The following is a 137,752-nucleotide window of genomic DNA, read 5'->3' on the forward strand; positions in this document are numbered from 1 at the left end:
GTGAGGGGAGTCACTCCTCCTGCCTCAGATCCAAGCACCTTTCAAAAAACAAAACCCAACTGCATTCTTGTTTTCTTAAACAAAGTTTGACAAATGCGTTCAGTGTGTGTATCAAGAATATACCATCTGACCCAATCAACACATCGCTGATGACAGAATTCCTTCATTGCAGACAGATTAACAAGGACTGATTAAGCTGCTGAAACATATTTGTATTTTCTACACTGGCGGGAGTTCCTGCTTTATCCAGGGCTAGTTTGTTTTTTTTTAAAATCCTAGAGAATGCAGTGTGTTTCTCTGGATATTTTTTTAAACTCTTGGATACTTTTAAAGTGTATTTTTAAACGTTGTCTTTTTAAACGTTGTCTTTCAAGTTATGCTTCAGAACTTTTAAAAGGAGGTTATTTGAGAAATGACTGTTTTTAAGGCTTTTTCAATAAAGTTCAGAGATTTTACACTGTGCGTCTGTTATTCCCCCCACCCCCTTAATCTTGGTTTGGGTAGAAGAGCATTGAATGCAGCAACTTATCTGATCACCTTGGGCGAGGAGAAATTCTGGACAGGCGAACCACGTGAGCTCATGAAGGAGGGGGGAAAATGGCTTGATTCTGTCTCCACTAATCCACATCGTTTCTGTTCGGCTGGTGGATGGAAGATGGAGTAACACATCCTGCCTTTGAAACACTAGGCAAAAATTTAAAAAAATACTTTTACCAGCTTAAGAGGCTTAGATTTCTATACCGGCTGTGAAGAAGCAGGATTCCCCTCTTCCATCAGAATGGAAATGTGGGTCAAAAAGCAGGGGTGGGTGGCTGTTTGGCCCTCCAGATGTTGTTGGGCTGGGGCTTGTCTACCCTAATCGGTGGACTATGGGAACTGTAGTCCAAAATCACATGCCTAGATTGCACCATAGACTGGAGCTGGCGAGGTTACCCAGGATATGGGAGAGGAATATTCCCCACGTCTTGTGGGGAGGATTAAACCAGAAAGTGCTGGCTTTCACTTTCCTTTGTGCAGCAAAGTTTCTGCATCTATAACCTGATTTTTTAAATCACAAATTGCAAAAATTACTGTACTTCGGTTAGGGGCTTCCTGCAGTTATACCAAAAAAAAAAATCTTTACTAGATCTATATTTTAGGTATAATTATTTATTAGTGACCTGCTCAAAATAATACGTCCAACGAACTTTCCCCTCCCTGCTTTCAAGGCGAACTTAAAGGGGCTGCCGCGGAGGACGCTGGGAATTGTAGTTTTCCCTCCCTCGCCCTCAAGGCTGCTCATTCGCCATCTTCCCACGCGGAACGTCAGGCCGATAATTGGCACACTTTGTGCCCAATCGGATTTTCTTTCGCGGCCGTTTCATTCACGGCTCTTTTCGCGGCTGTCCAATCGAAGGAGGAGGGGGCGGGCATCAAGAAGAGAGTAGCCAATGGGTAGGCAATGGGCGGGGTTTAGAACAGAGCGCAGCCTGGATAGCAGGTAAGCAAGAAGACGGGAGCAGAGAGTCGGGGGGAGAGAAAGGATTTCTGAGCATGGGCAGAGTGCCTTTCTCAAGGCCGGCACTTTTGCGGACTATCGCTCCCATCATCCCCTTCCATAGGCCGAAGTGGCTACGGATGATGGGAGTTGTAGTTAAATGATGTTTGGAGGGCCCCCTATTTGGGGATGATGGGAGTTGCAGTCCAGCAGAGGGGTGCCGCTTGCTCACCCACCACCCTCTAACATTAGACCGGGGACCGGAAAGAAGGCGGAGCTTGGGAATGTCCAGTGTGAAGCTAAAACTGCAACAGGCAGCCTAGGCGGATGGGAATTGTAGTCCAATCAAACCTGTCCACCCAGCTCTGGAAGGAAAACTCCTCTATTAAGCTGTTTTTAGGTTTCGTTTTTGGAATAAACTGGTAGTAGTAGTAGTTTTATTATTATTATTATTATTATTATTATTATTATTATTATTATTATTATTATTATTATTATTATTATTATTATTATAGGGAGAAAGAGGGAAGCTGGCAGGTTAAAAGGGCTTCTGGAGGGATTCCTAAATTATTTGGAGGAGAAAGGACCCAACTTAGGAGAGGCAGCACTATTACAGTGTTGGGATGATGCAACAAAATGTTGCAACACAAAGTACTTCCTGCTCTCCATGCCAGCCATTCCATTCCGTGAAACCCGAACCCCTCCCCTTCTTTCGCCTAAAGGCCTAAAAACGATGTCATGTTGTTTTTTCCAGAGTTGGCTCGTGGACCATCGGGGGGGCCGGGGTGCATCCCCCCCATATTTGATACGGTGACTCCACGCCTCCGGTTAAAAGCTGCCCCGGTGTCTTCCTGGGCTTGTCTTCGCTAGCCCCCCACATACACCTGTGGGCTTCGTCATGGGGCCGTCCCAGTGCCGCAGCTAAACCAGACGGGCTGCGTGGATTCCCCGACCCTCATGCGCTGGAGTCTCCAGCTGTGGAGCGGCATTCTCCGGGCGAGGTGGCAGAGCCGGCATCTCCGGACCATGGCAGCGCCCAGCAGCGACGCCCCTTCCGGAAACGGTGGGGGGAAACCCATGGACGGGCCCGTGACGGCTGGGATCATCGTCATAGGGGATGAGATCCTAAAGGTACAAATTCTACTAAATAGAGAGCTTGGGGGGGGGGGCTTTGGAGTGAGGCTAGAGACCTCCGCTTTGGGTTTTATTCCGAACTTTAAAGCCCTATCCGATATATTGTAGGATTCGGGTCACCAGCCTGCGGTTGTGTATTAGCTATATCTTTAAAAGTAGTTTTTGATATGTCTTTATGGTTCGAAAGCAGGACACAGGAATATATTGCTGTGCCGGTTGGCCTGCTTAGCGCTGTTTCGCTACAGCGCATGTTCCCTTTTTTTTAAAAGCAAAAGCCTTCCACCTTCTTGGCTATCTTTCTCGGCAGGGCTACACCCAAGACACCAATTCCTTTTACATGTGCAAGAAGCTCCGCTCGCTGGGCGTGAAGGTCGGCAAAATTTCCGTGGTCCCCGACGAGGTGGACGCAATCGCCCAGGAGATCGTGGCCTTCGCCGGCGCCTTCACCTACGTCCTCACGTCGGGCGGGATCGGCCCGACCCACGACGACGTGACCTTTGAGGCGGTGGCCCGGGCCTTCGGGGAGAAGGTGGCCCCCCACCCGGAGATGGTGGAGCTGGTCAAGAAGTTTTTCGGGAAGTCTGACGCCGCTTCTCCCGAGATGAAGCTGGCCCGGGTCCCGGAGTCGTCCCTCCTCAACTACGGCGTGGACGAGTCGACGGGACGCGCTTTCCCCTACCCGCTGGTCAGCGTCCGTAACGTTTACATCTTCCCGGGCATCCCGTCTCTGATGAAGCGAGCCCTCGAGGGTTTGAGCCACCTCTTCCGCAACGAGAAGACCCATTTCTGCTCCCATGAGATTTACATCAACGCCGACGAGACGCAGATCGCTCCGGTCCTCGACCGAGCCAACGCCGGCTTCGGGCGCCGGACCAGCTTGGGGTCCTACCCGGATTGGGTCAACAACTACTTCCGGGTCAAGCTCACCCTGGACTCGGACTCCGAGGCCGAATTGGAAAAGGTTTACTCCTTCCTGATGGAGAATTTGCCCGACGGCGTCGTGGTTCCCCTGGTCGCTGACCCCGTCTCCCGGGCGGCCACGGATGTGTACGCCCTGGCGGCATCTGGTAAGAGCAGAAACAAACTCATCCCCTTTTTAGAAAAAAAAATGTTAAATACGGTTGTTATCATGTGCTGTCAAGTGGCCTCCGGCTTGTGGCAAGCCTAGGAACGAGCGCCCTCCAAAATGTCCGGTCCTCAATAGCCCTGCTCAGCTCTTGGAAACGGAAGCTTGTGGCTTCCTTGAGGGGGTCCTTCCAGCTCACATGGGGGGTCTTCCTCTTTTCCTGCTGCCTTTGTTACCTTTCTCAGCATGATCCTCTTTTGCAGAGAAACCAGCCTGCTCGAGAGGTGCCCGAAGGAGGACAGCCTCCGTTTCAACATTTTTGCCTCCAGAGAGACTTCAGGCTTGACTTGATCGAGGACCCCCTGGTTCGCCTTTCTGGCCGTCCTGGGAATTCCCAAAGCCTTCCTCCAGCACCCCATTTTTCATACTAATCAAACTGCATTTTCAACAAATCCTCTGTTTCAACCATTTTTGGCTCGGCTACGAAGCCTACTGGAAATCCTTGGTCTGGATCCTTTTTTCCGGAGCATAAGCTCCCTCGCAGGGCTGTTGTGTGGACAAAACACAACCGGGAGTGGGGGGGGTCCTTGCACAGGCCACTTTGAGCCCCAGTGAAATACAGTGGTGCCTCGCATAGCGAGATTAATCTGTTCCGGATTAACCTTCGCTATGGCGAAACATCGCGGAACGGGGAAAGCCAATAGGCTCCAAAACTCACCGTTCAGCGAAGTTGTCCCATAGCCGGCAGCCATTTTCGCGCCCTCGGTAAGCGAGGGGAGGGCGCAAACATGCTGCACGCGGCCATTTTGGAACTGCCGAACAGCTGATCGTCGGGCATCGCTTTGCGATGATCGGTAAGCGAAACGATTACCGATCATCACAAAGCGAGTTTTGCCCATAGGGGCCATCAGTATGCGATTGCATTTGCGATCGCTAAAACCTCTTCGCTATGCGATTTCGTCGTTCTACGGTGCACTCGTTAAGCGAGGCACCACTGTATACCAGGAACCAATCAAGAAATCTTGGGTCACCCAGGTTTTCAAAGACCAGCTGCTCGGAGATTTCCAGATACCCTTGATTCTTCATTTATATAATCTATATTTTTAAACCAGGGTAGCGTGTCTTAGTGGGGGGAGGATCCATTTCTGATCTGGGTGCGACGGGGTGCTTCGTGACCTCCCGTCTTCTCTTCCCTCTGCAGGTTCCCCCCTTGGCCAGAAGGTGGCGGTAGCGCTCCGCACCATAGAAGAAGCCTTGGACCGCTATCCGCTGTCGAAGCTGTGCCTCGGGTTCAACGGCGGGAAGGACTGTACCGCTCTGCTCCACCTCTTCCACGCCGCTGTCCAAAGGTGCTTCCACCCTCTCCTCTCTTAGAACGATCCGGGGCGTTCGTTTCCGTAACATCGTCCTTCTAGCCACCCTGCAACGCCGCTACCTCCCCCATCGCAGTTAAAAAACGGAGAATAACACCCTTTTAGGTTATTTCCTATTTAAAGCCTCTGCATTTTTCTAGTCCTTATCGAGGACTTAGAACTCCGGAGGGTCAAAACGAGGTTCCTTATTTGCCCCCATGGGGCGAGAGGGTGTCACCGGAGATGATTGGGGCAATTAATCCGAAGATTGCTAGGCTGTGTTAAAAAATACTAAGGGAGAGCATCTACCCAGCGGACCACCTCTTTCTCCGCTTCCTAAATACCTTACGCTGTCCTTTTTTTCCAGGCGAAACCCGGAACGGACGGAGAAGCTACAGGTTCTCTACATCCACACCGTGTCCCCGTTTCCCGAGATGGAGGAGTTTATCCAGAACACGGCTCAGCGGTACGAACTGGAGTTTTACGCCATGAGCCGGGCTGCCGCTGCAAAAGTTTTCAAAATCTGAATGGCGCTTAGACTCCCCGGGACCATCTTAGCTCGGGCAAGGGAGAATCCGTGCCAAACTTTCAGCACATTCAAGGGCGATTGCGGGCTCTGTTTGTGGGATGTCCGAGAAGGACATATTTATACTCAGCTCGCCTGAATCCTTCTGCTTTTTGCATCCGCTCGGCCGAAAAACGTTTAAGCTCGCCCCCCCCAATCGCAGGGCTTAGAGTGGAGTCCAAAATCGTGGGCGATTCCACGGATTCGATGGAGTTTAATTAACGGTCGATGATCTGGGTTGGCCAACAGAAAGAAAAAGTGGCAGGGGGTGACTTAAAACAGGATCGAATCCATTCCAAGCGAGTATCTATATGTATTGAACAAGATTATTAACCTTGTTTAGGAGTCAGTATGGTGTAGTAGTTAGAATTAATGGCACTGATAATAATATTTATATAAGCGGCACGCTTTGGTTTACTTTATAATAATAATTCTGCGCAGTCAAATCGATTCTGACTTATAATGACCCCTTTTTTAAAGGGTTTTCCAGGTAGAGAAGACTCAGAAGTGCTTTACCTTTACCTTCCTCTAGGGGCGCTGTGGGGCTGCGCAGCTTGCCCAAGGCTCCCCAGGCTGGCTCTTCTTACAGCAGGGGAATCAAACTCCCAACCTCCAGCTCCTCAGCCAGACCCCCCACACCACTGAGCTATACAGCCAGCCATGCCAAATTTAAGGCCCGGACAGACTGGGAATCTGCCGTTCCTTCTCTCTGTCCCTCTTTGCCTGGCCTACCTTACAGGGCTGTTAGAGAGAGAAGCCATGAACGCTATCCCTGTCGGAAAAGAGGGACATCAGTGTAACTGACAAATAGGTAATAATAAAAAGAAATGTTCAGAGCCTGTAAATGTTTCGCCTTCATCCCCGGCCAAGGAATATTATCCACGAGAGGCGTTAGGCAAATTATAATGAATACAGACTGGCAGTTTGAAGGTCCGGCTTGCCTCCAAATATTTATTTAAAATATTTTTACCCCACCTTTCCCTTTGAAAAAGTCCCAAGGGGGCTGACGTCATTGTAAGACTGCATTTAAAGCTAAAAAACAGGAAGTATACAAATATTGAAAAGGATCAAGCAAATGCCGCTCTTAAGAAACTGTAAACAAAAGCAACAATAAAAACATTCAAAGCAGGAAGGCCATTAAAAAAAAACCCCGTCATTGAGGGAAAGCCTGCCTGAAGAGAAAAGTCTTCGCCAGCTTGCGGAAGGAGAGCTAAGATTGAGGCCAGCCCGGTGTCCAGTGGCAGGGAGTTCCAGAGTCTGGGAGCGGTCGCCGATTAATAGGGTTTGTGGATTCCCCCTCCATGGTCTCGTTTGCTCCTCGCAGGTACAATCTTCACATCTGTGACGTCCACGGGAACATCAAAGAAGCCCTGAGCGACCTGAAGGCCAAACAGCCGGACCTCGAGGCCGTCTTGATGGGCACCCGCCGGACCGACCCGTATTCCTGCACCCTCTCGCCTTTCTGCCTGACCGATCCGGATTGGCCCCAGTATATGCGGGTCAACCCATTGCTGGTACGTGGAGCCCCGTCCCAAAGACGGAGCTTTTATGTGGCTCAAGTTTCCGGACATCAATGAACACCATAACACTCTGTCTGGGTTTCCCTGGGTGTTAGGGATCGTAGTGAAACCCCTTTGCACAATCCTGCTGCGGCCTCGTAGGGACATCCATTCAAGACCCAAGACAGGGTGTTTGTGGTAGTTGCTCCTGTGGAATTCCTTGCCGACGGAGCGTAAATATCCTCCCCTTCTCCCAGGTCCTGTTGAACAGAGAATCCATCTCTCTTTGAGTCAGTACTGAGGTCCATGACTCAATAGGATCTTCTTGATAAATCTAATTTTCTTTTTCCTTTCTGATCATGCCACAGGACTGGACGTACCGGGATATATGGACATTCCTTCGCTCCCTATATATCCCTTATTGCATCCTATATGACAAGGGGTAGGTACCGTTGTGGCCATTTTTTTACAGTATCCACGGAATCGGTATCTGCTGGTTCACTGATCCGCAATCTAAAACTATGAAAAGAGAAATCCTAGAAATATATATTTCTAAAGATGAAGTTACCAGAACTGGCCATGAGAGGGAGCCAGAGACCATGCTATGCCTAAGCATTCGCTATTAAAATAGTGTTTGCTGTTATCCACATATTTCAGCATCCACAGTGGGGCTTGGAACTGATGCACTGGAGATCCAGGGGGTCCTTTAGCAAATAAAAGCTTTAGCTGTTCCCAAAGTTAGCCAGGAAGGTTCATGGGTCAAGGGAGGACCTGCACCCCTGGGTTTTCCTCCTTCACCTGGATTTAGATTTGCCATATCCGCCTCAGCAGAGTAGGCTTAACTACAAAACTGCAGTTCGGTCCCTGTTTTGACCCTTTGGGCGCCAGCTTTAGCCTTCAAAATCTCTTTTTCTTTGGGGCCAAATGGATAAATAAATAAAGCAATTTGGAGATGAGATTGTGGGGCAGTTTCGGGGGAAACACGCTGTATCTCATGAGAGGGGCAGGTCACCATTATGCTTACCCCAGTTTTAAAGAAATCAGTATTTTATTCAATTTTTCCACTTTTAACTCTCAGTGATTTGTGGAGGGAGGGTGCAAGCCTGCTAAAATTGCCCACCCCGATGTAAAACAGGGCGCGTCAGCGATCTGGCCATCCTAGAAAGCCCCCCCCCCACTTTTTGATGCATTTCAGTGCATTCAACCTGTTTCTCTCTCTCTCTTCTCCGTTTTTCTCTTCGTCCGGCCGCTCCGCCCAAACCGACAGCTACACCTCGCTCGGCAGCAAGGCCAATACTCAGAAGAACCCCGCTTTGCAGTACATCGACGACCGAGGCCGGGAGCGCTACCGGCCAGCCTACGAGCTGGAAAACGAGGAGGACGAACGGAATTCCCGCCACTGAAGCCACGCCGGTAGCTGGACGGCATGAAGACCGAGCCTGCCGCCGGAGGCGAAAACCGTCGGTGCGTCTCCACCCGCTGGGACGCTGGGCCCGAAGAAGAGAAGCGTCTCCGGCTTTTTCAGCACCCCGGGCCGAATTTGGGGTGGCCCTACTCCCCTTCGGGTGACGACAGAGCCTTGCACGGGGCGGTGATCCTAGGCCTGTATACATTGGCCGTCGGCCTCTGGGAGGAGAATAAAGGTCGGAAAGAAACCCGGGTCACGTGTATTGAGCGGTGCATTGCTGTACACCCATGTTTAAGCGTCCAAGGAGCGTGGAGAGTTTACGGGTCCCAGGGAGGGAGGGATACAGAAATTAACCTGCATCGCCTTGAACCCCTGCGTCCAGCCCATGGCAGGGGCAAATTTAGACACTTGAAAATTGAGGTAGCTGGATCATCACCATCAAATGTCTGTGGGGCAGGTGGGATCAGCCAAGATTTTGCCTAATATTTTATCTATCTATCTATCTATCTATCTATCTATCTATCTATCTATCTATCTATCTATCTATCTATCTATCTATCTATCTATCTATCTATCTATCTATCTATCTATCTATCTATCTATCTATCTATTTATTCTATTTATTCTATTTATATCCCTCCTACCTAGTCAGTATGACCACTCTAGGCGTCTAATACACAGATGGAGGCGGATGAGCCCTCAGGGTGCCCTTGGACCACAAATCCCATCACGTCTGGCTGGGGTTGATGGGGAGTGTACTCCAACAGCCCCTGGGAGGGGTACCGACTCTATCTGTACATGGATGGATAAAAAGTGTGTATTGGACACATGAAGACCCCCACACACCTTCCTTCCCATAAACTCACTGGCTCCCCCCTCCTTCCTCGTTTCATCCTTGCCACGACACCCCTGCGAGGTAGGTCAGGAGGAAAGAGAACGGACTTGGTCCAAGGTCACCCTGTGGATTTTTAAAGGCTTGGCAGGGAATTGAGCTTCGTCGCCGTCATCATCCCAGTGCGGGATTCGAACTCCCAACCTCTAGCTCCTCAGCCAGAGACCCCAGCCCTGCTGATTTCCAGCAGTTCCCCCATCGCACCAATAAAACGATGCTTAGAGGTCTTCATTTCTGCCCGGGGTGGGTCTTTTGTCCAGCTAACGGGTCTTCATTAAACATCCTCAAGAGTATGTTCCACGGCACCAGAAATACATCACAAGAAATTCTCTTGAACTACAAAGGCTATCCTCCCCATCGGCTATGGCTGGGGGAACCTGGACACTGTAGTCAGCGGGAGGCCTTTTTCCCCCTCCGCTCTTCCCATCGGCAAAACCGGCGCGTGTCGGCTCTTCAATGCTGGAGCCCTTGTGTTGACTATTATGGGATGCTGGCTCTTTTTTCCAGAAAGGGCGGGGGAGCCGGAGGGGGGAAGCCCAGCGCCCACGGGACTGTCCTGAATAAGACCTCATGACCTCCCGGCCGGCAGAGAGGTTTCCAGCCGTCGCCTCGTCACAAAGGGGCCGAGAGCGAGAGAAATCTCCCGGTGTCAGCTAAAAAGCCGACCCGTCCGGGGGGCTCTCCAGAGCAGGATGGGACCTTCTTGGCAAAAGTTGGCGGCCCCCTGGCCCTGGGTCGGGCCGGTCCCCGGGAGTCCTTACGGCCCGCGGCGGAGGCCCCCCGGGCTCGCGGTCCCGTACGCTCAAAGCCGATACCTGGGTTACGGGCCCTCGGAAGCTCTCCGAGAGTGCCTGTATCTCCTCCTCTGCTGCTGGTGCATCAAGGGGCTGCTGGATTAGCTGCCCGGAGGGGTGCTCCGTCTGGCGTGTGCCGTGCCCTGCCCGGGATGCGTGCCCTCCCCGGTGGGGGGGGGGCGATCTGTGTGGCTTCTCTTCCACCCTCTCCAGAGATTCAACCCAGACCCTGCGGCTTCGTGGCCAGGAAGGTGGCAAAGGTGAGCGGGGACCGAGCCGGCCCTCCTGTGCGGCGGAGTGGGGCAACGGGCGGAAAAATACGGGGGGGGGGGTCTGCCATATCACTGAGCCATGGAGAAGGTCCCCTTCGCGGCCTGCCTGCTGTGTGTGTGTGTGTTTGCCCCTTGTCAGCAGCAAAAGAAAAGTTAAACTACCCGCATTTTTCTGTGTATAAGACGCCCCCATGTATAAGACGCCCCCCCTTTTTTAACCCAAAATTAAGAAATCTAAGTGGGGCTTAGCAAGTGTAGGGGGAAAGGGATCGAAGCGCTGCAGGATCGCTTTGATCCCTGCTTTCCCCTCCACTTGTTTTTTTTCTCTTCTCAGCTTACTTCCATGTATAAGACGACCCTCAAATTTTATTCTAAAGATTTTAGACAAAAGTATAGTCTTATACATGAAAAAAACGGTATATTTTAAATAAATGGGGCTCTCTTCTACCCTTTGGGGCGCTGGATCCTGGGGTCCTTTTCAGTACGATCTGGCAAGGGTCTTCTGAGGCTCCGATGGATCACAACGGGCAAGGCTGAACCTCCAGGTTCAGAAGCAGTCTACCTCCGAGGATGGGCCACTGGTGGTAGTGCAGGAACAAACAACGAGGTGGGCAACTCCCTAGGCCCGCACATTTAGCTGGCCGCCCTTAGAAAAAGCGTGTGGCGGTAGACACAGACGAGGAGCCGTGTTTATGCCAAGGGCTGGGGAGTCTGGTTGCCGGAGTGGATGTTCTCGAACCAGCCATGGGTCACACAAGGACCCCGGTTTTTCTCCCCCGTATTTTTATCAACATGCAATTTCTTTGCTAGCATTTCTCCCTGTCTTTCATTTCAGGCCCTTAAGATGGAAAGGAGGGCAATACACATGGAACAGCAACATGGGTTATGTGATCCCTTCCCTCTCCATCGCGGGACAGATTTTCAACGACAGACTTCACAGCTCTAAAACTTCAGAGAAATGTTTTGGACTTCTGAGCTCTTTTTTAATATGATGAAAATTACACATATCATTCATCTTCAAAACAAATTAAGAACGACCCTGCTTCAATCTATCCTCAAACTTTTCTCTAGCTTGATGAGGTGACCTGGAGTACTCCGAAGCTTGCCTATTTAGTATGGAATTGTAGTTATTTCTAATAAAAAGCATTCCTTTCTTGTGGCATTTTTGGAGTTTCTGTTGTAATGGGTAACAACAACAACCACACATGGCAGGCTGTAATAATAAGCCAGTTACCCGGGAGAGCTGATGCTGGTTCCCTAAACAATTATGATGATGCTCAGCCTTAGGAAAGAAGACAGGAGGGGCCAGGGAGCATCGTTTGGCGCCACTGGAGAATTGCACTGCTCTAGAGTAGTGAGAGCAAAAGGAAAGAGAGTTCCTGTCTCTTTTGGGAAGGGGTGCAACAAAGAACAGCCATGCGGTTGCGCCCCAAAATTAAGATTAATTTTTATTTATTTATTTTGCTTGAAAGTCCATTCGTGCCCACTAGGCCATTATGGCCTGTGACAGCATTTCCTGATCCACACATCTCAAATAAATTTTAAAAAATCTGGCCACTAGAGGGCATGAGAAATCTTTTTTTTTAAATCTTTTTTTAAAAAAATCTTTTTAACAAATCTTTTTTTAAAAAATGTATTTTAAAAAATATTTTAGAGCTGGATAGGGCATAGCTGGTTGTGGCCGTCCAATACCCAGGAGCTGACATGTGAGGGCCTCGGAGGACTAGATGCTTGCCCCCTCCACGATTCATCATAATTTAATAATTAGGGGTTGTCAAAACTGATTACAACCATCCTTTCCGAGGTTTTTCTAGGTAGTGCTTTACCCTTCCCTTCCTCTAGGGGGAGCCCTGGGACTGTGCTGCTTGCCCAAGGCTACATAGGCTGCCTTTTCTCCGGGAACCCCAGCGGGGATTCAAACTTCCGACGTCGGGCTCTGCAGCCAGGTCTTGAGCCACCCAGGCAGCTTGTAAAGGGTTCGGTCACCGAGCCGAATCCCAGCTCTTGGCCCAGATACAGTGGGGTCTTGACTTACGAACTTAATCCGTATTGGAAGGCAGTTCTCAGGTTGAAAAGTTCTTAAGTCGAATCTGCATTTCCCATAGGAATGCATTGAAAACCATTTAATCCGTATCTGCTCTTTTCGTCCATAGAAACTAATGGGAAGCTGCCATTCCGACTCCTGCCACTAGAGGGGGGATATTTTTTCTTTTTTCCTTTTAACCTAAGGTGACTTAGCTTTAAAAAAAAGGAAAAAAAGGAGTTCGTAACTCGAATCTAAGTTCGCAAGTCGAGTCCATATATTCCTATGAGAGCAGTTCGTAAGTCGAAACGTTCGTATTATGTCGAGCCGTTCGTAAGTCGAGACCCCACTGTACAAGGAGTTCATCACAGCTCCGCTCTGGAAGAAGGATCTCAAAGCTGCACCGGGGGGTCAGACTAGAGGACCTCCGAGTGTCCCCGTTGTATAACGCTGGCAAGCTTCGAATCGGGGAGGCTAGGAGTCAGAGAACGCCCTTATCTCTCCCTCCCTCTTGCACTGGCCACTTCCCCATTCCCGGGCTGGCTTCTTGTCTCCATCTCTCCTCCAGGACGTTTCCTGCTTCCCTTGATAAGATCCTCTCTCACTGCAAACTCCAGACGGCCTGGAGGCTCCTGCCCAGAGGTCAGCGCCAGGCCGGGCCTCCCGCCAGCCAAAAAAAAAGGCAAATTAGCAGGAGCTGGGTGGATAAGGGCTGGGGAAACCATCCACCCCAGAGGAGAACATCTGGGGGGTCCTCCGCCAGCTGTCCCTGCCCCGAGGTCCTGCGCCCACCAGGCCAAGATCAGATACCAGCCCTGGTGCCAGCTTGGCGCCAGCGTCCCCTTCGTCCGGTCTCCTGCTTCCCCGGGGAGGCCGGCTCCTTCTTTCCCCGACGCCTCCCGATTTTGGGCCTGGGTGCCCCCGAAAAGGGGGGAACCGTGGGGTCCCGGCTTGGGAGGGGCCACTGCCCCCCCTCCCCAAATCCTCGCCAGCTTCCCCTTCGAAGCGGATCTGGGAGCAGCCAGGCGCCAGTCCGGCCTCTCTTATCTCATGTGTGGAAGTTGGAAAAGGAAATGTAAGAGCCGAACGGGCTCCTTGCCATCAAAAAAAAGGACACCCACTCGTTTTAAAGGGGCAGGATCTTCGGATCCTCGTACAGCGGCTGCCCCGTGTTATTAATAATGTGTGCCCCCCCTCCGGATAGGTTCCTCCTGACTTTGGCACATGTTTACCCGTTTGGGTGGTTTTAATCCCCTTTTTCGGTCCACTTCCAGGACGGACGGAGGCTTCGGCCCTCAAGCAGCCCAGAATTTCAGGGGAATTTCGAAGGAAGGAGACATTTCATGCTTTTTTGCGGCCGCTTCTGAGAAAACATGCCCCACTGGGGGCTTACGGGACCGCCGTGCGGGGGGCACCGATCGGGCACCTCAGGCGAAGCCCACGAGCCTCTTTCAAAAGGCGAACAGTCCGAAAACCATCACCCAGAGGCGTTCTCGTGGATTCGCCCACGAATCCACGCAGCCCGTGGGTTCGCCCGTTTGGCCGGCTTCGCCAGGCCCTCCTTCAGAAATTCGCATCGCGAAATCCGTAAAAAGCTTACGGATTTATTTGATCAAGGAAAATGTGGCATGAATTCGATGCATGGGGAGAAGCTCGGAAACCGTGCGGTGAAACCCACACAGTGGGATTTGACCGATCGTGAACCCCCGGTGCGGTGCATAGAGTGACAGGCTCGGACTCTGCGAGTCCCGGGTTCAAATCCCCACTCAGCCAGAGAAACTACTCCTTAAATATTGTGTTGAAAACCCTATTAGGACCGGTTCTAACTTGACGCCCCATAACACAGGCCGACGGGGCCCTATTCTGTTTTGCTTTTCCTCCGCTGAGTTCAAGGCAGGGCATAAGCTCCCCCTTTTTATTCCAGCTTCGTAACAACAACCCAGTGAGGTAGAACAAAGAGGCTCGGATCCTGTCCACTCACGTGTTGGCAAAAGGGTAATCACGTTATCATGTCTCCTCCGATGGCAGGCTCTTTTCTCTGTGAACCGGGAAGTGCTGGCTGCCAAATTACTGGCACCACCAGATGCACCACTAGCATTCCGGAGACCTGAGTTCGAATCCCTGCCTGGCCACAGGAACTCACTACTGGAGCGTTAGAACTGGTAAAACCGCTCTTGAAACATCTCACTCACCACGAAAGCCATATTAGGGTCGTTATAGATCGGGCTTCATGTACTTTTTATTTTTATTTATTTAAAAATATTTTTACCCCGCCTTTCTCCTTCAAGGGGAGCCGAGGTGGTCGACATCATTGAAAGGACAACGTTTAAAACTAAAACCAATAAGTATGCAAATATTTTAAAGGATCAGATCAATAGCTCGGGGGTCAAGGTCTCCGGCTGCAGAGTTGGGAGATCGAATCCCTCCACTGTGCCTCCTGATGATCCCTAGAGTCCCTTCCAGCTCTACGATGATGATGATTAGCACCATATTAAAAACAACAGGTAAACAGTACTGAAACCCTATTCCAAGCTGATTTCGGCTAGGGGGATCGGATCTCAAACCAGGCAAGGACCCAGCCAAGTGGGGATTTGAATCCAGGGTCATCTCACTAACCACTACACCTTCCTGTCTTTTTTTGGGGGGGGGTCATTCAAAAGAAGAGCCATTCAAAAAAAGAAGAAGCAGCCTTGGGCTCCGAGGACCCATTGACAAGAAGATCTTGACCCCCAACCCCTTGCCCATCAAGGCTTCCCCCCCCAGGTCCGCCCCCCCTACCCACCCCACTCCTTCCCTTCCCCACTCCATCATTGACTCCAGTGCAGAAAGAGGCCGCCCACAGGAAGGATGGGGCGGGAGCTGGCCTGGCAAGAAAACCCCACGCCAGGAAGTCTATGGGGTGAGCCGCCCCTGACGCCTCAGCGGGTCTGGCCCCACTGGAGCCTTTCCTCCCCCGGATTTGCCTGCACAGTGAGTGACCGGCCACTTAGGGGTCTTGCAGTGGGGGGGGTGTTTGGTGCCTATGTTTCTTGGGGTGAAGTTTGCATTTTTTTGGGGGGGGGACTTCAGTCTTTTTTTCCCTGCTCCTGATCTCAAAAATCTGCCACTGGCCCCACACCGGCAGGTCGAGGCGTCCCCATAAACTGTGGTTTTCAAGTCTCTCCCGACTCCCGGCGGCCCGATGGACGAGCGCTCTCCGAAATGCCCTGCCCTCCGCGGCTCCGCTCCGCTCTCGCAAGCTCAAAAAGTCGTGGCTTCCTCGAGGCAGTCCGTCTGTCTCACCCTGGGGATCTTCCTCCTCTCCTGCTGCCTTCCGCTTTTCCCGGCCTGATGGTCTTATCCAGAGAGAATCCTGCCTTCTCGGCCGGTTTGCCTCCAGAGAGAGTTCCAGCTTGATTTGAACTCAGACCCCTTTTATGGACGTCTTTCTGGCAGTCCGGGTATCCGCAAAGCTCTCTCCTCTGGCACCACATTTCAAACGGATCATTTCCACCCCATCATCTTTCTTAACTGTCCAGTTTTCATCCCCATACGTGGTGATCACAAATAGAAGATGCTTCCCATTAAATATCTCAAGCAATCATATAATTTTTAGAGGTGGAAAAGTCCCCTTATAAAAGAAGGCATCTCTTTTTAGAAGGCTAAATCAGGATTCTAGAGTTGTTCTGAGTTGCTGCGAGATCCTATGAATGACCTACCCTGTCTTCAACACTCCCTGCTCAGCTTTTGCAAACCCCGTATCGTGGTTTCCTTTAGGGAACTGAGCCATCTCACATTCGGCCTTCCTCATCTCCTGCTGCCGCCAAATAGCGCCGGCATGGCGGTCTTTCTCAGGGAGACTTGCCTTCTCACGACGTTCCCACGGTACCGCTCCCATTTTGTCCCTTTTTGGCCTCCCGAAGAAGTTCAGGGCTTGAGTCCTGATCAAAAAAAAGGAAGCGTAACAAAGTTCTATTTTTATATGCATTTCCGCAGACTTCCTGAATAGGAACGGGCACAACAGCGGCTGTGGTCCTAAAGGCCAGCCCTACCAATGGGTGGTGTGAGGGAACTGCCTCGGGTGGCGCAGAATGCATGCACCCCCTGTATCAATGCTCTCAGCTTCTTACAAGACACAGCGCGGCACCCCTCGTTTTTTGGCCTCAGGCAGCAAAAAGGGCTGGGTCAGCTCCGGGAGGGTACCACTGCCGTTGACCTCGGCAAGGGCTTGTGAAGATGATGCTGGGAACACACAGGGCGCCGTGTTTTCTCTTCAGGTGTGGCTCAATTCCAGAGCTGGTGGGCGAGGACGATGGGTTAGATTATCCAAGGAATTCTGATCCTCTTTCCCCCCGCTCAAAACACGGACAGATTTGAAGGCAGCCAGTCAAGGAAAGGACTGCTTTCCATAAAGTAGCGCATGCGGATATTTCTGTCCTGGCAGACCTAACTGGGCATGAAAATTTGGGGGGGGGCAGCCTAATGTATAAGATCACCCCCAAAAACCTTTCCAATCCACCCCTTAGAAATCCCCCCTTTTTGGAGCTGAACCAGCGATTTGGGAATTCATTTGTTTGCGTACCCCTTTCAAGCAACAACTTCGTAACGACTTCCCTGTGTTGTTAGTTGAAGGATACAGGAGTGACCCCCCCTTTTGTTCTAAATAGTAAATTTTTAAAAAATTACAAAGAGTTGCAAGAACGATAAAAAAAAACCACCCAGGAAAAATTAAAGATAGCCTGAAATGGGAATTGTTCCACCATGTAGGAATCTTGGCTTCTAACAATCCTCAAAGAAAAACTTTTAAAATAATCATTGTGGTTCTCGATCTTTTTTTGGGGGGGGGGATGATTTAATGTTTTAACCAGCGATTCCTAGGGTGAGTTTCAAACCAATCGCTTCTTTCTCTGAAAATTAGAAGAAAGGGGAGACCTTGAAACAGAGACCTTAAAATCCCTGTCAGCCGCTTCTTGTTAAAAAGCGATTATATTTTGAACTCATGGAAGCTGATGGACAGTCTTCAAGGGCAGCCCTAGGACGAGTCCCTTACAGTAGTCCATACAGGAGGTAAACTGGTCCTCTTAGCTTCGTCCTCCAGAGCCGGAGAGGGAAATCACATCATCTAACATGATTCACTGAGTCTGATGGCTGGGGAGAGATTTGAATCCAGTACAAGCCAGTCCTCTACCCCTTGGGAAAAGTTACTTACGGTAACCGTGGTGGCTCGGGGATTCTGGCCGTACCTCCCCTAAGCTCTGTGTTCGAAACACCCCCCACCATCCCCTTCAGGCTAGGAAGGTCCCGGCCAACCTGGCAGGGTTGTGGTCAACATGGTTCGGAACTGTGCCAGAAGAGAGCGGATGATGGATGTTGTTGTCCTTTTTTTTCCCCTTTTCCTTCAAGCCTCATGTTCCGGTCGCGGCGCGCCAGCTTGGTTCAACGGCTGTGGCGGCATCGCTGCACGACGCCCGGGGCGCCCGACGACAGCCACGGCCCCCTGAAGCCGGCCGCCCATGCCCTCTTCAAGAAGCTGAGGGACCCCGAACTGGAGCTGCTGCTTCAGGCGGTGGAGGGCAAGGGGGCGGGCGAGTCGGCCTGCATCTGGGTGGAACCCCGGGGGTTCAAGCCGGGCCTCCCGGCCTTTCTGCTCCTCTGCCGCCTCTACCGCTGGCCGGACGTCGGCCACCCCAACGAACTCAAGCGCCTGAGCTTCTGTCGGAGCGCCGGGGGGGAGGGCAGCGCCCACTGCTGCAACCCCCATCATCTCAGCCGGCTCGCCATCCCCGGTGAGTGTGGTGGGAGGAGGATCAGGCAGGGGGCGCTTTGAACTCTCGCAGGGACTGCGGAACTCCCTGCCACAGGAAGCCAGGCTAAAACACACACTGTTTTTAAATCCCGCATCATCAATGGTGGGTGGGGTAGATCTAAAACCTGCATTCATTAACTCATCTCTCTCTCCCCCCCAAACACTGTTTTCGCCCACAGAGACTCCCCCACCTGCTTACACCAAGATCTCTCCGTTTGCTCTCCCGCTGAAAAGCCCCAGCGCCTTCGACAGAAACCGTAAAGTATGGCAAGGTGAGAATAATTGGGGAGGGTGGGGTGCAAGGTCTCATTTTGAATGGAGGGGAAGCAGGATCAGATCTCTTCAGCAAGATGCACCATGTTACAAGTAACTAGTTACTTTTCGGAATACCTGTAACTGTGAGGAAGTGCTTTCGGGGCCCTCTTTGGACTAGAACTGGAATCAATTATTGTGGTGCCATTTTGAACGTCTGGATAAATTCCCCCCTCGCCGCACAGCAGAAGCATAGATGTTCACAGAGCAGAATAGCTTCGAGTTCCCCCCAGAGTGGTCCACTCCTTTTCTCACTCACCGGCACTTACTGTCCCAGTAACTCACTCTGAGACATTAGTGGGAGAGAGAAGAAGAATAATTGAAAAAAACATTCATTTACCTACAGATCAACAGCAAACGGACACACACGGCTGCTTTCAACAACAGACTTTGACAGCCTTGAGAGAGGGAGAAAAAGGCACTATGCAGAGAGGCGGGACTTCTTGAAATTCAGAGGCAGGGGAGGGACGATTGGTTAGTGCTAGTTAGATTGACGGGCACCCCAGCCCAAAAAAAGGTCCCTCCCAGCCTCACCTCCCGAAGGCAGCATGCGAGGTTGGAACGGCTCCAACAATTACTGTTGAGAAAGTTCCAGTTGATGCTCCCCACACCGGTCCTGTAAAGCAGTCCAGGCCGTCCCAAGGTCACAGTGGATTAGTGAGGGGGGGGGGGGTCGAGGATCTGAATTTCCAAAGTCCCTGCACATTGCTCTAACCACTAGGCACTTTGACCGAAAGGAATCCTTTTCCAAGCAGAAGGAGACCCGAATCCCTGACACAGAAGGCCAGGAGCGGGAGGAAGTACGATGGCGGCCCCCTCTGTTTATTTCTGGTTCCCGCTGTCCGGGGAGGAAGTCCTGCCGGCCGAGGCCCAGACAATGCGCCTTTCGCATACAAAGCCGGGCTGGAACTTGGCGCCCGGCCACGACGCCACATCTGAGCAGCCTGGGCGCCGGAGTGGGGCTCTCCCTCCCTCCCCCTTCTTGTCCCAGCTACGGCGTAGGTGGCCCTCCGTGAACTTCGCTCGCCCGCCAGCCGGCCTACGTGCCGCGGCGCAGGGCTGCGGGTTCGAGTCTTCCGTGGGACTGCCCGGCGCCCTTGTCCTTTGTTTTTAACATTCGCCTGTTTCCACATTGAAAGGAATGAAAACATAAGGGGCATGGCACCTTCGAGGCTTGCCAGTTTTATTTATTTATTTATTTATTTATTTATTTATTTATTTATTTATTTATTTATTTATTTATTTATTTATTTATTTATTTATTTATTTATTTATTTATTTATTTATTCATTGCTTTTATTATTATTATTATTTTGCTATTCTTGTGCCGTGCATTATTTTGAATATCTATTTGTAATCGTGCAGCAAAGAAGCACAGTTATCAAGGCCCTTCCCATTTTTCTTTTTTTTTTTTTTACTTCTGAGGAAACCCTACGACTTGCTGTCTGCAAAGGCTTTTCCCCGAATGTCCTGGTTTTCTGGGGGGCTTCTCCCTGCTTGCGGACGATGGGACCCGAGTTTTTCTAATTCATCAGCAATATACGAGCCATAGCATCTCCTTGTGCTTGGGGACGATGGGACCCGAGTTTTTCTAATTCATCAGCAATATACGAGCCATAGCATCTCCTTGTGCTTGGGGACAATGGGACCCGAGTTTTTCTAATTCATCAGCAATATACGAGCCATAGCATCTCCTTGTGCTTGGGGACGATGGGACCCGAGTTTTTCTAATTCATCAGCAATATACGAGCCATAGCATCTCCTTGTGCTTATTCTCGGCCGCCGCGTCGCTTCTTATTTATGGGGAGCCTATAAATTAATCACCTCCAAAAAGTTCTGTCCTTAAGAGCCCTGCTAGGCTCTTTCAAACTACTAGGCTGTGGCTTCTTTTTCTGAGTCAATCCATCCAACGTTGGTTTTTCCTCTTTTCTTACTGAAAAGCACTGCGTCAGAACTACCACATATTTGATAATACCAAATATTTGACAATATTTTGCTCATCATTAGCAACTGAATAGCAACCAGGTACAGCATAGACCTCTCTGAGGTAGGAAGAACTCTAGCTGTTGCCTTGGGGAGGGGGAGCAAAATTTCCATTTGGCTTCGAGAAACTTTTTAGGAAAATCTGCAGATTTTTTGTCCATAATTTATTTTTATATGTATTTGAGATTCTAAACCACTGGGATGGAAAACGAGTGAAGACTAACCCGTTTTCGCCCTCCCTGTTTTCTCCGCCTGCAGACACGACCCTCTCCCGGCATTCCGTCAAGGACGGCTACTGGTGCAAACTGGCTTACTGGGAGTACCGCCTGCGGGTCGGCCGCCTTTACCCCGTCCACGAAGACCACGTGAACGTCTTTTCCGACCTCCCTGCGGGCAGCGGCGGCTTCTGCCTGGGCCAGCTCCGGCCGAGGAGTCAGAGCCAGGCAGTCCACAGAGCCCGGGCGAAGATCGGCCGGGGGCTTCTGCTCAGCCGCGAAGGGAGCAGCGTGTGGGTTTACAACCGCAGCGACCACCCCTGTTTCGTCTGCTCCCCGACCTTAGGGCCCTCGGCCGGCGAGCCCGGCCCGGCCGTCCATAAGATCCTCCCTGGTTATGCCATCAAGGTGTACGACTACCAGCGGGTCGGCCATTTGGCGGCCGGGTGGGCAGGCCAGAACGAAGGGCCCTACGATGCCCACGCCGTTCGGATCAGTTTCGGAAAGGGTTGGGGGCCCTGTTATTCCCGCCGATTTATCACCTCCTGCCCCTGCTGGTTGGAAGTGCTGTTGAACGCACCTCGATGAAGCCAAAAAGTGAGGGGAGAGAATCTGGGGGGCTCCGTCCTCTGCTCCCCCCATCTCTCTAAGCTTTGGGGGTCTGGGAAATATTTTTCTCCGGGCGTCCTTTGGTGGCAAGCAAGGTTCCCGTGTTCTGAATTATTATCCATATACAGGTCGAGAAAGGGGCATCGGGGAGGAGCGGTCCCACACAGTTAAACGAAGTGCCCACTATAGGGCAGAATTCGCCCAGAGCTATCACGAACCACAGTGTAGTGGAATCTGGGCACGTGGAGTCAGGGGCCACGATTTCTGAATAGCAGGATCCGTGCCATCCCTCCTCTCCAGGCTTTTTTTAGCTGGACAAAGAGTATATTGTCACAAGCTATTTGTGCTTTAATGTAAAGCTGTTTGTTTGGGTTTTGGATCAGCCGTCAGGGGCCATTAACTTTGCAAAAGGCCAGCCCCTCCTTTGTTGATTCAAACCGGCTGGAGTTTTTTGGACTCTCCTTGGGAGGTGTCTGGTTATGGGAATCGTCACAATAGGCCCCTGCATCTCCCAGTTTATTAGTACATCATCGTTCACGCCCAACGCTGTCACTATGCCGGTAAACCTTCCACCCCACTCCAGATAACCTGGATGGACTCCGAATTGTTTCTGGCTAAATTCCGCTGGAATCTGTACCTGTGCCAAAGGGTTCCCAGCAAATATTAAAGTCTCCTGCCCCACCTCATCCCAAATAGGTCACATCATTGGGATGTCTTGAAATTCAAACTGGTTTCAGACTGGTTTCTGCTTCTTTGCAGTGTAAACGGAAGCACACCGCTTCAGAAAGTGATCTGACTCTTTCTGATGATTGCAAAGACTGAAAACATTCAGGTTTCTTTTAATTTTTAAGCGGGGGGGGGGGGGAACGATAAAAAGAAATGAGAACAGGACTGAGATTGATTTTAAAAAAATCACAACGTGGGCAGAGTTTCAGGAAATGACTGGCAATCCTTTAAGGATCAAGACGAAGGCAAATCTTTTCCTGTGCGAGGCCTCGTAATAATTTCTTGCCACGGCTTCAAGTGATACTTGAAAAAGTTACTCGTTGGCCCTGCTTGGAAAAAGTAACTTTTCCAAGATCGGAGGTAGCTTTAGAAAAGGAAGGCATTTAGAGAAATCTGTGGAGGAAGGTTGAGCTCTCCACGTTCCTTAAAATGTGGCAGCTAAATGGAACCTCCATGTTCAAGAGCACTGATGGAAGCGTGTGTGTGTGTCTCACTTTTTCGGATAAAATGGCCGGCTCCTTCTCCACCGGAACCTGCGAAAGCAGGAAAGACTAGGACCGTTAGTGTTTGGCTATGCCCCATGAACTGGAGGCTGGGATCTGTACACCAGCCTCCATGGGAAGAGGGCTAAGGGTTTGAAAGACGCTAAGGGGTTGCGCCCGTTTTACCGAGAAGAAAGACTGAGGCTAACCCGGCGGAGTGGTTTCCTTTTAGCCGTTTTCCCTCGATTCGGTAAAAGTGACAAGTTTCAGAACCTGTCTACCATCAGTAGACACTGCCACCCATAATCCCCGACTCCTGGCTCTCTACGGTGGGGTTTATAGGAACTGTAATCCGAACCACTTAAAATCCCTGCTTCGCATCTTCTTCCTTGTTTTTCTTGTATTTTCCCCACACACCCCTTTGTTACTAGCATTTAATGTTTATTTATACTTCACTAGGTTCTGCTCTGAGAAGGTCACCATAACTCAGAATTGGCTCAAGGGGGCATAATTAGTATGGGCATTATTATTATTATTATTATTACTATTATTATTTAGGTGCTGGAGGAGCATAACAGAGACAGCCTCTTAGCCCAGAAAACATGATCCTTTACATTCAGCTTTAGGGTCGAGGGGGAAGTCCGTGGCTTTCCCGAACGGCACACCCCAGGATCCTTCAGTCTGATTGAGCGCTGCCAGGTTCGCTGAGGCATGCTGGGCTTTGTAGTCCAAAGACCTCACGTCTCCCATCTTAGGGAGGAGGGGACCGAGAAATGAGATGGAAAAAGAAGGTGTTTATGGAGTCAGGCTGGGGGGAAGAAGAAGGTTACGAAAAGGCAGTGGAAGGAGCGAGACGTGCTTTGTAGTTGATGTAAGACAGGGAGGAACAGGATCAAGGGGGTCCTAAGGTACCTAGAAATTTACCATGTTTTTCTATGTGTAAGACTATACTTTTGTCTAAAATCTTTAGACTAAAAATTGAGGGTCGTCTTATACACGAAGTAAGCTGAGAAGAGAACAAAAACAAGTGGAGGGGAAAGCAGGGATCAAAGCGATCCTGCAGCACTTTGATCCCTTTCCCCCTGCACTTGCTAAGCCCCACTTAGGTTTCTTAATTTTGGGTTTAAAAATTGGGGGGCGTCTTATACATGGGTGCGTCTTATACACTGAAAAAATACGGTATGTGAGAAAGAGGCTTTTTCAAGGTCCCAGAAAGGGCCCTAGCTGAAGAAGTGTTGGCTGAGAAGTTCGAAGACTCGTGAACCCCAAAAATAAAAAAGAATAAAACATTTCCAGCAGTAAGATGCTGAGAAAGATTTAGCCAGGAATAAAAGAGCAATGCTATAAGAAGGTTTATAGGATGGGAAACCTAATTATAATTCCAGTTTAGGGAAGGTGTGTGGGAATGAGGGTGACCAGAAAGGAGGCTGAAAATATAGTGTGTATACACACATCACTTTCTACTAAAATGCAGTGATTTTTGTGATTTGAAATAAATGACCCTGCATTTTGCTCCAGTGGGGGAGTTGTTAAGTGCTGTGGACGATGGGCGTTCGAGGCCTCTGACCTCCTTTACGTTTTGTGTCCTGGAACTAGTGTCAGACAAGAGGGGTCTTTGAAAAGAGGGCTTTTTCCCCCCCAAAAGGAAGGGTGTCCTTTGGAGGCCCATAAACAAGAGGACTGTTCACCTTAAAAGAGAAGATCTGACTCAGTCCAGGATGAATAATAGATGATCACTTCGAGAGTTGTGCACGAATTAAACAATAAATTGCAGAATTCCTCGAAAATTGCCAGTTTGTCAATTCGTATTCATCGGAGGCAGCCACCCCTGACAAATGCAATTTAATTCATTTTGAGCCATTTTCAATTCCTCCATTCGTTGGGAAAAAACATAAATTTGTGATTCGGGCACCCAACAAATCACAAATTGCCATTTTTGCTGATTTCTGACTATCTCTAGTTATTACCTTGGAGTGGAAACTGCACAGGTTGGATGTATATCCATCAGCTCGTATCACAATGTGAGTTGTGACCCACTCTGGTACGAAAGCTGTCCGCCATTTCAGAAACCCAGGATGATGGTCTTCGAGTCACAAAGCTGGCAGGCTTTTAAGTCACACAGAATTCTTCCTCCTTAAGCTGCGGTGGCCGGCGACAGGCAAGGCGATGTTTTGAGAAACACATGGTGCTTTGCTGGAAAGCAAAAAACTCCTAATTTTGGATATATTTAAGATTAAATGGCTAAAAAGCAGAGTAAAAGTGTGTGGGTTTTATTCGTTTGGCAAATTCTTTATTTCATGTCCTCCTAGAAAGTGGGAGGTGGCTGACGGTACTGTGAAAGAGGAGAAAAATCAAAGTTTAAGAAAGTGACGTGCTTTAAAAGAGAGCGACATTCTTCATATTATTCTGATACAATGAAAATTTAAATATTTTTAACATTTGTGATTCAAATTGCCTTTAAAAAAAAGAGAGAGACAACCTGCACATCAGCTAAGATCTCGCGATTTGGGGCGATTCCTCGCCAAGGAACATTTTCCGTAAACCCCACAAACAGTAGACAACCCCCCCCAATTGGCAGCCCAGATAAATCAACTACAATTTAATTTTTCCCCCAAGTATAATTGCCCTGAGTTTATTTGTAGTATATAAAGGGTGTATTTAATAGGGTGCTGTTTGAGCCCCTTAGGTTGAATCTTGTCCCCAAATGAACCATCATCCTATTAGAGAAAAAGGGGAGAGAGTTCCCAGCGGATGAACGAACCGGACAAGAGGGCTTCTGAACATGGGCAAAGGACATTGGAAGCACACCTCTGAGCATGCGCAAAGCGGAGTCTCCGTTCTTGCAATGCCACCCACCAGTGGTACCCTGGATCCCGACCGTCTGGGAAGAAGGGGTGTAGAGGTCACCCCATGCGGCGCCGGTCTTCAGGATGCGCAACCCGGGGACCTCCTTCCGAGTAACCCCGGTTCCCCTCTGAAAAATGAATGAACCCCTTGCACCTCGTGGGTTTTGCTTTGATCCCACCAGCAGGGGGCGGTGTTGTATCGGCCCAACAAGAGGCAGAGTTTGAAAATGATGTGTTAAATCTGAATTCGTTAACTCTCATTAGACCCAGTTTCGGTCCACTGTAATAATAATCACCCTCTCTTTTTTACCCTCCTCCTCTCTGTTCCTGGTTGCGCGCAAGCTATTTCTCATTTTCAGCCTGTACAGAGGAAAATTCGGTTTGATTCGTTTGAAAAGCGATTCCGGACTAGAGTTTGCAGATACCCTGGAGGGCCAGAAAGACGAACAAGTGGGTCCGACGTCAGATCAAGCCTGAATGGTCTCTGGAACACACAAATTTTGAAACGGAGGCTGTCTTCCTTTGGGCACCTCCTGAGAAGGCCGGATTTGCTGGAAAATGCTGGGAAAGGTGGAAAGCAGCAGGAAAAGAGGAAGGCCAGATGCGAGACGGATGGACTGCCTCAAGGAATCCACGACGTTTGAGTTTGCAAGGGCTGGAGCAGGGCTGTCACGGAGGGGACCTTTAGGAGGGAGCGCTCGTTCAGAGGGTCGCCAGAGGTCGGAGGACGGCCCCTAACAGCCACAACGACACCCCGGGATCTGGTTTCTCACGAGTAATTGCTCGTTTCAAGTCAGTACAAAGCAAAAAGTGGAAACAATGGAAGATATGATGCCTCTGAACCACGAGAGTTTAAACTTTTTAAAATCGCTGCCGGGAAAAGAGGAAAGAAAGAAAGAAAGAAAGAAAGAAAGAAAGAAAGAAAGAAAGAAAGAAAGAAAGAAAGAAAGAAAGAAAGAAAGAAAGAAAGAAAGAAAGAAAGAAAAGATCCATTCCTTTCCAAGCAGACGGCTGGAGCCCCCCATCTTTCAGGCTCCGTCACGAAACAGGAAGGAAGAAACTTATGTGTTCTTCCTGTTTCAGAATTTAGAAATATGAAGGCAGTTATTATTCCACAAAACTCAATTTGCTGCTTTCTCCTTCCGAGTACCGTAGGCCTCTGTTCGTTGGCACCACGCTACTTATACAATACTTTCACATCCTTTTAAAAATGCAGCTAAAAATACAAATGCTTTGAATTTTGGATACACTGTTGGAGACACTGGACGGAAAAACTGTCCCCATAGCGCCAGGATGTGAGAAGAAACGAGGGGCTGATGGAGGAGGTTTTCCTCCTCTGTTGTGTTTCTGTATGATGTAATGTTCCGGGCATACCCTTCCAGAGAAAGGATGGGTCTCTGGTGCATTTTTACAAATGTATTTTACAAATTTGTATTTTTTTACAAATCCCAGAAGGGTTTGCAGTAAGATGCAAACTGCGCTCTCCGCATCCCGCCGCCGCAAACAGCAGTCACGTGAGTTTTCTCTGCTGTTGTTGATGTCGTGTGCCGTTCGGTCGCCTCCGGCTTCTGGAGCCCCTGCAAACGAGGGGGTCTTTGGTTGCTGGGGACATATTCCAAGGGAGGTTGCGGCTTCCAAGGTGTTCCTTAAGGCCGTCCACGCAGAGGGGGCCAAACGGAGGAAAGACCCCGATCTTTGGGGCTCAGGGACTTGTCAACACGGTGGCCACTAGGACTAGGGACGGATGCTGGTTCCAAACGATGTATAGATTCAACGGCCGTCATCGGCGCTTCAAAGCACACTAGCAAACGCCTCCAGAGACCCATCCTTTCTCTGGAAGCCCAGAACAGGACATCATACAGAGACACAACAGAGAGGACAACCTCCTCCATCATCCCCCCACCCCATTTCTTCTCCCATCCTGGTGCTATGGGGACAGTTTTCCCATCCGGTGTATCCAACAGATTCTCCCACGTCCAGGAGCAGTTGAGAGCCAAGAAGACAGATCGGAGCAGCCACTCATTCAGAAGGGCGGCAAGCAAACTCATCATTTCTCAGTGTCCGTCTTTCTCCAAAAAAGGCGGGTTCAGCCCAGAGGTTGTGGATCTCCGCTCCCATCACCTCTCACGGCTAAAGCTCCCTGGGGCGGATGGGACGCGGAGTCCATTCACCTCCTACCCAGCGATCGTGAGAACGACGGGGAAGAATCCGGTGTTTAAGGCATGCACTGATTGCTTGTTTTTCTCCTTCTCAGCTTTTCAGTCTTTGTGGTGAACGGCGACGCTTTGGGGGGGCGTCATGCCTCGCACGGGGAGCCGACTTTCCTGTGTCAACCACTTCAGAGCGGCTTGGGAAGTCACTGGGGGCCTGCAGGAGGGTCATGAAAGGCAAGCCACATGGGGCGCCAGCCACCCTACGCCCCCGGTGTCGAAACCGAGCCTGCCACCTGGCTGCTAATTTTAGACACCCTACACACCGAGGGGGGGGGGAAATGGTTACTGTGGTGGCACATGGTTGGGTGGGGAGTGGGCAGAGAGAGGCGGGAATGGTGGCATCAAGATACCTGTTCCTGGCATCTCGTACACCAAGAGGCCTTACTCTTGTCGCAGAGTTTCGAATTGGGGGTTAAATTCCTCTCCGATCGGTCAAACACCACCCCCATTTTCCCTTCCTCAACTGGCACTTCCATTCTCAAATACAGTGGTGCCTCGCTAGACAGTCGCCCCGCATGACAGTTTTTTCGCTAGACATTGACTTTTTGCGATCGCTATAGCGATTCGCAAAACAGTGATTCCTATGGGGGAATTTCACTGGACAATGTTTGGTCCCTGCTTCGCAAACCGATTTTTGCTAGACAACAATTTTGACAGCTCCCCCCGCACTCGCAAAACGGGTGTTTTCAGGACCTAAGCTTTGCAAGACAGCTATTTAAACAGCTGATCGGCGGTTCGCAAAGCGGCTTTCCTATGGTCGATCTTTGCTAGACAACGACGACTCTTCCCCATTGGAACGCATTAAACAGGTTTCAATGCATTCCAATGGGGAAATGCTTTTTCGCTAGACGATGATTTCGCTAAACAGCGATTTCAGCGGAACGGATTATCATCGTCTAGTGAGGCACCACTGTACTTTTAATCATCTCTTTCTATGCTTATGGCCTCCAACAGTAAGATGGCGCAGGTAAGAGCACCTGTCGTGAGGTTTGGCTTCGAAACACTGGTCTTAGAATCAGGGCAGCCGGGCTGTGAAAGAATTCCATATTTGGAACTCTTTTTAATTGTAATTTTGACACACACCCCTCCAGCCCACCCCCTCACGTTGGGTCTTTGATGACCGGACGTGGTTGTGGAGGGATGTCGGTGTGACGCTGACCCAGGAAGACGGATGAGGAATAAAAAGGGCCTCCACCCCAGCGACACCACCATCAAAACGAACTGGCAGGGCAAGTCATTGTACAAACAGCAATTAACGATTGCTCTGGCAGCGAAGAGGAAGCGGCTAATTAAAGCTGTGATTTCAGAGCTTGTCTTAGTGGGTGTCTTGTTTTCTCTTTCTTTCTTTCGTTTTTCTCCTTAGCAAACCTCATTTTATTATTTTCAGGTTCCCCAGCCATCCCACCCCTTTGTCATCAACTGGCACTTACAGTCTCGGTTACTCCCTTTGAGAATCGGGAGGGGAAAGAAATAAAAAACATTGGATTGATATACTCGGAATGCAGCGATTTGGGGAAAGAGTGCTCTGTGTTGCAAGACACGAAAGGATGATGCCATGAAGACATCGTCCAGCAGCAGCCGGAGACTCAGACCTCATGCGTGCTGTAATTCTAAAATTCCTGGATTGTGCAAGGGGTGGGGGCTGGTCTAGTTGACCTCCAAGTGTCTCTCCCGAGTGCATCCTTCAGGAGAAGCCAGGATTTCTCCCGGTGTGTCATCTGACTGCCTCGCAGACCAGATGGCTTGGCTCCCCCAAGTGGGATTCTTTACGACATTTAAGGAATGGAAAATCGAATCCAGAACCATGGAACTGTTTTAGCAGCTACGTTTGATGCAGACGGCGGGAGGGGGGGAGCGAAAGGGCAGATCTGCCTTGTTCAAATCTAGCCAGGAGAAGCCCCCGGCTGCAGACTAAAGCTGTCCCCAGATCTTACGCCGCCAGAGGTAAGCGAATGGGGAGGAAAGGCTTCTATTGTTATGCTACTAAGAAAAAAGATCAGAAGCCTTGATATGGCCCATCGTCCACAGCGGGCACTCCGTGGCCCGGAGCCTCAAGAGTAGAGAAGACAACCTTCGCCCACTTGAATGAGGTTCAGGCTACAAAAATTCTACCTACACCCTCTGAGTTCTTCGGCCGGTTCGGGCCCTCTGAATAATTATGTGCCGACAAAGTCAGTTCCGAGCGACGGCAGCCGTCCCGGCCTCTTTGAGGTCTTCCACTCCCAGTTCCCCCTTCTGGTGGTGCTCCGGGACGCCTGGGCTCCGGGGGGGGGGGCACGCAGGGAACAAGGCCTCTTAAACCCGCCCTCCCCGAGCCACGCTCTCCTTTCCTGCTGCGCCCTCTCTCTGGAGGCGCGGAGGAGATTCGAACCCCTCGCCCGGCGCCCCAACCCACTGAGCCCCCTTGATTCCTGTCTCCTCTTCTGCCCCGCCTGTTAGCAACGTGTAGGGCGGCTGAGAAAGACACCACCGAATTCAGGGCTACCGAACTGGCGGCTTTGGACCCCGGCCGGATCCTTGCCTTTCCTTAGAATGGTCTCCCCCCCCCCTTTGTGGCCACGGGGGCAGTGAGATAATGTCTGTGCACCAGAGCCCTATTTATTTTGGCAAGGGGGCCTGGAGGAGGCGGACGGTGGCGTTTCCACCCAGCTCAGCTAAAAAACCCCCAGAGCATCCCTGTGGCTGATTTCTGAGTCAGACCTTGGAAGGCCAAGGAGGAAAAAGGCCATGGAGGGGCGGGGATAAGCCAAGATTGGCGGCCAAAAGATGGGGTGGCTGGAAGGTGGAGGGACAAGGCCCGGGAGCTTCCAGTTGAGCACAAGGCGGAGCGCGGCAGGGTCTGTTAAGGTGAGGCCGGGCAAGTACACACCAGGGCGAGCTTTCCCACCCGCCAGCCAAACTGGTCTGACTGGTGGAACCCCACCCAGTCGACCTGTGCAGGGGGGAAGCCAGAAGAGGATGATGGAAAGGAAGGCGAAGGCGCCACGGCTCGGCTCCAGCACCCTGTTCTTCTTGGGGGGGGGGGGACGGAAACCTATTCCAGCCGCATTTGGTCTTGAGCAGCTTTTATTTCTTCTTCCGATGGGCCAAAGAGAGAGGGGGAGTACTGCAGCAAAATGTTGCAGCGCCACCACTGCAAAATGTTGCAGCGGCGAGCCGTTTTCGACAGAAGCCCGTCCCCCCAATGCTTTTTGGCAGGCGTTTCACCTGATTTACCCTAGCGCCCCAAAGATGTCCTGGGGGCTACCGAACATCATCCCACTTGGGGGCGCTTCTGAACCCTCCGTTCTGTTTTTGTGAAGATTTTTCTTCTAGCTCTCGCCCTCTGTGAAACACGGAGGTTCAGGACTAAAACCTTCTTCTCGTGCAAGCGTAGTGTTGTTTTTCACTAGAAAAGGAATGGTGCAAAGAGAGTTTATTCTGAACAGAAGAGAGGAGAAACGCTCCTTTCTGGGAACACAGGTCCACTCATCCCCATGCCTGCTAGGGGATGATGGGATTTGTAACTAAAGCGGAGCACGCTCAAACTCTACATGCTTGATGACACACGATATGGCCTGCCAGCCGCTTCTCGGTTTATCGTTTCCGTGCTTCGCTTCTGAAAACTCGAAAGGGGGAACAAAGTCTAAACCCACCCAAATGAAAATCGGTGTCTCAGAACGGACAAGAAAACCCAATAAAAAGCAGATCGAAAGCTTAAAAAAAATGAAGCAGGAGGGTAGTTCGCGAACAGAAAATAAAAGTCGGTCTCCAGATAGAAAGGTAAAGAGAAGGCCCTTTTACTAGCCTGTAACCTCTCCTCTAAAGATCAACGGGGGGAAAGGAGGGTCGTCTGAAAGGAAAGGAAGAGCCCCCCCGAGCATGTGCAGAGCGCACGTGAACCAGCTCCCCGGGCACTTTGGATTTACAGGTTTCATCACGGACAACCTTCGCCTGCTAACAAAAGCGGAAGGCAGCAGGAAAAGAGGAAGGCCAAATACGAGACGGACTAACTGAAGCAAGGAAGCCACAGCCTCCGGTTGCCAAGAGCAGTAGCAATCATGAGGCCAGGAGTTCCGGAGTTATGAGGATGACGACGTCATCTCCTGCCTTGCTCAGGCTTTGTGGTTCCTTCCGAGCTTAGCTGTCATCCTCACAGGAGATGCGAGAGAAATGGATTTGTCCCCAAATCACAAGCTAGATGTGCATAATATTTAAGGGCGGGTAGGTCTCAAAAGGGGCCATCAAGAGCCGTTCACTTTGCAAAAGACCCGCTCCTGCCTTGTTGATCTGCAAGACCCCCGGAATGGCTGTATTTTTGGGCTCTTCCGGAGAAAGGGCCAGGTTAGGGGGAGTTGTCCTGCCAGCCCCCCTGCTCTTCCAAATTGACCCCTACCAGCCCTGGATGGGAGTTGTAGTCCAGTGGCACCTACCAAGATGCTACTGCAGCACCTCTCCCGCCCGGGGTAGGCCTTACGACAGCCTTGGAGAGGGGAGCAGGGACGAGGCGGTGCTTCAGGCGGTCGCTTCTGCTTTTGATTTGGGAGTTTCCCTCCCTCCTTAGGGGCTTTTAAGGCGGCCGAGCGGAGAGGGAGGGGTGGCGATCCCTTCTCCTCTCTGGGAAGCCCCCACCAACCTCCCCGCTTGGCCAGGGGATTTAATCATCCTTTCCAGTTTCAAGCCTCCGATGATGATTCAACTCTTCCTCTCCTCTCTCTTGGTCCCCCACCCACTGTCTTCCTCCACCCCATCCAAAACGGATCCAGGCCACATCTTCCGTCCGGCTTCCCCCCCCCCTTGCAAAAACGTCTTAACCCTTTCAGGAGCAGACCCTCAGGCTATGGCACATCCTGGGCCAGTGCTGTGGGTTCAAACCCACCCACTCCTGAAACGGGGTAGGTGGGACATACGATCCCCCCCCCCGCAAAGAAAACAAGAAGCATCACAAAATCCCAGAAAAAAGGAGATCCAGTAGTTCTTTCTTCTCCCAACACTTGCCCATAAATTCAGCTTTTACTGCCCTCCAAAGGGTGGCTTGGCCTTCTTCTTAAGCTCCGGCCCCACAATAAAATGCCAAGAACCCAGGCGTCTGGCTACAGGAGGGAGGGGTGGCACCCCTTTTCTGCCTCCATCCTCCAAATTTTGGGGAGGTTGGGTCTTCAAGGATGAAGGACAACCCTCCGGGCTAATAGGGAGGTGAGAAATCCCCCCCCCGCCCCGTCCAAAGGACCCAGGCGTCCGGCTAGGAGGAGCAAAAAAAGGTCCAAGCTGTCACTTATGGCGACCTTAAATAACCTTCTCTCCCCCCTCTCCCCCCCGCCCACCTCCAGCCCCTCCCTTCCCCTCCGGGAGGTGTGTCTCAGCAAGGGACAGCCGCTGCCACCAATCAGAGGCCAGGGATCTCCCCGGGGGGGCCAATGAGGAGGCGGCCAAGGCGGGCTTTGGGGGGAAGGCGAGGAGAAAGTAGGACACGAGAGAGAGGGATGGCCAGGGCGAGAAGCAGGAGCCAGGTGCGGAGGGGCGGGGCCTGCGGGGCGGAGGGGCGGGGCTTGAGGGCAGGTAGGGGCGGGGCTTGGCCAAGGGAGGGGCGGCGGGGAGGGGAGGGGGCACATCGGGGGGAGGGACGGGTTCCTCTTTCCTAGGTTAAGGTCGCAGCTGTTGCTACGCTGGACCTGGGGGGGAGGACAGGTGAGCAGGAGGCGTGGCCAAGACAGGTGAGCCGACCGGGAAAGGGGGGGGCGAGGAAAGGAGGAGGGTGGGCCGCGGAGAGCTTTTGCACCCACCCAAGGGAGAGGGATCGCGCCCGCCACTCCGCCACCCAGCCCGGCCAGCGCCAAAGACGCGCGGGGAGGAGCGCGCACACGGGTCGGGGGGGCCGAGAAAAGGCGCACGCTTCGCGAACCTCCCCCCCCTAAAAAAAAACACCCCCGGAGGAGCGGCGACGCGGAGAGCGGCAGGGGTGAGTGAGGCTCCGGGGGGGGACCCGATCCCCCACCCAGTGTGTGTATGTTGGGGGGGAACCATCTTCATCCCCCCCTCCCCCTCTCCAAGGACTTCTAAAAACTTGGCTCACAATCCCCCCCCTTATGGAGATTAGGGGGGCGGTGGGAGATTAGATGCCCCTATTTCGCCTCTTCGACGTCCCCCCCATTTCTGCCATCTCCCCCCCCGCTCGATTTCTCCTTGCATCCAACTTTTGAGAACTTTTTTTTCCTCTTCTGTTCCCCGCCTCTGCTTTCTCCTGACCCCCTTCTCTCATTTCCCCCCCCCAAAACCCTCTCCCGCTTCTATCTGTCTCTCTCTCTTCCCCCCCCCCCGCCAGCTTGACTTTCTTTCCTCTCCCTCCCCCCCCAATCATCTTTCCTCTTAGGCCTTCCTTCCTTCATCATCATCCCCCCCACGCCCCTCCGATCAGGACGTGCGGAAGGATGTGTGCAAAGAACAGGTGGAGGTAAAAACAGAGGGCGGTGGTTGGACTACAAGCCCCATCATCCACCTGCCGGCCGTGCCTTGGCCCGGGGTGGGCATTGCTGTCTGAGGTGGATTATGGGATCTGTAATCCCCCCCCCAAAAAAAGAACAAGGTTTCCCATTTCTGGGTAAAACCAGGATAAGCGAGAAACTTAAAATAAAAATTCACCTGTCCGTAGGTTTATATTGCAGCCCGCACCCATCCCTGTCTGAAGGGTTTTTATAGGTTAATTCCCTCCCACACGGTTCCTTTGGTGCTTACAAACAAGTGGAGCCGGGTTGCAGTGGAAAGGTGGGGAAGATCAGGTGGCCCATCTGGCTGGGCCGGACTACGAGTCCCATCAACCTCGGGCCAGCCTGGGGTTGTAGTCCAGGACGGCCAGAGGGCTGACAGGACCTGAGAAGAGGTGGCTGCCTAGATCCATTGTATATATTTCTTTTATGTATGCAATATATAGTGTGTGTACTGTATATATAAATATATAGTATTTGTGTGTTTAAAAAGCAGGGGGACTTTTGATGGTGGGAGGGGGGGTAGGGAAGGCAAGGGTGAGTTTCAGTGGTGACTGGGAAGGGGGTTGCTGCATTCCCAGGACGCGGTGTGTGGGCGGATTGCATCTCCTTTCCTGGGATTCATTTCCTGATGAACCAGCCGCCCACCCCCGGAACGGTGCCGCCCGAGGCCGCTCTCGTGCGTTCCTCCTCATGGGGGAGGCGTGTTGTTTGTGCAACTCGTCTCGGTTGTGAGTTGTCACTTTGGATCTCCCTCCCGGAGGACGCCCGGGGGGGGGTTGGAGCGGGCGGCTGGAAAGGATGACAGGGACCACGTCCCCGGTCTCCAGGGGGGGGGGTTTCCTCGTCATTTCAGGGCAGCTTTGTGGGTTTTTCATCCGCCTCCCCCCCTTGTCTGTGGCGGATCTGACTCTGGCAACGTGGCTGTCGGCGGTGGGTAAATCCCGAATGGTGTGGGGAATCCCTTCTTGCCTTCGTGTTGACCTTTTCTGGAGAGGGTCGGCCCCTGGCAGCCCTTCGCCAATTCCAGTGGAAAAAAATGGGAAGTTACAAAGTTTGGCCGGCGTCATATTTGATCTGGTTATTTTAATGGAAGGAAAAGTTTGGCTCATACAGAGGGGGTGACCTTCTTAGGAAACATCTCCTTCTCTCGGATCCTTCCTTCCATTTTGCCCCTAATGGATGGATGAGTCCTTGTGGCTACTGGGAGGACACTACAGATCCCATAATCCCTAGCAAAGCTGGCTGGGGCTGATGGGAGTTGGAATCCTGTACTACTTAGATAGCCAATGATTCTGGGCCTCGCCCCCTGGCGCAGGCCACTTGCGTCTTTAGCAGAAAGATGATTGGTATGTTTCGGCCCCGATCCTGGCCACGGTGGCTGGTGGATGCAGGGAAGTCTCACTCCCCAAAGAAATTGTTCGGATCCGCTGGTTGTTGGACTACGACACCCATCATCCCTTTTCGTGGGCTTTGCCTGTCGGGGTGGATGGCCGCCAGCGGCCCACCTTGGCAGTACCTCTAGATTTCTAGCTTCCGCCGGTGGGAAAGCCCCCCCACTCCACAACCCACAACCGAGCGAACCGAACACCTCCAGGAGAGCGAGCCTGTTGGGTCCTCCTCGTGAGCAACACCCAGCTGCAGAAGCGCCCTTTGGAACGGATCCCTTGGCAACCTCACGATGGCCGTCTGTTTATTCTGGGGCTGCGCCTCCCTAAGCATCGAGAGGTGGGGTGTGCATTGTTCCCGATAATCGAGAGGTGGGGTGCGCGTCGTGCATGTGTGCGTGCGTGCGCGCATGCGCGCCTTCCCTTGGGCAAATGTTCTTTTTGGACTCTGTCCTGCCAGACACACCCAGCCCCGGTGCTTACTCTGCATTGCTTTACCGGGGCGTGTAAGCGTGTTCCTGTTGGCCTGTTACATTCCCCTGCTCTATTTCAGGCTTTGAGACACGAATTTCGGAGTCTTGTTTAGATTTAGTTTTAAGACTGCTTCTCTGTTCCCACAAACCGGGCGGAACAAGAGTCACTGAGACCATCTCTTTATTTTAAAGAATTTTTTTAAAAAATAAAAAAGTCCACTCAAAAAGTGCAGAATTCCCTCCAGGGCAGCTAGCTTTCACATGATAGCGTTCAAGTCTTGTTGGACTCCGACTCCCATCTGCCTCCACCAGCTCTACTGGTGTGTGTGTGATGGGTGTTCTAGGCAAGAATAATGATTGTCGCAGTGACCGCTGAGATTTTGGAGAAAGCAGGACTCGCTGGGGAAGGGAACAAGACGGGGCCAAATGGGAGGCAGGAGGAAGAGAGGAACAGCAGATGTGCGATGGATTGACCCAGTAAAAGAAGCCATGGCTTTTAATTTGGAAGACCTGAGCAGGACTGTTCCATGTTAGGACATTTTGGGGTTCATTAATTCACAGGGACTTGATGGCGCATCACAACAGATGGCACATCATCATCATCACCAATTAATAACATTCCAAATAATGGCCTCTGCCTGTTTTTAAAAGAAAAGCATGTATCTGAGCTTCGGCACAGAACGGTGTTGTGCTTTTTTCAATTTTGGACTAAGATTTGTGAAACCCCGGTTCTAGCCGTTGCTGAGCGTTGATCCGCTCTGAGTCTCCGCTCAGCTGTTTCCCAGTCATTCTCAGACTGACCTACCTCGCCGGGCCGTTGTAACAGCGGAGAGAAAGCGATTCCTCTCCACTTATCTTGAGCTCCCTGGAGAAAAGGCAGGACGGAAGGGCAGCTAATTAATTTTTTTAAATTAAGGTTTTAGGGGTCTCGCTGTAGACCCCGAGGCAGTCCAGAGGGAGGCAAAGCTGAGGCTGTTGGGCTCCACGATCAAGGCCATTTAACGACCTAAATTAGCGGCCGCCAATCTGCAACCAGGAAGCGGTGGGTATTCCCGATTCTTTACAACAGGGTATGAATGTGTGGGTGTTTTGACACCGGGCATTTTGTGTTCTCTATATTTAATCATCGCCATCTTAGCACTGCAGAACTAGAAGGGACCCTGTAGATCATAAGGACGCCCAGTGGGGGATTCGAACTCCCAACCACAGAGACCTGGGCTATCCAGCAGTTCCTTATTTATTAGTTGGCTTTCTTTGCTGACTTCTCTACCTTTCATCCAGTGCCGTCCAATTGACATGGCTGTTCCTTGCCACATCATTTCCACAACCACCACTGCAGAGCTAGAAGGGATCCTGTAGATCACAAGGACGCCCAGTGGGGGATTCGAACCCTGTAAGGTAGGCCTTATGGCCCATGACTGCCCCAGGCTCTCCCTAAGCTGATCACCTCTGGGTAGAGATTAAAGCCGGGTCTCCTGACTCCCGATTTCAACCCCCTAACCCTTGATCTACATGTTCTCTCTGTCCATGGGGGCTTCTCAGAATTGTGCATTCCCTTCACCTCGAATCGATCGGGACCCAAGCGAGCCGCTCTAAGTCTCCGGAGATCTTTGGCGCCCTTGCGGTGGCTGGCTGGAGGGCGCTGTTCCCGGAGGCGAGCGGAGGGGGCCGAGAGGCGAGCCTGCCTGCTGGAGGTGTGTGTGTGTAGAGGTGAGCTAAGAATACACCTGCCGCTCGTCTCCGACGTGTCCTGGATGTTCAGGTAGCGGCTGCTGGTTAAAGTGGATTGGAGGCGTGTTTGTAGGGCGCCTGGCAGTAAATAGCAAACGGGTGGGAGGCCAACAGGTAAGATTAAGCCACACCGCCCGTTAATCCGAGCCCCCGGACCTCTCTGGAGCCCTGTCAAGAGCAGATCTCTTAACTCCAGGTTGAAATTCTGTGAAATCCCATGATGTCCGTCTTCTTGTTGCGTACTCTCCGGCGGATTTGGGTTGCCTCTGAGCATGCACAGAGAGCGTTCGTTCTTCTCCGTATATCTCAAAATGTCCGGCTCTCTCCTGCCTGCTCTGCCTAGGATGGGATGAGAGGACAGACCTTGAGTTATTTATTTATTTGTTTGTTTGTTTAAGGTGAATAATAATTATTATTTTTTTACGGTGATGAAGTGGGAGGTTGGGATAACACCCGAGGTCGACAAATCTCCCTGGGGAGCCCCCTCATCCACCGCACGGTGTCTGTCCTTTAAAGTAATTCAAATTTTAAATGAGTTTATCCCTTCCAGAGTATCTGGGGAAACAATAACAGCCCAATAAAATAATGAGAAAAATCTACACACACACACTGCGGTGGATAGAAATCGCTTCAGAGCATGCACAGAGTTCCCTGCTTGATCCCTGAGCAACTATAACCTTTCCCTCCTTTTGGAATTAATTGAGAAGATGGTTGTATATAAGGAAGCAGGCTGTGGAATAGTTACATCCTCATTTATTGTTTTTAAACAAAAGTATTATTATGTTGCCGTTCCCTTGCTGTTCGCCATGCCCCCTGATCATGGGATGTGTTACAGTGTTTGGGGCTTGTTTGAAAAACCTGAATTTCCTCTTTGTTATCTCCCCCTCCCGCAAGCAGAGGCCATGAGATCACGTCAAGTCTGGGGAACAGGCAGAAATTCAACAGGTGAAGGGGGACCTCCCACCCCGCAGGCATTTGGAGGTGGGCTTATTTGTAAGCCCTCACCTTTTTTTCTTTTCTTCACAGGCTGTTTGGGGGGGGAGCATGTAAAGCCTGTGTAACAGGCAGAAATTCAACAGGTTGTCAGCCCCGTGTCTCGGCACCTAGCAAAAAAAGAGAAATGTCACTCAGGCCCGTGGCGGCCCAGCGGCACAGTTGCCGTGCAAGCAGCAATGTAGGAATAGCAACGCCAGCCCCAGGAGCATCTCCTCCGGGGTTAGGTGATGAAACCACCGAGAAATCTCCTCTGGGGCCGCTCCTTGGAGGCTGGACACCCTCCCTTAGCCCCGAGCGCCAGCCGGCTCCTTAGCAACCTCCTCGGTCCGTGGCCCCATCCTGGTTGCCGTTCGGAGGAGCCCGGCTTGGCAGGGGTTGAAGCCAGCGGGCAGGAGAGAAAGAGAGGCAAAGCCGGGCGCCACGCCAGCCGGTTGGCATGGCCAAGGAGCAGGAGGGTTGGCAGAGAGGGGCCACTCGGCTTTCCTCCCCACCCTGGTCGAAGCTGAGAAGGTCAGGGGGGTCGGGCACGGATGCCCTCTCTGTACCAAGGCGGCCCATATCAAATGCCAGCCTGTCGGGCCTCGGTGCCCGGTGCCCTAGTTTGGAAGCAGCCCGGGCAGACCTCTGTGCCATCTTTCCAAAGCAGCCCATCCTGCTTTCCTCTTCTTGAAGGTGTGGGTTAGGGGGCAACGCTCCGGGCTTCCATGTACTGGGAAAGGGGTGTCACCTCCGCGGGGCGAACGTCGGAGTGCCTTGGCCGGATTCCCCTCCCCGAGGGAGGGAGGGAGGGACGCAGAAAGCAGGTGACAAGAGTCGGAAGGAGAAGTAGGTCAGGCTGCGCCAGGGAGGCTCGGAGATCCCCCCCCCCGAGGGTTGGCACAGGCCTTCCTGGCAGCGGCTTTCGGCTCGGCCACATGGGCACCGGACGGGGTAAGAACTGGCCCGGCCAATTTCCTGCTCCGAGGAAGCCTTTAGGGCGCTGCTCTGGACTTGAACGGAAACCTAAATTACTAGGCTGTGGCAACGTTTGTGTGTGTGTATGTGTGTGTAAAAAGCCCTATCTCCATCTTTTCCTTTTGGAATTCACAAGGGCAGGATTCGAATTCAGACCCGAGGCCCTGGAAAAAGGAAAAAAAGCAGGGGTTGGCAATTTTTTTTTGGGGGGGGGTTGTCGGTTTGTTTGGGTGACACAACGCCCTTCGTCCGCCTGGCTATAATGGTGGAAGGAGACTGGGAGGGATAAAATATATATATATTTCTAAGGTTCCTCTGTGGCGGAATGGAAGTTCTTCCTTGGTTCGAACACCAGAAGGAGGCCGTCTTGGGCGCACGATGGGCACTTGAGCGTTTGGTGCTCGACATGGGGCAGAAGGCCATCATGAAGAGGGCGTGCGCACAGTTTAGGGGGGAGGAAAAATGCCAGCCGTCTGTCGGAGGTCGGAGGGCTTCCCTTTCCCCGGCTTGGCTTGTCGGCACCTCGGTTGCCAAATGAATAATTGTCACCCCCCCCCAGCTCTGCTCTCCTGCAGATAAGAGTGGGCCTGTCATTTCAAGGAAGGGCGTGCCTTGCCTTTCGGGTCTGGCCTCACCCTGGCACGGCACGTCGAAGGCTGCCAGGGTGCCCATAAACCCCTTGGCATCGCTCGGTGGCGGCAGAGCCCAAGGGTGGCAGATCAAATCCCCACAGTGCCTCCTCGACAGGGGGGAAAAATAATCTCGACCCAAACATGGAGAAATGGGGGGGGGGCGTTCGGTGTATCCAGACAGCCACCCCCCCAAAGTGTGTATCTGGGGCCTGACAGAAGGGCGATTTCGTGCCCGGCCGGGCCGGCAAACGCCTCGGCCGGATGTCCGTGGGCGGGCATAAACCCTTCGCCGTGTGGGTGAGATTCAGCCTTGGAGGCTGAGAGGGGGGGGGCACGGATTAACGTGACCCTGTCTGGTTAGATCAGCGTTGAGAATGGCCGTAAAAAAACCACATTATCCCCGATCATGTCAGAGGTTTCCCTCTGGCTGCGTTGGTGCAGTTGTTTCGAAGGCGGGCACACGGGCTTCCAGGGGGCCTGGCACCGCCCGGAAGCAAAGGGGGAACCTGGAGGAAAGAATCGCCGTGAGATTTGAGCCTTGGCTGACGGGGAAGCGTTTTGCAAACGGAGTGGATCCGTTTTTGCATTTCCTCAAATCGTGGCCTTCTATTTTCCTCACCCTCCAGACAGTGGCCGTTGTTGGAGGAGCACTTTGTACCTGCTCCGTTTACCTCTGGACAACGGCTTTTTTTTTTTTTTAGTACTGGGGGATCTGAAAAAATGGCTTTTGGGAGCATCCTGAGGCCCAAACAGCGCTGTCTCGCTTGGAGGAGGGTGTAGCAGTGTGGGGTAGTGGTTAAAGCGTGGATTTTTGGGTCTTGAGCTTCAGGGTCGGAGGTTGTGAGTTCGAATCCCCTGCTGGGCCTCCCTGATAGGGGCTGGACTCAATGATCTATACTTAGGATCCCTTCCAGCTTCGCAGTCCTAAGATGATGACGGCGATGAAGCTCAATTCCCCGCCGAGCCTTTAAAAATTCACAGGGTGACCTTGGACCAATTCCGTCCTCTTTCCTCCTGACCTACCTCGCAGGGGTGTCGTGGCAAGGATGAAATGAGGAAGGGGGGGAGCCAGTGAGTTTATGGGAAGGAAGGTGTGGGGGGGTCTTCATGTGTCCAATACACACTTTTTATCCATCCATGTACAGATGGGATTGGTAACCCTCCCAGGGGCTGTTGGACTACACTCCCCATCAACCCCAGCCAGCGGTGATGGGAATTGTGGTGCAAGGATATACCGAGGGCTCAACCATCTCCATCTGCGTGGCAGGGAAAATCCTAGCTGATTCCCCCCCCCCAATAGAAGGTTTAAAGAGATGCCCAACAGGCCGAAATTCAACAGGAACAGAGTCCTCTAACCCTCTTTGGTCAAGGACCTGCAGCGCTAAGTAAAAGTGAACCTGCACAGCTGCGAAGGACCGGCTCCGAAGACGGAGCTGGCCGCCTTGCACCGTTCGGGCGTTACTCGCCTGGGCGCTCCCCGCGCGCCGCGTCCCTGGGGGCACGATTCTGGGCCCCGAGCCCAAGCCCTTAAAATCTCCCGGGAGGTCCCTGCGCCCCGCCTCTGCCTCTGCGCCTGGGAAAGGCGCATTTTTGGCCCACCTCTGTCAGAACCCTACGGGGGATTTTTTTCGAAACCGGGTGCTGAGGAAATATTTATTCCTCCCCCCGGTATGATCTCTGTGTAGGCGAAATATACCGCGTTTGACACCCAGGTCCTTCTGAGGTTCCTCCAGGAAGAGCAGAAGAAAATAAATAAATAAAAAATCCCTATTCTCCACGTGATCTCCTTTTTATAGCCACGGGGTTCTTCCACTGTGGCGTCTCTCGCACTCGGGTGCCGTGCCAAAGGGCAGCCTCATGGGCTCCTCTGGTTCACAGCTGCTCCGACAACCTCGCCCACCAGCCCCGGAGGGGCCGGGACCCACCCTGTCATGTTCCCTGGACGGATCCGCCTTTCTCTCTCCGCCCCACCGCGGCCGTTTCCCTCTCCTCGCCTTCCCCGAGGCTCCCTGGCTGCTGCGGAGACGCTGGGCCGACCTCTTCCTCCAGGGGGCGCCCAACCGAAACCCGGAACGGTGGGTGGGTGTCTGTGGAACGTCAGGCCACTGGATTTGCCATGAGATTTGCCTCCCCCCCCCTCCGTTGCTGGTCACACACAGAGCAGCAAAGTTTGGGTGCGGTGTGGTAGTGCTGATCTTGTGTGTGGTGTGGCGCGTGGGGGGGGGGATGGACACTTATTCCAGCCGCTCCCGACGTAGCCCAGTTCTGTCCTACCTAGCAAGACCGTTGTACGGGGGGACTTCGGATCCGGCCGGCCTCTGCCTTGATGGGGAGGGTTCTTAAAGTGGACTGGATGTGAGGGTGGGGGTCCTGTCCCACAGCCGTCTGTGCAAGGGGGGGGCTCTGGTGGAGAATATCCCCCCTTTCCCCCCCATTTTAATCCCATGATGATTAGCCCTCCAGTAATCTGTTCCATTTTCTACCTACGTTTTGTCGTAATGCGGGGCAATCGTAAAGCGAGGCACAACTGTATGTGGGAATTGAACCTCGATCCTCCTGGATGTAGCACGTCCTCTCTAACCGTTAGGCCACACCGCCTGTCCTTTAGAAAGGCCTCTTTGTGGTTCTGGAATCGGGGGAGCCCCTTACCTTTCTATCCTTCCCACCATCGGAGGCCTTTCCCGGGAGCTCCCAAGCCTGCCTTGAACGCCCCGTCCCCTGCCAGCGCCCTGGTTTTGCAAGAGCAATGAGAAAGAACTTGCATGCAGACTGGCTCACTTGCTCGAGACGCCTCCGAAGATTAGGTTCCACACCCCCTTTTTACCATCTGTTGTCGGTGAGGTTGGTTTTCAAGGTTGGCTTTCTCCAAGAACTAGGAGGCAAGGGGTGCTTTTCGGAAAAGCCCACATTGTTTTGATTAACTTTTAAATTATTATTATTACTAATAATGACCTTCGGTAAACCCCATTTCAAATGAAATCCTCGGTGGTTCCTTTTCTCTCTCTCTCTCTCTGTAGACTTTTCTTTTTTGTTATCCAGTGGAAGTGAGTTCCACCGTCCCAAGGCCTCTCCCTGTTGGAGAGTAAACGAGAACAGAAGCTGGAGCAACCAAAGGGCACAACAAGCCCCAGAATCCCCATATCCGCCCTGGCTGGGGAACTTGGGAATTGTAGTTTGAATCGGAGCTTTTCTGAACTCTGAACAAAGTTGGTTGGAGTTTTGTTTTTGGAAGTCCGGCAACCAGTATAACGGCTAGCCGTGGGGTTTGGCCATTTTTGGGGCTTGTCGTCCAGAATGTCAATTGGTTCCCCTCCTCCTGCGTTTTGAGCAAACCCGCCGTGCCCTGTCCTTCGCGGCAGAGCTGGTTCCACGCTTAGTACCCTCTCCCCTGCCGCCTATATTGCGATATTTCTTGGCATGCCAGCTGGAGGAAAGGGGAGATAAGGTGGGCGAGGCTGCAAAGGGAGGGCATGGGGCACCCTGTGCTATGGGGAGGACTGGGGTAAGTGGCACCAGGTAGGGGGTGGGGGTGGAGGGAGGCCTGCCGTTGATGGCCAGGCGTGACTCACGCTGGGTGGGAGCAGGTTCTGCAGGCTGACGCCAGCACAAGGCCACCTTTGGCTTCTGAAACCCAGGAGATGAGGCAGGGTATGTCTTTCCAGCCAGCATGTGGATTCTGGGGACTGTGATCCGAAAAAAAGGACCTTTCTCCATCTCCGATAATGGCTCCGTAGAAGTTTCTGTGTATAGTGATAGTGCTGGAAGAAGCAAGCCGTAGGGTGACCACTCTTAGCCTGGGGCGGGCAGTGCCGACGGCAAAGAAAGATGAAACAGATCTGGGGCTGAACCGTGGGGTTCTGTTGCCTCAGCCCCAGAGCCTTCGTTCTCTCCTGGGGAATTCCCCCTGTGCATGTGCAGAGTGCCTTTTCCAGGAACGGAGAACCAGGGCGGTCTGGCAATCTATACGGCACTCCCGTCCATTTCTGTAGGGTGCAGGGTTTATGACATAATAACTGCTGGATACTAGAATCCAGAGCATGGGAGGGGGGGAGCAGAGGTTTGGCCTGCCAACTCCCACCAGCCCCACACGGTGAAGGATTATGGGTGTCGGACTCCAAGACACCTGGACCCCCAATGCTTTCCCCCATCCCTCTTCTGCCTCCTCCTTTATGACCACAGCAGTGATGTAGCAGTTTCGGTGGGACCGTCAGCTCTCTATCTGCGTTATCTCGCTTGCCCACCCTGCAACACCCCTGCAGTGTAGGGTGCTGTTATCTCTCGGCTGCAGACCGCCTGGGGGGGGGGGGAGCCGAGGGGGCACAGACCCCTGCAGCCCAAGGGCAGCGTGTTCGCCGGAGACAAGCTCGGAGCCCGGCCGTGACTCCGATCGGCCGCTGTTTTGGGATTCCCGGAACCCTCCCAAAACCATCTAGTCCGAAACTATCAACTTCCCCAGGTGGCGCTGAGGGTGGTGGTGTTTCGTGTGTGCATGCCCTCCTTCTGGCCAAGGTAGCCGGGGAGGGGGGCCCTTCGAGTGGGCACCTTCCCGGGCATGCCTGATCTTCCTTGTCCTGAATTGCCAGGTGGGCTGAAGCGGGCGCCCCTGAAACCCTCTCTCTGTGCCCGGGAAACCACGGGCCTCCTCTTGTCCTCTGCCCACTCCGGGCGGGGTTCCAGCGTGTGCTGGCAGGGAGGGCAGTCCTGGATGCCATTTCTCGCCTGCCCGACCCCACCCGGCCACATTTGCTCTGCGCTGTTCCTCTAGCAACCCGGGGTGGGTCCCTCGAACAACCGGGCGTGCTTTCTTTCCGGAGAAGCACTCTGGGCGCGGAGATGCCCCCCCCCCACGTCTCCAGCCTGCCCAGCCTGCCCGGGCCACCTCTTGGCCAACCCGCTTTCTCATCTCGGCTGCTTCCCCTTTCATGCCCTCTGTTTGCTACCAAGGGGTGGGGTGAGCTGGCCCGTTTCCTATTTGATTTTCTCTCTGTGTGTGTGTGTCTTACGTCTTCCCCCTTTCCCTCCCAGGCACATGGCTTGGCCTTCCGTGGTGCCCACAGTGGGCAGAATCCTGCCCGTGTGGAACCCAGGTGTCCAGGAGAGGAAATGTCTGTTCTTTACTGAAAAGGCACTTTTCGCATGTTCAGAGACTAGTGGTACCATGCTCGGAAGAGTCTGTTTTGTGTATTGCTGGGGAGAGAGAGTGACGCCCGAGGACTCGGGAGGCCTGGGTTCGAATCCCCGCTCAGCTGTGGAAATTCCCTGGGGCATAAGGGAGTAGGTGGACTACAGGCCTGGTTAATGATGAGGGGCGATGGAATTTTTGGCTTTCTCCTCAAACCTCTCCCTCTGTGTGCTTATGTTTTCTCCCCGCACGTGTTTCTGAGAACGTACAGAGTGCTGTCTCTCGTGGTCTCTCTTCCCCCCCCCCCCCGCCAGCCTCTTCGGGAGCAGGCAATTCTCCAGCTCCAGGGTTGAGTCAGGGCAGCTCTTTCGGGGAGGGGCTTGGGTGGGGGCGCCGCGCGGCGACGTTGGGACAGCGCCCACCTGGCCGGGCGGTCCACCAGGGCGAGTTGGGGCAGGCCGGGCCCAGCCTCGCCCCAGTGGGGTGACACAATCCAGGTCTTAAAAGTAGGGCAACGAAAGCGAGAGAAAAACAGAACGGCGATCTCGTGAGATCTACGTTCCCCCCCCCCTTTGTTTGGCACTGGCGAGACCTCGTCTTGAGTCCTGTGGAGACATTGGAACCCGTGACCAGCACTGGAGATATAAAATGGGACCATATAAAACCCAGCTAAAATCTTTCTGTAATGCTACCCTGTCCTTTTATTTCCTCCGGAGGTAGGTGGCGCTGTTGCCAAAAGGTGCATAGCAATAGGAGCATAAGAAAGGGTGCTTCAGAGCATGTGCAGAGTGCCATTTTCCGTTTGCATTCACAACTTGCCAAAGTCATGGGGGAGGGCTACTGGTTGCCATGCTGGCCGGAGGACGATGGGAATTGTAGTCCAAATACATCTTTTTCCCAACACGCCAATCAAATTTGGCCCTTTTTTTTAAAAAAATGGAGCCTGATTATGCCAGTATGTTTCAGAGCGCCAGCTTTCCTGTAACCCCATTCAGATGATGTATTTTGAGGCCTTTTTAAAGCAGAAGCCAGGAAATCCAGGCCAGACGTATCAGGGTTGTTTGGTGGCAAATATTTTTCTGACCCTGGCATCCCCCCCCCAAACGTGAAACTGGAAGTCTTCCACATGTGATAAACAGCCATATTTTTCCGCGAAGCCGTGGTGGTGGCGCTGCTGTGATATCTGGAATAGCTCCGCTGCCTTGCACCTCGCGGAGGCCTTCTGGAGGAGCAACCGAATTTTTTTTAAAAAATATATTTATTGCTGGAGGAAGATTCGTCGGGAGGCAGGGAAATCTAGGAAGCCGGGACCGACGAAAACATGGCAGAGCCTATCGTGGCGAGTTTGTGGCGGGTGGGGAGGAGTTGGAGGCGCGATTCGAACTCGGGACTGCCCCCACTGGCCTTCTCCTTGCTGCTTTCTTTCACCAGCTTGTTTGGTTCCAAGCCTTTTGGGGGGGGGCAGTTTTAGAAATGACGTGCCAGGAGGGCGGGATGGGTGCCAGGGAGCGGAAATCAATCACACACGCATACACACCCGTGCAAAACTTGGGTGGGGGGGTGTATGGTAAAGGGTTAAAAAAATCGCGTTGAGTGGTGGGAGGAGAGGAGGGGATGAAGGCGAGAGAGGGTGCCGCCGCGTAACCCGGGGTGTGGGCGTTGCCACTTTTTGAGGTGGGAATCGGAGGCGAAACCCAGCCACCCCCAGCTTGTGCCAGCTTTTCTCAGAGTTGCCACGCTGGTTTCTGGAACGGGGCAAGAGGAGGGCCAGCGACGCGGTGGAGCAGGACCCACGCCAAGGGGTGAGTGAAGGGTGGCTGCGTTGGGGGGGCAGAAGGCGTGGAACGTGGGGGGGCCCTGTTCCCCTACTCCTTAAAGTGTCCCACTTTTCTGAATCGGCCCAGCTCGGGCGCCCGGTGCCCACCAGGGCCTCAGAGGTGCCCGCGTGCCAACTTTCCCCAGGAGAGAAAGCGCCCGGTGCCCAAAACCCACCACATGCCTCGCCTCCGAAAAAGGCCGTTCCGTCGAAGCCGAGGGGCTGCTTTGGAGCTGCAAAATGCCCAGCTTCTTTTTTTGGCTGAGGTGGGAAGGAAAAAAAAATAACTTTTTTTTTTACCCTTCCGTGCCAACCTGCCAGTCCAGGAAACCCAAGTCAGGGAGAAAAAAAAAATCTTGGCGTGGGCATTTTTGCCCATTTCACGGCTGGATCATACTGAAAAAACATACAGCCCGGATTTTGATTTGCAAAAGGGCTTCCAGGATCGTTTCTAACCCGGACGAGTTCCTGTATTAAAACCTTTCACCATCCTGGTGGACTTCTGACCCTGATGGGTTGGATATAGGCGAATTTTCACCACCCTCCATTTTAAGTGCGTACCTATGGGTCTTTTCCTCCGTCGCTGTTACGGTTTCTTTATTTAAAATATTTTTACCCCACCTTTCCCCTTTAAAAGGACCTACAGTGGCTATTATTCATGCTTCTGCCACCCCACCCTGCCGATTTGCTTTATAGGGTATATTTGATAGATTATTATTTTTGTTGTCGTTATGTGCTGTCAAGATGCCTCCAATGTTTGCTGACCCCATGAACAAACAATCTCTAAAATAACCCATCCTCCACAGCCTGGCTTAGCTCCTGCAATCTTAAGCTTGTGGTTTCGTTTAGGGAGTTGGTCCATCTCGTATTCGGCCTTCCTCTTTTCCTACTGCCTTCCACCTTCCCCACCATGATTGGTCTTTACCAGGGAACCCGTCCTTCTCAAGAGGTGCCCAAAGTAGGACAGCCTCAGCTTCGACTTTCTTGCCTCCAGAGAGAATTCAGGCTTGCTTTGATCGAGGACCCCCTTGTTCGTGTTTCTAGCCATCCCAGGTATCCACAAAGCTCTTTCCCCCAGCACCCTGCTTCAAACTAATCAATTTATTCTCCCTGTCACCTTTCTTTATTGTCCAGCTTTCATACCTCTGTGTGGTGATCAGAAATACGATCATGTGGATGATGATGATGAATATACCAAAGAACAAAAATTCGTAGCTCTGGCCCCATAGAGCATTTGAGTGTTCTGTCTGGTGGGGTATTTTATTTCCCCAGAAAGAGGAAAGCAAAGCCTATAATGTGAGATTGAGGTGTGTGTGGACCCAATCCAGTTTTCTGCTCTGCTACCTAATTCCATTGTGATGGGAATAAAAGTTTGTTCAAATTTGGCACCTTTTAGACTCAGAAATTGCCACGGTAGGGCCAAATGTTCAGTGTTGAGCCTCTTTTCCCACATCTCTCCAGCATCAACCTTTAGCTTAAAACCCCAACAGGATTCTAGTCCTCAATGTGTCGGGACGGGTGGTGACGGAATCTGCCAAGTTTGATTCATCGCTGGCTAAAATTTTGAAAGAGCACAAAAAATAGCACAAATCGTATTGTGCCCCTATTTCTGACGTCAAGCCCAATTTTTTTGCTAAAGTACACTAGATTATTTCTCAGCTTCATCCTCTTTTCCCCCCGAAAATGAATCCTTTTTTTAAAAAAATGTATTTTTGTGGGGAGGGAAGAAATCTGGAGAGGATTCAGCAGGTGGTTTTAAAAAGAGAGCGATTTTTCGTATGACATGGTTCTTGAGTCACACATAGAGTAATCTTTAATTTAGATTCATCTCGGAGATTTCTGGAAACGCTCTGAGAACTGGGCGTAAGTTAGAACTGTGTGTACACAGGGGCTGAAATCCAGCAGTAAGGTACTTTGAATGAATGGGGATTTGGTGGTTCAATTATTTCACACATTCTGCTGTTTCAATGGGCACCGGAGAGGGCCTTCTCTGTGGCTGCTCCCAGACCGTGGAACTCCCTGCCACTGGAAAGCAGGCTGGCCCTATCTTGGTTCTCTTTCCGCAAGCAGGCCAAGACCTTGCTCTTCAGGCAGGCTTTCCCTCAATGACGGGCTGCCTGAGTGGGTTTTTTTTTTTTAAATGGCCTTCCTGCGTTGAATGTTTTTATTGTTGCTTTTGTTTACCATTTCTTAAGAGTGGCATTTGTTTGATCCTTCTTAGTATTTGTATATTTCCTGTTTTTAGCTTTAAATATTGTCTTTTCATATTGTGAGGGCCCTTGAGTCCTTTTTAAGGAGAAAAGCCGAGTAAATAAACAAACTAGGTATACCATGTTGACGGGGGGGGGGGGGTTCACCCAGTGTTTAAGAACGTAGTGATCAAGCAAAGATAAAGGTGGATTTAAAGAGATCAGAGTGTTCAAAGGCACAAGGTCAGGCCTTGATAGATTATGGTCCCGATCCCCGTTTGAATCACCCAGAGCCCATGGCAGAAGAGAAGCTGACAAATTTTTTAATTTCAGGTTTTGGAACAAAATCATGATTTTTTTCCCCCTTCTGCATCCGCCATGCTGAAAACTCGGGCCAGCCTTAATTGAAAAGCTGGAAGGGTTTCGCCTTCTGCTAAATTGAACCACCGGTCTGCCCACATTATTATTCTTTTTGCGGATTATTGGAGGTTTTGCAAAAATGTTGGACAGGTATCTGACCCCTGAGGAGGGGCATGCCAGGGGGGTCCTCTGCCCCTAGGCTACGCTCCTTTCCTTCAAAAGGAAATAAAGTTCCTAGTCCTCATGGTTGTAAAGGGTTGTATTAAAGCAAAGGGGAGGAATGTGGCTTTTGTATTCTCAGAACTTGATACAGGGGGGGGCTGTCTAAGGAGGGGGGGTGGACGAGTGGCCGTCTAGATTTTTTGTAGACCACAAGACCCAGAATCCCCAGGCTGTCTGGCTAATGATCAAGGCCTCTGAGTGTTGTGGACCAAAAGCAGATGGGGTGCCAAAGGTTGGCCACCTTGGCTCTAAGGTTTGTCGGAATTCGAACCCGTGACCTGCCGCCCAAGAAGCAAAGTGGCCGGGCTGTTGAGTTGCAGGCCTTCAGGTGGAGGTTTCCTCCAGAACGCAGAGCGGAAGGGAAGTGTTAACGAAGTACGCTTTGCCCCCCTGCTAACAGAACGGAAGATGAGCTGGTGGAGAGGTTCAGAAAGTCCCTTTTTAAAATTTATTTATTTATTTATTTTTGAGCAGGAGAGGACTACAATTCCTAGCATCCCCTGGCCATGTAGTTTAAAAAAGAGAGAAGTACAGTAACTTTTTCAAGATGTGGGTCAGACAAGAGGTTGCTTCCACCGACAGCAGGCTGACAGCTCCTAGTGCGTTGCATTTGAAGATAGACTGCCCCTGGAGGTGGAGGTTCCACTGAGCCATTCCACACCTCTCTGATGGCGAGAGGGTGAGCCGTATAAAACCACGCACCATCGCTCGGGCCAAACGGCTAAGGATTCTGGTTCTCGTTTACCCTCTCGTCACTCTTTCAGAAGCGAATTTCGGGGAGGGGTGTGTGTTGCAGGTTCGAAACCCGCCGACGCCACTTCTTGTTAGGCCTGAAGGAAAGCCCAGAATAGGAAATGGGGGGGGGGCAATATTTTAATTCCCATTCCTCAGCCTTCTCCAACCGGAATGCCTCCCGTGTGTGTGGGATTGCGATTCCCACCACCTCCAGCCAACAGGGGACGATGGGGTTGGGAGTTTTCGACACAAAGGGCTCTGAGTGAATAGATGCTGTGTTCCATAGGCTAGAAGGCTCTCCACTTCGACGCCCTTATTTACAACCTCGGAGTTGCAAGAGCTGAAAATTAAAGTTGCAGCGTGTTAGGAAGGAGTGTACCCCCGGGTCCCTGAATTTCATCATCCTCAGCCAGTGCTGAGAGGCGGTCAGAATCGAAGATTTAGCCGGCTGCTGGCTCCTCTGTTCCTTCCCCCTGCCTCCTTTAGATGTACTGGGTTCAGATCCTGTCCTTCCATGCTTGACCTTGAAAAACGGGAATTTTATCCCCAAGCACGGTCAGGAGAAATTGTAATACCGAACCTCCGCAATCCATTTTATTTGGATAACGATGTTGTTCTTCTGTGCCATAAAGTCGTCTCCGACGTATAGCAACCCCGTGAATGAATGTTCTCCAAAATGACCTGTCTTCCACAGCCTTGCAAACACAGGTCTGTAGCTTCTTTTAGTATGTCAATCCATCTCACAATTTGAACTTCCTCTTTTCCTGCACCTTGAACTAACGATCCGGGTGGTCTCTTTGCTATGTTTGTGCATTGATTTGGTCCTGCACCTTGGATTCCCCTCCACAACGTCCCTGCGAGGTAGCTCAGGCCACGAAATAGCAACCCGGCGAAGGCTACCCTGGAGCTTCATGATTCTGTGGAGGATTTGAACTCGGTTCGCTTCGCCCCTAGCCCCCAAACTAATACACTAGAACTCACCCTCTTTGTGATTGTGTCCTGTCTACCTCTCAGCCCTTTTCTGGGCAGCTAATTATTATTATTTTTTAAGGGCCCACCTAAAACATAATAATAATATTCTGGCTGGCTGGAAGATCGCGAACGGAAGCTCCTTCAGCTTCCGCCGTCTCAGAAAATCGCTGGTGACGCTCGAAGCTTCGGTTGGGGTAATGCCCGTAAATTTTAAAAAATGAGCCTTTTCTGATCTTATTGGTTTTATCCAAACTGTGAGATTTTTCTCCAAAATGGAAATAAAGCTCCTGTTAGGGAATCACCCACTTAGAAAGAAAGAAAGAAAGAAAGAAAGAAAGAAAGAAAGAAAGAAAGAAAGAAAGAAAGAAAGAAAGAAAGAAAGAAAGAAAGAAAGAAATTTAAAAAAACCTATTTATTTGGGCCAGAGAGCTATGTGTTTTGAGGGGCGTTCATTTTGCTGTGAGGTTCACGTTTGGAAAACAGGCGTGGACGTTTGCTCCCCTTGCCTCGTACCTTAAGGGCCGGGCCATCATCTACCCACAGCTGAAGAAGACAGGGGAACTGCCATATATACTGCCAATATCTGAAAGCCAACAGATCGGGCATCGTTGTTGATTCCTCTCCAACTACCACACCCATGATCCCCCACCACCACCAGAGTGGCACTTGATCGGGGAGCATTGGCTTAAACTGAGCACCGAGGGAGGCTTTTTCACCCTGTCTGCTCCCTCCAGCTTGATTTGACTTCTCTAAATTGCATGGATTTTAATTTTAATTAAAGTCATTGTGTTTAAAGTTCATTGTCACGGTAGATTTCGGTTCGGGCTCTGCGGTCGGATTTAACGCAGGGGTGGGTGGAAGCGAGGGGCCGGCCCTTTGCCTGTAGCTTCTAAAAAACAGTGGGGGTCAAACACGTATGCACATAGAACTTGTGGATTTTATTTTAAACCCCCCCTGTTTATATGCCAAAAGCAATTTTAAAAGCTTCCCCAGAACTTGTGGATTTTATTTAAAAACCCTCCCTGTTTATATGCAAAAAGCAATTTTAAAAGCTTCCCCGTCACGGCTACCTTCAACAAGCAGTATTCTCATTTTAAAAAAGGAGTAAATCAGATGAAAAATACATACATACTTAGTTTAGATCTCTGGCTGCCAGTGGTTTGGAGTTCGAATTCCCATGGGTACCTCCTTTGCAAGATGAACCACTGGGTCCCTTCTAGATCGGCTGTTCTAAGATGATGATTGCTTTGCCTTGTGTTCACCGCCTCGGCTTCTTTCTAAGGAGAAAGGGGTGGGAGAACAATATTCCGAATAAAGAATAAAAATAAATAAATGCACGGGCCAGAGTAGCAATGTGCTCGATGGGCAGTACAGAAATTAAATTAGCAATATTACAGTCACATATACAGTAGTTTCGCTCTTAACACCTGCAGAAATGGGTCTGACTCAGGAAAGCTTATTATTAAAATGTAGCCGTTAGTCCTTACGGTGCCACAAAGTTTGTGAATGTTGATTCTTTTGGGGTTTGATTTCATGTCGTGCCTGTCCCTGATAAGTAAGGATATTTTGAGAGAGGGTTGAGGGGGAAAAAATGGAGGATTGGGGGATGTTTTCTACGGAAATAAGGGGGTATAATGGAAAGGAAGCAGTGGCAGGCGACAGGAGGAGAAGTTGAGCAACTTTGGAAGATGAATAACAAAAGGGGTTTTAAAAAGACACTCTCCTATTTTTTTAAAACAGACATTGAGGACTACCCTCTTGCAATGTCGTTGTGCTTGTTTAACGCAGTTTGGAAACTTGGTTTCCACTTTTATGCTATTAAAAAATAAAACACCAGTTAACTCCAAGCATGGTGCAGAATTTGGGGGGGGTTCCCTAGACACCCCTTTGCCCCCCCCATCCAGCCCAGCCGCCCCGTTCCTTCCTGAAACCCAGTGGCTGCCTAAGGGGGGGGGGTGCTGGGAATTATGGGGCCGGATGGGCCGCTCCCTTTCCCCTGGGAACTTGCTAGCAGCGAAGTCCCATCGAGGCGGGCCGTGTGTGTGTGTGCTTTGTGCGTGCCTTGGCGTTCCTCCTTCCCTCCCTCCCTCCCAGCCCCACTTTTTACCGGGCAAGCTGTTTTCCTACGGTGCCAGGGAGCTCCTGACCCCGGAGGGAGGCCTGGCATACCAGGGGCTGTTCTCCCCACAACCTGTTGGGGCACGCCGCTAACCCCCACCCGCCCACCGTTTTTCCCCCCCCCCCAAGGCCTCTGGCGGCTGGGCCCCCTTTTTCTCCAAAGCCCGGCTTGCATCAGACGGATTTATGGGCGTGGAGCGAAAGGGAGGAAGAAAGAAGGAGAGAACACGGAGTGCCAATCGGTCGGGCAGTGCCCCAGAAATGCCACCCAGATCTTTTCTGCCCCTCCCTCCCGGATTCCCTGCCGTGGGCCAAGCGAGACGCACGAGGGTCCCACAAGGCTTCTTTAAGGAATCGGTCCATCTCGTATCTGGTCTCCCTCTTTTCCTGCTGCCTTCATAGATGCCTGGCCTATACCTTCTTCACTTTTCCCAGCTTTTGGTGGATGCCTCGGCTGTTGAAAAAATCTGTTTTTGAGCCTAATTCTGCCCTTTCCCCTGTGGCCTTTGGAGGTGAGCTGTGCCTATGTGATGATTCGAACTCGGGTCTGAGTTTTTTTATGTGTGCTTTTTAAAAGTGCATCTGCATTGCACAGTTACAGCGGTTTGATGCCACGTGCCATGTTACACCTTCCTCCTACAGAATTCTGCAACTTGCTGTTTTTTTTGGGGGGGGGAGGCTTAAAATTCGCAGCTTAAAAAGGATGCGAGAAATCAAAGGTTCCTGGAAAGGTGATAATAAATGGCTACGATATTTAAAAAGCATTGAACGAGTATCACATTAAAAGCTCACGATAAGAACCATGCTGAAACAAACAAGCAAAACACAGAAGAAAATGATTCCTTTAAGAAAGGAACTGCAGGGCACATCATTATCATCATCATCATATCTCAGAGCTGGAAGGGACCCTGTGGATCATCAGGGGCAGTGCCTGGCCAGGAGGCCCAGTGGGGGGATTCAAACTCCCGACCACTGGCTCCTAAACCACTGAGCTACTCTGCAGTTCAATGAACAAGCATGTAGACCCATGAGGACTAGGATCTTGGTCTGTTTTCAGGGGGAAGTGAAAAGTTGGAGGAGACCATTCAAAGTGGGGAAGAGGCCGAGTGAAGATCTTGAAGAGACACTTGCTGGTCATATAGACCAAAGATCGGGCCAAGCAAGGCAGCGGTGAAGTCATTGTTGATTGAGAACGATGAGGACTAGAAGCTTGGTTTAACTTCAGGAAGGTTTGCTGAAAATCCCTGTTTTCTTGGGGGAAATGGCTACCAAAGCTAATAAAATATTCTTAATGCTTTTATGCGTCTTATTTCCTGCTTAACTCTTCTGGCCATGATTTTGTTTATTTCACCGTCCGAAATGTTTAAAGGCATCTTCAACCAGTCATGTCACCGGACCTCATAGAGGAAGTCAGCATGATTCTTAACGTTTGCTGGCTTTTCAGCTCCCACCTCGGCCTCTCCCAGGCCTAGAAGCCGACCATGGTGACGCAGGCATGCTGAAACTTTGGCGCTCTGGACAATTTGGACTACGATTCCCACACACCCCTCTATTGCCAGGGTTAAAGGACAATGGGAGTTGTAATCCCGAACATCATTCTAGAGGGCCAGAGGTTTCTCACTTCTGGTCTAGGAAGACGGAGGACTCTAGTGAGCCCAATGCTTCCTCCATGAGATCTGGTAGCATGCCTTTAAATATTTGAGAAACACTTGAGGTTGATTACCGGTTATTATTGAGTTTTAAGTGATTCTTTCACCGGCCGAGCTTGTTAATTTGTTGTAAAGAAACAGCCTCTCGTAGCCACAACAGAGAGACCGGTTTTAGCAGTTTTGTTGATTGCTGCTGTTTGCTTCGTTAGAGGCTGCCGTTCAGCCATCTGCTCCTTGCGCCACCCCTGTAAGGTGGATCAGTACGACTAGCCGTGTCTGACAAGGTGGAGGACCAGCCGGGAGAGCCCTCCATTGTGGCATCTTCTGCCGAGCTTGTGACCAGGGCAAGATTCGAATCTGCGGCTCTCCCGTCTTGCAGGCGTGGCTCTGAAGTTCTGCCAGAAGCAAAGAGGGAATGGATATTTGCAATAGTTTGTTTTGTACGTGCAGAATGCTTTCGACTTAATTAACTAGCCCGGGTGTAATTGCAAGCAGGGTAGCTGGCACTGATTTACACCATTTTGCAACTGATGTTTAATAATCGCTAAGACCCAGATGTCTTCCCCCCCCCCCGGTTTTAAGGCATATGGCAGTTTGGCCTTGAGAACTAGCGCCTTAAGAGGTTGGTTTGAACGGCCGACAGGCATAGCGAGGTCCGAGAAAATCTGTTAATAAACTGGCTTGGTAAATCCAAGATCTGGTAGGTAACCGGGCTGACAATCCAACATACTTATATTTTCCCCCTTGATTCTGCTCCAAATCTCAGCCGGATCTGCCTCTGGTCTTCCAGGCTTTGTTCCAGCACCTCCATCCGCTGGCTGGTGGACTCCGACACCCCTGTGCCACTAGGTTCAGCCAATCCGCAAAGCCACCTCGTTTCTCTAGGCCAGTGGCTCCCAACCTGGGGGGGGGGGAACCCAGGTGTTCTCGGACTGCAACTCCCAGAAACCTTGGTGCTGAAGGCTTCTGGGAGTTGTAGTCCAAGAACACCTGGGTTGACCCAGGTTGGGCATCCTTGCTCTAGGCTCCGCCCCCTGGCTTGCCAGGTATCTCAACCCAGTTTGGAATTCTCCAGTGCCCCCCTCTGCCTTGCCATCCAATCAGCCATCTGATTGGATGTCATTTAAGCTCCACCCCCTTCACCCACCATTCCTGAAGTACCCTGGCTCGGGATATTTGGCAGGCTCCACCCCTCGATGGCCAAGCCCCGCCTTGCTGCCGCCCTTTGGTCCAGGGGAAGGCCATATATGCCCCCCACCATCTATTGGTGGATATCGGCTCCCAGTATCCCCCTGGTTGACTTTCTTTACTCAGCCTGATGGGAACTGTAGTCCAGTCTCTGCAGGACCACACTCAGCCTCCTCTCTGACCCTGTTCCTGAAACCCCCAACATGAACATTGGAACTCCATGAGACAGTTTTAAAGTGGAATATCGGGATTCGGGACGACTTTCCTAAGATGCAAAGGGAGTCAGGAGCCCTTTCATATATATATTTTTTGTGCATTGCACAAACATATATAAATAATATAACATTAATACTGTATATATTAATGTTTGTGCAATGCAAAAAAAGGGGGGAAATTTAGCTTGCGCAGCTTTTCTGCAGTGTGAAGGGGACGTCGTTTGAAATTCCCCCGTTCAAAGCACTGTGCTTCGGGGTTTCCTGTAAATGCATGCTGCGTGGAGGCCCCGTCCTCACCTCCTACTTCTCTCCTCCACCCCTTCCTCCTAAACCTATCTTGTGAGCATCTCCCCACCCCGAGGGTGGTGGAAACTCCCCTCCCCCTCTTGCCGCTGGGGCTCAGCCCCACGGCGTCATCCGGCCCGCCGCCCATCCTTTTCAATCTTCTCAAACCCAAAGCCTTGGGGGGGGACGACACTCAGGGTTTGCTAGGTGCTTCTCCTGCTCAGCTTCTCGCCACAGGGCGGGAGGTTGCTGTTTGAACTCGGCCCATGCTCAGGAACTCTGCGACACAGCCTTGGGGAGCTATGGGCCCCGAGACAGACCGGGCGGGCCAGAATGGCGGCCCACCCCTCGCTCTGCAGCCTCTCCTGCGTCTTTTGTCGCAATAGCAACACCCTGCGAGGGTTGCCATTTCCGGCCTAGCGGGAGCCGAGTTCGGTTCCATATCAGAAAAAGCAGATCTCTCAGTTTGCTTCGTGCCTCCTCTTGGTGTGAAAAGAAAAGAGTCTAGAACGTAGCCTTTTCTCTCTCTCTTTAAAGCCTTAAGACTGGGCAAGTTGCCGGACCTCATTAAGGAGCCGTTTATCTTTTCTTTTGATCTTAGCCGTGCTCGGTGTCCCTCCTTCGCTTGATGGAAAATGCAGGTTCCTTTTTCTCCTCCCTATCCTGTTTTCAGTTCGCAAGGGGTGCTCGGAGGAGGCGATGTTCAGCTCCGGAGATGACTCCGGAGCGGTTAGACCGTGGGTGTTAAAATGCGATCGGGCCTGCGGTCGCCACCTAGACCCTTTCTGCCTGCCCGCTCTTGTTTGCCGCAGCAAATTTATTTTGCCCCCAAAACAGGAAAAGGTGTGCGCACCTGACGGGATGCTCGTCAAGCGGGGACGTGGCCCTGGTGGGTGGGAAGATGAGCTGCTGCCGAAAGTCGGATCTGGAGAAGCCCCCGATTCTCAGTGGTTTCGGGTCAAAAGTTTAGATTCCGGTTATGTTTGTGTGGAAAGAGAGAGAGAGAATTAAGCCTGGGTTGTATAAGACACCCCCATGTATAAGACGTCACCCCCCCCCCCCCAATTTTCTAATCCAAAATTAAGAAAAATAAGTGGGGCTTAGCAAGTGTAAGGGGAAAGGGATCAAAGCGCTGCAGGATCGCTTTGATCCCCGCTTTCCCTTCCACTTGCTTTTGTTCTCAGCTCACTTCCGTGTATAAGACAACCCTCAATTTTTAGTCTAAAGATTTTAGACAAAAGTATACACGGAAAAATACGGTAGGTGCCTAGCAGGGGCAGAGTGTCACTAAGCCACGTGCAGAGTGCCTTCTGCTTCTCCTGGTGGTGGAAATAAATTCTAACTAGTAAAATACACAGAGAAATGTGTCTTTTTTCTGCCTTGGTTCCCACTTTTATTTTTGTTGTTGTTTTTTTGCCGGGGCGAGACTGGGAGAGAAATAAAATAAGTAATAATAAAAGCCAAGGGGTTGAGGTCTCTGGCTGCGGGGCCGGAGGTCAGGTGTTCGAATCCCACCTGTGTCTCCTTGGCAAGGGCTGGACCGGATGATCTATAGATCCCCTTCTAGCCCTGCCGTTCTAAGAGTATTATTATTATAATAAATTAATCCAGAATGGTCAAAGGCTGAATGCGGGCCTGATTCGGATTCCTGATCATCTGGAAGCGACTTAAGCCGACCCTGAAGTCAACTCACTGTTCCTCTGACTTGTTTTTCCCCCGTCTGTGAAATGGAACCACAGTTTCCCGGGGTGGTTGTGACGACAGTTGGTAGGGTCATTATTGATAATTACTTTTAATAGGAGTCTCTGCCTCGAAGGAATTTCTATCTAGATTGATAAATTCGCCTTCCAGAACGAGTCGTGATCGAAAACGGACCAAGACCTGGTGGGCAAGATAAACGGGAAGGAGCGTAAGCGTTTCCGCCGCTTCTTAGGCTGCCAGGTTAAGAAAGAAAGGCAGTCGCTCGGCATCAAATCGTCGCTCAACCACGATTTCATTTTTTTTTTTTTGCCACCTGCAGAAAAATTCGTCCATCTGCAACGCAGTTTAAATAGGTAGGGGGGAAAAATCCAAAGATGGGCATCACTCTGTTGCATGGAAATTAATGTATTTCCTTGCATTTCCACAATTTATAATAATAGCAGTAATTATCTCAGGGCTTTAGAGCTGGAAGGGACCCCTAGCGATCAACAAGTCCAGCCCCAGTCAAGGAGACCTGACGGAATTCGAACTCCGAACCTCTGCCTCCGCAGCCAGATATCTAAACCACCGAGCTCTCTAGCAGACGGTTGTTTTAGACCTTGTTCTGTTATTCCCACGGTTTACAAACAGAAAGTTTGTCCTCTTGCTTTCAAAGCTTTACCAGCAACAACATCTTGTTTTTTTTAAGGGACAGGAAATGGATGAGAATTTTTAATTTGGTCCCTCTTGTTTTTTTTTTCAGCCTCTGGTAGGGCTTCTTTCTGTGAAAGCTGACGGGGCGATAAATTGGTTCGCCTCCAAAACTCTTCATCGCTCTGACTTGGCCTCTTGTTACCTTTGAAAGATGTAGGATAGTCGTTCGACCTCTAAAGCCAGGCTTCCCTCTCCCGTCCCTTCGCTCTACCTGCTAGGCCACGCCGCTTCTGGAATCCGGATTTTGATCCGTGTGTCCACGAAGACATGGGGTGCATGGCGACCCGGATCTCCCCGAAGCTCTTTTCGGCTGCCTTTTGGACTCTCTGCAAAGCCTTACGATTGTAGGATGGTTAGATTTTCCTGGTATATCTTTAGCCCTCACCCTAAACCCCTTTCGGCTTCATTCCTAATCATCTGCCCTATAGCCTCCCCTCAAAGCTCCCATTGAAAACCTTTGCAAGTGAGTCACAACCCATGAAAAGGGAGGAGCGCCAAGATACGATACATGTCTTTTTTTGTGTGCAGAAGGAAAAAAATAGAACATTTTTTTTCTTGTTTCTGATTTCTTGGTCATCATCGCAAACAATTTGTGAGTTATCTTCCCCCAGCACGCAAGCGTAGGGGGAGGGCGAAGCACAGGCCCCTCTGTTGCCCCTGATTTTTCCCCCCTTCCCAGCATTGCATGATTGATTTGTTCATTACACCCCACACTCTCTTCCTGATCTCTTTCTCTGCACAACCACCCTGCGAGGTACGCAAAGCCGACCGTTCGCTAATCTGCGGTCATTTGAGTGAGTTTTTAGTGGTCTCCTTTGAAGGCAAGGGGAAGGGGTTTCCAACCCACTTTCTCCTGCAACAAAAGGAAGCTCTGCTTCCCAACCCTGGCGAGCAGGCGGCAGTTCACCCGGTGGGGTTTCTCCCAGAGGAGGCTGCTCGATGGCTCTTTCTGCTGAATAGGTTTTCAAGCGCATAGGGCTGGACACCTTCCCCCCTGGATTCGGCCTGGAAAGGTCCCTCTGCCCGCCCACCCGCCCCTTCGGGCCATGTAATCCCAGCCATTTTCTTCTGCAGATAATCCGTCCCTAATCTGATTTGGGGGGGGGGGGTTATTGTCAGGTTTTGTGATCCAAAAGGGGGATGATGGATTAATTGTGGCTAAACCGGGCCCTCCTGCTTCCCACCTGTAGCCGGAGGGGTAATATCAGGACTCAAGGCTTCTGTTCTCAGCTTGGGGGAGAGCCAGAATTTTGTCCTTGAAAGAGAAAGCTTGCAATGTTTAAAAAAAAATTATATTTTTTTCCTTCTGCACACACAAAAAAGACATGTATTATATCTTGGCATTCCTTCCTTTTATCCCTGGATATACGTGACGTCTAGGAACCAAGAGTACCCAAGGAATGCTTATTTTATTTTCATCCTTCACTAGAAGCGGGCAGGAATTCAAAAGGTAGGCGGACGTAGGCTTAGGCCCATCCATACCTCTTAGCCGTCCCGCTTTGTATTCTCTTCTCTAGGACCATGATTCGAAAGTGTTCCTGGGGAAAGGGGTGGGCTTTCGTTTGTCACCCTTCCTCTGCGGCAGCCAGGCAGAAATCCAACCGGCAAGGCCAAAAACATCATTTTAGAATTTCTGCATGCCATGACCAGCTCTGGAAGTGAGAAAACAGGACCCATGATTTTCTCCATTCTGGAGGAGCGGTAGCTGTGCGGTCTTTTCTCCCTGCTGCACGGTAGTCAGACTGAAGTTCAACAGGAAAAGCATCATACCTACATATTCTATCTACCTATTGCTCTCTCTGTGTGTAGGCTTCAGAGAGGTTACACCTGCTTCCTTTCTGCCCCATCGCGAGCTCTTAAGAGGGCAGGAGATCTCTTGATTTTTACGGGTTTGCACGTAAGCGCTGGCAGCGCCAGATAGGGCTACGGAAGGATCCTGTCATCGCAAGATGAATTTTATTCATTCCACGGTTAATGTTGTCTTGTGAAAAATTTGTCTTGTGCAACGCGTTTTCCCATAGGAATGCATTGAAATCTAATTAATGCGTTCCTACGGGCAAAAAAAAGTCAGAACAAAGTCAAATTTGGTTTACAAAGGGTTTATTAAGTGCTCTTTAAAGCCGTACATATTGTGCAGATGATTAAAAAAAAATTCAATCCAAAAAACTTTAACTTTTTAAACATCCATAGAAAAACATTTCAAAATCAGCAAACATGAGGCAGGAACAAAAAAATGGAAAATAATCTTCTTGCGAAGCACAGCTGTAGGAACATTCGTCTTGCAAGTCGTCGTCCCCCATTGCCAAAACCGTTTGTCTTGCGAGTTTTTTTTTTGTCCTGCGAGGCGCCACTAGACGGAAAGAAGGTCTCCGTTTGAGATCCCTCTGCGGCTTCGCATTCCTGTGAAGGCGGAAAGGTGGCATCGTCAGCTGGTGGGGAGATCTGTGGGAAAGGTGTGGGTCCGGGACTCCCAGGCCTGGCATGAGCGTCTTGCCCCGAGGGGACTCTCCGTCAGGTGGGGAGAGGCAGGAGACCGCCTTTCGCCCAAATAAGTGCCTTCCTTTCCCCCCCACCCCGTTCTCCACCCCCTTGGGTGCTGGCCTGCCAGCCGGGCAGGTTCTCGGTGAGCTGGCATGGCTGGCCCAGGGTGTTCACCGTGACGCGCGCCGCGCCCATCTCCTGGGTCAGAGTGCCCCAACCAACCCGGCAGGGCCTGGCCAGGCGCCACCGTTTTTTCTTTCTCTGCCTCCCCACCTTGCCGGGCCGGTTCGGCTTGCTTGGCAGAGGCGGGAGGGGGCCGCCCCTTTGCCGGAACCGTGCTCCCTGATTCCCAGCCACCCGCTTCTGCCCCCTCGGAGGGCGAAACGGCCCTGCTGGCGGGCACCCAAGGCGGGCGGGCAGGAAGGGAGGCAGCGCCTAGCCTCCTTCCTGGCACGAGGAGGGGCTCGCCATAACGCCCTCTTCTTCACCACCACCACCACCAACGCCTGGCGATTCCCCCCCAGCCCATAGTCTTCCTTCGCCACACGTATTTGGGCTAAAATTGGGTTGGAAAAGAGGAATTAAGGGCCCCAAACAGGCAGAGAGCTGAGGAAGGGAGACTGTTTATTTTCTTTTGCTGGTCTTGAGCTTCCCGAAGAGTTAAGCCTCGTAAAGTTTTTCCTTTCCTTTTCCAAACCGAACCGGGCCTCTGAGCATGGACAAAGTGCTTCTCATAGCATCTTAGAACAGGCTGCAACGATTTCCATCCAAGAAGCTAACTTCAGAGAATCACGGAGTTGGAAGGGGCCTCGAAAGCCATTCTAGTTAGGGGGGAAAAAAAAGAACATTTGCAGGTTTTCAGTGACTTGTCACTCTTAAAAAAAATCTGTCCTGATGTATCTGCAACCCCATTTTTAAAAGAAATTACCAAGTCAAGCGTGACACTAGACATGTGATCTGCACAGCTTTAAAGGCTTGCTCCCTTGTAATTTCTGGGGTGCCACCTGCAGACCCGCGGGTGGCTATATGGAGATAAACAAATTATAAATCAAGTCTGGTTCCACAGAAGGGAGCAAACTCTGTCTTAACTCTGAACCTTGAGGACTAGAATCTCAACATGACCCGCAGTGGGATGTAGGCGGCCACGGCTTTCCGTTACTGTCCCGGCTGGTCAGAGAGGTCCAGCGCTGGAAGGTGAAGACCCAAATTATCCCTTGTTGAGTCTTTCTTGAAGAAACAAAAAGCTGTCGGAGGTTCCTATTGGAAATGGGTATGTCTGGGTTGCAGAATTGATACCCTTTCGGATCTTGGGGACTACATTCCTCATCCTCCCCAGCCAGAAGCCTGGCTGGCTGGGGCTGATGGGAATTAGCATCTAACCAGGTCTCTAAGGCGAGAGGTTCCCCGGCTATGGGGGGGGGGCTTGAGCTAATCTTGGGTCTCCTCGCAACTCAAGGGTGCAGTCCTCCCTCCCGGGGTGCCTTTGGAACGGAGAGACTTAAAAGCGAAGCTTGCCTGCTTCAACCTTTCTTCCCCCCTCTGCCCCGAGGAAGCGCCCACGGTCGTGGGTGGCAAGAGGGGGAAACGGGCCGTATCGTTCCTTGAAATCTGCCCCGAACCTGTCAGTATCAGGCCCCTTGATCGGCTTTGTACAGTCTCGGGGTGAGAAGACTTCCTTCCACTCCGGGTCGCGGACGCTGCCTCCTGCAGATGCGCACAGACTTCCTTTGCTTTGAGGTTCATTGGCCCCCTGTCGTCTTCCCCACAGGAGGCCCGGTTTCGACTCAAAGGGGGCAGGAAAGACCGCGCTGCCTTCTCCGCTTCCTCTCCTTCATCTCTCCCCTTGCTTTTCCTGGGTGTGTGATGGTGATCAGCCTTCCTCGCCGGGTCGTCGTAAATGTCACCCTTTCCCCTATAGGCTGGCGTTCGAACGTAAAAGACGTCCGGGGCTGGGAGAGAAGGACCTGTCGCCGCCCGCCGGCGGGTCGACTCCAGGTCCCATCAGCCCCAGCCTGGCTGGTCGGGGATGATGGAACTGGGAAGGCCCTCAAACATCTAGGCCACGACAGGTTTCCCACCCCGCTGCATGTGCAGGCATGTCGTAGTGGTGCCACAAACAAAAACGATCCTTCCAATAAGGAGCGCATGTTTGCTAATGCGCTGAAACCTGATAACATAAGAACGAAGGATGATGCCGACGAACCGGGTTTAATTGCCAGTTCCGTGCAGCCAGTGGGCGACGCTTACTTGTTTTTCCTCCTTGTGGTTCCCGAGGAAAAGGGCCGAACGTCGTCTTACCACACTCCTGACTGCAGCTGCTGTTTCGTCGTGCGGCGTCGCATGTTGGGTTTCAAATAAGTTAATTAATAAATAAACTCTGGTGCGCTGATGCTTTTGGCTTTTCCTAGAACTGGGTGTGGAGCAGGTGGAGATCACCTGCATGGAGATTTGTTTTAGTGGGTGTTGAGAGGCCTTGAATCCCTTTTTTTTTTTTTTTTGGAAAAAGAAGTTCTGTGGTATCTAGACAAGCACAACCCTAAAATTCTGACTACTTGTTAGCTGATGGAGGGAATCCAACAGTATTGAGGGCAGAGTGTTACTATTTCTTCCTCTGTTTCTTTATTTAAAATATTTTTTTACCCTACCTTTCTCTTTAAGAAAGTGGCTTACATCAATATTTAAAGCAAAAAAGAATAAATGCAGAAATATTTAAAAGGATCAAAGATCATCAGCAACACCAAAACACACTCAAAGCAGGCAGGCATAACCATCCATTTAAAAAATCAGCTAGTCGTTGAGGGAAAGGTCTTCACCTGCTAGCGGGTGGACAGCAAAGATGGGGCCAGACTGGTTTCCAGTGGCAGGGAGTTCCAGAGTCTGGGAGCAGCCACAGAGAAGGCCCCCTTCCCATGTTCTCACTGAGCACAATTATGGGGTTAGAGGGTCTAAGAGAAAAGCTTCCACTATAAAGGCCCATTTATAGTGAACCAGAATGATGGAGAATTCTGGTTTATTCTGAACCAGTTGCATCTTGATGGGGCCGGCGATCGTTTTCTTTCTATTTTTCCTGCTTCTCAACAGTTTACACCAGTCCTGCCGGCATGAGGGTCCACCTGGGGAGGGAAAGACCCCTCTGCCCACAGCCGGGAGAACGCATAACCGGGAGAGTCACAAACACCCAACGACGACAACAACCAACGTTGGTTCACTGCATGGGAGAAAAAAGAAAACAGGAAGCTGACATGTGGGTGTTTGGGCCCCTCTAGCGGCTGAGTTTGAAAACCTCGGCTGTCATGTGAATGCGTTCACATTAAATCTCTATGGCAGCCTGGTGTGTTGGTCTTTGAACTATTTTTTTAAGTGCTTCGGTGTTAAAATCCTTCATTTCCTCTACAACTGAATCGTGGAGTTGTAACATCTACAATCGTCTGAAAATGACGGCAAAGAAAAAAATAAATGACCAAATAGAGTCTCAATGGCGTTTTGACACATCTGTTGTTATGCGCCGTCATGTCGCCCTTGACATCTGGCAACTCTGTGAATGAGTGAGCGCCAAAATCCGTCCTCAGCTACCCTCGCCAGCTCTTGCAAACCCAGACCCGTGGCTTCCTTGAGAGAGTCTGCCCATCTCATATTCAGCCTTCCTCTTTTCCTGCTGCTTTCCGCCTTGCCCGGCGTTACCATCTTTTCCAGAGAATCCGGCATTCTGGTGACGTACCCAAAGGAGGACATCCTCCGTTTCAACATTTGGGGAGATTTTCATGGTTTCTGGAAACCGAACGTAATAGGGCAACAGATCAATCTTTCACGTGGTGATTTGGTCACTTTTTTTTGCATGCCTAGAAAAATAAAAATAAACCCCACAGTCACTTCTGGGTCCCAAGCCATTTTAAGTGCTGCGAGTATTCTTTATGCTCATCCAGTTTCTTTCTCTCCCCCCCCCCCGCCCAATCTGCAGGTGAAGGAATGGGCAGCCCCGAAGATGATTTGATCGGGATTCCTTTTCCCGAGCACAGCAACGAGCTCCTGGGGCGTTTGAACGAACAGCGCCGGCGAGGGGTGCTGTGCGATGTGACGCTGCGGGCCCAGGGCTCCGAATACCGCACCCACCGAGCCGTCTTGGCCGCCTCCAGCCGCTACTTCCAGCGGCTCTTCGCCGGGCCCAGCGTGGGGGTGTGCGACCTGGATTTCGTGGGGGCCGACGCTCTGGGGGCCCTGCTGGACTTTGCCTACACGGCCACCTTGACCATCAGCACGGGCAGCCTCGGGGAGGTGTTGCACGCCGCGCGGGTGCTGGAGATTCCCTGCGTCATCGCCGCCTGCGTGGAAATCCTGCAAGGCACTGGCTTGGAGGCGCCCGTCCCTGATGATGCTGCCCGGGAACGTGCCCGGAGGTACCTGGAGACCTTCGCCACCCTACCCAACGCCGAAGGGGACTTGCCCGAACCACCAGCCTGTCCGGCTCCCCGACGGAGCAAGAAAACACGCAAATTCCTCCAGGCCCGAGGCTCCCGTCTCAACAACCACATCACGGAGCTGTCGCCTTCGCCGTCCCCCTCCTCAACGGGGACGCAGGAGCGCCCCAGCCCTCCGAACCAAGCCTCGCCGGCCCCGACCCTCGGCCATCCCCGGGACGAGGAGGAAGAGCTGATTGTCACCTCTGGCTTCTTCCCTTACCCGTACAACCTGGGTCTGTCTCCGGAAGACATCGGTTCCGAGGAAGAGCCCATGGACCACGACATCATCCCCTACTTGCGCAACCTGAACCCGGAGGGGCTCCCCTCCAGCCTCGACCCTCCGGACAAACTGGTGCGCAAACGCCGTTCGCAGATGCCCCAGGAGTGCCCCGTCTGCCACAAAGTCATCCACGGGGCTGGGAAGCTACCTCGTCACATGCGCACCCACACGGGGGAGAAGCCCTTCGCCTGCGAAGTGTGTGGGGTCCGTTTTACCCGGTGAGTCTTCTTTTTTTTAAAAAAAATCTCATGTAAACATATTTTTCCCCTTCTTTTCCCCTTTAAAAGGACCCAAGGCGTCTTACGTCTTTAAAAAGACCATATTTAGAAGCAAAAGCAGTAGGGATAAAGATATTTTAAAATAATTATGCAAATGATAAATAAAAACAATACTGAAATCTTCTTGGTTCATTTCCTGGCATGTCAAAGAAAGAGGAGAAGAGGTGATCAAATCACAGGTAGTGATACCCTCTTTTTTTGCCTGAGAGCAGTTGATGTTTGCCTGCTGAAATTTGGAAGTAACTTCCATTCCCTGGGCAACTTAAGGTATCACTACCTTACATTCTGATTATAACTAGATGAGCAAAAGATGTTACCCTTTCTGGGATGTAACTATAATGCTGCAGTTACTTTTCTATTTATTGGAATGTGAACCAAAGGGAGATAGGTTTGATAGGCTTGTTTTTGTCGTGGATGCCCAGAGGATGATGAGGCACCAGGAAGACACGTGTCTTGTAGTGTCTTGTACCGCAGGCTTATCCAAAATTAGATTCAAAAGTACCCTGCCTAAGTAAAGGAACTAAGTATTCTAGTTACATTTGTGGAATAGGGCAGTAAAATTACTTTGCAAAATCTGCATCTAAAATGGAAATCTAACTGCCTTTTTTGAGGGGGTCTTGGAAATAAAACTTTAATTTCTTTTTAAAAATAAGTTTGCAGGGTCTGCTGGGACCCCACCTTTCCTTAGCTCTCCCACACTTCAGAACCATGTCCCCTCAGTGGTAATTCACGTGGCTATCAGCAATTAGTATCTGCCTTTGTTAATTTGATGAGTTCGGTTTCCTGTTCCTCTTTTTAATTCTTTTTTGCGTGATGTCTGCTAGCTCCTAAGCCGGTGGGCTGGCACGGCTCTGATTCCAAAATATTTGCCTTCCGGCTCGAAAAACACCATACAATTTAATAATAAACAAACTGAAAAGTTTTGTTTTAAATGACTGTCCTTGGATACACTTCAGGCCATTTATAACCTTGGCTTGCCACTGTATTACTTTGTATGATTTCTGTATCTTTGTGTTATCTTTTCTGTATCCTCATGGTATTTTTTTTATCTACACAGCCGTAAGGCCTAGTAACCTGATTTTGAGGGTAGAGAAAGAAAGTTTATATTCTCAAGCCACCATTTCCAACACCTAATAGCAACTACCGTCTGTCTAGGAAATATTAGCTGCAGAAAATAGATGTTTGTTTTTAATAAAATTTATCTGTGTGCAGATGGAGAGATAGCCGGACAGGCCTGGTTTGAAAACTTGGCTTTGCTTTATTGTTTTCCACCCCTCACTCTGCTCTCCGCCACCATAAAGGCTTTTTAAAAAATTATTTATTTGTATCAGAGCATGGTGCAATTTAAAATATATGGATGCATATGGAACGTAGGCCACATTAGACACAAATTATTAGACTATTTTGACTTCAATAGCGTTCTTTTGGCCATTTGCTATAGTAGATCTGATTTTGTACACATGTGGGGCATAAACTGCATGCATATACATGCTGCATGGATTGAATTTCTCTACAGTCCCAGAAAAACTATCCTGTATCCAAGTAGCGCCATTTTACTTCATTATTCGTCTTCTGTAGTTTCTATGGACGGAAAAGAGCAGATACGGATTAAATGGTTTTCAATGCATTCCTATGGGAAATGCAGATTCAACATAAGAACTTTTCAACTTGAGAACCACCTTCCAATACGGATTAAGTTCTTAAGTAGAGACCCCACTGTATTTCCATGCTTCACTTAAAGGTGACATCCAGGTGCCCTGTGAACTAGAACAAGGGTTAACAAATGTGTCTTGGATTATCATGACTAGAACTCCCAGATGTTCTGGCCATTGATTGTGGCAGCTCTCAGGCTTCTGGGGTGTTGTAGTCTGGGAACATCTGGAGTCCCAAGCATGGAAATCACTGATTTTGAGGCTTCCTCATGAGAGTGTATAGGGACGTGGTGGCGCTGTGGGCTAAACCGCAGAAGCCTCTGTGCTGCAGGGTCAGAAGACCAAGCAGTCGTAAGATCGAATCCACGCGACGGAGTGAGCGCCCGTCGCTTGTCCCAGCTCCCGCCAACCTAGCGGTTCGAAAGCATGCAAATGCAAGTAGATTAATAGGGACCACCTCGGTGGGAAGGTAACAGCGTTCCGTGTCTAAGTCGCACTGGCCATGTGACCACGGAAAGATTGTCTTCGGACAAACGCTGGCTCTATGGCTTGAAGAGCGGGATGAGCGCCGCCCCTAGAGTCGGACACGACTGGACAAAAATTGTCAAGGTGAACCTTTACCTTTACCATGAGAGTGTAGGAAACGAAGGGAGGATTCCCTTGCAATGCAATTAAAATACAAATAATGGTACAGGAAGGACCCCTGTTTCCTCAAGGGATCGGTTCCAAGCCCGGTTGCGGATGCCTAAAAAATGTGGATGACAGCAAAGAGAGTAGACCTTTGGTCTAGATGGGTGGGGTAGAAATCTAATAAAAATAAAATAAAATTTTAAAAAATCCTATTTTAGTAGCAAATGCTAGACATTGCATGCTTTCTGGCTGCCTCTAGGGGGGCAGTTCTGGTAACCTCATCTTGAGAAATATATATTTCTGGGATTTTTCTTTGAATATTTTCGACGGTGAATCAGCAGATACGGATCCTGTAGATATGGGGGGGGGACTGTTGCCTAATAGTGTATGCAATGCACAAAGGGGGGGCAACTTTTTGTTTTTTGTTTCCCCCTGTGTCAGCTTATGCATATCGTTTTGAATTTTTTGTTCCCCCCAGCAATGACAAGCTCAAGATCCACATGCGGAAGCATACGGGCGAGCGCCCGTACTCCTGCCCGCACTGCCCGGCGCGCTTCCTCCACAGCTACGACCTGAAGAACCACCTCCACCTGCACACGGGGGCCCGGCCCTACGAGTGCTGCCTTTGCCACAAGGCCTTTGCCAAAGATGACCACCTCCAGCGCCACCTCAAGGGCCAGAACTGCCTGGAGGTGCGGACCAGGCGCCGACGCCGGGGCCCCGAGCAGGAGCCGGACTCTCTGCCCCTGACGGGGACGCCCCCCTCCGCTGCCGACCTTGACTTGGCCAACGGGCAAATGGAGGGACACCGCCTGGCCGCGGCCCGCCACTACTGGGAGCAGAGCCAGGCCCGCCACGCCGTCTCTCCTGCTCCCAAAGGGGAGGAAGAGGAGGAGGAAGAAGAAGAAGGAGGAGGAGGGGGCAGCGAGGAAGCAGGGCGGAAAGACGGGCCCACCGCCCTCGAAATGGCTTAGGGCCTGAGGAGGCGCAGGCCTGCCTGGCTGGGACGGTTGCCGTGGCAACCCTATCCAGGGGGACTAGGCCATGGACCAGGCCAAGATGCACTAGATGCCCTAAGTTGCTCTTGCCGGGGGCGACCGTGTCGGCACGGAGACGAGATGCACTAGGCCCCGCCCCCCCTGCTCTGCCTCTGTGCCTTGAGCATCCTCGAAATGGGGCGGGCGGGCCCCGATTCGGAACCAAAGCCCATCGGGTGGGAGGGAATGGCGAAACATACGTCTACTCAGGATTTCAGGGCGGGGGGGGGAAGGCAATTAAACGCGATTGTTTTGGGACGACGGTTCTTCCCCATCCTAATTTAAAAGAAAAGACGACTCTAGTTTTGTGGAGGGTGGCCACCGCCACACCCGGGGTGCCGTTTCCCCCACCCCACCCCGAGTTCAGAAGGGAGGTAGTGGCCAAAGCAGGAGATGAACTTTTATTTTTATTTTTTTAACAAAAACAAAACAAAACATGGGGTTGGTAAACATTAACACAGATTTTGGGGAGTGGGCTCTTCCTCCATTTCTGCTCCCACCCCAAGACCCTCTGGACTGCAGAAAATTTTATTCTGGAGGAAAAAAAAAGGAGAAAGCTGGCAGCTGTGGGATGCTTTTTTTGTTTTGTTTGTTTGTTTTGTGTGGGGGGGGGAAGAGACAAAAACATTCTGCCCTCCAGGAGGGATGGATCAGGATCAGACCCATCTTAGGGAGACATTTTTGCACAGAGGAGCCTGGGGGACCAGAGAGTATATTAGCACTTACGGATCATGACGGGTGTACACCTCCTTGGCCGACAGATCGACCCACCCCATATTTTCTTCCACGACGAAAATGTACGCTTTGCAGGATCTTTTGTGGGGGGCAAAAAAAAAGGGAGCACCCCCCAGCCCGGTTCTGTTCCACTTTACCTTTCATATCTTTGCACATACCTTCCATCAATCATATCCTGATTTATTGCACTAGGGAGATGCCAGCGATTCGGGGGACATGTTTTCATTTTTGGACTGGCGCACGGCTCGGTGGCGGTTCGGGGTGAGGCTCCTTGTTTTCCCCGACCCCCTTGTTTGCACATTCTGTGGGTTTCCCCGCCCCACCCCTTTGCCCCTCTGGAGGGGCAAAGACCTTAGCTGTGTATATAGGGGGGAAGAGAGAGGTGTCCCTCATAAAAGAGATTTTGCCCAGCTTATTAGCTCAAGAGTTTATAGATATTTAAGAGATGATGTAATATATATATATATATTTTTCCCTTCCTCTGTTTCCCGTCCGTTCCTGATTTCCCCCCCAGCAGGATCTGTGGCGTGGGGTCTCTTTATCAGGCAAAAATCTGTGGGGGGGGAGGGAGTTGTGGGGTGAGAAAGACTGGTCTTCCCCAGTGTGAAAAGTGCCTGCATCTTTAAACTTGAATCTTTAGCGACTTGAAATGCATCATGGCTTGGGTTCCCTTTCCCCCTCATCCCACCTCTGGCTCATTTGACCTTAGCTACCCCTTAACCCATCATCCCCCATTCAGGAGCTGCCTCCCCCATACACCCCTCCCGCCTTCACTGTGATTTTAGGGTGTCCCCCCCCCGAATCCAGAAACGGTACATGCATTTCCTTGTCCGAGGGGGGGGGGGAAGCTTGAAAATGGGGCAGATATATATATATATTTGTTTAGATCACGGGGTAGCATCAAGTAAATGCCTCTTTCCTTGTCTTTAAATCATTGTACTGGATTTTTCCCGGTGTCTGTTGTCCGTTGTGGCTGTTTGACAATAAAACTGAATGCGGGGGAGCCTTTGGCCTGGACTCGTGTTTCTCTGTGTGTTTAAATGGGCGGTGCGTGGAGCAAAAAAATCCACATTATGGAGGTTGAGATGATCATGGAAATAAACCAGACCATTGTCATGCTAGGGCGTCGAGGCTGCCTCAGGCGGCAGATATTGTGGGGTCAGCCGTAATCCTTTTTTGCCTCCTGTCCGGCCCCATCGTCCTCCACCCATACGGCATACGGCGCTCCAGATGCGTAGGGAAAAGCTATCACCTCACATCCACCCATCAGGAAGTAAAATTCAATGATGATTCAGCTCTGTTGTTGGAACTGATGTTTTTTTGGGGGGGGGTACGGCAGCTCCGAAGGGGGCTCCCTTATTCCTGGAGCTTCTTCCCGAAGCATGGGGGGGAGAAACAGCTTTTTTGGACTACCAGGCCCATCCTCCTCCTGCAACTGTGACCACTTGCTGGGGTAGGGGAGGGATCTGGTGGGATTCTAGGATTCGCACTCAGCTCCTGGTGGTTTCTGGGACTCTCTAGTCCTCCAAAAAAAGTAACTTTTCCAACCTCTGCTCTCAGGGATCCGTGCTGTCCCCTTGTTTGCCGAGGGCACCTCCTGTCTTTGAAAAATGTTCTCTGCAGCATCACTGATGGGCTGAAAATTGGCTATATGGAGGCTTAATGGTGGCAGTCTTCAAACCAGCAAAACTTAAAAATCAATTTAATAATTTTCCATGTACGCTCCTTTTGTAGAGCAAGAGTCAATGTTTGGTCTCTCTGTTTCTTAGACACAGATTTTCAGTCGCTTCTCACTTCTTCCAGTTCTTCGCTGCCACTAGTTTCGGCTTCTCTCTGATAACCGAAATCAAGGCTGCTGGAAAGGTCAAAATAAAAATAAGGACAGGTAAAAATGTGTGTGTGTTTTTTAAAAATTAATTTTAAAATTAATTTTTTTATTAAAGACAACTAAATTTAAATTTTGGAAACTGAATTACTTTGAGTGCTGTTTGTGGACAAGGAGGCAGGGCAAAAGTCTAACATTTTATTTATATGTATCCCGCCTCTTGCCCACTGATGAGATTCAAGGGTGCCGAGGAGGAAATAGATGTAAATAAAAGGTAGAAGGAACATTGCTATAAAAAAGACATAAAATGCAGCTTTCAAAGACACTGCTAGGAGAAAATGGAGCTGCTTTAAGGTTAAAAAGTCCATTTTGCAGCCACCAAAGGTCTTCCGTGCGGTGCGGATCAAAAACCGGGGCGGTGCAACCTGATCAGAAGGCAGTTCTAAATCTCTGCTGCCATGTTCTTTACCCCAGATACCTAGTGTTGTTCTGGGTTATTCGGTGGAGGCAACCGGAAATATTTCAAGATTCAAAAGGGACTTGCTGCTTAGGCGTAGTTGAAGAAAATTCTGCAAAATTGCCTTATTATTTCCAGAGGGGAAGGGGGGGGGCAGAGAAGTCTTTCAAGCAATACTTTCTGGGAAATGTTGGCTCTGTTTCTAACCCAGATCCACATTCAGAAATAGGGAATTCCAACATTCGCACCTTAAGAGCTTATAAAGACCGCGTCCTGGAACTGCTAAAATTATTACTGGCTCTCTTATTCTTACAAATCTTTGGGCTTTTCACCAAGGAAGCTTCAGAAAGCTGTGCGCCCAGAATTGGCGAGGTTTGTGAATGATAAGTGCCGTGGATTTGTGGCCCACTAGGCGGACGTTCCACAGGTGCGGTTCCAGGAGTGCAGTACCACCAGTTCAACACCTGCCCGTCCCACGGCTGTTTTTCCACCAGGACTGCTGGGGATGGTTTTTCTCACCTGGTGCCAGACCCCGAGGAAGAGGCGCTGCTTCCTTCTTCGTCCGAGCTGCTGGCGCTCTCTTCTTCCTCCGCCTTCAGCTGGGCCAGGATCTTTTGGGCCAGCTCCGGCGGCAGGCGGCGGCAGCCCGCCCGCCCCTTCACGGCCCGCTCGATCCGAGTCTTCAGCTGCCGACGCTGTTTCTGACGCTCTTCGTCCGGCGCCTCCCGGAGAGCCTGCACTGCCCCGATCCACAGCGCCATGGCTTCTTCGTCGCTGGAATCCCTGGGTGGGGAGAAACGGGACACCACAAGACCGCAGGCCTTTAAACAGGGATGCTGGGTACCAATTTTTGGCATCTGGGCCCCACAGCACCGCCTGCGCATCCTTGTGCCCCCAAAGGGAGCAGCACAGGAGCCATGCGGCCCAAAGGAAAGGAACTCGCTGATATAACGAAGTTGGTAAAATATTCCCCCCCCAACTCAAAACAAGGAGGATGCTTGGAAGGGGGCTTACGCACATCTCCTCGTCCATGTCTCCCTGGTAGGTGAGGGGGGCCATGCAGATGGAGCAGGTGTTGTTGAGGAGCTTGTAACAATCGGGGCAATAGATACCTACAGAAGTGGCAGAGGAGCGGCGGTCAGGTGGCAACCCGGAAGCCGAAGTGGCACGAAAAAAGCGAATGGGCGAACCAACCCTTTCTCACCCTTTTGCCCATCTGTTTTAACAGCCTCCTAGGGCTGGTACCTCTTTTTCTCTCTCGGGTGTGGCTCATGGATTTATTCTTAATTAAAGATTAACTCCCTGCTTTTTTTTTTTTAATGGGAAAAGTTGATCTACAGCACGACAGCTTTCAGGGCAAGCCAGAAGGGCCGCTCGGAGTTGTGATCCCAATCAGAGGAACATTTCCCGCTCCTGGATCTGGGCGAGTCGCAACCTTGGGAGCAACGTACGAGCCTCCTCGTCCCGTCTCAACGAGATACCCAAAGAAGGCTGAAAAAATAACCTCGACGGGGCTCGCAGAAATATTAAACGCGGGCAGACTTCAATCAAGTGATTGTTGCATGTTCTCACGTTGATTCTGACTTATGGTGACCCATAAGTACATTCAGAAGTGGTTTACCATTCCCTGCCTCTAGGGGCGCTGTGGGACTGCACAGGTTGCCCACAGCTACATAGACTGCATTTTCTCCCATGGACAGGAATCGAACTCGCAACCGTGAGTACCAAGTGCAAGGATTCACGGAGCTTTCCAGCTAGCTTTAGCCTGGATGCTTTTTTTGTATTATAGGAGTCTAGTATTAGGGGTTTTACCCTGATATTCAGATAGTGTATAAGTCTTTGGCATGGCCTTATATTTTCCCCCATTCTTGGACAGCCATAGGGGCCTCCTGCCTCTGACCTACATCCAACCCGGCCCTGCCCCACGTCCGAACCTCGGCACGCTGGCGTGATGCAGGAGACAAACTCCACACTGGCCGCACCCTCCCGGATTCGCCCACAGCCCATGCAGTACGATTCGTGGACGCCTAGCTTCTTCACCAACCAGGCACACATTCTAAATCTGAAAATAAATAAATAAAGGGAAACCAGAGCAGATGTTTACCTGTGTGGGATGCTTCTGAGCACCAGGAACAGGACAGAAACCCTGCTTCCCGAGAGACTCCACTTTAATCCTTTATAAAAAGCAACTTTCTACCCCTTAGGTTGGCGTTCATTCAGTGCAAAAGCTAGGAGAGAGGGGAGCATGCCGGAAAGCTTTTTAAAAGCCAATCAATTAATCTTTGCTGCCCAGAAAAGGAAGTAAGCCTTTTCCACACAAGGGTGGCCTTTAATGTCAGAGAAATTGTGGAAGGTGGCCTTTCAGGGGTGGGGAGAAAAAAAAGGAAAAAACAAACACCCCAAACACCAGCCTATTCACCAAAAAGACCTTTTTTGGATGGGAGGGGGAGCTTTAAAAGACTATCAAACTTGGGACAAAACTGAAGGCAACAGGAGAAGAGGAAGGCTCAATACGAAATGGACTGACTCAATCAGGGAAGCCACAGGCTGGATTTGGCAAGACGTGGGGAGGGTGGTTGAGGATGTGATATTTTGAGGAGCGCCCATTCAGAGCTGGACATATTGGCAGCCTGCAAAAAGCTTTAGGGAGATGCTTCTAAATTTTAGGATGAGGGTAAGGAGAGCGCCGAGGATCCTGGGGATGCGGGAAACATTGGGAAATGAAATATAGCAGAACCTTAGAGGAGCAGATCGTGATTCTAACAAGGGTAGGATTGGGCCCGAGGGCTGACACTTACTTTGTGGCAAGAACTACCAAGAGGTTCGTGTGGCCCCCGTCGGCCGACCGCTCTCTCACCGCCTTGAGCACGGCTTGGGCTAAGCCGGTCCTCCGGGTCAGGATGGTGTTGTAAAGGTAACAGATCCTTTCCTATAAGCGGTGGGGTGGGGAGGGAAGCCAAGCGTTAGAAGAAAGGGCGCACCACGAGGAGCTCGATTGCAGGGTCCGAATGGGTGGACGGAAGTGTGTATATGGGATTGTGCGTTTATTTTAGCTTCGGAAAGAAGAGAAAGTCAAGTTGTAAAGGGATGCGCTGCTTTGAAATGAGTAAATAAATGCATGGCTTGCCAGAAAAAGTTTCCTCCTCTTATGAGATTAGATTAGAGAGGTTCATTGGCTTTCAATCCAGACCGTGGAAAGGAGCTCTGCATTCTCTTGTGGAACTCCTGGCCACAAGAAGAGGCAGCTCTGAATACCACGGTGGTACTGTATCTCTCTTTGGTTGCACGGCCGGTAGATTAAACCACCGAGAAAGACGACCGAAAACGTGACGAGGCACAAACTTCGCATCCCGAAAGAGTCTCTGGTCCTACCACACTGGGGAAAAACCTCTGATAATTCCAACCAAGAGTGTTGGTGGGATGGGGTGGGGTGGCATTAGGAGGACACTCACCCGTTCCCGGGAAGGATAGTACCAGGCGCATACAACGCGCTGCAGACGCTGGATGTAGGTGCCAAAGATGGCGATGAAGAAACAGGAGCCGTACATGAAACCTGAAGATTTGGGGAGTAGGGGGTGGGGGAGGCAATTAGGAATAGGATTTTTGAACTTTTTTGACTACAAATCCCATCATTCTCCGTTCTCGGAGCTCTACCTGACCGACAACGCACCTTACAGATGCCTGGCTGTGGCTCGCCTGGGAGCAAGGCCTAACCAGGAAGGCTTTCAGGACTAGCTAGGCCTAGTTCGGGCAGAGTAGGGTGCCAAAAATTTTGGAAATGGCTGCTGTCTCACCAATTTTTGGGGGAACAGATGCTTTCTAGCTTTCTAGAAACTTCTTTTGCTCTTCGAAATGCATCGTTTTTCACACCTTGCTATTCCAACCGCAGCCACCAGAGGCTGCTGCAGAGTATTGTTCTATGTCAGCTGGATGCATTCAAAGAACCCTTGATAGTCAAATAGGAAAATTCCCCAAAATTTTCAGTTACAAAATTAGGTTTTACCTGTTTTTAGGTGTCACTGCACCCTGCTCTAGATAATTTATGTTTTTAAAACAGATTTTCCAAATGCTTACTTATTGCATCAGTGATGGTTTCTCCCTCTACGCCGGTACTTCTTTGATACAAATAATAATATTAATGATGATGCATCTGTTTGATGCCAAAATCTAGACACTTGAAATGTGGCATGGATACTAAAGGGAGCCATGTTTACCTTGTTTTTCAACTTGATTTGTTAATTTTTAGCTGATCAAAATTAATCAGCTTGTAGTACCATCTTCAGTCACTAGGTGTCTCATATCCCTAACCTTCCCTAACTAGAATAACCCTGCTTCTTGAATCTGCCACTTACCAATGATAATGTAGCCATTGTAATCGGGCTCAGCTGGACGCAAACGACATTTTCGGGACAGCACGCTAACGTTGCCTTGCTGTAGCACTTCAAACGCAGAGACCATGTCACGGTACAATTCACCCGTGTAGCCGGTCCCATTTACACCGACATTCATGGTCACTGGAGCTGCAAGGAAAAACCAGTCTGTTCCAGTCCGTTAGCACAGATGAACTATTTTCAGGGACAGTATGCAAACAGTGCTGGATCAGACCAGAGGCTTATTGAAAGCCAGCTAGGCTTGGGTTAGCATTGCACCCTTGGAACATCTTGCCACTTGGAGAGCTTGGCTGAGCCATACAGCACTGATATAAAGGCACTGTAAGTATGAAATGTGAAGCGGATTAACTTTCCCTAAAGATGCCCTAATAACCGGAATTTAGGGTGGTAGACAATGTATTTTTTTAAAAGCACACACAACGAAACAACTGCTAGAAATGGCACATCATAAAACTACCAGCAGAGAGAAAACATCAGCAACAGTGGCATGTTGAGAGACAGAATGGGAATTTGAACCTGTACTACTCAGGTCACAGATTTGATATTTCAATACACTGGGTCTATAATAGCTCATAAACAGCAGGAGAAGATAGAAAGATATTTTAAAATATAAAGTTGCCTTAAAACCTGCAGATCCAATTTCAGTCTCTAGGTGGCAGACATCCCTAACCTTCCCTAAAGAGCCTCAGAGGTTATTCCCAGGATTCATTTGTTTTATTCATTAAAAGACAAGTTGTTGAGTAGCAGACAGTGCACATCTGAGACTCAACCTGGCAAGAAGCTGGACCATATTGGTACAGTGGTGCCCCGCATGATGACGATAATCTGTTCCAGGAAAATTGCTGTACAGCGAAATCGTCGTCATGCGGGGGAAATCCCCATTGGAATGCATTGAAAACCGTTTAATGCCTTCCAATGGGGAAATACCTCATCGTCCAGCAAAGATCACCCATAGAGAACCACCGATCAGCTGTTTTAAATTGCTGTCTTGCAAAGCTTCTGTCTGGAAAACACCCATTTTCAGAAGGGAAGCCATCCATTTTGCGAAGGGAAGCCATTTTGCGGAGCCGGAAAAATCGTCGTTTTGTGAACAAACGGTTCGCGAAGCAAGGACCTAATCGATGTCAAGCGAAAATCCCCCATAGGAAACATCGTTTTGTGATCGCTATAAAAAAGTCATCGTCCTGTGGTTTTATCATTCAGCAAGGTCGTCGTCTAGCGGGGCACCATGTTATATTACTTTTCCTCCTCCTCCATCTTACCTCTTGCAACAATTTCGCCATGCAGATGATACCGCACCAGGTCCAAAAGCCAGAAGACGGAGAAGTCGGCTGCGATCAGCAAGATGACGAGAATCAATTGGCGACAGATGGAGATGAGAGCCAGAGCATAGCGTAGCTGCTCTTTGTGGGGCATGGAGAGCGAGACTGCATGACGAGAGACATTGGTGAAGGTGGTCAGGATTGAACACTGGATGATCCAGAGGGGGACACTATGTCTCCGGGCTAATGCTGCCCCCATCTTATAGAGGATATGTGTATCATATCACACTGAAGGTGAAGGGGAGGACTTGACTGACTGCTCCTCTTTTCCAATCCCGACGACAGCTCTCTGAGGAAGGGCAAGAAAAATCCGCTCTTGCTCAGGTTGGGTTTGCTTTGGAAAGTTACTTCTTTTAAAGTAGTTGGTTACTGTTTTAGTTCCAAGCTCCCTCTGAAGTCAGGAGCTACCCTTATCCTATGATTTGGTGTTGCAAAGTCCTAGGAAGATGGGAGTGTGGGAAAGGGAGCAGGAAATGAAACCCTCGAACGGCATGCAAGACGTCCTACCTGGGCGGATGTATTTAGTGCTTTCCCTCGCGGACAAGGGCAGGACGGTGGGCCTCTTGTTTTTTCTCCGCATCTCATCCATTTCAAGGAAGGCCGTCGTGATGTAGATGTTATCGAAACTGTCTTCGTGGAGGTAATGTTTCCGATAGAGCAGCGCTCTGCAGTAGGTAGAGAGGTTCCCGTATGAAAACTCTCATGTCCAAGAGGGACTCCCCAAATCTCTTGTGACCCATGGCTAAGGATTGGGCCATTCCTGCTGGGACAGGTCTTTTGTAAATCCAATGGATATCAATTGTCCATTCGGAACCACCACCACCCGCTAAATATTTTTTCATTAAAGCAAGCTCAGAACAATATACAGTGGTGCCTCGCTAGACGGTTACCCCGCATGACAGTTTTTTCGCTAGACATTGACTTTTAGCGATCGCTATAGCGATTCGCAAAACAGTGATTCCTATGGGGGAATTTCGCTGGACAATGTTTGGTCCCTGCTTCGCAAACTGATTTTTGCTAGATGATGATTTTGACAGCTCCCTCTGCGCTCGCAAAACAGGTGTTTCGAGACCTAAGCTTCGCAAGACAACGATTTAAACAGCTAATCGGTGGTTCGCAACGCGGCTTTCCTATGGCCAATCTTCGCTAGACAACGGCGATTCTTCCCCATTGGAATGCATTAAACAGGTTTCAATGTATTCCAATGGGAAAAATGCTTTTCACTAGACAAGGCACCACTGTCTAGCAAGGCACCACTGTACATTTGAGACCATGGTGGGTTGTGGGCCAGCAGCCACGTCTGCTCAGCCTAACGATGGTTTTTTAGGGGGAAAAACAAGTGCCGGCTGGAGAGGATGGGAAATGTTGTACCCCCAGATAATCAGAATGGGGAACCGGCGTCCGAAACTCTCTCTTTTTCCTCTCCGAGGACTCACTTGATGTACATGAAAAGCATCACCAGGGTGGAGGTGTAGCCGAAAAGCCCGACAGCTTCCGTCGCCGGCTGCAGGCGGGCCGAGACCTCCTCCATGATGTCGAAGGCCACCTGGGAGAGGCTCTTGCTGGCATTGACGTTCACCTCGTATCGGTGCACGGTGGTGAGGTTGAATTCGAATTCGGCCCGGACGCGGTCCAGCAGGGCCACCACCGCTGCGGGGGGGGGGGAGGAGGAAAGGGCTTAAAGCCACGAGGACGGGTGGAAATCTCAGCCTCTTAACCCTGCTTGCAGGCCGGAGCTTCTGAGGAAGCAACTCCCCGCATTTGGCCATCTAGGGTGTAAGGGAGTTGGATCTACTCACGTTCAGCCACTCTGCGACGCAGGAACGGCACAATGTACTGGGGGATAACGCAAAAGACCAGGAGGACTGCGGGCAGGAAATGATGTTTATTTATTTTCTCTATCCATGGATTTAAAATATTTCTATGCCCTCTTTCTCCTCGTGTGTCCAAGGCGGCTTACCGTATTTAAAAAAAAACCCAACCAACCTAAATAATAAATCATTGCAATATTAAGGAAGTATCAAGCAAATATCCTATTCAAACTCATCAGAAGAGCGATATTCAAAACACAACAGAAAACAAAATCTCCTTGGCACAGTGTTATAAGTTTGAAGTCTTGTGTAAAAAAACAAAAAGGGGGTTGCTTGTGTCCGCCCTCCCCCCATTTTTAAATGGCTTTAAGTTTGGGTTGTGTCGTGTCATGTACATTTTTAAATAGTTATACATTTAAAATTTAAGAATTACATTTTAAAAATCACCTCTGTCAACTAGAGAAAAGTTTTCGGCCTGCTGGCGGAAGGACGGCCAAGATGGGGGCCAGCCTGGCCTCCAGCGGCAGGGAGTTCCACAGGACACCACAAGAGCAAAGAACTGACAGGGGGCTCGGCTGTACTTCTTTTTGCGCCATCAAATTGTCCCTGATTCACGATGACCCTATGAACAAACGCTCCCCAATACGTCTGATGCTCAACTGCCCGGCTCAGCTCTTGCAAACTCAACCCTGTGGCTTCGTTGCAGGAGTCCGTCCGTCTCACGTTGGGTCTTCCTCTTTTCCCACTAAGGTTTTCGGCTAGCCAAGACAATGCCATGAACGTGACACGCGCGGGGAGGACACGGTAAGTCACGCAGGGAGGAGGCGAATAGGGGGGAGGTCTTACCGTTCGCCAACCCGCAGAGGTATTTAAACAGCAGGACAATGTAACAGAGGTAATAGAAGAGGGGGACGACACGCTGGCACTGGTCCTTGGCGTTTTCGAAGATCCGGACGCACTTCCGGTAAGGGGCGCCCATCTCTTCGTTACAGACTTCGCCCAGATTCAGGAGCCAGTACCAGACGTTGCGGAGACAGTGAGCTGCACGGGAGGAAGAAAGGGGGTCGCGGGTGAGCTGGGCACGATCCTCGAGGATCAGGCGAGGCCCAGATAGCAAGCCCTCCCTCTCCCCCCCTCTTTGTCAGGATTCGAACACCTAGCCTGTCCTCTCATATGGGGTCACAAGTAGATTTATCTTAGGCTTTTTTCTCAGACTGACCGGGGGAATCTCCCGGAGACGTCCTCTCCAACATGGAGAATATTTTGAGGGCCACAGGTTTGAGAATGTCAAAACCTAGTCCGTTCGACTCCGAGGCCCACTTCGCTCAAAGGTGTGGCCCTCCAGAAGGGGATGGAGCAGAACTCCCACCTGTCCCGGCCAGCAGGGAAGGATGATGGGATTTGTAGGACACGAGCGCCTGGAAGACGCACTTTGAGCTGGTTCTATTAGGTCCTGATCTAGCCACAAAATCGGGCAAACAGGGTGTGTGTTTTACTTGCCCGTGTTGCTTGGGGACGATGGGGTTTGTGGTCTGACAACATCAGTGGACTCAAGGTTGGGAATCACGGCGTAGGGGTCTTTTTTCTGAGGCTGACTTTAGCCCTGGATCCCATAGAAAGCTATGGCCTTCTTTCACCCCACGGTATTCTGCGCCCCTGGCACTCACCGACATGCCTCACGGAGTCCATGACGGACCGGAAAAGCTTTCGAACCCGGTCCCCGACTACTTTGGCCTTCTGGGCAATCTCCTTGATTTTCTTCAAGGCATCTAGGCAGAAAAGAGGAGTAATAGGGTAGAAACAAAATAATCCCCCCCCCCTTTAGTAAAATGTCCACTAAAGGTTAAGAGGACTTTAGGGGCGTAAAACTAAAATTTAAGGGCACTTTAGTTCTCAGCTTCCACAGAATGGATTTTTCTTCACCTCCAGGCTTAATTCAAGAGCACAAGCCACAATTGTATAATACAATAGGAACCCCTCAGCCACAAGATTGGTATCTGCGGATTTCACCTATCCACGGCCTGAAAATATTAAAAATATTAAAATGAAAAATCCGAGAAAGATATATTTCTACAGAGGAGGATAATTTGGCTTCCAGCCCCTGTTAAATAAATGAATTTAAAAGCAAAGAGAGAGAGAGAAAGAGAGAGAATCTTGGTTCCCACTATGTGGTATTGGGAATAATTAACGTTTGGCACGTTAGGTCAACCTTACAAAGTCGTTGTGCGGGCCAAAGGGGAAAATCCCCACCCCCACCCCGTCCGTAGTTGCAACCTTTTAGGTTGGGATTTCTAAAAAAGAAACAGACAGATGAAGGAAAGGAAAGAAAAAACGCTGCGATCGAGCAGAACCCGATCAGAAATAACAGCGGAGTGACGTATATATTTAAAATCCCCCCTCGTCTCACTGAGCAAAGGTTCGCGGGCCCTCTGGAGCATCTCCACCGTCTGGTTGAGGGCGAGCTCCGCCCCGCAGGAGACGGCCTCCGCGCTTCGGGTGAAATTGCGGATGATGTTCACGAAGGGGCCTTCCATGGCCAGGCCGAACGCCAAGAACATCAGCATCATCTTCCCTTCCTCTGCAAACAGGCGACAGAGAGGGAGAGGGGAAAAATGGCCAAAGTCCTTTAGCGACCCACAAATCTATGATGGGGGTCAGGGTGGCTTAAAGCCTAAACCTCCCTCATCCAGCCTTCTGTTTCTGCCGAGGACAAAAAGATGTCCCGGTGGGAAGCCGGCTGGCATTTCAGAGGTAGAATAGTTGGGAGTTCGAATCCTGACTGTGCCGCCTAGAAGAGCCAGCCTGGGTAGGGAAGGGAAGGGTAAAGCACTGCTAAGTTTTATCTCCCTGGGAAACCCTAATAAAGGGTCGCTGACATGATGGCAGATGATGATGATGATGATGATGATGATGATGATGATGATGACTTACTTGAGAAAATCTGAGGCAGCATCAGGAGGACAGTGGCTCTCACTTTAAACGAGAAGGCCATGCCGAGGCTGAGGCTGATGGCCAAGGTGATGGTGGACAGGAGGCAGTACCAGATGTTGTAGCCCTGGGCCAAGAGGACCAGCGCTCCATACGCGGCGGAGAGGATGATGCCCAAGGAGAAGCCACCCACGCTCCGGGCCACCGAGCGGCCCAGGCTGTCCTCCCCCAGCTGGGGAGGCGGGGGGCTCTTTCTTTTCCGGCTCCGGCGCTTCTGCCATGGGGCAGAAAAATGGGGAAGGAGGCCCATGGGGTGGGTCACCCTATAGAAACGAGGTTTTCTTTGACTCCAACAAGGGGATCCGGAGAGGACGGTGTCGGTTTGCAGCGTCGGTCAACTGTGGAAAGAACAGAGTCCCAAAACCAGCAGGGGGTGGGTTGGAGCTGTCCCTATAAATTTATTCCTAATGGAAACCTAAAAGGCCAGTAAAACAGAATCCGCCTGGTTCCAAGCGCTATTAACCAGATTCTGTCCTGGCTCCGCCCCTTTTGTAACCTAGCTCCTCCCCCTAACTTGGTTCCAGGCTGGCTTTGCATTAAGCCACACCCACATTCTACCTTGGCTCCTCCCATTCCTTGCTAGATAGTCTCTGGACTCCTCCTGGCCACGCCCATATGGTGTCCTGGCTCCTCCCCTCACTGCCTTTGTCCTGTCCTGGCTCCACCCACATTGCTGCCTGGCTCCTCCCACACTTGTCTCCTGGCTCCATTTAGCCCCTCCCATATTCTCCCTCAGCTCCACCCCTCACTTTTTAATCCAGCCCCTTTCAGCTATTTTTTTTTTCAAGTTCTGCTCTGACTTTGGTGAACCTCCAGCCCCAAATCTGTGCAGGATCAGAATTTCAGGGTGAGTTATCATGGAATTGAATCCCTCGCTTGGCTTACCTGTTAAGCCGCACAGCGATCATGGCAACCTAGAACTCGGATTGCGACAACAGAACTCCCGTGAAGGTGGTCGGCGTACCTTTGGGCTGTACCACTTTAGATTACGTGGGGAGAATTGACTCTGTTAGAAAGCACTCCTCCAACCTGGGGGGAAAAATACAAATAAATATTGCTTCCTTGCAAGTAGAAATCTAGAAAAAAAGTGCTTCCTTGCAGGTAGAAATCTAGCATGTCAGGAAGCAGGCTAGGTCTATTCCTGCCTCTGTAAGGTCAGTGTTCTAAGCAGCAGCTCCCCCTGGTGGTGAGAGCAAGAGGGTCCAGCTTCTTGCCCCTCTGGCTGGGGGATTATGGGAGATGTAGTACAAAATCATGCTGTCTAGGGGATTTTGGGACTTGTAATCCAAAACAGTGGCTTCCCTCCAGCCTAAAGTCACTGAAACTCTGCTATAAAGCAGCCTTCCTCATTTTCATGAGGTTTTGTATCCTGCTTCCGTTAGTCTCAATCAAGGAGGGGGGGGCATGCAGATTGCGGATGATGGCTGTCGTAGTCCAAAACATCTAGAAGGCACCTTGAGTGGAGAAAGCTTGTCTCTACATGAATAGAAAATGCTATCAATAGGCATGCATGTGGCATGTATGGCTTCATACTGTGAAATTTCAAAAAATAATAATTCTGTCTTGCAAGTAGAAATCTAGCGCATCAGGGAGAGAGCAACGCGAGATCCTTCTGGAACTGCTCTGATTTGATTGATTGATTTATGATTCTACAATTGTTTTTAAACAATTCTTCCCACGAGCCACAGACGTATACAGGAACAATGTACAGAATTAATTTGCCTGTTTTTTTTTAAAGTGTTCTAATAGTGCATCTTCAGGAAGTATTTAATTGGACTGCTGTCACTTGTCTTTTCACCCGGTTGGGGTTTCAGTTCTTCGACAGGACCGTAGGAAATGTCACGGGGGGCACTGATAGCATGGCACAATACCAAAAACTGAAAAAGCAAAAAGCCAGAAGGCAGAAACCACCCAATACGAGTAAGTCCCTTTCTCCTTTCTGGAGAAAATCAGATTTTATTTAGAATAAAGGCCTGGGTTTTCTTTCATTTCCTTCCTTCCTTCCTTCCTACCTTCCTTCCTTCCTTCCTTCCTTCCTTCCTTCCTTCCTTCCTTCCTTCCTTCCTTCCTTCCTTCCTTCCTTCTTCCTTCCTTCCTTCCTTCCTTCCTTCGGATGTTATTTTTCATCCCTGCTGCTTCATATCTGGATTTATAATTAAACGGCTTTAATGAAATGCAACGGGGCAGTGTGGCCGGGTGGTGGATCATGGGAATTGTAGTAAACAATATAAGAGCCTCGTGGCGCAGTGGTTAAAACGCTGTACTGCAGCTAAAACTGCTCACGACCTGGGGTTCAAATCCCAGGTAGCCGGCTCAAGGTTGACTCAGCCTGCCATCCTTCCGAGGTCGGTAAAATGAGTACCCAGCTTGCTGGGGGGGCAATGTGTAGCCTTTATAATTAAAATTGTAAACCGCCCGGAGAGTGCTTGTAGCGCTATGGGGCGGTATATAAGTCCAATAAATAAATAAATAAATAAATAAATAAACAGAATTTTTTAAAAAAAAGAACACCGTTTAGCAGGTAATCGTGTTTACAGGCAATTTAAAGATAAATTCTGTGTACGTGATGATGAACCATTTTGTTCCCCCCGCCAAGCTCTCAAACACGCCTTGAGCTCCCTTCTGCCCCGTTTCTGCATCACCTTCCTGTGGAGCCACCCGGATGAATTTCGGCCTGCCAAGTTTTTCCTGGGGGCGGCCGTGGGGATCTCATTCGCTCTGGGTAGGTCTCTTTGGGCGCCCTTGTGCCTTGCGGGTGGAGGGAGGGAGTAGGTAAGTGCCTGGCGAAGCAACTCTGGAGGCGGAGCCAGAACTGACAAGAGGCGGGGCCAGAATGAACGGTGGGTGGAGCCATCCCCATTAACCCTTCCTCTTTCGTTTTGGGGGGTTTGGGCCACATTTTTTTTTGGCGGGGAAAGCCATGCCCCCTTGCCTCAGGGACAAAACAGGGCCATTCGGATGCTGAGGTTTCTAACTGTACAAAAACTAACCCACTTTTGCACATTTATTTTATTTTATTTTATTTATTCGATTTATATCGATATAGAATTAAAGAATTAAGAATTAAAGAACAGGTGATACGACCTGTTTCCGACCGCACATTTTCTTTGACCCAGGGCCCAATGGAAATACGGGAACGACAAATGTTGCATTCAAAACTAGCTGGGTAGCTCAGGTCTCTGCGGTTGGGGGTTCGAATCCCCCCACGGGACCTTCCTTGGCAGGGATGATTTCTATACTAGGATCCCTATAGGACTGGATGATCTCCATAGGATCCCTTCCTCCTCTGTGGTTCGAAGATGATTAGATGATGATAAACGCCACTCTTGGCTTCCAGGTCTCTCTCGGCTCCTAATTTTCCCCATGAGCCTCAGCGAGGATCAGAAAATCAAGCTCACGAGTGGCCTGGCGGGTGAGTGCAGTTCCCCTGGGGAAGTGGGGGCGGTATATTTTAAAAAATGGGGGTACACAGCTCAATAAATCCAGAAAAATCTGAAAAGATAAAGGCCCACTGTTTCTGATTGTCATGTGCCATGACAAGCTTTTTTTCACCCTCCGCTCTTAAAAGGGGCTGGACAAGAATACTGGCTGGGCATCATGGGAGTTGTAGTCTAATGCTATACCCTGTTTCCCCCAATATAAGACCTAACCTGAAAATAAGCCCTAGTAGGATTTTTCAGGATGCTCGTCATATAATCCCTACCCCAAAAATAAGCCCCAGTGAAGTGAAACCCCCGCCCGCCACCCTAGGACAGCCACCAGAAGATGATGACATGACTGTAAAATAAAACATCCCCTGAAAATAAGCCCTAATGCATTTTGGTGCAAAAAATTAATATAAGACCCCGTCTTATTTTTCGGGGAAACACGGTAGGAACAACATTGGAGAGACCTGAGCTTCGATAGCTAAGCCAGTAACAAGCGAAAGGTATAATGGACAACCGATTGCAACAAATCCGCTCCCGGTTTTAATCCGAACCCTAAGGTGCTGAACCGATTTTGGGGGACATGGCTCCATATCTTGGATTTCTCCTTATTAAAATGGGCCATGGATCCGCTGGCCTCCAGAAACCTGAGCTGCTCGTTGGGTCTACAGCTACCCTCTCATGCGCTGTCGCACGATACCCTAGAGGTGCCCGAATGTGCAGGGAGCAGCCCAGCCTTGAGCCTTGGTCCCGTGACATTCTTCTTCGTCCTTCCCGCAGGGGTCGCAGCCCTGGGCTGGGGCGTCTCCCCCCACTTCCGCTGTGCCAGCCTCTTGGTGGTCCCCAAATTTCTGGGGAAGGAAGGCCGGATTTATATCCTCACATACCTCCTGACGTCCATCTATGACGGTACGAGAAATACTGAGTTGCTCTAGGGCCACTCTTAATATCTAAGTGCTAGAAATGTGTTTTGACATTTATTTATTACAGTGGTGCCTCGCTAGACGATGATAATCCGTTCCACTGAAATCGCTGTTTAGCAAAATCATCGTCTAGCGAAAAGCATTTCCCCATTGGAATGCATTGAAACCTGTTTAATGCGTTCCAATGGAGAAGAATCGTCGTTGTCTAGCGAAGATCGGCCACAGGAAAGCCACTTTGCGAACCGCCGATCAGCTGTTTAAATTGCTGTCTTGCGAAGCTTAGGTCCCAAAAACACCTGTTTTGTGAGCGCGGAGGGAGCTGTCAAAATCATCATCTAGCGAAAATCGGTTTGCGAAGCAGGGACCAAACATTGTCCGGCGAAATTCCCCCATAGGAATCACTGTTTTGTGAATCGCTATAGCAAGCGCAAAAAGTCAATGTCTAGCGAAAAAACTGTCATGTGAGGTAACTGTCTAGCGAGGAGCCACTGTACAGTATTTAATTTAAAGCATCGCTCCCTCCCGTGCTTCGCTTTTCCTTCGCGATTGTTGCTGTTCCCTGTTTTCGTAAGCGAGGCTTAACTTTAGCGCTAGAACGCCGTGGTGATTTATCAGGGCCGGCCCTATAATTTACCAAAATGCTTACCCGCCTCTCGCCTCCAGGCCCCGTGGCCAATATCCGCCACAACCTGGGCGAAGTGGTCCGCTCCGTCAGCTGCACGGTGGAGCTGCAGATCGAAAACGCCAAGCGCTCCTGGAAAGTCTCCACGGCCCCACTGCGCAAGATCCTCAAGGACATGGTGGTGAGGATAGGGGGAGAGAAGGAGCCGTTTCCAATTATGAAGCCTTTAAGGCGCTAGTCCCCTTGAAGGTGCCAGGGCCATCAGGAGATGGAGTCCCTCGGGAGGGGAGAAATCCCGGATGAGGGACGGATCTGGAGGAGTACCAACGTGCTCCTGGGCAGGGGACGCTGGTGGCTCTCATGTCAGAGGGGGCTGTGAGAAACCGCTCCGGGTTTTACTCCAAACTTTAATGGAGAAGATTCAGCCTCTCGGAGGGTGCTGGTAATGTCTGAACCAGTACAACAGGGCCCCTGTATTCATGGCGAATGGGTCTCAAGCCCTTCCGCAGATGCTGAAAAACGTGGATAATAGCAAACAGTTTTATAATGGTGAACGCTATACATAGTGTGATCTCCGGGTCTCAAGTCACCAGTTCTGGTGACTTCATCTTTAGAAATATACGCATTGGGGCTTTTTCTTTTAATATTTTAATTATTTTCAGATTGTGAAAATCAGGGGATCAGTGGATACGGATCCCGCGGATAAGGGGTTCAATTGTACCTAAACTCATCATTTCATGCCACCACCACTCCCCGCCCAAGGCTACTGGTTTCTACTCCAGGCATCTTTTACCTGTTTCGCCACAGAGGAACGGGCAGACCTTGAGATCCGAAACCCGAGAGGTTGCCGGGGCCTTCGCCCAGCTGAACGCGCAGGTCGCCAGCGAGGAAGGTTATGGCGGGCGCTCGGTGAGGGAAGCCGTTCGGAAAGCCAACCCTTCCACCCAGGAGGTGTACGTGGCTAAGACCCAGATGCGCTGCGCATGTGAGCATCGGGGAAAGGCTTATGGGTTTGTGAATGGAACCCTCCTTCTTTCCTTTTATCCATCATCACCTCCTTCCTTCATTCTATCCATCATCAGCTCGCTCGCTCCTTCCTTCCTTCCTTCCTTCCTTCCTTCCTTCCTTCCTTCCTTCCTTCCTTCCTTCCTTCCTTCCTTAAGTTCATGATCAGCCTTTGCCCTCCTGAGTCCTTATTAGTCTGCAAAATTTTTAAAATAAATGCAATTAAATTTATATTCCAAATTTCCATTGGGCTTTAAATTTAGTTTGAATTTGCATTTAAACTTGGCATTCATTTATATTTGCATTTAAGTTAGCATTTAACTGGCATTAATGAGCATTTCCATTTGACTGCATTTAGGTCTGCATTTAATTTGACATTTGCTGGCATTTAGTTTGCATTTAATTGGGCATTAATTTTAGTTAGTGTTCGCAGGGGTTAGAATTTTTATGAGTATTGCTGTTACACCTGCCCTTAACGGTGCCTTTAAATTGAATTAACTCTGCATTCCAATGGTCATGTATTTAAATTGGAATTTAAAAGTCACATTTCTGAACACCCTTCCCCTCGTTCAAAATACACATTCTAAAATGTGTTTCAAGCCCTGTTTTGAAATATTTTTGAGGCTTTCGGAGTGCACGGCGAGAGTTTTTTATAGAATGGAAGTTATTGGTAATTAACTTCTGATCTGAACATTTATCCAGAAAGGTGGATTTGATTGCTCAAGATCTAAATTAGAATATTCAAACACTGGATCCTTAGTTACTCAAAATTTAAATTTATTGAGATACACGCACACAAAATTCACAATGTTCGCCCACGGAAACATGTGGTTACCTAATAAAAAGCCAGTTTTCCCCACAATCACTGGCACTTCGTGGATTAAAACAACGAGTGATGAGCTTTAAAATACCTTAAGCTTACCAAGAAATCTGAAGAGATCATCAATGTCAACCCAGTTAATGTTGTTGTTATCATGTGGAGTCACGTCCCTTCCATTTTATGGTGACCCTATGAATGAACAACCTCTAAAATGTCCACTCAGCTGTTGCAAACTGAAACCTGTGGCTTCCCTTTAGGGAGTAAGTCCATCTTGTATTTTGACCTTCCTCTTTTCCTGCTGCTCTCCATCTTTCCCAGCATGATTGGTCTTTTCCAGAGAATCCTGCCTTCTCACGAGGTGCCCAAAGTAGGACAGCCTCCGTTTCAACATTTTTTGCCTCCAGGGATCATTCACGCTTGATTTGTTAAAGGACCCACTTGTTCGTCTTCCTGGCAGTCCAGGGCATCCGCAAATCTCTCTCCTCCAGCACACCATTTCAAGCAAATCATCTCCCACCCCTTTGTTGGCTGTTTTCACTCTCCAGCTTTCACACCTGTCCATAGTAATAGAATAAATAAAGCGCAGATGTCCAAGTTCCTCAGCCAAATTACAAACCCCAGGATTCCAGAGGATGGAGTGGTGAGCCCTAGGGTGCTAAAGTGCTTAAATCGCTAAAGTGCTGAAGCGCTAAATCGCTAAAGTGCTTCAATCGCTAAAGTGCTTAAATTGCTAAAGTGCTTAAATCATTAAAGTGCTGAAGTGCTAAATCGCTAAAGTGCTTAAATCGCTAAAGTGCTTACATTGCTAAAGTGCTGAAGCGCTAAATTGCTAAAGTGCTTAAATCGCTAAAGTGCTGAAGCGCTAAATCGCTAAAGTGCTTAAATCGCTAAAGTGCTTAAATCATTAAAGTGCTGAAGTGCTAAATCGCTAAAGTGCTTAAATCGCTAAAGTGCTTAAATCGCTAAAGTCTGAAGCGCTAAATTGCTAAAGTGCTTAAATCGCCAAAGTGCTGAAGTGCTAAATCGCTAAAGTGCTTAAATCGCTAAAGTGCTTAAATCGCTAAAGTGCTTAAATCGCTAAAGTGCTGAAGCACTAAATCGCTAAAGTGCTGAAGCGCTAAATCGCTAAAGTGCTTAAATCGCTAAAGTGCTGAAGCACTAAATCGCTAAAGTGCTGAAGCGCTAAATCGCTAAAGTGCTTCAATCGCTAAAGTGCTTAAATTGCTAAAGTGCTTAAATCATTAAAGTGCTGAAGTGCTAAATCGCTAAAGTGCTTAAATCGCTAAAGTGCTTACATTGCTAAAGTGCTGAAGCGCTAAATTGCTAAAGTGCTTAAATCGCTAAAGTGCTGAAGCGCTAAATCGCTAAAGTGCTTAAATCGCTAAAGTGCTTAAATCATTAAAGTGCTGAAGTGCTAAATCGCTAAAGTGCTTAAATCGCTAAAGTGCTTAAATCGCTAAAGTCTGAAGCGCTAAATTGCTAAAGTGCTTAAATCGCCAAAGTGCTGAAGTGCTAAATCGCTAAAGTGCTTAAATCGCTAAAGTGCTTAAATCGCTAAAGTGCTTAAATCGCTAAAGTGCTGAAGCACTAAATCGCTAAAGTGCTGAAGCGCTAAATCGCTAAAGTGCTTAAATTGCTAAAGTGCTTAAATTGCTAAAGTGCTTAAATCGCTAAAGTGCTGAAGCGCTAAATCGCTAAAGTGCTGAAGCGCTAAATCGCTAAAGTGCTGAAGCGCTAAATCGCTAAAGTGCTGAAGCGCTAGATCGCTAAAGCGTGATTGAACCACTATAACTGTGCGGCGTAGATCGAACTCTTCTATTGTGGCCTTCTTCTTCTTTCTAGACATCATCAACCAAGCCGTTCAGCGTTGCCAGACCTGGTTTGAGACCAAGTACCGGTCCTGCCTGCGCACCATCGCGGTGCCCTTGATCAGCCACCTCCTCTGCATTCCCATGAAATTCAGCTTCCTCTGCCATTTGGCCAAAAGTGAGTGAGCGCCAGCCAAGGATGCGAGAGGCTGGGAATAACAGCGGCACCGTGTCTATTTTGAGGCACTCAGGACCACGCTGTTCTCTTATCGGGAAGACAAATTGTTTTTGCAGGATTGCCAGGGCACCCCCATCCCCTCTCTGCTGTCTTTTAAGGCACACATTCAACCCGGGCGCTGAGCCAGAAGAGAAGAGCCGTGCCAGATCAAATTGCCCAGCCAGCTAATCCCAGTGACTGATGATCCGTAAAGACAAATTGGACCTTCACTGCCCCACCACAGAGTCGGGCTCCCCTCGGCCAACCCTTTTCTACCAGGGTGTGCATTCTTGCTCACCTCCCTCCATGTGTAGTTTGTACACATGTATGTACACATACAAAACACATCTTTCTCAGTATGGATGCTTGTAACTACAAACGAATGTGCACAAATCACCACTTTACTCCCAGCTCTTTCTATCTCTCCTGGTTCTGTCCACCCCGGGGGGGAAGGGGTGCCTTCTGCCCCTCCAATCACAGTGGCTGGCTCAACATTCTGTTTACGCAGGGACCAATCAGGTTCCCTAATAAGGTGCTCACAGGCAGAACACGAATGCGGTAGTATGAGCCACATAGTGTTCCCCAATAGAGGTAGACTGCCCCTGAGCAGGGAGGCTCCGTTCCTTATCATTGCCGCTGATGAGACCTGAAGCAAATCGCAAGCTGATGAAATCCAAGTCTTCCCAAATTGCCTGGTGGGATTATTATTTTAAAAAAAACTCCAATTCCCAGAATTCCCCAGGCAGAAATACTGGGAGTCCCAGCCTGCAGTAACACACCTACTGATGCTCACCTGGACCTGGGCCTAATTCTCTGAGGCTGCCTACTTCCTGTCGCTAATGTCCAAAACAGGAAGCTGCCTTAGCGGTCGCTTTTTGGGAGATGTAGTTCTTTGGGAGGTACCCTCTATTGAGCTGAAAGGCAAGATTACTGCTTCCAGGAAGCACCACCACAACTTCCTGCTCTGGACAGGAAGTAGGCCTGAGACATCTATGCAGCCTCCAAGAATTAGGCCCGGATCCAGGTGAGTGAAACGTAGGTTTCTATATGTGCCTAAAAGTGTGGATCTGGGGGCTGTAAGTCCCTGGGGATTCTGGGTAGTCCAAAAAACCTGAACGGCACATGGTTATTGAGTCTTCTGTTCCCCCATAGCCAACGAGATGCCTCTGGGAAGCTTACAGACCCTACCTGAACACAACAACAGCAACACAAGCTATTGGATTTGTGTTGCTGTTTGTGGATGGGGTGCCCAGTTTTCAGGGCTCAGGGGGCGTTTTTTGGTGGGCTCCAGGAGATCATTCCACCGGGCAAAGCTCCACTCGGTGCCCAAACTGATCGCGATTCAATCAACCCCTCCGCTGACCTTCATCATCCTTTTCTGCAGTCATGCACACCTGGTGTCGCGACAAGATCCCCGTGGAAGGAAACTTCGGGCAAACCTACGACCAGGTCAACGGCTCCGTGGACAGCTTAAATCAGGATTTCACGGCCACCTTAGTGATCAAGGCGGGTTCTTGTCTTCAAACGGCCCACGGAAGAGCGGTGAAATCCATCAGTGCTCCTCTGTTGGTCTTTTAATTGACGGTCTTAGCGCATGAGCACTAATACGCTCCTATTTGCTGACCTTTCTGAAAAAAATTGTGTAATGCATTTGTCGACGGCTTCTGGGTACCAAAGGCAGACCGTTAGAGCACAAAAGTGTTCCCACTCAAGACATGTATTCAATTAAAGATGGTGTCCCACTCCAGTGGCTGTGCCAGCAGCGAGTGATGGGACTTGTAGTACACACACAGAAACACACACACACACATTTTGCCTCACCCTGATTTAAATTTATTCTGAAAAGCCCCACAGGAAATGAAAATACAGTGATGCCTCGCTAGACAGTTACCCCGCATGACAGTTTTTTCGGTAGATATTGGCTATTTGCGATCGCTATAGCGATTCGCAAAATAGTGATTCCTATGGAGGAATTTCGCTGGACGATGTTTGGTCCCTGCTTCGCAAACCGATTTTCGCTAGATGATGATTTTGACAGCTCCCTCCGCGCTCGCAAAACAGGTGTTTTCGGGACCTAAGCTTTGCAAGACAGCGATTTAAACAGCTGATCTGCAGTTCTCAAAGCGGCTTTCCTATCGCCGATCTTCGCTAGACAATGACGATTCTTCCCCATTGGAACACATTAAACAGGTTTCAATGTATTCCAATGGGGAAATGCTTTTCGCTAGACGATGATTTCGCAAAACAGCGATTTCAGTGGAATGGATTATCATTGTCTAACGAGGCACCACTGTAATGAAGAACTACCAATTGGTCGTGGTTTAGGACCATCACAGATTTTTTTTTTCCAACCGGCTGGGATAAATCATTTCCGTGTTCTTTGGAGGGAGGTTGCGTTTCCTCCTTCCGGGCTTTCCTCGGGGTTCTCGGCCTCGGACGCTGGGCCAGGGATGTTGAGGTGGCACGCTCTGGCTGGGCCCCCGTGAGTGACAGCCCCCCCCCCCATTCCCTGCCCTTCCCAGGAAGAACATCAGTCGATGCTGGTTGGGGCCGACATCTCGTCCTACAACCTCCAGATTGATGATGAGATTGCCGAAAAGAGTCGCCACCTCAGCACCGCCGTGTCCTTCCTGCGCGTCCTGCTCTCCTGCACCTTCGTTTTCGTCTTTGCCTCGTGAGCTGACCTGGGACACTGGGGGGGGGTAGCTGCCATCTCAGAAGCTTACCCACGTTATTCTTATTTAAAAATTATATTTCTCTCCGGTGTTTTGTCTGCTGACTGCTTTACCCTTCCAAGACCCCTGCGAGGTAGGCCAGAATGTGTTTTGCAAGTCTGGGTCCCGGGCGCTAACCGCTGGACCCCACTGACTCTCCACAATTGGGGGGGGGGGGAAGGAAGTCTGGAGTAATGATTGATCAATTTCTCAGTCTACGTTCTGCTTTTCTTGGGCTAAAGTGTCAGATCAGGAGTACATTAGGACCCCCTTATCCATGGGATCGGTATACGCTGATTCACTTAACTACAGTCTAAAAATATTAAAAGAAAAATCCAAGAAGTATATATTTCTAAAGATGAAGTTACTAAAACTGGCCATTAGAGGGAGCCAGAGACTATACTAAGGATATTTGCTAGATAAATTGATTTCCATGATTTTATTACTGGCCACTAGAGGAGCCAGAGACCATGCTAAGTATAAGGTTCGCTATTATGATAGTGTTTGCTATCCTCAGTGTGTGTCTCTGTGTGGAAAGACTTTCTGGGCAGATTAGATAAGACAGTAATGAGGATAAGACAGTTCTTGCAGTCCTGATTTACAAGCTAATTAAAAAAAAAGACAGAGCACAAAAGGAAAAAGCGACGAGGAGGGAGAAGGAAAAACAAAGGCTCCATTTTCCATGTACATTGAGGACTAGTCCGTTGATGCCTTGTTTTTCCATAGAAATGGAAATGACTTTCCACTCTTGTATTCCTCCTAATCTTTCTTTTCTCCTCCCACCCCCCCTTCCTCCAGGGCTTACTCGTACACAAACAAATACAATCAAGATATCCGCTTTGACAATCTGTACATATCACACTATTTTCGACAGATAGATGCCCGGCGGCGGAAGCAGGTAACGGGTTGGGGGTTTGTAGAGGTGTCTGGGGGTCATGGCAAGGTGGCTGTGGGTGTAATGGCCGGGGTGGATGGGTGTCCGAGGACCGCAGAGGACGGTGGCCAAATATATTCGGAGAGTGGAAGGACAAAACCAGAAAATTAAAGAGGCAGCAGGATTGACTGTCTACGGAAGACTCACAGCTTAGGAGAGCTTCCAGGCTTAGCGGCAGTCTACCACCGCGTAATAAGTCCTGGGGATCATTGAACAGCACGTTCTCCTGGAGGGCTGCCATGGGAAAGGGGGACGTTGTAATGAACGAAGCCACTGGCCCAATCCAACAGGGCCTTTCTCGGGTTGGTGTGAGACACAAGATCCATAGAGCCTCCATGTCCCAAGGCAGTCTACCTCTGGATATCAGAGGCTCAGGACAGGTTGGGCTTTTGTATGTGCTCTGCTGGGGTCCTCCTGAAGGCATCTCCAGGGTTGAGGGCGGTTCCTTTAAGACAGACAAATCCCAAACTCGGTTTTATCCTCTTCACTTTCCATCCTTTCTCTTTCTCCTTCCCTTTCCCTTTCCCCTGGCTAATCTTTCAGAATCAGCGCACGCTTCTGCCCTTGAGGCGCGCCGAGCAAAGCCGAGCCGTTGACCCTCTGTACTTCTCTTTCCAGCCGCCCGAGACCAAGACGATGGTATTCTGGATGGGGTTTGGGGGGCAGAGATCTAGAAAAGGTGGTGGGGCAACTCTTGGAGGGCGTGAATGGTTCCATCGGCCACCCTTGTAGCGCCAGGCCCCCCAGGGTGAGTCCCCCAATGGAGGAGAGTTACACCGATGCATAGGGGCGCCCTGGAACCGTGCCATCTGCCCAAGGCTACCCAGGCTGGCTCTTCTCCTTCAAGGCATAGGACTGGCTCTCCTGACCGCTTGGATCTAACCCTCCTACGTCTGGAGGCAAAGATGAGTATAGAGTTATATCAACAGCCGATAATCGAGTAGAAGGGGTCATCAGGAAGCGTTAGCTCTACAAAAGACCTGCTCCCATGCAGATTTTGACCAGTTGCCTGGTGATGCCTCCATGTAACTCCCTCCGTCGAGTGATCCAGTGGGTTTGTGCCCATTTACCCAGGAATAATAATATAATCATAATAAGCCTTGAACAGCAGAGCGGGAAGGGATGATGAAGCCCGTGAACTGGAAGGAACCCGTTGGCTTACTCGGACTGTAGAAAATCTCCCCTCTTGGTGGCCTATTATGGAAATATTATTTTCCGAGCCGATTCCCCGCATCTCTCATGGATTTCCTCTTCCCCTGATGGACCTTCTTTCCAGATGCGGGAGATCCTGGGCTGCGTGCCAGCCCTCGTGTTTCTGCTGATTGCCGCGTCCCTCGATTTTCTGCTTTTCACCGTATTCAGCACCATCCGGCACCACTCCTTTGTGGAATATTCCTTCCGTAGTAAGTTGGCAGCGTGTTTTCCCTCTGTTTCCCCGGGCGGAAGGGAGACCTCCCTCCCTTTCCCTCCACGCCTGAGCATGGCTGTGAACATCAGGCAAAAATTACGACAAATGCCGTATTTGTCCATGTATAAGACGCCCCCATGTATAAGACCCCCCACTTTTCTAATCCAAAATGAAGAAATCTAAAAAGTGGGGCTTAGCAAGTGGAGGGGGAAAGGGATCAAAGCGCTGCAGGATCGCTTTGATCCCTGCTTTCCCCTCCACTTGTTTTTGTTCTCTCCTCAGCTTACTTCCGTGTATAAGACGACCCTCAATTTTTAGTCGAAAGATTTTAGACAAAAGTATAGTCTTATACAAGGAAAAAATACAGTATTTTTTTAGTCTTTTCAGGCAGTGGATAAGTCAATCAGTGGATGCTGATCCTGTGGATAGGGGGGTCCTGCTGCACATTAAGTTCTGCTCAGACAAACGGAGCTATCATGGTTAATCCTCCCTCTTTCTGAGAATAGAAAAAAACAGCTGTTTTTATTGGATTTTATTAACCTTAGGTGGATCATCATTCTTTCATAATGAAGTCTCACTGAAATTAGGGGAAGCTGTTTCAGGAGATTGACTTTGGTTTTAAAAATCTTTTTCTTCCATTTTTATTGCACCTTCCCCCCCCCCGAGAAATCCAAGGGGTAAGCGTGAGTTTGTCCTACTGCCCTTTTATCCACCTAACAGCCCTGTAAGGTGGGCCTGATTAGTAAGGACCAGGACGGGGCCATTCAGTAAAGCTCCGTAGTTTAACCGAGGGGAGGTGGGGGAGCCTTGAACCTTTAATCTCTTGCAGGCAGCCACCACTTGGAGGTCAAGGTCGGCGGGGACACCATGATGGCGCGCCTCCTCCGGAGCACCATCGGAGCCCTCAACACCTCCTCGGAGATGGTCATGGAGGCCACGAACTTGGGTAGGTCAGGTGAAAGGGGAGGCAGGCCGGGACACCATGCCACTGACTCGGAGCCTGGCTGGGGATTCTGGGAGCCGTAGTCCAAAAACAGCCCCATAACCCCGGGGCAACGTCCCGCAGAGCCTTCTTCATCATCACCACCTTCTTAGAATGGCAGACCTGGAAGGGACCCTGGGGGATCATCCAGTCCAGCCCCTATCAAGGAGGCACCGTGGGGGATTCGAACTCCCAACCCTCTGGCTCCACGACCGGATTCTTAGATGGGTTTGGTCGGTGGAGGACGCTTCCGCTTCTGGAGGGGCCTGAGAAGACTCAAGACCCAAAGCCCCAACGAGCGTTAACATCCCCGAATCAGCCGACCACGCACCTTCCTTTACTTTTAGCTTCCGAGGTGCACTGCCTCTGCCCATGGAGGTTTTGTTAATCCGGTAGAGCTCAGAGCTATTTAAAAAAACCCTATAGCTTCTGAGTGCTTTGGGTTATGGGATGCTTGAGAGGGGATTAGGGGATTCTGGATGACTCCCCCCCCCTTTCTTCATCTCCATCTTCCACAGAATGCTTGCCGGACGCTAGAGGGATGAATAAGGTCCAGTACCTGAACTGTGCCATTCCACTGGGGGCGCTGGTGCTGCTCTGCTTCCTGCAGGTCTACGTCTTCCGCCTCCGCCGCGTCATTGCCGCCTTCTACTTCCCGAAGGTCGGTGTCCCGGGTTCCCCCAAACGATCCTACGCCCCCCATCCTGGCCTGAAACGGGGCAGGCGTTGCTCCCTCGGCTTGTTGCTCCCGGCCTCTTCCACCTCCCCAAACATTTACAGATTTCTCAGGGCTGTACAAATCAGCTTGTGACCAGTCGGAGCCACAGCAGGAAAGGAAAAGGGGAGGAGGAGGGAAGAGGAAAACAAGAACGCAAAGAGAGCAGGAGCCCTCTATCTGCAGGATCATTCTCCGCAGTTTTGCTTATCTGGTCTGAAATTATTAAAAATATAGGGGGGGAAACCCCCAGAAATATGTATTTCCATGATGCTATTACCAGAACTGGCCACTAGAGGGAGACAGAGACCATGCTTTATATAGAGCTTGCTATTATCCACGGGTTTCATCATCCGCGGATGAGCTTGGAACCGATCCACTGCAAATAAGGTGGTCCTTTAACAGCTTAAGTAACTGGAAAGGGCCAGCTTGAATTTTGGTTCTGAGAGGCCATCGCCTCTCCGGCGCTTCCTTCCCCCGGCCTTCTCAACATATCTTTCTATTTTCCCTCCCTACTTTCCATCAGAGGGAGAAGAAACGGACCCTGTTTCTCTACAACGAGATGCTTCGGCAGCGCCTGGCCTTCATCGCCGTGCAGAGGAAACGCATCATCCTGCGAGCCCGCCGGCGCAAAAGGCTGGTAGGTCGAAGGGGCGGGGGTCTCGTTTCCTCGACCCTCCGGGTCCTCTGCCCTCTTGCTGTCCACTTCGGCGACAGCCCGGCCTCCGAAGGAGCTGGGACGGACTGGACGAAAAGGCCCGTCGCGTCCAGCTTGTATTCACAGAGTCGCCCACCAGAACGTCAGCAGGCAGGACAAGAGAAAACAATAAGGAGGTTGAATTCCCGGAGAGCTGGAAGTTCCGAGTTCAGATTCCCCCCCCCCCCACTGGGCCTCCTTGACCGCGGCTGGATTGGATGATCCCAAGGGTCCCATCCAACTCTGCCGTCCTGAGAAGATGATTCTACCAGACCAGCTCCAGAAAACACAGGAGTCGCTTTAACGAACCCCCCCCCCCAGGAAAAAATTCCGTTGCTTTGACGAAGCATCTTTTTAAGGGACACGCCCCCATTCTTGGCAAAAGGCTGTTGTTTGTTCCTCTCCGGCTTCGTCATTTTGTGGATCAAAGCAGCGTCTCCTCTTCCTGGGTCTGAATATAATTTTAACGGTAGGACGGCCAGCTTCGAACGTTATAGGCCCCAGAGCTCCCCAAAATTCCTGAATTTCAGGAATTTGCAGGGTGGGGTCTTTGCTGTGCATCTGTTTCGAATCTGACCCCCCGCCCTCCCGTTGGTGCTCATCATGACCGCATCCAGCCCTGTTAGCACTTCTATGGGAGCGGCTACCTCCCCTTTCCGACCCACGGCTACCCCCTTGTTTCCAGTTCCTCCGCCCAGCAGGGGGATACTGGGCAAGGTTTCCTGTTGCCTCGGGCTCTTCCCTCCCAGTGGGACCAGTGAGTGAATCCCTAGCCCAGCCCTGGGCTGTTATGGGCCATGAATAACAGGTTATCCGTGTCACTCCAAAACATGGAAGAAAATCTACTTTTTAAAAGAGGATCACGCCCACCATCCTCTGGGGGAGCCGTGCTGCTGGAGGGGATTTTGGGTTTTGTAGTCCCGACCTTTCCCATCTCTGGCTGGCAGCCTCACGGCACCAGCTCCGTTGTCCGGGAAGGTCTCTTGAGTTCTCCCAGTCTGAGATTCCCTGATGTAGTCCTGGACTACAATTCCCGGAATCCCTGACTGCTGGGAGTTGTAGTTCAGCAGCTGGGGAGCAGATCCACGTTGGATCTCCCACGAGGTGGGAGGTGCGAATTGTGTGTGGGGGTGCTTTTTGGAGTGGTAAGAAAAGGAAGTGGCCGCCGGGCTTCCCGGGAATCAGCGCAGTGGCCCACTAGGTTTTATTGAGCGCGTCTCCCAAAGAACTAGGCCTCTCTGGAGGCCTATTTTTAAAATTCTTTTTAAAAAAGAAATTGACAGCAGGAAGCAACAGGAAACCAGAAGGCGAGGAGCCTGACGATGGAATCAAATCACTTGAAAACCGTCCTCTGTGTGTGCCGATTCAGGTTCCCTGGAGGATTCTGGGAGTTGTAGTCTGAAAATACTACAGAACGCGCACATACACCCAGTACTAACTTAGGAAGCTCCTAAGTCACAGGGTATCAAGTAGCCTATACCTGTCCCTGTGGCTTTTAGGTGTAATCTCCACCATGAGGACTAGAATCTTAATTTGGAGCAGAAATGCCCCTAATTTAGTGGTACAGCCTGGGCCTGCCTGGTGCCTCCTCTATGATGAGCAGGAATGATGAGCATTGTAGTTCTGCACCTGTGTGTGTATGTGTTCCCAGGCAGGTTTGCAGGTGAGAATTCCCAGCCCAGCCAGGCACTCTTCAGAGGGGCTGGACTACAACACCCATCCTCCCTGCCCATCCACCCCATTCTGCTCCGTCCTTCGTCTGGAGCTGAGAAAATGAGACTAGAGTTTAATGTCTCTATAATGCCGATATTTCCTTGTCTGCTAGAGATGAGGGGGTCCCTAGCTCACGTACTGGCCATTCTGCCTTACGACGGCCCTGTAAGGTAGACCGATGGTATTATTATGCCTAAATCCTGGATGGGAGTCAGAGAGAAGAGGCAGCGATTCTGATGATAAATCCAATGCATCCGTTTATGGCTAGGGCGAGGTTCAAAACGGGAACGCCTCCATCCGTGGTGGACGCTGAGCACCCCTCCTCCTTCTTCCCCTCCCAGGAGAAGCCCCTGGTGGACCACCTCGGGCGCTGGTTCCCCTTCATCCGGCGCTTCCTCCGCCGGCGTTGCATCCTCTGCAACCTGCCCGAATCCAGACGCTCTCGGCCATGCCCGAACTCGGACTGCGGGACCCTCTACTGCAAACTTTGCTGGCAGGACATGGGCCGTGTCTGCTTTGCCTGCAGCCCCAACGAGCTGGTTTCCAGCGACGACAGCAGCGACGGGGAGACGGGCTACGCGGACTGAGGGGGTGCGCGGTGCCAGGCGGGCCCCCTCCCCTCCCACCCCTTCCCCTATTAAACGGTGCATTGATCTGGTACTCTTGGATCGTGTTTTCCCTGGGGCCGCCCAAGGCATTTTGCTGCCTGAGGCAAGGGGGTCGACCCCCTCCTGAAAATGTAGGGAGCGCCGTGCCCAAGATTCGTGGAGCGATTTGGGCCCCTGGAGCTGAAAAACACAGGTGGCCCCAACCTGCAGGATCATATTTCTGCTGATTCACTTATCAGAGAATACTAAATAAGAAATCTTAGCGATACATACAGATTTCCAGGGTGTATTTACCATAACCGGCCGCTAGAGGCAGGCGGAGCCGGTGCAACGCCTAACGGTCCCATTCTTCCGCGTTTTTCCGCATCCGCGGAAGTAGCTTGCACCCATTCCCCGCGGTTCTGATGTATCAGATGAAACTCGGAGAAAGCTGCTCTACCATTAGCCACAAGGTTGCGAGATCGAATCCCACCTGGCGGGGTGGTGGTAGCGGCGGCCCTGGGGGAGCACCACAGGGTTCCCAAGAGCGCCCCCTGAAGGAAGGGCTTGGAACTACATTTCTGATCGCTTTTTAGAGAACGCAGGGAGGGCTCGCCAGAGGTCGTCTCTAGAAATGCCTCGGAGGCGAAATGCCAAGCCGGGGGAGGTGGGGGTGGGCAAAGGAAAAGGAGATTATTCCCGAAGGTGCTTGTTCTCTCCGCCCCCCCACCCCCGGCTCCAGCTGCCTCGCTTCTCTCTCCGCTGCCCTTGGGCAGTGCCAGCCGGGTGGTGTCACCGGCTCACCCCCCGCCTGGAGAGCGCCCTCCGCGGGGGCGCGGCGAGGCAGGGGCCCGGCCGGGAAGCGGCGCGCCCTGGTTTTCGGGGCCGGGACTTGGCAGCTCCTCGGAGGCCGAACGAAGGTCGGGCCGGGCAGGAAGTTCCCGTTCTCGGGCGGGGCCGGCAGCTGTGCGGCACTGCGAGGCCGGCGGAGGAAGGGCGGGCGGACGGGCAGGGAGGAGGAGGAGGGAGATCCCGCAGCGGCCGCCTCCGCCGGGGAGGGATTTAGCGCGTCGCTCCGAAGCCAACCTGCTTCGGCTCCCAGAAACAGCGGCGTCGGCGGCCGCCCCAGCCTCGATCGCCCCCGGGCTGCCCCCCTCCCGCGCCAGGCACCCCCTTCCCGGGCGCCCCCCCTCCCCAAGGACGCGGAGAGCCCTCGCCAAAGCCGGCGGTGCGCCCAGGGCGCACGGAGCGCCGCGCCTCGGGGATGGAGCTGCTGAGGGTGGCCGCGCTCCTCTGCGCTTCCTGCGGCTGCCTCGGGGCAGGGGGCTCCGGATCGGTGTCCCAGACGACCCAGCGTGCGGGTGAGTCTCTCCTCAGCCTCGGTTTCCCACCCACCCCTCCACTCCAGAAGCGGGGACACGCAAGAGGGCCGCCTTCACACGTTACGCAGTTTGGCGCGCCCGCCAATCCCGTGACGTTCCTTGGGGGGGGGGGTTTAAAGGACCTGGGCCGGCTTCGCCTCGCGGGTTTCGAGCGGCGGGAGTTTTTCCTCTCCCCCCCCTTCTGGGAAGGCCCTTGCGAACAACAGCCTTGTTAGGTAGGCGGGTGGTCCATCAGGTTCAGCTTTCGTGCGCCCTGGGGATCGATCCGTCGGCGGCTTCCCCAAGGGGAAGGGCGTTTTCAGGATTCTACGAACCATGACACCCATGGGGGGTGCTTTGGACTACAACGCCCATCTGCCTCCCAGCCAAGAGGGACGTGAGTGATAGGATTTGTAGTCTCCCCCCCCTCCTCTCTCCAGGCCAGCCAGGTTCCCCCCACACCGCCTTCCAGAGAACATGGGAAGCTAAGCAAGGTCAGGCCAGGTTAGTATATGGATGGGAGACCACCCTGGTCTCTGACATGAGGTCTAGTAAGTAGATAATCGGGTCTAAAACACCAGAGGCTGCTTCCAGTCAATATAAGCCAATACTGGGCCAAACGGACCAATAATAATAATAATAATAATAATAATAATAATAATAATAATAATAATAATAATATTATTATTATTATTATTATTATTATTATTATTATTATTATTATTATTATTATTATTATTATTATTATTATTATTATTATTATTATAGGGAGTCTATGGACCATGGAGTCCCATCCTCGTTCAAGGAGGCCCAGTGGGGGGAATTGAACTCCCAACCTAGAAGCACGCATCTAGAAATATATCTGCCCATTTTTCTGCCACAGAGCAGAGAATCTGTGGCTCCAGGGGTTCCCTTGGATTACGATTCCCATCATCCCCGGCACAGTAGCGCTCAGGCCACCTGCTAGCTAGAGGGTACAGCACTGCGCTTGTTCGCTTAAACGTTGCATTGACTTGCACTGCTAAGTCTATTTTTCCCTCCCCCTAAGCTCACCCCCCCACCCCGGTTGTCAACTTCCCTACACCATTTAAGCTTTTAAGCCTGTTTGTGTGAAGGCTCAATCTTGATGCTTCCGAGGAGCCCAGTTGAGTGGTTAGTCAGCAGAAAACCACAAATAAGGAACTCCTCTTTTTTTTCAATACTAGAATAAAAAGGGGGAAAAAGCACAAGTTTCTTAGAATAGAAGAAGAAAAAAGCTTGCCGCATATTGGATCCTGGTGCCAAATGAAGAAAACATCTCAAGTTTCTAGCCCCTGTGAAGTTCTCCAACTGTACGGGCTTCAGAGACCTCCACAGGGGCTAGAAACTTGAGATGTTTTCTTCCTTTGGAGAGCCGCGTCCATCTGCTCCAGTGTTCTCCTGCCTCCGCGTTGAATCAAATCTCAAGCTCTTTCTAGCTGGAACGCAAAGAAAATTTGACCGCTTTGTATCGGAACTGAAAAGGAACGAAACTCTCCCTCATCTGCTCGGTTCAACAGGTACAGCTCTTCTCCCGCAGGCAAAGAACCACTTTGTACCTGCCTGCCATATAGTCACCAAAGGCGAGGATAAAAAGACCCTCAATGGGGTAGATTACGCAGGGATTCGAATCCAGACCTTGAACAGCTAGCATGCAAAATCTTGAGCCTGAACGCCCGACCTCTCGGTTTCTCTCCAGTTTCAACAGGGCATCTTGGCCAGTCAGAGCTTTGAAATAAATCAATAAAAACTACGAGACCCCTAATCCCCCAGCCTGTGACCCTCCTTTTCTGGGGCATGCTGGGCCTGGTTATCCAAAACAATCATCTTTGCCAGGCCATGATGGCAACGGTATGCATCGGGCATAAAATGGGTCAATGAAGGGCACGTCGGAGGGTGGGAATTTTACATTTCTTTTGTGGCTGTTCGGTTTCAGACGGCCGTGCCCGGCAGCCGCCCTGGGGGGACCAACTCTGCTCGTGGCCTGTCCAGCCGAGGATCGTAAAGGGCAGCCGGCCCGTCAGCTTGACGGAAGCGGCGCTGGTAAGCATCTCCTGTGACTTCGAAATTTTTCGGTGGGCTGGGAGAAAGGAGCGGCCGCCCCCCCCCACCGTGATGGCTTCAAGGCGGGCTGGCCGAATGACCTCATCTTTCCCAAACCACCCCCCACCCCAACGCTCTGGCTTTGAGCCTCGCTTCCCCATGACCCACGGATGCTGAGAGTCTCAGAAGCATTTCCGTGTATTACTGTTGGGCAGGAAGTATTGGGAGTGGTGCAGGATGATGGAGACGTGGGTGCGGGGTGGAGAAGCAGACACCTTTCTTTACTGTACGGGTTGCTCTCCCACCCCCCCCCAACCTCGCCGCCTTTCACGCGCCCCACGGACAATGAGCTAACCAGGGAGCGGCGCTTCCTGGCTGCGAGGGGCTTCCCCTGGCTTGTCTTTGACCCTGACGCCCAGCTGGGCTTTGGAAGAGTCTGGAGTGGTGCTCGAACACAGAGCCTGTCCTCGGGGACCGAAATCAGCCCTGTTCGGTCCTCATTCCATGACTCCCCTTTCCTTTTCATGATTAATCCCGGCCACAAATGGATTTCCAGGGTGGCACCCGGGTGAGTAGCTGGCTGGATAGCTCAGTGGTTTAAATCTCCGTCTGTGGAGCCAGAGGTTGGGAGTTCGATTCCCGACACTGTGGAAAAGAGCCAGCCTGGGGAGCCTTGGGCCAAGCGGCACCGTCCCACAGCGCCTCTAGAGGAAGGGGAGGGTAAAGCACTTTGGAGTAATATAAAACCTTGAAAAAGGGTCACCAGAAGTCAAAATTGGCTTGACCCTCCAAATGCACCAGCTGATCTGATGCAGATAAATATGGCTAGCCATTTGGGGGCCAAGGAGTGCTGCTTCCCCCCCGCCATGGATGTGGGGAGGAAACTCTATAATTTTTTAAAGGGTCTTATGTTGATTCCTGATTTGTTTCCCCCCCCCCCCCAGGGGCGAGCGGGGTTCCCTGCTCAGCTGCAGATGCTTTTGGAGCTGGAAGGAGATGCCCTCACCCTGGATTTGCTACAGAACCGGTAAGTTGAGGGTGGCTGGGGTGAAATCCAGGGGTGGTTTCAGGTGGGGAGACAGGCTGCGGCTGCGTAGGACTCCAGCTCCCATCTTCCACATGCAACAGCCTCGGAGAGGGGTGGGGGTTAGGTTCCTCACACCCGTTCCAGGAACAGCCATCCAGATTCACCCAATCGATGCTTCCGCCCGGTGTCTAGTCTCCGAGCAGGGACGGCCCAGGATTTCAGGTCCCATCGCCCCCTGCCTCTAGCTGGGGAGGATGGGTGTTGTAGTCCGGCCCCGTGCAGCCACTTTCCTCCTCCGTGGCGATGCTGCCGCTGATCCCCCTTTTTCTCTCGCTTGCAGGGAACTGCTGGCCGGCGCCCAGGTTCTCGTCTATTACCTTCCCAACGGGACGAGGGTGACCCGTCCCTCGGGCAGCGCAGAGGTGGGCATCGATTTCCTCCCCTCGTACCAGGCGGGCGGGCGGGCACCTCCCGGGGGAGCGATTGGGTGGCTTGGAGATGCTCCCGGGTCTTCGCGCCCTTTCCAGCTGGGAGACAGCCAAGATGCAGGAGAGACTGCGCGAACAAGGGGGGGGGGGGAAGCTATAGTGTCGATGAGCAAATGGCGTGGGCCCGGAGGGCTTCGGACTCTTGACACCCATCATCCCCTGGCTACAGAGAGGACTCGATGGGATATGTAGTCCACCAGCATTGTTGTGCCGTGTTCTCTTTTCGGAAACATGAACACCCCACCCCCACCTCCAACTGATGTTCTCTTGGGCTACATTTCCCAGCAGTCTGGGCATATGGGGCTGATGGGCATCGTAGTCCAGCCAGCTGAGGAAGGTGGCGCCATGTTCCTCCTGACCTTGCACCAAAGGGCTGTTGTAAATATGAGTGGCAACTGATTTTAAGTCACCTTTTATTTTATTTTTTATTTTCTGATGTATCGTCTGTTGGGTTGTTACATCATCTTTTATTGTGGTTTGGAGTTTCTCCTGGTTATGTTTTGTGGTTAATCCGGCCTTGTTGTGGTTTATTATGTTTTGGTGTGTCTTTTGTACCTAAAAGTTTGATAGTTTACTGTATCCTGTGATTTACATTTTCTGATTTCCTGCCTTGTGCTATATATATATATATACGTTCATAGCAAAAAGTATATATATATTATATACATTATATATAATTTGCTACATTATATATATACAATATAGCAAAAAGTGCTGTATTTTTGCTACATTGTATTGCAGTTTAGAATGTTTTATGTGGCTTTGTGTAAAACAAAACTATTACTAGGTCTTTTAGTTACTTTTCAGCAACATAGGAGAGGGAACCTTACTTGCCTGGACATGTTCTGCATTGCAGATAGTAGCCTGCAATATTCTGATTTTTTAAAAAAGTAACTGAAAAATAACTTTCAGTTACTTCTAGATCATTATAAAGTAGCATTCCACCACCCCCAAAACACAACTATACCACTAACTACTTGGGAAGGGCTAGTAACTGTGCCAATTTCTTCTCCTCTTTTAGCGCGACTGCTGTTATCGGGGTGACATCCGTGGCTATCATGATTCCTGGGCCCATATTTGTGTTTGCTCCGGATTAAGGTACGAACAGAACCTGGGACATTGGGGCCGCTGGGGAGAAGGGCATGAATCCTGAGACGAAACGCCGCTGCCCACCTGTGGACTACAACACCCATTATTTCCAGGATAATGGGACCTATGATCCGATTTCCCTGGAAGGTGGTGCTGGGTGGTGGAAAGTCGGTCTCTTCGGTATCCGTTCTTTGCTTGGGAAATCTGGAAAACTGCAAGATTGGCGGGACTTCTGGAGGTCATCCAGTCTACCCCTCCCCAACCTCTGTGGTTAATCAGTCCACGGCCAGAACATGATTTGGGCCCCCAGAAGCATCTCATGTCCAACCAAAATTTGCCCTTTATGATCTCTCACCTTCTGCCTCCGTTTATGCAATTGACCTTTTTAAGCTCTGACGGGAATCCCTGCCCTTCTAAAAGAGGAGAACAAGCAACAGGGACTCTCCCGGCATTTTGACCCACTCAGCCCATCCTCCCCGGCTGATTTCTCTGAGATGATGGGCTTTGTAGTCAAAGGACATCAGCAGAAGCCGCTGTCTCTCGTTCTGGTTTCCTAAAACCGCTTCCAGCCGCCGTCTCCTCTAACCGGCCCCAGATGCGCCGGGAGTACGACACCCATCGTTCCAAACTGGTGCCAGTCTTGCGCTGGCCGGGGATGATGGGGGTTGTAATTCAACCTCTTAGGGCATTCCAGATTGGGGGGGGATGTGTTTCTCGGATTATCCGTGCTGTTTTGGTGGCCTGAGATCTCTCCTTTCCTTCCTCCCCTCCCCCACTTCAGGGGTCTTCTGGCCATATCCGAGGGAAGGAGGTACGTCCTCGAACCCGTCAACGGAGGAACGACAAGCGCTTACAGACTCGATTCCCTGAAGCAAGAGACGGGAGGCTGCAGGGTACTTTTCCCACACCCTGAACAGCTTCGCCTGCAGGCAGAATCTGGACCAACGTTACACCGTAGGGTAAGTATGGATCTAACCATTGATCCATCCAGCCCTGAGCTTTTCCCTCCGAGATCGTTTCCAAAAGCAAAACCGAACAGTAACATTTGTCAGAAAACCCCAAAAGGGATTTTAAGCTGCTTTTCTTGTTTCGTTTTTCTTGTGTTTTAGCTCCTGGTTTCCTTATGTTTGGCCCGGAAAAGGGGTCTGGCAGGGTTGAAGGCAAAACGGTGTAGAAAGGTTGTTAAATAGATAAAGAAATAGATGAAAAGGGGATTAAGGAGGGCTGGCTGGCTACGATACGTGTGGATAAGGAAGAGAGGGAACGGAATGGAGTTTTTGAATAGGAAGGTCCGGCTGGCTGGATGGGATGGGGGTTCGAAACAGGACGTGCCGGAAGGGTGTCCGCCTTCAGACGGCGGCCGAGATGTTGAGGGAGGCAGAGAAAGTCAGACGTGTCCTGTGAGATCTGGAGAGACCTGTAGTCCAGTACCCAATGTACAAAACGCAACCATTTCGATTCCTCTGAGAAGCTCATAGTCTCTTCTGGGGAGCGGTCATTCAGAGGTAGACTGCTCCTGCCTCCGGGAGCTTTATTTCCCATACCTCTAAGAGTTCCACCATCGCCTGTCAAGTTCCTTTCTTTTTCGTTTAAAAGAGCGAGAGCGAGAGAGATAATAATCTCACATAGTGAAGAGAGATGAGAGGACCATGGGGATTGGAGCGTCCGTTTAAGACGTGGAAGATCCCAAATTATATATTTTTTGTCCGCAAGCTTTCCTGGTTGACCGTCATTTCTCCGGCTTTGACGCCTGACTCTCGTCTCTGGTGTTTTCAACAAACAACATTGTCTTTCCCACTTCCCAGGCAAAGCGAGATGCAACGTCAGAGGCCGGATACGTGGAGCTGGTGATGGTTGCCGACCAGGCTGAGGTGAGCGGTCTCCTTCCCCCCATCCCGACTTGGGCGGTTGCTTCTTCGCATCCCCTGCAACCCTCCTCGTAGCTTCCCAGCAAAGCTTTCAAGTTGACGAGCACCCCATTAAAACAAAACAAAACAAGGAGCCCATTTCCGACCTCTAAATCCTGAGCTGCTAGCTCTCCCCCTGCGGGGTGTTCGGTTGCTGTCTCCTACCTCCCTCTTCTAGCTCCCGCGTTGCAGATGCCAGCTGGGTGTTCTCGTTCCATCCGTGGCGGACCCGATCGGAGAGGGAAGTGGGGAGTAGTGGTTAGAGCAGAAGCCGTCCATGCGTCGGTCAGTGCCGAACCCTTCTTGAGTGTTTCGGGCCTGCCCTACCTCGCAAGGGTGTTCTAAGGATGAAAGCAGGAAAGGGAACTTTACCGGAGGAGAGACGGGTTGTTGAGAGAACTGAAAAAAAATAACTAATAAATATTTCTAATATTTACCTCTCTCTCTCTCTCTGTCACGCACATACGCATCCGTGGCTCTCTTGCCCGAACTTTTCTGCCTTTGATTCGTTTTTCTTGTTCCTTCCAGTTCAGGCTGGATCCTGACCTGGAACGGATCGAGACCCGGATGTCTGAAATTGCCAACTATATGGATGGGGTGAGTAGCCTTGACGTTCCCCCCACCACAGCCTCCCCCTTTTTAGTGTAACCTTGGAACTACCCGACTCTTGATATTTTTTTCAGGTAGACATTCACGGTTAGACCGACCCATTGGGATGAGGGAAGTGGTCGTGGAATAACCTAATGGGGACAGTCATTTATAACGGGACGGGGGCCGTGCATTTTGTTTATACAAGTGTGTGAAAATGTTGCGTTGATTTTCGAAGGCTTTATTTATGCATTTTTAATTTTTTTTCATTATAAGCCGTCCTGCATCCAATGCTTGGGGAAAACATTGGATGCTAATCAAATAAATAAATATTTATTCAATATTTATTCCTTCCTTCCTTCCTTCCTTCTAAACCTGCTCTTGTTATCCTTTTCCCTCCGGTTTCCCCAGTTTTATCGCACGCTGGGCCTTCGGGTGGCGCTGGTGGGTGTGGAAATCTGGAGTGACCGGGATCGCGTGCCCACGGACGGGTCTCCTCAGGAGGTGCTGGAGCGGTTTCTTCGCTGGAGGCAGACGGATCTCCTTCCCCGGATGCCCCACGACAGTGTCCAGCTCATCATGTAAGCAACCCAGTGAGGTTGAGGGGTTGCCACCAAAAGACCAAGAACCACAATGGTGCTGGTGGCGAGATCAAATTCAGGCTCTCAAAGCTAAGTGCCCAGACTTTCTGATGAGCAACGAGATCGTCTCCTGCACCAGCTCGCACTTCTGTGTTTTCTCTAAGCTAAGATGCAGTCCTTCGAAGACTCAGAACATGGTCACACAGGGGGGAAAATATATCTGGGTTGGGTTGATCAAGTTTTAAATCAGTTTTTAAAACGGCAACTACACAATGCACATGGAAACACGGATGGTTTTGATGGGGAATCGTGTTATTGAGAGCGAAAGTGAGGTATTTTATGCTTCCACCAGAGGGTTGTTTATTTTAGATGTCAAATCAATTTATTTTGCATTGTTTTGGCATGTGTGAACACTTCTGTTGTTATTAATTCTGTCTGTGGGCTTTGACACTCACTGGTGCCCCTTCCATACACACACACACACACACACACACTCCTTCCTCTGTGTGTGTGTGTGTGTGTGTGTGTGTGTGTGTGTACATATCCCTCTTTCACCAGCCTAGAACTGCTGTCCTAGTCAAAACATCTGGGCAGGTTCAGTCTTGGCTGGGTGTCCTGGGCCTTGACAAGCCTAGTCAATTTCAGACCTGTCCTGATTTTTTTTCTATCTGTCGTTCTAATCTAGTGCTATTTCAGATGGAAAGAAATACCAAAAAAAATCAGAATAAATCCACAACCGCCGTGGCTAGTGGCTGTGAGCGGCTGCCAGCTCAAGGGCAGGTGGGTGCAGGATAAAGTTTTAAAACTGATCAAAAGTTTTCCCTGAGACTACACAATCACTGACCCCAAAACCACATGACTACCATATTTCTTTAAGCCAAATTAACGCGCTCCCCCCGCCCAAATCCTTCACCTAAAGATTTGTAAGTTTCAGTCTATTCGTAAGTTTGTCGGGGGCAGCTTTTGGTGATGATGAGGGAGAAAAATTGGCTTTCCATCCCTTGAAGGTCGGCCACACCTGGCTAAGAGCTTCTATATATATCTCTGCTTTTCTTTTCTCTCTCCTGGTAGGGGCGCCCCGTTCACCGAGGGCATCATTGGTGCGTCCACGCAGGGATCCATTTGCTCCAGGCGCTCGGGGGGTGTCAGCATGGTGAGTGGCTCCTGGCGTCTTTGCATGCGGACTGGTGAATGATGGGAGTTGTAGTCCGAATGATGGTCAAGCACCGTTGCTCTTCTCAGCCTCTTTCTTTCTTTCTTTCTTTCTTTCTTTCTTTCTTTCTTTCTTTCTTTCTTTCTTTCTTTCTTTCTTTCTTTCTTTCTTTCTCTCTTTCTCTCTTTCTCTCTTTCAGGACCACTCGGTCAGCCCCCTGGTGATGGCTTCCACCGTGTCCCACCAGCTGGGCCACAACCTCGGCTTCGACCACGATGGGGCCGGCTGCGGGTGCGACGGATCCAGCCCCAACCTGCCGCCCGGGCGCAGCTGCATCATGGAACCCCTGACAGGGTGAGTCCCTCTCTCTCTCTCTCTCTCTGTGTCTGTTTCAGAGGGTGTGCAGAGTGAATGGCTAAGACCATAGAATTCAAGGTTGGACTACGATGTTGTTCTTACGGGCTGTCAAGTCTCCTCATGAACAAGTGATCTCCAAAATCTCCTGTCGTTGTCAACAGCTCAGCTCTTGCAAACTCACTCCGGTGGCTTCCTTTAAGCAGTCCGTCCATCTCATCTTTGGCCTTCCTCTTTTCCTGCTGCCTCCCACCTTTCCAAACCTTATTGTCTTCTCTCGAGTATCCTGCCTTCCTCATGAGGTGCCCCAAATCAGGACAGCCTCAGTTCCAGCAGTTTTGCCTCCCGAGAGAGTTCAGGCTTGATTTGATCTGGGACCCCCTTAGAGGTCCTCTAGTCCAGCCCCGTGTGCAGCACGGCATCATCATCTCTGAATTGCTTCCGGGGCAGGAGGCTTTGGGCCAGGCGCACCCCAGGCCTACCTCACTGGGCTGTTGTGCTGACCAGGTGGGAGGGGAAGAAGGACAGGTGCTGCCTTTTGCCCATCAAGAGGCAGGTGACAATAGGAGAGCAAATAATGGCCTCGAATCTTTTTCGCTCCTCCTTCCAGGATCACCCCCGGACTCAGTTTTAGCAGCTGCACCCACCGGAAGGTGGCCCAAGTTCTCCAAAGGGACCGGATCGGGTGCCTTTGGGACGTGCCGGAGCCGAGCCGCCTTGTGGGATCGCACTGTGGGAACAACCTGGTGGAAGCCGAAGAGGAGTGTGACTGTGGCTTGCGGCTGGTACGAAGGAACGCCTCTCTCTTTCTCTCCTCCTGCCTCCCTCCCTGGCCACCTGCTTTTGGGGTTCAGAGGCTCCTTGGGGCAAGCGCAGAGAGCCCTCGTGGGATACACATGGATGGGAGAGGTGTTCCCTCCGAGTAAAAGGTTTACAGTAGGGGGTTAATTATTTTACCACCGGTAGGTAACATAGAAGCAGGCGTGAACCACCCGCCCTTCGGTGTTGAGAGCGAGCCTGCCTCGTTTTTGCTCATCTCACTGCAGCGTGGTAGGAAGGTGCGCGCTAGATCTGGGGCAAGCCAAACGGACAACCATGCGGGGTCAATGTAAAGGCCTTGTGAGTCGAAGGCTCTCTCCCCACGGCACTGGCTGTAAGACCCAGTGGGGAGCGCATGAGTGGAACATGGGCTCAGACGTCCTTTTCCCATTCAGAATCCCCCAGCAAGCAAGGAACAAAGGTCTTCCTTCCTCGCGCCTGGACACAATATACGGCCATCCCCATTAGCGGCTATGGAGGACCTAACCCACTTTTCTTAACCCACCCAGCCATCGCTATCAATGTGTCGGCACGACGCCGACTTATCGCAGCTGGGGACTGCTTTATTTTCCACGACTCGGCCCTCTACGATCTTGTTGCCCGTGGCTGGAAGGGCTGTTTCAAAGCCCCCACCTCTCACCCAGGGGACGGCCCTGGGGCTTTCTAGCTGAGGATGCAGAGCCCCTTCCCGGACTACAGATCCCATCTGGCTGGGGCCATAAAAGGGGCAGGGAGCAGATACAACTCTGTAGCACACATCCGCCCTCTGGTTTTGAATTTCCTGTAAGAGCAGGGAGCGTGAAGTACAGTCCAGTTTTTGGGCTTTCAGCTTAACCCCATTTCCCTTCCTTGACGCCGTTTCCCCCCCCCCTTCTGTTTTACCGGCGTCAGGAGTGTACGGATCCTTGTTGTAACGCCAGCACGTGCCGTCTGATGCCGGGAGCCCAGTGTGCCACCAGGGATGCTTGCTGCCACGAGTGTAAGGTAAAGCCACCTGGAAGGGCCATCATGGAGGGGGGGAATAACCAAGCCAAGAATGTGGGGTGCCCACCAGATCAACCCTCCACCTCTTACCTGGAAGTCTGGAGGTTTGGTCTACCTCTCACGACTTTCTTCTCTGCCCACCTTCCCGCTCTTAGCTCCGCAGCGCTGGTTTTGCCTGCCGCCCATCCCGGAGCGAGTGCGACCTGCCGGAATACTGCGACGGCGTCTCGGCCCGCTGCCCGGCCAACGTCCACAAGCAGGACGGGACCTCGTGCGAGGGGGGCAACGCCACCTGTTACGGCGGCACCTGCCCCACCTACGGAAGGCAGTGCGAAGAACTCTGGGGCCCAGGTAAAAAAAAAAACCAAGCCAGGCTGGTTGGTTTGGACGGCTCGCGTGCACCGTTTGGGCGAAACCGACCAGCGAGCCAAGAGGCACACGTCCACGCCCGGGAAATGGCTCAATGTTCTTTTCCGTTTCTGTAAAATGGGTCCCTCGGGGATGTTGAACAAACTGCAGCTCACGCCTGGATCTTGTTTAAGAGGTGAAAAACGGGTCCTCGTCATGCTTTTGAGATCAGCCGTTCCCCCTTTTTTGGTGTCGGCAAGCAAGAAGGTAGGGGAAAGGCGGAAAAGCAGCCTCAATGGGGCCGTATGTGGTCCTTGATCTCGGCTCATCCACTTTGGGGGTACACAGCCAGTGAGTGGAGCAAGCAAAAGCAGCTTTCCCCACCCGTGGGGAGGACGCTGTTTCAAGAAAAGTGGATTCTGCAGGCAGAAAGGTGGGCCGTACTTTGAGTTCGAGGTGTTCAAATTGGTGCTTTTTGGGGCTATGGAAAAGACCCTCTCTCGCACAGCCCAGATATCTTCTCAGAATTTCCCAAGGGGGCAGTCTGGAATTCTGGGCACTGAAGTGCCCAAAACTCAGAGAGCACACGTGTATAAAATTGAGCTGCGCTTTGCATGCATGCGCTGCACTTTGTGTGCGCTGTGCTTTGCATGCGTGCGCTTTGCTTTGCATGCATCTATAAAAAGAGAAATAAAGCTGCTCTCCTCTGCTGCAGAGATGACCAATCATCATGGCAAGGTGGAGTTGGTCTGGATAATCTCTCTCTTTCTCTCTCTCCTCTCGATAGGTTCGGTCCCCGTCTCTGACGCCTGTGTGGCCTCTCTGAACAGTAGAGGGAACCCAGATGGAAATTGTGGGCGAAGAGCGAACGGTTCTTATATCTCCTGTGCCAAAAAGTAAGAGTTCTCTCTCTCCTTTTCTTACACATACTCTTCACAAGACCTTGACTCTTGAGCCTGATTGATTGATTGATTGATTGATTGATTGATTGATTGATTGATTGATTGATTGATTGATTGATTGATTGATTCTCAACGTTTTTATAATTTTGATTGACTGTGCCTGGTGTTTTTAAAATAAGAATAATGAGTGTTAGAACTGCAGATCAGAAGGGGCCCGATAGATCATCCAGCCCAGCCCCTGTCAAGGAGGCCCAGTGGGGGATTTGAACTCGTGACCTCGGCGACCGACACCACTGAGCCATCCAGCAGAGTTTGCTTCTGTTTTGAACTTCAGCCTTACTTCTTTGGTCCTCTAATTGTTCTCCGAGGTTGTTATATACTTGCCAATCCAAAGTGAATGGTCTTGTGATCCAGGTTGATTAAGGTGATCTGATTAAAAGCTGAGAAAGATTGCTTTTGGAGACACACCCTTGAGGACTAGCAGCTTGGTGCGGAGGGTTTAAAGCAGCCAGCCGAGTAACAGCGAAATCCCTTTCTGGCAGTGACGTCTGGTGCGGACAACTCCAATGCCAGGGAAGTGGCGCTAGTGCCAGAAAACAAAATCGGCAATCGAGGGAGCCCGGCTGCCCGCATAAGACTCCGGCTCCAGCGGATGATGTCCTGGATCTGGCCCTGGTGTTGCCGGGGACCACTTGCGGGCCGAACAAGGTGAGTAGGCTTTGTGTTGGATAGAGTTTGGAGCACTTTGCAGGCATGCAAAGCACAGCTCACGCTCTACGCATGTCTTCTTGGAACGGAGTTCTGTAGGCAGCTTTCAGGCAGGCAAAGCGTAGCTTGAATTCCAGGCATTTCTGCTCAGAAGAAAGCGCCAGACGACGTCTTTCAGGCAGGCAAAGCACAGCTCGATTCAGTGCATGTCTGTTCACAATGAACCTCCGTACATCTCTTTGGTATGCAAAGCACAGCTCATTTGTGCATGGAAGGAAGCTATCTGCAAGTTTTTAGACATGGTGACTATCGTGGTTTCTCAGTAGCAAGACCCATCCCTTGATGACAGCTTTCAGGCCTCCAAAGCATAGTTCATTTCTGTGCTTGCTCCTGAGAAAAAACTGCAGGCAAGCAAAGCATAGCGCAGTTTTTATAACTAGCAGGTGCGGGTTTTCTACATTCTTCTGCTTTCTTTGCTGGTACATACATCCGTTGGGCGCTCTCTAAATGCCATTTTACCCCCCTTGTGCAGATCTGCGTGGAGAAAAAGTGTCAGGATCTTTCCTCTTTGAAACTGCCGGGGTGCCAGTGCAACGGCCATGGGGTAAGCAGGCGGAGGGCATTTATTGCACAGTGCCAACACTAAGACTTCGCATGCAGTGAGTGAGAGCAAGGGATGGTGAAATATCCCTGCTCTTGCTGGTTGGAGGATTTTAGTTACTTTAAAAATAATTAGTTTCAGTTACTTTTTGTAAAAAATAATTAGTTTGTTACTTTAAAAATAATTAATTTCAGTTACTTTTTAAAAATTTAATTAGTTTCAGTTGCTTTTTAAAAAAAGTAGTTACATTCAGTTACTTTTTAAAAAAAAGTAATGTTTCCATCTCTGAGCCTTTATTTCCCCCTATGCATCGAGGGCTAGGGCACAGGAGACCATCTTGAGGAAAGTCAGACGGTCCGTATGACTAGTTTAACGAACCAAAGATGTCATGTCTCCATAAGCCAGTGTAAATGGTGTAAACTCAACAAAATGCGAAAACAGCATTTATTTTACCTCCCTAAACTAATTCTGCCCTGCCTGAATCATCATGATCATCAGCATCTTAGAACGGCAGAGCTGGAAGGGGGCCCTCTGGATCATCCTCTCCAGCCAGAGACCTCAACTTCTGAGCTATTCGGTAGATGTATTTAGACATGTTTGCGTCTTGTTTTCCTGCTTTCCTGAGAGCTAGAAGCTTGCCAAAAATAAAATGAGAAGTGGCCTGGACTTAAGCAAAACTATGTTGAATTTTGGACCCATTTCGCCCCAAATATATCAGCCCAAAGCCTTTGGCGTGTGCATGTGCATTCTGAATTTTGGAGCATGCACGCACGCCCCCTGAGCACTGCACCGGGAACTCTTCCCTGCTAGGAAGGGACCAAAACTTGCGAATTCGCTCAGCGAGATTCAGGCCGTTCGCTCGCTTGCAAGTCTGGCTTTTCCTGTTTTTTTGCGCAATATTGTTGCTGTGGTCTTTCTCGACAACCCCCTCAAGTTTTCCTTTTTCCTTCTCTCACACCCCACTGTAGGTATGCAACAACAAGGGGCATTGCCACTGCGAACCGGGGTGGGCACCCCCCGACTGCCAGAGCAGTGGAGGTGGGGGGAGCATGGACAGCGGCCCCCCTGCTAAGGAGCAAGGTAGGTGATGGGGTGGGGTGGGTGGGATGGAGACAGATGTGAGGAGTGTGTGGTGCTAGACACTGCATTACAGTAGGACCCCTGTATCTGCGGGATCGTTATCCGCTGTTTCATTTATCCACACATAAGTCGTATCCTATATACAACATACAAGGGTTACTCCTTGTGGCCTTTGTCCAGTCCCCTTGTGATCTTTGCGTGTTGTGTACAGGGTTTCCCCGTATCCACGGTTTCAGGCATCCACCGCAGCTTGTGAAACCAATCCCTCGCCGATACAGAGGTCTTACTCTATTTCAAAAAATGTCACCACGACCTGTAGTGCCTTAATGTGAAGCTTTTGTTGTTACTTTTTAGAAATGCTTTTTGGAAATAGTTACTTTAATATATGTAGTATAAGCTAGCTCACAAGTGTCCGTTTCCAGGATCCTCGACAGCAGCGTTAGGAGGGAACAAGTGACATTAAAAAGGTAAGGCTGTTACCAGCCATTGGCTAAAAGCCAGTCATAAGCCGCAACTAGAGTAGACCTATTGATTCAGTGGAACTTAAGGAAGAGCTGACTCCTCCAATGTCTACTGATGGGAGAGGCCTGCAGCAAACGGTTGGATTTTAGCCACTGTGTTCTTTCAAAAAAATAATAATAGTACAGTGGTGCCTCTGTTCCAGGAAAATCGCTGTTAAGCGAAAACATCATAAAGCGAAAATAAAAAGCCATTGAAACTCATTGAAAACCTTTCAATGTGTTCCAATGGGCTTAAAATTCACAGTCCAACGAAGATTCTCCATACGCCGGCCATTTTCTCTGCCTGTATAGCGAGGAATCCGTCCTAGAAAACAGCGATCACAAAAAGATTGTCGTAAAGCAGATTCATCGTAATGCGGGGCAATCGTAAAGCGAGGCACCACTGTAATAATAATAATACTAAATGCAAGCAAAAGTTAACTATTACAGATAACATTGCTAATTATAACGTATTTTTTTCCATGCACCTCCAGGCTTTGAGACACCGAAGTGGTGCATATCCTCTTTTATTATTGGAGAAGGTGGGGGACATCACATTTAAGTGCAAACAAGGGACGTAATTACTTCTAGCAGGTGGGAACTCTGTTCCCATCAAGTTCTACCTACAGAGCGCCTTCTGCTCACGCATGCTGTCCGTGCGGGAAACACCTGCGCACCTGCCTCGCATCAGGTGTGTCTCTTTCTCCTTTCCCGATCAGAATGTGGAAAGGCCCTCCAAATTATTTTGGAGCTGTTTGTTGTGACTACGGAAACCTTCCCAAGTCATTTAATGTACTACACAGGAACCATGAAACTGCCAGCATCTGTTGATTTACTTGGTTGAAAACATTTCTACCTAGCTGGAAAAATCTCCCAAGAATTTTCTCTAATAATCAACGGAATTGTGGGCCATTATTTGCCTGTCCTTTCAAGGCGATGAAGCCTAAGCATCTGAAACTGGGCGTGAATACTAAGGGGGTCTTGGAGATACACGCCACGGGTTGACTTTTCATTAATTAAAATCTATTTGATGTGTGCCATTCCGTTTTCAGTCACTAGGTGGCAGATCTCCCCAAAACACTGCTAAAAATGAAGCTAGAGAAGTCTGGGAGATTTATCTTCTCCAAAGGAACCTCTAGGCAGTTCCATTATTCCAGGAGAAGTTAAGGATTGGACCGTTTTTCAGGCAGCCCACTGGAGGCGGTTGACTCCGATTTTGCAGGGGCATCGAACCTGCACCAGATTTGGGTCCAAACTTTACAGCTCTTCAAGATACTAGATGCTACCCCACTTGCAGGTTTAGAGCTTCAGATTAGTTTTGTTTTTTTCTGCATCTGGGGAATACAACTCCCAGAAGTCTGCAGAAATTCCCTTTCTGGGGGCTTTAATCAAGAAAGGAAAGTCTGATCGATGTTCGTACATCTAACAAATTCAGACACTGGCCATTGTTTTGGCCCTGTAAAGAAAGCAAGGGACATAGATGAGCAGAGCTAAGGTGCATGGGAGCTGCAAGAGATTACGGTCCCAGTACAGTGTTCCCTCGGTTTACAAACACCTTGGTTAATGTAATTTTTGGTTTACGAATGAAAATCCGTTGAAAATAATGTCTCGGTTTGCGAATATTTTTTTCGCAATACAAAGCAAATTTTCCCAGCATGCGTTGCTCCTGGGAGGTTTATAGCGCCGCCCCCTGCACATGCGTACCTACGGGAAACTGTGTTTCCGTTTGCAAATTTTTCACAATACAAAATGTCCCGGATAAAACATTAAAATCGTAAACGGAGGTACCACTGTGCTTTTTCTGAGCAGAACCTAATGGGCTGAGGCTACCTGACGTATAACCCCTTGCATCTCCCACAGAATGTAATTTTTGGGGTTTTTTTTAAAAAAAGAATGTTTAAAAAGCGACAGTTTTATGAGGAACCGGGGGGGGAATGCTCCCCCTCCCAGGCCCTTCAAAACTGCCTGATTTTTTTTGGTACTAAATGAAGGGCTGGCGTCTCGTGGGGGGGGGGCCTCCATCTGTTGTTTTGCACAACAACGTGAGTTTGTGATCACCAACATGAGTGGTGGAGAAGGGTGGTGGGAATGGTCGTCCAGCCACTTCTGGAGGGGCAGGAATTTGGCCCTCGCTCAGATGTAGATTGATTATAGGCGAGCGGGCAGACAAGAATCCCCCCCCGGGGGGGGGAGTTAATTCTTAGCCCTGTGTCCTCTGTGGGATGTTCGAAGCAGGCTGTGAACAATGGCCTGGTTTGTGATGAGACGCTGAAACAAAAAGGTCGTGGTGGCCTTCCAAAGGCGGGACAGCCTGGTACGAAATAACCCGCGGCCTTCTCCTCTTGCTTTTCGTTCCCAGCAGGCAGAGGCACCTCGACCGCCATCTTACTGACCGCCCTCCTGCTTCTCCTGGTGCTCGCCCTCGGCTTGTGCTTCGCCAAGCGGATCGGACTTTACAAACGGCTGTGCCAGTTTAGTAAGGGCACCAGTTGCCAATATAGGTAAGTCTCTCTTTGCTGGGCCCTCCCTTGTCCTCCTTTCCATGGGGGGGTCTCATCAGAACGATCTCCCCCATCAGAGACTCGGGCGTTTTGGTCCTGCTTTCCATGGGTGTCCCATCAAAAAGGCCCCCGCCCCCATTAGAGCAAAAGATAAAGTCACCTTATAACTTCGTGTATGTATTCGTGGTCTTTTTGAGGCTGCCAGGAATCGGATTGCGAGTGTTCTCCCCGACCCTGGCTTCCTTCCTTACAGGGAACCTCTCTGGGAAAACAAAAAACCCATCATCATTATGTCCTGTGCTGCCAACCTAACTTTGCTCCCCTCATCCCACAGTGCCGAGGCAGAGACTCGGGTGCGATTCTTCCACCCAGCTGAACAAAGAGGGTAACACACAGTTGCTTCCGGAGTAGCTGAGCGCTTTAAATATCTACCGTAATTTTCTCCATGTATAAGACTATAATTTTGTCTAAAATCTTTCGACTAAAAATTGAGGGTCGTCTTATAAACGGAAGTAAGCTGAAGAGAGAACAAAAACAAGTGGAGGGGAAAGCAGGGATCAAAGCGATCCTGCAGCGCTTTGATCTCTTTTCCCCTGCACTTGCTAAGCCCCACTTAGATTTCTTAATTTTGGGTTAGAAAAGTGGGGGGCGTCTTATACATGGGGGCGTCTTATACACAGAAAAATACGGTATATATTGGATTCTCCCCGCCTCAGCAGATAAATTGGTGTTTCCTTTTCTGTTATTGGTTTAATCTTGGTTTCTGAATGGTGATTTCTGGTTTTCTCTGTTCAGGTTTTCTCTTGCCTTTCAAAAATTGATTCATTCCCCTCTCCCCTTTCCTTTTACCTCTTATTGTGGGTAGAATTGACTGAGAGCAGGGCTGTTGCTAACCCAGATTTAAAAAATCCCCCCAAGAGTCGGACAGATCTTTAAAGCCACAAGATCAGCAGTTAAATATACTCCAAGCACAAGACCGTAGGGTCCCCGGTAGACAGACGGGCAGATATCCCATTAAAACGGGCCGGGCTGGGGAGAACACGATGGGTTTTGTTGTTTCTGAAAACCTAAGCAGTGGGACGCAGACGTGAAGCTCCGGCGGCTTGATGCCACTTGAAATGCAGGGGTTCTCCTCCTGAAGAATGATGGGATTTGTAGTTTGGTGCAAAGAGTCATACCCCCAAAAACTACAGCAGAAGATTTTTAAGGACATGAAATACAAATGTCATTTGAAACCAAACCTAATCTCTTAAGGCAGAAGGAAGACGTCTGAAGAGGTGGCCCCCGTGGTTTGCAGGATCCGAGCTTTTATACCCCGTGTTCCAAATCAAACTTTAGAGAAGTGGCTTTTAAAAAAAAGATGACAACTCTGCTGTTCTTCCTGTCAGGCCGGCAACCTGGTGGCTCAGAGGATGATGGGTGTTATAGTCTTCGGGGGGGGAGTGAGCGCTCTGTCCTAAATACACACTTACACAGCCTTGCTCTCGGGAGAAATTCAGATTTTTCTGCTAGGTTTATGGATTTGGGAAACACCAGGCAAAGGGCACTATACAGTGGTGCCTCGCTTAGCGATCGCTCCATTTTACGTTGAAATCGCTTAGCGATGTGTTTTTGCGATCGCAATAGCGTTCGCTTTGCGATGTTTCCTATGGGGAAAATTCGCTTTGCGATGATCGCGGGGAAGTGATCATCGCAAAGCCCCCATTGGTGGCCAGCTGATTGGCGGTTCCAAAATGGCCGCTGGGGAAAAAATGGCCGCCCGCTGTTTTGCCTCACTTTAGAGGCACCGAAAATGGCCGCCCTTATGGAGGATTTTCACTTAAGTTTAGTTTTTAAGCCCATAGGAACGCATTAAACACGTTTTAATGCGTTTCTATGGGCTTTTAAAAATCTCTTAGCGATGTTATTGCTTAGCAGCGATTTTTGCTGCACGGATTAACATCACTAAGCGAGGCACCACTGTATTTTGAAGCCGGGCTTAGGGTGGAAGTGGAACCTAATGGTCGTAAATGAACACCTTTAATCATCTTTAGAGTTCTCTAGTACAGTACCTCTAGGCTTTTCCAAGTTCTGGTGGAGAACTCTCTCTTTCTGCTCCACTCCGCTGCCTCCCTGCGTACAAGGGCTGGACTGATCCGGTTCTGTTTCATCCGCCAGGATCACGCAGCCGGAACCGCAAAGTTACAGCCGGGCTCCCCCGGAGCGTCCTCAGCCCCCCAAGTGGAGGCAGACCACCGAACTTCAGCAGATGCCGCTCATGAAGGTCAGTGGGGTGGGTGTCAAGGAAGGGCTGCCCCCCCAATCCAGGCCAACCCACCCCTTCCTCTCCGGGACCTACCGGCGGTCCGGCGCTGTCCCGAAAGGAAGGGGGTGGAACATCATCGATGTCAAGTGCGGAGCAAAATCCGGAGACAAACGCAGGCAGAGATGCTTTGAAATGGGGGCCGACACCCGTTCCTAAATATACAGGAGGTCAATTTTTAAGTGGTGGAAACTGGGCTCCTTCCCTCCAACCCCTGTCCTTGGTGTTACACGTTGATCAGGGTTTTTATTTTGGGAGGTCATGTTCTCCAAATAAATCAGGAGAAATCAGAGGAGCGACTGTCTACACGCCCAACTTGTTCTCAAATGTTGTTTTCCAAGGAATGTTTCCCCCACCCCTCCAGTTTGATTTTTTTTTTTTGCAAAATTCGAACTCGGCGCCCGTGAAATCCAATATCGAGTCTGGGTTGCCGTTGGAGGAGTGGTATTTGGGTGTATTTATCGACGTAAAAGCAGATTTGTCTGCATCTATCTTTGTGCGTGTTGTGTTTTGTGTGGACAGTTTGGGAAAGTTACCTTTTTTTTTTGATTCAGAAAAATAGCACCCCCCCCCCAAAAAAAATAATCTGTGTTGCTCATATGGGTGGGGGATGATGGGAATTGTAATCTGTGTAACATTTCCAGATAAGTAAATTGTGTGTTTCTGTGTTTCTGTAGAGGCTCTGTGTGTGTGTGTGTGTGTGTGTGTGTGTGTGTGTGTGTGTGTGTGTGTGTTGCCATAGCCATTCACCGTGGTGCATTTCTTGACCTCTGCTGTGGGTGATGGGTCTGCTCCTTTGGGTGACTGAAGGGCGTGGCCTGGGTGGCTTCTGATGGGGAGGCGGGGCTTAGGGACAGTTGCTATGGGCGATGGTGGGTGTGGTGAAGGATGGAGGGGGTGGAGCTTCTAGCCATCGTGCTGTTACTCCTTAGCTCCCTCTAGAGGCTGCGTCCTGGGCTGCAATTATGGAAAACCAGTGGTTAATGGGACTTGTAGTTAGGAAAAACAAAAATGTCCCTGTAAAACTCAAAAACGGCTTTGAAAAGTTACTTTTTGGGTCCCTGTTAATGCCTTTGTAAAAGCAGAAGCTATCAAATCCTGATGCAAGAGCGTGCACAGGCTAGCCAGGATTTAGATGAAAGCAGAGCATGGGTGTGTGGGGGGGGAGAGGTCTTTCGGACTACGACTCCCAGAATCCCCCAGCCCATTGGCCAGGTCTCTCCTTGGCAGAGAACTCAGGGGAAAGCCACCAAGTGCGTTCAGCCTCCAGATCCTTGAATTTGAAAAGTGGAACCAGGGTCCACGCTGGACCCTACCTGGGCAGGTATTGAACCCGGGGCCGCCTCTTGATCTCTCTCTCTCTCTTTCCCTCTTTCTCTTTCCCACTGTCCTTTTCTGCTGCACGATTGCATGCGCCCAAGTGTGCCACTTCTGCCCCCAGCATGCCAGACGCCCCGAACGATAACCGCCCCCCCCTCTGTCTCCCTGTCTCTCTCTTTCTCTGTTTCCCGGTGGGTCTCCTTTCTCACTCCAGCAGCCTGCTCCCCCGGGAGCCCCGCGGCCCGATCCGCCCTCGAAGCCACTACCTCCGGACCCAGTTCCCAAGGGCCGACAGGTAACCTCGTCCGGTCCCGGAGGGGGGGAAGGAGGGAATGGGGGGGCGTGTGTGCCTCTTAACACCTTCCTGGAACCCTCTTGCATGTCTCTTCCCCTGCACGATGACATGATGGGAGGACTCAAATACAGGACCTTTTTTAAAAAAATAGACTATAGGTCCTAGTATCCCCCACTGAAGCATGATAACTGGGAAGTTGAGTTTTTTTTTAAAGATGTGATTGCTCTCCATTTGGGCCGAAAATGCAACGGATCAGAACAAGGGGAGATATGTAACTCGGATGTGGATTCAACCGCTCTCTCCCACTTAAACTATAACGTAGCCCATGTGCCTTTGAAGGAGGCCCTACGGCCCAGGCACACACAAACCCCCGGCCGCCCCTCTTCTCCGGCTCTCCCCCCCCCCAAGCATGAATTATCTGTTGCTATCCTTCTTCTTTCTGCCAGGCCTTGCTCCAAGACAGGCCCGCGCCCCCTACTCGGCCGTTGCCTGCCGACCCCATTCCTAAAAAGGCTCAGGTAACGCGCCTGGGGGGGTGGCCGTCCCAGCCGTGGGGGGGGGGCTAATGGCGTTTCAGAGAGGGTGGGGGACTCTGTTTTGGGGAGCGGGGCAAGGGAGGGAAGCGGGAGGTCGGTGGACTTGGCTGTGAGAGGTCTTGATGGGTCGCCCCGGGTGATCATTTTGGACTACGACTCCCACAATCCCCCTACTCCCCGGTGGGCTGGGGATTTGGGGCAATGTAGTACAATGTAGTAAAGATTCGATTTAATTTGATTTCTGGTCTCCATATATCCACCTAAACTTCATCCCGTTTTCCGCGTAGGCCCCCAGTCCCGCCAAGCCCCCTCCTCCCCGGAAGCCACTCCCGTCGGATCCTCTCCGGGCCGAGCCGTCCGTCCTCCCCTGCTATGACCCCCGTGTCCAGATGCTACCATCAAGGTGAGGAAGGAGGAGGGGTGGGGGTTCTTTCTCTTCCAGATGTGCTCAATGGATGTCAAGAGAGATGCAGCACACAGAGGAACCTGTGGGTGTTCAGTTGTTGTTGTATCACAACTCCCATCATCCCCATCATCATGCTGCAAGGCAGAAGCCAGCAACATGGAAAGTGGCACAGAAAGAACCCAGAATAGATTCTTCAGATTTCCCTTGTCGTACCAGTCTTTAGTCTAGATATACATTAATAAAGTGGTGCCTTGCTTAACGATTGCTCCGTTAAACAACGAAACCGCTATACGATGACTGTTTTGCGATTGCTTTTGTGATTGCAAAACGATGTTTTAATGGCAAAAATCCGCTTTGTGACGATAGGTTCCCTGCTTCGGGAACCGATTCTTCGCATTACGACGATTTCAAAACACCTGATCGGCGGCTTCAAAATAGCCGCCTGCTGTGTAAAATGGCTCCCTGCTGTGTTTTTGTGTGGATTCCTCGCTATACAGGCACCGAAAATGGCCGCCTCTATGGAGGATCTTTGCTGGGTGGTGAGTTTTCAGCCCATTGGAACGCATTGAAGGGGTTTTCAATGCATTTCAACTGGATTTTTTATTTCGCTTAACGAGAATTTTGCTGTACAGCGATTTCGCTGGAACGGATTATCCTCATTAAGCAAGGCACCACTGTACATTATTGTATAACAGATCACCTACTCAAGCCTCCAGTCTATAATGCTCAATGCAGGCCTGGTCTACTTGAATTAAAAAAACTGGGCCTCTGGGAAACCTGGCTCCTAGATTACCCATTCCACATACTGGTAGACCAGACCTTCGGATGACTCAGGACGACTCAACCTAAGAATGCTAATTCTTGGGGTGGGGGGACAGTCTCTTTGTCCTTTATTCAAGGCATCGAGACCAAATCACCTCCCAATTTTTTTTTAAAAAAAGAATGACCACTAGAGGGCGCGAGGGAGCTTATCCAGTTTTAAAAACACATTTTTTGTAGGAAAATTATTTCAAGGGGAAGTCACAGAAGCAGCCTCCAAAAGTCTTGAGGATGGGGGTGTGTGGATCCTGATGGTTGTTCCTTTCTTCTGCTTCCCCCCCCCCCCCCAGGCCTGCGCCACCTCCGCCTCCCACAGCGACCGGATCTTCAACACACGTCCACGAAATCTAATCCGGGCTGGCTGAAGGCACAAGACTGGAATGTGTTTAGGCCTGCCGTGCTTCATTCGAGGCAGGGCAGGGGGAGGAAGACGGCAGGGGGTGCTATGAGGCTGAGGATGATGCCAGTCCCTCCCCGCCACTTGCTTTGCTAGCGTCGACTGTGGATTCTGGGGGGGGGGGAGAGGCCCCTCTGTGGCCTCGTCAAAGCCGGACCCTTCTGTCCCAAGGGCGGACGTTGCACTGAGAGCCGGGCTAAAGTGCCACCATCTTGACTTCTCTGGCCTGCGCTGGACTCTGGACCCAAAGCATTCTGGGAAAAACGGGGGGGGGGGAGAGAAGAGTCTTTGCACTGGGTAAGTGGGGGCACCGGGTTCCCCCAGCTGATCTGCGTGTATGTACATGCGTGTATCAGGTTGCACATGGAAATAACCTATATGCCATCATCTGAGAATAGACGAGTAAGATGATGCGCTGGGAAATCTCTTCCATTTCACCCTTGTGGCCGGAGAAATCCTGATGATTTGGGAGATGTCCAGCTGTCAAGCAAGTACTTTTTCTTAATAAAAGCAGAGAGATGGCGTTATTTTCCCAGTTCTTACACCTTTTCCCTATATTATGGGAGGCTGGAAAGAAAACTGACTCCTGGGGAAGATCTAATGCTGCCAAATGGAAAGCTGTTGCCAGCCTGAAATCCGGAGATGCTGCCTTTACCTTTTAAGTCCAGGAGGGGAGAAGGGGTTGGGGAACACCCTGTCCTTCTCTAGCGTATTCTTTTTCCTTGTAGAAAAGTCAGAAACCTCTTTTTAAATTTGAAGAATGCAAAGTTTCCCTTGAGTCCCAATGACAGAGACCTTTCTTGGCCTGGGACTCCGAACTCCATCTGCACTAGCCTCTGGGGGGGGCATGTTTGGGGATGATGGCAGTTGTAGTCGGCCGTTGGGAAAGCCACAGACTCCAGCCCTCTGCTCGGGATTTTCAAATCCACGGCTTGTTGTTCCTCCGTCTTGCCTCTAGGTGGTGCCCAAGCACAAACTTATGTTCTTCCAAGAGGGGGCGATTTCAGGCTTGGTCTCCCAAGAGGTTGGAAAATTGCAAAATCAACCGTGAATAAAGGTTCCCTTTGGGGCGCAACTAAAGCTGGCAAACTCCAGGCAGTCCATATGCCATCTAGCTGGCTGGGGGGGGGGGGGTTATGGGAATTGTAGTCCAAAAAGCTTGATAACGATCGGCCCCGGAAATATGGCTTCCTGTTCTGGAACAATTTTGATGTACACATATGTAGACTTTAAAGTCACACAGAACAATTTGTCCGACAGAAAGGAAAATCAGTCTTTTCAAAGGTAAATATCGCCATTTCCTCAAATTCGTCGGCTAGTACGGCTAGATGCCAAATGAGCTGAGCTTGGTGAAAATTGTTTTCTGGAAAAGGAACGGTTTCACACTTTATCCCTTTAATAGCATCTTTGCGCTATTCCAGGTGTCAAGGAAGCACAAGAGTTTACCAAGATTCACACCCAAACTTCTCTTCAAAATTCCATTTCTCTATTTAAGAAAGCCACTTCTCTTTTAAGATGTTTTAAAGAAATGTTTAAGAATGTTCTTTGCTGGAACTTTGTGTATTCATTTGTTCTGGGTGCAAATTGAAAGCTTCTGAATTGGAGGCTCCTGCTACTGGCCTCAACTTTAAATGGGAAGCATCATAGTGATAAGACTCCATCCGCCAAAGCAATACAGTTGGTTCCATGTATCTGCAGCGGATTGCTTCCATGCCCCCCCGCGGATGCAGAAAACCGTGAATAATAGTGAACTCTATACATAGTGTGGTCTATGGCTCCCTCTAGTGGCCAGTTCTGGTCATTACATCACTGACCTGTATTCCTGGCTTTTTTTCTTGTAATATTTTTAATATTTTCAGACTTTCGGATTTTTGGATAAGTGAACCCGCGGATACCGAACTCAAAGATAGAAGTTCCTATTGCACAAAAAGTAAACATGGAAAAAAAAGAAGAAGTGGAAAAGAGCACAAACGTTGTACTAAGCGGGAGAAGAGAATGTCGTGTGGATGGTGGGAAGAACGCTTGGTCGTGTTGATGCTGAGTCAATTTGCTTTCATGCCAGCAACACAGTCCTGGAGATGAATCGTTCTGCGTAGCGTTCTGGTGTTACTTCTTCTGGCATCTTCTTGGCATGCGCTGTGAGTGTGTCATTGTGTGTGTGTGTGTGTTCTCCCACGATTCCTACACACGCCTTTCCCCTCTCCCCGTGAGAAAAAAGGCTTTCTGCGCTGCCGAACGATGCAAAGAGCCTGTTTTATAGGCTTTTCCACCTTGTAATTTCACCCAGGAATGTGACTCTCTCCAACAGCTTCGGCTGCTCGAGAAATTATTCTTCTTGAAACCAGGGAGGGTGGGTGATGTGCCCGAGGATTGAAGGAGGGCTATTTTGATCCCTGCCTTCAAAAAGGGCTAAAAAAGGAGGAACTTGGGAATTATGGACCAGTCACCCTGACGTCAATCGCAGGGAAAGTTCTGGAAACAGATTATAGAGCCGTCACTCTGGAAGCACTTTGAAAACAATGCAATAATAACTAGAAGCCAGCATGGATTTGTCAAGAACAAATTGTGCCAGACTAATCTTATCTCGCTTTTTGATCTGGTAACCTCCCTGGTAGATGGTGGGAATGCTGTAGACATAATATATCTTGATTTCAGCAAAGCGTTTTGACAAAGTGCCCCGTGGTATTCTGATTAGCAAGCGAAGTGGGTGTGCGATGGATAGATGAAGGGTCCGGTGGATACACAGTTGGTTACAGATTCGTATGGAGAGGGTGATGATTAATGGGTCCTTCTCCAACTGGGAGGTCACAAGTGGGGTACCCCAAGGCTCAGTCCTGGGTTCGGGGCTCTTTAATATTTTTATTAATGACTTGGATGAGGGAGGGCAGGGAATGCTTATCAAATTTGCAGACGACACAAAATTGGGTGCAATCGCTAATAAATACCCTGGAAAGACAGAAACCATCCAGAATGATCTGGATAGGCTGGAGCACCAGGTTGAAGACGAGAGAATGAAACTTAGCAAGGATAAGGGCAAATTTCCACACCTAGGAAAATATAAAATCAAAAATCAAATCAAGTGCATCGTTACAAGGCGGGGGATACTCGGTTTGGGAATGCTACGAGCGAGAAGGATCTTGGAATTTTTGTTGATCAGGACACATCAGAACGGGCTCAAGCGACAAGAAGCCAGATTTCGGCTGAAGACATGGAAAAACTTCTCAATTGTTAGAGCAGTACGACCACGCAACCGACCACCTGAAGCCAGGCAGATTTCTTCAGAAAGGGGCACCTCTACTTCACGCTGGGAAAGCAGACTCCAGGCCAAGGATGAGAAGAAACCTTTTCCGCCCGAGGGCTGGATTCGGTTTCAGAGTAATTCTCGGGGGCTGCGTTCCAGTGTCGGGTGCGCCCAAAGGCAAAAAGGTGGTGATTCCAAATACCGGTTTGGTTTAATCTGCGGCTCTTTCTCAACTGTTAAGAATGGGAATGTGGACTTGGACAAGAGGTGTGAAACCGCATGGCTCCTTGTCTCAGTTTTCCTGAGCCAGCAGGTAGAATGCACCAGCCACTGGAGGTTCGATTTCGGGGCAGGTAGATCTTTATCTTCTGCCAACCCGCATCAGGTCAGGTCTGGAAACCAGCCCTTTTAGCCAACTGTGGTGGGTATTCCCCCTAATCTTGTCCATTTTTAAACGGAGATTTAGGGTCCAATCTATGCCAGCCTTTTCCAGCCAGGCGGCTTCTAGATGTCATGTACAACAATTCCCATCTGGCTCTCCAATATCAAGATCAAGGACGATGGGGGTCATCACCCAATGTGTTTGAAGAGGTGCTCGAAGTGGGAGGAGAAACCCAGCCTGCACCTTAACCCTGCCTTTCTCAAGCCCCCCTCCACTTGAAGTGAATGGACTACAACTCCCATCGTCACAGGGGCTCTGAGTGGGGACAATGGGCCGCGCCGCCCGACAGCAGGTTTTTGAATATCGCTTTTCCCCATGTAAATATAAAAACGTGGGCGAAGCAGGTGGCACACTCCACAGTTACAGGAAGGAAGCAACCCCCCCTCCACCCCACCCTGGTGGTTGCAGAAGCTCGCCCGACTCCCGAGTCGACCCATAGCGGAGCCAAGGAAGTGGGAGAAAAACAAGTGAGAGATTCATCGCTTTCAAAAGAGAAAAAGAAAAAGGGAGGGACTTATTATTGCAGAGTTTTTGGCCCGGAAAGGGAGAAACAACGCATTAATCACGCTAAACGCTTCAATATGTTCGAGACGGAGCTGTCCAAAATCTGTGCCATCGAGAAAAGCAAATTGAAAGATGATGACAGCGATGATGGGGGGGGGGCGCAGGACCATATCTAGACCCTTGAGGAAGGGGCGCCCACTTCACTTGCCCCCCTCTCATGAAAAAGGAGATTGTGGTGTCCCCTTCCTGCCCCAAAGACGGGCCAACTTCATAGTTTTTTAAAAAAATTATTATAATCTTGTGATTTTGCAAAATTTGTCATGCCACCTACACATTTTTTTTTCAGACTTGATTTCTAATTTCAAAGGCTATATCCTTGGCTCTGCCCCACCTGCACCAGCGATGCTGAGAAATAAGAATATCATCATCATCGTAGAACGCCAGAGCTGGAAGGGACCCTAAAGATCATCCAATCCAGGAGGCACCGGGGGGGGATTCGAACTCTCTACCTCTGGCACCCCAGCCAAAGACTTCAACTCCTAAACTATCCGGCAGTTGATTATAATGACACCCACGTTATTCCGTCCTAATTACAGCCCGGAGGGGGAAGGAACCCCCCAGTGCTTGATTTAACTTTTCTCTCTTTTTTGTGCCTTTCATAAGATGTCAGGATGAGGATTACGGGCTTTGGAATCACAGTTGGCTATGGGGAGAGGACCTGAGGTACCTCCTTTTTCTCTGACATTTGGGCCAGCCCCAATGCTAATTTTGGGGGTATAGCTCGTTAATACCCACCCAATCAAATATGCGAGGAACCCCCTCCAAAAGGAAATTTAAAACCCTATGTAATGGTTTGATCCTTGGCCTAGGGCTCAAGAGGTGTGAGTTCGAGTCTCCAGTGGGCCACAAATCTCACTGAGTATACATGACCTAGTCATACTGTCCTGATATTGATCCACCTGGCAGGGTTGGCGTAAAAATAAAACAGAGAAAAAGAAGAGAACCATCAGTGCTGCCGAGGAAAAGCAGGAATATAAAAATAACTTTAAAAAAATAACTTGTAGAAAAGGTGGGAATATAAAATTGACTTTAAAAAAATACATACATAAATTAACAAGGCCAGACTGGAACCAAAAAGTAATTTAATCAAGGCAGACCGAAGGAGAAAACAGCCAAATGTCACAAATCGCAGAATCCCCCATGCTGGCTGGGGATACTGGGCTATGTAGTTTGTCTCCTCCCTCTCCTTGCCTCTCAAGTCGGCCGAGAGCTGGAACCAGCGAAGCCGAAGTCCATGGTTCGCACCCGCGCCGCTTTGACGCAGGAGCGGAGGAGCAAAAGCTCGGGAAGATGTTGGCCGCCTTGCCACGCAGGTAAGGCCAAAGAGAAATCTGGATTTTTTTTGGAAGCAGATGTTAGGCGGTTTCCTTGGGCAGCTCGTGGTCGGGAGGTCTCCCCCACACACACTCAGGCCCCGAACTTCCCCATCTGTGTGTGGGTGTGCGTGTGCCAAATTGACTCACTAAGAAATGATAATTAATGGGGAGTGGAACAAATAAACTCAGTAGCACAGAAGTTCCTGGCGTTGACCCGCATGGGCATGCACGCTTTTTGATCCATCTTTTTCCCTTTGATTTTTTTTTTCATTTTAAAGTTACCCCCCCCCCCGGGGCTATTCCAATTAAGTGTTTCGTGGCCTCCGGAGACGGTGGCTACATTTGCAATCCATCAGGTGGCCGGTTTTATTGGATGTGACTTCAAAACCATGTTAAAAACAATGGGTTTAGAATCTACTATATAAACCTGATGCTTTCCAATTTTCCTGGCACTGTTATCTTCTCCAGAGGTGCCCAAAGTAGAATAGGCTCCGTGTCATCCTCTCTTTTTTTTTGCATTGTTTTAATCCACCAGAAAGTTTGACGCCAACTTTGAGAGCCATTGTGCGTCTCGACAATAACACACAAGGCCATCTAAAACAGGTGTTAGTACAGTGGTGCCTCACTAGACGATAATCCGTTCCACTGAAATCGCTGTTTAGCGAAATCATTGTCTAGCGAAAACCATTTCCCCACTGGAATGCATTGAAACCTGTTTAATGTGTTCCAATGGGGAAGAATTGTCGTCGTCCAGCGAGATCGGCCACAGGAAAGCCACTTTGCAAACCACCGATCAGCTGTTTAAATCGCTGTCTTGCAAAGCTTACGTCCCAAAAACACCTGTTTTGCGAGCGTGGAGGGAGCTGTCAAAATTGTCGTCTAGCGAAAATTGGTTTGTGAAGCAGGGACCAAACATTGTCCAGCGAAATTCCTCCACAGGAATCACTGTTTTGCGAATCGCTATGGCGATCGCAAAAAGCCAATGTCTAGCGAAAAAACTGTCATGCGGGGTAACTGTCTAGCGAGGCACCACCGTACTCTATAGCAACACCGTCCTCATCCAGATTGTTAAATCCAGAGTCTAAACTTTAGCAAAGGTTGGGCAGATGTTGGACTGGTGGCCCTCCAGAGGCTGTTGGACTACAGCTCCCATCAACCCTGGCCATAGGAAGGTGAATGAGTGCTGGGAATTGTATTCCGCCTCCGAGGATCACATTTTGGGCGGCCTCGGGAACCTTACCTGCCCTCTTGTCTGCCGGTCGCTGTTTGGCTAATTTTGCCGGTAACAGGGAAGCATTTCTGGGTCCAAAACCCCCTTTTAACCGTCGCCACCCCACGGCAATCTCGCACGCTGACTCTCAACCCCGTCTTACGGAAAGCTTGAAGGAAACGAAGGGTGGGTGAGGTTTAAAACTAAGCACAGGCCCTTGGAAGGGCGAGTCTGTTTTGGACAAGAACTCCCAGAATCATGGGGTTTGTTGTCCAAAAGCGGGTTGCCTTCCCAGCCTCTCAAGAGCCTTGGGGGCCAGCCAGGAAGGTGTGACCCCCCTTCTGCTTGGGGAAAACTTCAGGACTCGGAAATAGGCTGCTTTTTTTGGGGGGGGGAGCCAGGAACCTCGCAGAACGGTGAGGCCATCTTTACAGCTTAAGGCCCCAATCCTGTTGGCTGCTCTCAGCTCCAGAATCAGACCCCTGCCATACATCTTTGCCTATGAAATTAACCCTTCTGGAGTCCCGGGGGGGGTCTCCTTCCCCCCCCCAGCCTCAGCCCCAGGAGCTTCTCCCGGGCCTGTTTTCCTTTGGGCAACTATTATCCTGAAAGGGCCTTCTTCTTCCGTGAAATTAATTCCATGTTTCTCGCTCTTTCTCCTCCTCTTTCTCTCTTGTCTCATGCCAAGCGAGAAATCGTTGGGAGTTTTCAAAGCCCAGGCTGGGGGAAAAAAATGCAGACAGAAAAACAACATTATTTGTTGAAATAAAACGGAGTTGTGCGGTCAATACAGAACAAACTATGCATGCAAGAATAGAAGCCACTAAAAAAATCATCACACCATAGTGAGCGTTCACGGATCAAGGCGACGTCATCCGGATGGCCTCGATCCATGAAAGTTCACATACAGCAGGATGATTTTTTTAAAAAGTGGTTTATAAAGCGATCGCCTCCTCTTGCATTTGGATTTTACAATTATTTGTGGCGCCTTTAAGTGCAGAGGTTAGGAGTTCGAATCTCCCCCTTGACAGGGGCTGGACTTCATGATCACGAGGGTCCCTTCCAGCTCGGCCACTCCAAGAGAAACAAATTCATCCCAGTGTGGATTTTCAGGGAAAACCATCCCCCTCTTTCCATGCTTCTCCCAAAACAGGAGGGCGATTGTTCTGTTTTTTTTTGGGGGGGGGTCGGTACTACAATGTCCAAGCTGGTCTGGGGATGCTGGACCTTGTAGTCCACGAGAGAGATGGCAAAAAGAAAAAAGAGTCCTTTTCTCCAGCTCAACTCGCCCCCAAAATAAACTCATGATTATCCACGCTGAAGCCGATTTGGACTTCTGGCGACTCTCCCCGAGGTATTAAAAGTCCGCGTTTTTTTTTTTAAAGAAGAAAAGACTCGGAATAAAGTCCTCGGATAAAGTCCGCTTGGAGTCGCGAAACTCCTTCCCGGCTGCGCAAAACGTCCAGGAGCGAAGGTCGAGAGCGCGTCGGTCCGGGAAGAGTTAACCCAAAACTTTTCTCCTCCTCTCTTCCCCCCCCCCCGGTTCTTTCTTTCTTCTCCCCTTTCCTCTTTTTTGGGGGAAGGCGGGGGCCATCACGGCGGCTCCCGATTGGCGGAAAGTTGGAGCGAGTTGGAAAGAGGGGAGGGGCTCCCGGGCACTTTCTCTCCTCTCGCTCGCTGGATCTTTTTTTCCTCCCCCCCTCTTGCCTTCCCGGGAGGTTCCTGCCGGCGCTCCGGTCCTTTCTTGGGGACCCCCCCAACCCTTCTTCCCCCGATCGTTGCGCCCCTCCCTCCCTCCCCCCCTTTAGACGGCCCGGCTCCGTGCGCCAAGCTTGGGGAGGGGGCGTCCGAAGGGGAAGCCGACGGAGCGATGCGCCCAGGCCGGGCGCTCCCTTTGGGGCTGTGCATGCTTTGGGCCGGCGTCCTCTGGCAACAGGTAGCCGGCCTCCGGCGCAGCGTGTATTGGAACTCCAGCAACCCCAGGTAAAAAAAGGGGGGGTGTTATTCTTTTCCAGGGGTCCCCCCTCTCCATCTCCACGCCGGTTTGGGGGCCATCGCGCTGCGCCTTCTGCGCCCCAGCGTCTTGGAAGGGGAAGAAAGTGGGGGGCCTTTTTTTCCCCAGCCGCTTCCAGCGCCCCGGACCCCGAAAGTTTTTTTGGGGGGGGTCATGACATCCAAAGAGAAGGCCCGGGCTCCCGCGGGGGTTTGGCCCTGGGGATCGGAGGGCTTTGGCCTGGAGAAGAAAAGAAAAAAAAATGAGGAACGTTTTTAAAAAGCTACACCGCGATGCGCAAAAAGCGCCTTGCCTGGGAATGGAGGGCGATCCGGTTTTTCCCGCACCCCTTTGAGGCTGGAAGAGGCTGCTTCCCTTAAACTTTTTTTTTCCGGGCACGATCTGGTTAAACTGGCCAAGGGAAAAGGGGGGGGAGGCAAAGAGGGCGAGAGCCGGGGGCTGCCCCCCCCGTCTTTTCCCCTCGCTCCCCGCTTCTCTCTCCCCGGCACCATGTTGCGCGCTCAGCATCTCCTTTGTCTGCCAGCCCTTTCCAGGTGCTCGCCTTTCTTTCTCCCCAGGAAAACCCGGGGGGGGGAGGCCGCCACCCTGCTCCCCGCAAACCATCCTCCTCACCTCTCACTTTGCTCTGCCTTTTAATGCTTATTGTTATTGTTATTCTTCGAAAATGCAAAACACCAACGTGGATTGCTACAAGTTTTAACAAAAAAAAAACACCTTCCACTTTCAGTTAAACATTGGTGAAAAGGAAAACACCAGTGGGGGACTGATTTTATTATTATTATTATTATTATTATTATTATTATTATTATTATTATTATTATTATTATTATTATTATTATTATTATTATTATTATTATTATTATTATTATTATTATTATTATTATTATTATTTTGGAGGGGGGAAGATGGCTCATTTAGGGCACCCCCCAACCCCCTCCAAATCCCCCCATAAGACTGAAAGAGGTGGCCACAGAAAAATCATCTCCATTTTAGGCTCCCTTGGCATCAGACAGAGATGCCCCTGTTTCTCCCTTCCTGCCTCGCCAAGGGTTTTAAAAAAAAGCCGAAAGCCATCCGTATGGAGGGGGAAAGGAAGGAACGAAGATGTCTCATTGATCTGGAAAGGATTCTTAGAGTTTCGCCTCTTTGGTGTTGCAGCTGCTTCCAATGTTTGGGAAAGTTGAAAAGTTGTGTTTTTTTGAGTTGCGGTTCAACGCGTTGCCCAGCCGATACAGACGGCCACGGGATAGGGATGCTAGGAAATGGGCCCTGGCTTTTCGGCCTGGAGAGCCGAAGAGACACTTGTCTGTGCTCAGAGGTGGCACCATGAGCTTCCTTGGATCCTTGTGGCGTGTGGGTGTGGTTGGGTGC

General features: G+C 50.5%; 8 protein-coding genes and 2 long non-coding RNA genes across 23 annotated transcripts in view; 8 read left to right on the forward strand and 2 right to left on the reverse strand.

Moving 5' to 3' along the window:
* Nucleotides 1-455, forward strand: part of CKS1B (CDC28 protein kinase regulatory subunit 1B) — a 3,956-nt gene extending 3,501 nt beyond the window's left edge. Inside the window, exon 3 of the mRNA XM_072984380.2 lies at nt 1-455. This exon is cut by the window's left edge and continues 49 nt beyond it. Within this exon, the coding sequence (XP_072840481.1) occupies nt 1-4 (4 nt within the window). The 3' untranslated portion in view covers nt 5-455.
* Nucleotides 456-1,459: 1,004 nt separating this feature from the next.
* On the forward strand, nt 1,460-8,753 carry FLAD1 (flavin adenine dinucleotide synthetase 1). 2 transcript variants are annotated; one of them, XM_020797460.3, is made up of 8 exons: nt 1,460-1,480; nt 2,232-2,608; nt 2,919-3,678; nt 4,879-5,026; nt 5,397-5,495; nt 6,919-7,108; nt 7,462-7,535; nt 8,361-8,753. In XM_020797460.3, exons 2-8 carry the CDS (start codon nt 2,435-2,437, stop codon nt 8,494-8,496), a joined length of 1,581 nt encoding a protein of 526 aa, XP_020653119.3. In that variant the 5' UTR covers nt 1,460-1,480; nt 2,232-2,434; the 3' UTR covers nt 8,497-8,753. The 2 variants fall into 2 exon arrangements, with proteins under 2 accessions (XP_020653119.3, XP_078238417.1); XM_078382291.1 differs by lacking the exon at nt 1,460-1,480 and adding an exon at nt 1,498-1,899.
* A 1,535-nt stretch (nt 8,754-10,288) lies between these two features.
* On the forward strand, nt 10,289-11,621 carry LOC140702775 (uncharacterized). Its single transcript, XR_012082039.2, has 2 exons — nt 10,289-10,447; nt 11,295-11,621. It is a non-coding gene; the product is annotated as an uncharacterized LOC140702775 (long non-coding RNA).
* Nucleotides 11,622-15,334: 3,713 nt separating this feature from the next.
* Nucleotides 15,335-24,853, forward strand: LOC110081056 (mothers against decapentaplegic homolog 6). Its single transcript, XM_020797440.3, has 4 exons — nt 15,335-15,452; nt 17,865-18,247; nt 18,447-18,539; nt 20,821-24,853. The coding sequence occupies exons 2-4, from the start codon at nt 17,869-17,871 to the stop codon at nt 21,363-21,365; spliced, it is 1,017 nt and encodes a 338-aa protein (XP_020653099.3). The 5' UTR covers nt 15,335-15,452; nt 17,865-17,868; the 3' UTR covers nt 21,366-24,853.
* An 8,257-nt stretch (nt 24,854-33,110) lies between these two features.
* On the forward strand, nt 33,111-72,120 carry ZBTB7B (zinc finger and BTB domain containing 7B). 5 transcript variants are annotated; one of them, XM_072983980.2, is made up of 3 exons: nt 33,111-33,142; nt 65,993-66,989; nt 69,810-72,120. In XM_072983980.2, the coding sequence occupies exons 2-3, from the start codon at nt 66,001-66,003 to the stop codon at nt 70,303-70,305; spliced, it is 1,485 nt and encodes a 494-aa protein (XP_072840081.2). In that variant the 5' UTR covers nt 33,111-33,142; nt 65,993-66,000; the 3' UTR covers nt 70,306-72,120. The 5 variants fall into 5 exon arrangements, with proteins under 5 accessions (XP_072840081.2, XP_072840080.2, XP_072840082.2 ...); XM_072983979.2 differs by lacking the exon at nt 33,111-33,142 and adding an exon at nt 33,254-33,346; XM_072983981.2 differs by lacking the exon at nt 33,111-33,142 and adding an exon at nt 33,462-33,591.
* Nucleotides 49,275-53,074, reverse strand: LOC144584953 (uncharacterized). Its single transcript, XR_013539454.1, has 2 exons — nt 52,837-53,074; nt 49,275-51,072 (listed from the first exon to the last, which is right to left on the reverse strand). It is a non-coding gene; the product is annotated as an uncharacterized LOC144584953 (long non-coding RNA).
* A 668-nt stretch (nt 72,121-72,788) lies between the features above and the next one.
* DCST2 (DC-STAMP domain containing 2) lies at nt 72,789-86,116 on the reverse strand. The gene is made up of 15 exons (XM_072983998.2): nt 83,841-86,116; nt 83,317-83,487; nt 82,577-82,678; nt 81,756-81,950; nt 80,898-80,963; nt 80,535-80,748; nt 79,606-79,763; nt 79,039-79,203; nt 77,738-77,905; nt 76,838-76,938; nt 76,184-76,314; nt 75,320-75,447; nt 74,404-74,497; nt 73,905-74,168; nt 72,789-72,958 (listed from the first exon to the last, which is right to left on the reverse strand). The coding sequence occupies exons 1-15, from the start codon at nt 84,145-84,147 to the stop codon at nt 72,883-72,885; spliced, it is 2,340 nt and encodes a 779-aa protein (XP_072840099.2). The 5' UTR covers nt 84,148-86,116; the 3' UTR covers nt 72,789-72,882.
* Nucleotides 86,117-86,399: 283 nt separating this feature from the next.
* On the forward strand, nt 86,400-102,533 carry DCST1 (DC-STAMP domain containing 1; the record flags this gene model as incomplete). Its single annotated transcript, XM_072984339.2, has 15 exons — nt 86,400-86,619; nt 87,235-87,309; nt 88,103-88,231; nt 88,909-89,048; nt 89,675-89,852; nt 92,535-92,678; nt 94,102-94,223; nt 95,240-95,391; nt 96,230-96,329; nt 96,909-97,004; nt 97,642-97,768; nt 98,603-98,719; nt 99,274-99,416; nt 99,997-100,110; nt 102,222-102,533. Coding segments are annotated over 15 exons (2,103 nt in total), but the record flags the coding sequence as incomplete, so codon positions are not given.
* Nucleotides 102,534-103,398: 865 nt separating this feature from the next.
* ADAM15 (ADAM metallopeptidase domain 15) lies at nt 103,399-128,121 on the forward strand. 9 transcript variants are annotated; one of them, XM_072983858.2, is made up of 25 exons: nt 103,399-103,828; nt 105,783-105,889; nt 106,834-106,916; nt 107,257-107,338; nt 108,426-108,502; nt 109,275-109,452; nt 110,299-110,364; nt 110,929-110,997; nt 111,400-111,569; nt 112,641-112,722; nt 112,922-113,076; nt 113,687-113,861; nt 114,787-114,879; nt 115,035-115,230; nt 116,015-116,123; nt 116,672-116,837; nt 117,370-117,441; nt 118,407-118,518; nt 121,381-121,519; nt 121,854-121,904; nt 123,677-123,782; nt 125,356-125,436; nt 125,883-125,954; nt 126,260-126,375; nt 127,488-128,121. In XM_072983858.2, exons 1-25 carry the CDS (start codon nt 103,732-103,734, stop codon nt 127,546-127,548), a joined length of 2,715 nt encoding a protein of 904 aa, XP_072839959.2. In that variant the 5' UTR covers nt 103,399-103,731; the 3' UTR covers nt 127,549-128,121. The 9 variants fall into 9 exon arrangements, with proteins under 9 accessions (XP_072839959.2, XP_072839962.2, XP_072839957.2 ...); XM_072983856.2 differs by having other exon boundaries at nt 103,402-103,828; nt 121,378-121,519; XM_072983857.2 differs by having other exon boundaries at nt 103,402-103,828; nt 121,378-121,519; nt 125,359-125,436.
* Nucleotides 128,122-136,038: 7,917 nt separating this feature from the next.
* EFNA4 (ephrin A4) overlaps nt 136,039-137,752 on the forward strand; it is a 19,317-nt gene continuing 17,603 nt past the window's right edge. Inside the window, exon 1 of the mRNA XM_072983854.2 lies at nt 136,039-136,350. Coding sequence (XP_072839955.2) covers nt 136,238-136,350 — 113 coding nt within the window. The 5' untranslated portion in view covers nt 136,039-136,237. The remainder of the gene's footprint in view (nt 136,351-137,752) is intronic.

Source organism: Pogona vitticeps, chromosome 15 (genome assembly GCF_051106095.1).
Source record: "Pogona vitticeps strain Pit_001003342236 chromosome 15, PviZW2.1, whole genome shotgun sequence".
NCBI lineage: Eukaryota > Metazoa > Chordata > Lepidosauria > Squamata > Agamidae > Pogona > Pogona vitticeps.

Bases quoted from the DNA above. Each gene is read 5' to 3' on its own strand.
- DCST2 (XM_072983998.2), bottom strand. From the start codon at position 84,147: ATGGGCCTCCTTCCCCATTTTTCTGCCCCATGGCAGAAGCGCCGGAGC. The intron at 82,679-83,316 runs GTGAGACGAGGG...TTTTCTGCCTAG, and splicing joins GGCCCGCGAACCTTTGCTCA to ATGCCTTGAAGAAAATCAAG. The intron at 81,951-82,576 runs GTGAGTGCCAGG...CCTCCCGTGCAG, and splicing joins GGACTCCGTGAGGCATGTCG to CTCACTGTCTCCGCAACGTC.
- FLAD1 (XM_020797460.3), top strand. From the start codon at position 2,435: ATGCGCTGGAGTCTCCAGCTGTGGAGCGGCATTCTCCGGGCGAGGTGG. The intron at 3,679-4,878 runs GTAAGAGCAGAA...TTCCCTCTGCAG, and splicing joins GTACGCCCTGGCGGCATCTG to GTTCCCCCCTTGGCCAGAAG. The intron at 7,109-7,461 runs GTACGTGGAGCC...ATCATGCCACAG, and splicing joins TGCGGGTCAACCCATTGCTG to GACTGGACGTACCGGGATAT.
- LOC110081056 (XM_020797440.3), top strand. From the start codon at position 17,869: ATGTTCCGGTCGCGGCGCGCCAGCTTGGTTCAACGGCTGTGGCGGCAT. The intron at 18,248-18,446 runs GTGAGTGTGGTG...TTTCGCCCACAG, and splicing joins CAGCCGGCTCGCCATCCCCG to AGACTCCCCCACCTGCTTAC. The intron at 18,540-20,820 runs GTGAGAATAATT...CTCCGCCTGCAG, and splicing joins AAACCGTAAAGTATGGCAAG to ACACGACCCTCTCCCGGCAT.
- ADAM15 (XM_072983856.2), top strand. From the start codon at position 103,732: ATGGAGCTGCTGAGGGTGGCCGCGCTCCTCTGCGCTTCCTGCGGCTGC. The intron at 113,077-113,686 runs GTGAGTCCCTCT...TCCTCCTTCCAG, and splicing joins ATCATGGAACCCCTGACAGG to GATCACCCCCGGACTCAGTT. The intron at 117,442-118,406 runs GTAAGCAGGCGG...ACCCCACTGTAG, and splicing joins GCCAGTGCAACGGCCATGGG to GTATGCAACAACAAGGGGCA.
- ZBTB7B (XM_020797433.3), top strand. The intron at 66,990-69,809 runs GTGAGTCTTCTT...TGTTCCCCCCAG, and splicing joins TGTGGGGTCCGTTTTACCCG to CAATGACAAGCTCAAGATCC.